The sequence below is a fragment of the Acanthopagrus latus genome, chromosome 9, assembly GCF_904848185.1.
Source record: "Acanthopagrus latus isolate v.2019 chromosome 9, fAcaLat1.1, whole genome shotgun sequence".
Lineage (NCBI taxonomy): Eukaryota > Metazoa > Chordata > Actinopteri > Spariformes > Sparidae > Acanthopagrus > Acanthopagrus latus.
The window spans coordinates 9,796,905-9,941,083 of NC_051047.1; the positions used below are offsets into that span (position 1 = coordinate 9,796,905).

The 144,179-nt window shown below is 41.1% G+C and overlaps 4 protein-coding genes and 2 long non-coding RNA genes across 8 annotated transcripts; 4 read left to right on the forward strand and 2 right to left on the reverse strand.

Moving 5' to 3' along the window:
* The first annotated feature begins 15,957 nt into the window (after positions 1 to 15,957).
* On the forward strand, positions 15,958 to 35,747 carry dcbld2 (discoidin, CUB and LCCL domain containing 2). Its single transcript, XM_037108828.1, has 15 exons — positions 15,958 to 16,387; positions 19,493 to 19,717; positions 20,804 to 20,941; positions 26,216 to 26,267; positions 26,351 to 26,423; positions 28,944 to 29,077; positions 29,230 to 29,270; positions 29,571 to 29,786; positions 30,696 to 30,820; positions 31,333 to 31,480; positions 31,582 to 31,731; positions 31,832 to 31,925; positions 32,015 to 32,064; positions 32,157 to 32,291; positions 33,677 to 35,747. Exons 1-15 carry the CDS (start codon positions 16,285 to 16,287, stop codon positions 34,093 to 34,095), a joined length of 2,103 nt encoding a protein of 700 aa, XP_036964723.1. The 5' UTR covers positions 15,958 to 16,284; the 3' UTR covers positions 34,096 to 35,747.
* A 2-nt stretch (positions 35,748 to 35,749) lies between these two features.
* On the reverse strand, positions 35,750 to 41,063 carry tmem30c (transmembrane protein 30C). The gene is made up of 7 exons (XM_037108829.1): positions 40,522 to 41,063; positions 40,138 to 40,254; positions 39,802 to 39,909; positions 38,310 to 38,400; positions 38,089 to 38,235; positions 37,786 to 37,998; positions 35,750 to 37,586 (listed from the first exon to the last, which is right to left on the reverse strand). The coding sequence occupies exons 1-7, from the start codon at positions 40,717 to 40,719 to the stop codon at positions 37,399 to 37,401; spliced, it is 1,062 nt and encodes a 353-aa protein (XP_036964724.1). The 5' UTR covers positions 40,720 to 41,063; the 3' UTR covers positions 35,750 to 37,398.
* A 196-nt stretch (positions 41,064 to 41,259) lies between these two features.
* On the reverse strand, positions 41,260 to 75,184 carry cmss1 (cms1 ribosomal small subunit homolog). 2 transcript variants are annotated; one of them, XM_037108831.1, is made up of 10 exons: positions 75,033 to 75,184; positions 45,689 to 45,828; positions 43,794 to 43,862; positions 43,562 to 43,694; positions 43,406 to 43,465; positions 43,218 to 43,320; positions 43,075 to 43,135; positions 42,903 to 42,990; positions 42,721 to 42,809; positions 41,260 to 41,601 (listed from the first exon to the last, which is right to left on the reverse strand). In XM_037108831.1, the coding sequence occupies exons 1-10, from the start codon at positions 75,079 to 75,081 to the stop codon at positions 41,518 to 41,520; spliced, it is 876 nt and encodes a 291-aa protein (XP_036964726.1). In that variant the 5' UTR covers positions 75,082 to 75,184; the 3' UTR covers positions 41,260 to 41,517. The 2 variants fall into 2 exon arrangements, with proteins under 2 accessions (XP_036964726.1, XP_036964725.1); XM_037108830.1 differs by having other exon boundaries at positions 43,562 to 43,697.
* LOC119025349 (filamin A-interacting protein 1-like) lies at positions 58,232 to 70,727 on the forward strand. 2 transcript variants are annotated; one of them, XM_037108832.1, is made up of 4 exons: positions 58,232 to 58,630; positions 59,103 to 59,273; positions 59,773 to 59,951; positions 68,070 to 70,727. In XM_037108832.1, the coding sequence occupies exons 1-4, from the start codon at positions 58,400 to 58,402 to the stop codon at positions 70,624 to 70,626; spliced, it is 3,138 nt and encodes a 1,045-aa protein (XP_036964727.1). In that variant the 5' UTR covers positions 58,232 to 58,399; the 3' UTR covers positions 70,627 to 70,727. The 2 variants fall into 2 exon arrangements, 1 of the variants encoding a protein (XP_036964727.1); XR_005076784.1 differs by lacking the exons at positions 58,232 to 58,630; positions 59,103 to 59,273; positions 59,773 to 59,951 and adding an exon at positions 66,452 to 66,750 and having other exon boundaries at positions 68,070 to 68,203.
* Positions 74,249 to 77,090, forward strand: LOC119025350. The gene is made up of 3 exons (XR_005076785.1): positions 74,249 to 74,569; positions 75,919 to 76,050; positions 76,137 to 77,090. It is a non-coding gene; the product is annotated as an uncharacterized LOC119025350 (long non-coding RNA).
* Positions 77,091 to 99,823: 22,733 nt separating this feature from the next.
* Positions 99,824 to 104,588, forward strand: LOC119026084. The gene is made up of 5 exons (XR_005077033.1): positions 99,824 to 99,896; positions 101,600 to 101,662; positions 101,729 to 101,858; positions 102,247 to 102,352; positions 103,318 to 104,588. It is a non-coding gene; the product is annotated as an uncharacterized LOC119026084 (long non-coding RNA).
* Positions 104,589 to 144,179: the final 39,591 nt, after the last annotated feature.

The window sequence follows — 144,179 nt, forward strand, 5'->3', positions numbered from 1 at the left end:
CCCCCGTACAGGCACATAGGGGTACACATGCACAAACACATGCACAGTCTCTCCTCCATAGTCTCTTCATTCCCTATGTTAAAAAACACACATACACAGCACCCGGCCCACAATCCTTTGCCTCAGTCAACAGGCCGTAACATTCCAGTCGCTCACCCCGGGCTGTCAGATGATGACATCACTCCACTGAGGGAGAGAGGTACACCGTTTACAAGGTCCGAGGAGGCTTGACGGGTCGAGCGTGATTCAAAAGGCTCGCTCTCTCACGGGAGCGTATAAAAACAGCAGTTTATCCAAATGAAATATTTTACAGAACATTAAAAAAAAACAAACAGATGAATGAATCAACTTTGTCAGGTGTCTCTTAGAGGAATGTGCCTCCGTCTGAGAGGAATACGAGCACATGTGATGTCTGCGATCTGTAAGAGTGCCTATTGAATAGAAACAGTTGATATTTCGGGAAATATTTGTTTTCTTTTCTAAGACTGAGATGGTAAGATTCATACAAATCTAATGTCTGTGAGTTACAGACCTGAAGTCCTGATGTGGCTATCCTAGCTTAGCAATCAGACGGGAGGCAAGGAGAGGCAGCTAGCATGCTTCTGTTTTTTTCTTTTTCTTTCTTTTTCTTTAAGTTTTAAAACAAGTCCCTGCTCACATTACGTTTTGTATAGAATCCTATAGCACTGTGTTGCTGCGAAGCTCCAGAGAAGTTTTGTGGACTATGAAACTTTCAGTCTGCAGGGGATGAGTAGGTAATTAAAATGTTCCTTAACATTTCCTTAAACACATACAGACTGTGAGCAGCATCTCAAAGTTATGCTGTGGCACCGTGAAATGGCCCAAAAGCCAAAGCTCTATAAAACTCACCAAAAAGGAGAAGATTTTAAATGTTACTTTGCCTGTAACGATGAGTCTCAGTGTGATACGGGCGTTTGATTTGCAGGTACACTGGGAATACATTAGTTTTCACTTTGGATAGAGCTGATACCTCAAGTCTTCATAGTGAGCCAGGCTAAATATGGTCAGACTCCAAACGTATGCTGCATTTACGTCACATGGGAGATTTTGTATCAGCATCTGTTTTTGACCTACTTCTCATAATCTTATAATCAGGATCATCATATAGTTAGGACCCTTTTATATTTGGGCCATTACAGTAATCATGACTGGGTGACCCAGATTTTTCTTTCAAGTCTGGTAATGCAGAGATTCCCCTAGTGCACAAACATGGATAAGCTAAAGACCATGTCCACGGTCATGAAATGCAGATTTAATAAATAAAATGTTTTAAGAACATTTTCTGTAACCCTCACATGACCAGCCCTGCAATCATACAGCAAGCTGTCTGATGATGTCACATGGGTGCTTGGAAATCGTTCCTGCAACACTGAAGTGCAGAGATGCATTTGATTTTGACGCATGAATAAATAAATAAATGACCCCAAATGTTGAACTTTTCCTTTAATGTGCTCCAGTTGTCATGACCTCTGTGAAAAGGTTTTGTTATTGGAGAAAATCTTTATGGGAATGTCAAGTCACACCTGCTGGATAATCCAAAACAGCCTACAGTCACATGTATGTACAGAACCCCACATACTCCCCCATCACACTACGATACTACTGCCTCGTTCCTACAGTATACACTTGGCATGCATGACTTGGCAAACAGGCAGGATCATATATACTATGAGATGTGTCAGATGGAGGCAGACAGTCTGTAGATGCCTGTCATGTCTGATTTACCGGTCGGCGTGGGAGAGACAAGTGAGTGATGGATAAACATATTTACAGCTGCAGAGGGGGTACAGCGGCATGAAGTGGTCGAGTACAAGGTCACACATGGACAGAAAGTATCTGGTCGTTTCAGACCTGTTCTGTTTCCCTCTCTTCTAATCACTGTCCCTGTCCTCTTGTCTCATTACTTGTCCTTCTCTCCCTCAGTGTTTGTTTGGAGTTGATTGATTTTCTGTATCTTCTGATGTTGTCATACCAATTTCACATCAGGGAAAAAAAGCACCCAGTAACACCAGGTCACATATCACTAACGTCTGGCTTATGTCTTCCATGGGTATGGGTACAATTAGCATATCACAGGTGTTTCTTGGCTCCAGCTCCGCTCAGCTGCGATGGAAACATCAACATCTGACCAGACATGCTACCCCTCTCTCTCTTTCCAGCGCGATGCTATGGAAGCATGAAAGTGGAAGACGTTGGCATACGAAATCCATCTGTCTCTGCTCAAGCAGTTCCTCCCAACGTCAAAACATTCACCATAGGTTAATTCTCCAGTTAGTGCCCCCTTAGTTAGTGATCAATTAGTGATCTGGATTTGGCTCGCGGCAGCTGGCCACTGCTCCCTTAGCATGAGTTATTGCAGATTACCGGTTTCACCATGTTGTACATTGTATTATATGTGTTATGATAAAAAATCCTTCCAATCAGGAGTTTGAGAAGTATTTTTCTTTTAATTTCACTGAGCTCAAGGATACAGCAACTGATATAGAGGCTTAGTTAGTAGTAGTTACTATTTGACTACTTCCCATTCAAACAATACATTACACTACATCTACTACTACTACAACTATTATAACTTTTTTACAAAAAAAAAAAGAAAAAAAGAAGAGTTTCACCCCATTAGGTGAAAGGGTAAGGTATTAGGCCATAAACACAGGTGCTTGCTGAAAGGCATTGTGGGTAGGGTATTCTGCAGTGAGGTGTTAGTATGCATGGAATGCTCATAGGACTCTGTGTTGACCTGGGACAAACATATAGCGTGCTGGGATACGGCACAGGGCAGCTCTGGCTTCAGCAGTTTGTGATGTCTCCACGTGGTAAAATGGTCAGTTTAGGCCAGCAATCTGTCAAAAAGCAAGTGGGGTCATTACCTACAGAACAACAAAACAGGGCAACTGGTAAATCCAACAGACCCAACAACATATCCTGTGAGTGTTGATGTGAATTAATTCAAAATTATACATATATATGTCATACTATGAATCCATGATGAAACCATGAGGTCAGACAGCTTGATCTGAGTGATGGATTCAAATAATATTAATATCAAGCAAGTTCTGTCCAGAAAAACCAACATTGATCAGCTGTATGAGATTAACTCTGCCAGTGTGCAGAGAGAATCACACATTCTGACAATACAACCAATGCAAAACATTTTTTACAGTCTACTTGAATATATCATACTCAAACCGACCGGCCCATTTATGTTTTCTGTCAACTTGTGCGTTTGCACAAAAGCACTTTTTCATGTCTGCCTTGTGACTGAAAGCAACGTTGAAGTAATCTGTATGATGACTGTAAATGTTGGCACTCCTGGTAACAGGGGAGAACAGCTAATGTACAGCCCATAGTCCCAAATGGCCCATTTATTAGGCAATCCACCACACTGCCCTCTGTTATTCCACCCTACACACACACTGTTACCACCGTTAAATGTCAAAACCACGGGCTCTGACGTGACAGGCGAGCATGCCAGGTATAACATGTTTGAAATATCCATGAAGGATGCCACTCTAAAATGTAATTTTCAAAACTGTGACATGTGACATCAATTTTTGAATAGTTTGTTTGTGCCGATTGTTTACATTTTATCCACACAAATGTCACATTGCATTTATGTCATAACAGGAGTCCTTACTTACATCAGACTTTCTATTTTGATTTTATGGCACCAACTGCAATGAACCATTATTATTATTATTATTATTATTATTATTATTATTATTATTATTATTATTATTATTATTATTATTATTTGTTGACAATAATCATAATAATCATAACAATTATAATAATGATAATAATAAAAGACCAAAAAAATCAACTTGAAACTTACTGAAACTCTTTGCCAGGTGTTGAGAATTATAATAAAATAACACACTGGACAGAAGAGGATTTAGGAAAACCACATACATCCAAACTGGACTGACGTCCATGCCAAAAGCCCTCCCGGTTCTCAGGTTCTGTAAACAGTTGTAACTTGGCTCTTCTCAGGTGGACTGCAATCTCACCACCGAAACCAAACTATCTCTTTGGTCTGATTCTGCCTCTTCTGAGAAAGTAAGAACAGATGAACCATACAGAGGATAACCACGATATTTCCCAAGTTGCAGACACGTGAGGCCCACGCTGTCTTCACCACAGAGAAGGACCGCATATTATGATGGACAATATTTCAGCTTGGAGAAACCAAGGTAGACCAGGTATATAGCCAGACATGTGATCGTGGTCCTGAGCCACATAAATAATTGAAATTAAATGATTAAATGTTTTGTTATTGTCACAAGAAAATCCAGTTCTCCTGCAATCAGTTAGAATTATGAAGTTAAGGCAGGCTGTCAACTGCACAGCAGGCTCCCCAGCAATCTCTGTCCTCGTGCTACGTTGAATTAAAACTTTCCTAATCAGTCAGAGTAAGATTAAAGATTTTAAGGAAAAAAGAACATCAGAACAGAACTATATATTGAAAGTTACCGTGTGCTGATTTATCAATAATGAGACTGAAATAGTCCAAATGGCGCATTTCTACATATGACATAAGTAGAGAAACATACAAACTCCATGTTAACTCCGTGATGGTGAGGACTATGGATTATCCTGAATGATTCTGGAAGTAGATGTGGTGGTTTTATTCTCGCTACTGTCACTAAGTGCTTGTCTTTGGGGGAATGTTTGGTCTCTGTAAATTAATCAATTCAATGGTATGGACCTGCTCTAACTGAAAAGTGTCGTGAGATAAGTTTTATTGTGAATTGGTGCTACATAAATAAAATTTATGACTTGCTGACTTTATCAGATCCATCTATCAGAGAGTTGTTTCTCGAGCCCCACAGTCCAAATGTCATTCACCCTGATACACTGAACCGGTAGCAGACGTCTCAGCGGTTCAGATTCAAATTTCACTTAAGAAACTTGAAAGGTAAGATATAAGTAAGAATGAGGAGAAAGGCATGTTTATATGCATATTAGCAAATTGCAATTGCTGCTGGAGATTTTGTTTTTAAATATCTGACAACAGACAAACTGACAGGTGTTTTAATTACCTGTATTTCCTCGCTTTAGAATCTCATGCAAAAGCTGTTTAAGACTTATGTAAGTTTTAAAAATGCCTTAATAAACTCACTGAAATAAGAAATAAGCGTGAATTATAGCACTATACACATTGTTAGAATTGAATTAAAAACACGTGTAGAATAACAGTTTTTTGTCTTCAATAACAATAATAAAATAAAAAATCAATAAGGTATTGCTTTAAACTGTGACATGAATTTTCCATGACACGTTGAAATTGAATTACAACACAGAAAATAATATAATTGTTGCATTTCAATTTTGTCGCGTAAGCATTTTAAACCTCCCAGAACGCTTTCTTTGGCTTTATGATAAAAAGGCTAGATAGAGTACTTTCTAAATTCAATGCTAAGCTTTTGATTTTGAGATCTACATTTGGCTTCTCTACTCCTGACACGCCTACAACCTTCAATTTAGTGAGAATTGGGGGGGTACGTTACGGAGAAATAATGGATATAAAGTGTACAACTACACCAGGAGCAGCAGACTCCCTCCACTGTGTAAATGCATCTTTGTCACTCCCTATCAATCATTGATGTGTTCTTGGACTGCTAGTTGCTACTTGGGAGACCTTTCAATAAAATCTACATTGTAAGCAAATGTCTGTTGAAGCTCCTGTGAAACACATATGCAAACATCAGACCACACACACATTCACATACATACATGCATGCACATGCAAACATGTTCCATATACAGTACATGGGAGTTGAGTGTGGCCAGACGGACCTCCTACAAGTTGACCTGTGAACCTAAGAGAAGTATAGATATTGAAGTTTATTTATTCTGTCTTGGAAGATGAAACACCCATAAACTATGCCTCTCTTCCCCCATTTAAAATTGGTACCATAACAAATAATACAATCATTTTTCCTTTAACTGAAGTAATACATTCTTCTTCTGAAGCTAGTTAAACTGGCAGAGTTATATGTTGGACCAGAATATCTTAAAAAGGATGAAGTCTTGGGCACAGTGCCAAGGAGATGAGACCTTTTATTGTGTGTTTAAATAATGAATGAATTTGGCCAGGAAAAGTTTACATGGGGTGCTCATGCAGAATGAAAAAGAAAATACACAGCACCTGGACGAGGAATGTGTCCAATAAGACGCATGCTGGATCCAGACTGAGCAAGACTAGCTTAGGTCCAAGTATCCCAGCCACAAGAAACGCTCTGGGCCTTGAACCAAGACTAGATATTGCAGAACACGTAGAAAGGTAGAAAAACCACAGTTTAAAAAATCCTTCACAGTTTAAGAGGCTTTAAATTCAAATGTCTTCCCAGATCCAAACTATATCCCTCAGCTCAAAAAACTCTTATTTCAGTCATATTCCTGTAATTACTGTAGACTGAGAGAGGAGAAAAACAGAAACATGTGTACGATGTAATGTAATGACAACACACACTACAGAATAAAATCTTAGCATGCAGTTAAAAATAACACCTTTCCAGCACCGTGCTAACAAAAAAGTAAAAAATGTATATATGTATATACTATAAAACGCCAGAAAGGCATGTTGTTCATTTGACAAAAAAAATCAACAAGACGTATCTATAAATCCTAATAATATTGTTACTGTGAGTTCTCTTGGCCACGATAAACTTCCAGAGAAAATCTGATATCATGGCAGCCCTGATGCAAACACAGCATCCTGCGCTCTGTCGGCTCAGAGCAGCTTGATCTGGGATGTTGTAGTGGAGACAGGTCTCTGTAAGGAGAAAAACGAGTCCCATTTTTCCCACTTCATTTCCCTGCAACTGGGTATTAACCAGGATTAAATCGATCCCGTGCTGTCGGTAGTGATCATCTCAAAGTCTGCTGCTCTTGATCCAAAACCCATGTTTTCTTTTTGAATGGTGGTTGACTGATTTCTGCCACAGGCAATATGTGTTTCAACAGAACAAATTCAAAAGAATAATATTTTTTTAAAAGATAAAGTAATTTAAAGGAGCTACGGTCATTTCCCCCTGCCAAGAAATATGCCTACAAATAAAACCCCTGTAATACATTTGAGTTTTTATCGGGATTAAATAAACAACTTATAACATGTTCATAGGTGCTACGTTAGGTGCTGCTGCAGTTGTACAGGCTTGTTGTTTCCCCCTTTCCAGTTTTTTTATGCTAAGTTTATCAGCGCCTGGCTTCAGCTTATATTAAAAATACAAATATGACAGTGACTCTTCTCTTCTAACTGTCAGCAAAAAAACACATTTCCCAAGATGTCGAACTGTTCCTTTAATGCAAACAGTGGAGCAGGAGACCTTGAATGCTGCTATTTTTCAAAAGTTATTTTATACCATTTTTAAGATGCAACACTTTCTTTTGTACATTCTTTAGCCTTCACTCCAACAACGTTCTTGTGTTTTTGCATGTTTAACTGTGCACATAATGTTCAATGAGCTCCTTGTTCAGTTGTTTATTAATGTGTATTCCCAGTGAAGATGGGGTCCCAGTCGAGGCAAAATGACACCCATCATTTACAGTCACCCCTGGTTTTAGGTCTGCCGCTGTTTGTTTAGTCTTCAGATAAAAAGTTGTTCTTAGAGTTCCCAGTGAAAACTACAGCAGAATCTTCCATGTTAAAAGACAACCATCTGTTCCCTGGGTCTGATTACTGCATTATAACATGTCTATTTGTGTGAGGAGGTCTGTGGAAGCTGAGTATGTGATGTGTGAACACACGTCGACTGTCCCACTGGAGGGTGCTGTGGTGTCAACAGACGTTGTGGTTAATGGTTGTAGAGCGGTGGACCACCGGCCGTGATCTCCCATAAGGCCGTATTCAGGATACTGAGAGTCATCAAGTCAAACATGTTTATTTAATGGAACAAACCGGTAGCTAGAAAAACTGAGTTTCCTTCCACAACGCTAAAACCACAGACAACCGCAGATCCTCAGACAACTTGAACTGTATAATGTTCCTCCACCTGACGTCTGTGATGATGGATGGAGGATGACACGTAACTCACATGCACTCAGGTGTCAGACATGTGCACACAAACAAAAGGTACATGCAGGAAAAACACACATAGGCGCGCGCGCACACACACACACACACACACACACACACATACACACACACAGCTTTAACTGTCTAAATAACCGTTGATTATGCTGAACATAAATCTGAGGGGGGAAAATAATCATGTGGAATACACACATTAATCAGGGCTGAAACACACGTGTACAATGCAGCTATACAATATTACCCAGGAGGCATTCAAAGGGGAGAGCCAAGCAGAGGTCTGCGCCTGTTGTGGTTACTCCTGATTAGATTAAAACGGATCTGGAAGAGCTCAAGAAAAATCATTTAATGTCTAACTTAAACAAAAAAAACGTATTAAAAGCCAACATGCTGAACCCAACCTGGTTGCAATAAGAGAAAAAAAATGTATGAGGAGAACTTCAGTATTACTATGAGATCGGTTGTGTTGTTAAATTTTACAGTGGATTTTTGCACTGTTAATTTTCACATCCTGCAAAAAGTAATTAGCTGAAAAACAATGTAAAACTTTTATTTATTCATTTTTACAGTTACAATACAACAAATCACTCCAAGTCATACTACATATAATAGCTTAACATTATTTAAGTATCACAAACATCAAAATGGCTCCTCTCAGGTCATAATTACGGATGTGTATATATAATGTATTAACACTATTTTAAGGATCTTGTTGGTTAAGGCGAGACAGATTTCTACTGCTTTAAAAATTCCTAGTTTAATTTTAATCTCGTATTATATCTTATATGTTTTGTCTGCAAATGTTTGGCCGCAAAGTCATACTGTCCTTGGATCAGTATTATATTTTCCTCTGAAATAGAAATAATATGAGTAAATTGTAAAATGCAAATGTTCCAGTTGTCTAAGGTAATGTGCAGCTACCTCCAAATTGTGCTTGAATGCAGCACTTGCATGAATGCGCTTTTATACTTTATGTCTGTATGAGAGACTGTAGAATAAAGAGTGGTAGAAGCTTCTGTGTCTGACAAGTGAGTCAATGTAAAAGTGCCCCAAACCTGCATTCTTTCTAATGACCAACAGGGGGAGACTCATGTGAAAATGATCCTACTTCTCAATTTATCTACCTGCTGGGTAAACAGTTTCCTAATGAATTTATGGTCTTAGATGGGAACCAATGGGTGAAATCATGTTTTTTCTGAGCACAAATTCAAAAAGTCATCCTGAAGTATCATCAAATGAAAGAAAAATGATGGTGAAATTGCTGTTTCATGTGATTTGGCACAGTTTATGAGTGTGACACCACTGTGGTAAATACTAACCCAAGTACTGTAACTATGTGTAGGTGCTAACTACAAACAAAACTCATTACATCAATACAATGTTGTGTGCTGATAACTTGTTTCTTGAAGTAAACATGTATATAACGCTGTGGTCCCACCCTCTCACTGAAGTTACACTGTGCGACAGGGGGGGCTGAGTGGCTGAGACAGACACACCATTCACCCTGTTACAGGCTGTTCTTTTAAGGTAAAAAAAAGTTACATAATGAGAAAAATAAGGTCCCTGGAACACCATTGGAATCTAGAAAGGTGCATGCCAAAGTGAAACAGTATGAAACTGCATTGTCCTTTAAGGTAAGTTTGCTTATTGAGGCATACATAATTTTTTTTTTTTAAAAATCAGTTGATGAGGATCTTTCTCTTCTTCCCTAAAACTGCTTCGTGCACCTTTAACTTGACCAAAGATTTAACAAGCATGCCAGGGGGAGTCTAATTTTGTCATCGACCTGCTGCCACTGGAGGGACAATCGGTCACTGTTGGCCTTACTCTGACCACTGACATATTTAATATGACATTACCAGAAGACAGACAGAAGCTTTGGCAGCTGGTCTTCCTCTCAATCCATCTGGAATCTCAACCACAGCCAAAGGTTTATTTACACATATTTGGGGACACATTTCATAGCGAAAGATAGAGTGTATGATCATTTCTTTTAAATCACTAAGCAAGGAAAAGATTCATTGACAGGCGACTGATTTGCATTCATATGTGTCCTATACTGACTCCCAGTGGAGATATTACTTAGTGCACACATTTTACTCCAACAAACACAACATGGGATGTGTAAAAAAAGACTTGCAACAAAAATTTCCATGGCAACATATAAATTGAATGTATCCCTAGTAAATTACTGTATGTCCATTACTTATTTGGATTCATCGTGAAGGTCCAGAGTACCTGCGGGCTGTAGTTACAGTGGAAACGCCTGACCCTGTGGTCACTGTCAGGACCTCGCCTGAATTCTTCAAAGTCCAATCCTGCCTTTATGACGGAGTGTGTTAGAGCACCAGTCAGGTTTCCCCTGCATCTGTTGACCCTCTTAAGCTGACCGATCAATAACAGCTACATACTGAGACTTCAAACGTGTACAGGATTCCATTAATTTCACTCAATTGCAGATCAATATCTTTTATAGCTTGCTACAATGTGTCCATTGTATATGTACAAGAGGGAACTGATTGCTGTAGATTCATAAAACATTTAATTTTACTGCTTCTATTTGCTGTTCTGTGGCTGCTGTTGAACACAGTGCTTGTTTTTGAGTGATATCCCATCATTTTGTGATCAAATGGCCTGGCACAGAATCAAAGAGCAACGTTTAAAGACTTCCACAGAGATGTCATTCACTTTTCACATACAGGCTTCAGATTACACATGGCTCTCTGACACGGTAGAAGGAAGAGGTGGCAGTGGAGAACACTCCTCTACAGTCACAGTTTCAAAGGCAGTCATCAATACTACCGATACAAAGACTCTGAACATATTTGATCACATGCTTGGATCATATTCTCTTCTTAAAGCATGGCCGGTTATGTGGTGCAAGCAGTGAACACATGGTTAGTTCGGAGACGGTACACAGTTAACATGTTTGCTGTTTGCCATAAAAGCTGCCCTGGGTTTTAACTGGCATGAGATTCACTTCAGCAACACTGAGGCCGTCCACAGTCAGGCTGAGAGCACTATGACTTGAGGAGGCTTCGATTTTTTTTAATGCGTGCAGCAATATAATGTACATTATATCATTATATATGATATTATATTGCTGTATGTTACTATTATTGTACAGTGTATTTGCAGTAGTAGTAACTCAGTAGAGTTACGGCCTTAGTCTCTATTCTAATTCTAATTTGATTTTACTTCCACCAAGGAGGTCACAGCATGTTTTCACTCACGTCGGTTGGTTTGTTGACTGGTTTTACAACAGGATTACTCAAAACTCTGCAGTTAAAGGAGCAGATTCATGTTTTTTCTCTCTTTCTTTAACATTTTCGCATTTTTGAGATTTTGCGATAATTATCATTTTTTATTTCTTAGGGTCAAATGCATGGATCTTGATTTAAAAAAAAGGAAGAAGAAAAAAGAAATCAGGGGTATTTACGTGGTTGGGCATCCTGGATTTGGTGAGCTTGAATTGTGCTAAAGCAAATATGGGAGGTCTCAAGTGAAACAGGACATTTGAGTTTGATATTAGATTATGCTTGATTGCATTAAAGGGGACATTTGGGCTTTGATGGAAGTAGGTGCTCTGCTGAGTGTTACTCTACTTATATTCTTTGTCTATTTTGATTGTATACCATTTGGCCTTCTGGTTAAATAGTCTCTCAAATACCTCAGTGGGTTTTGATGGAATTTATGTTATAGCATCTGCTTTTACATTTGCAAATTACACAATTATATAAAAAGAAATAGTATAAACATTGCTGGCCCTGGTTACGTTACAGCCAGATTCGGGGATGTCACCCACACTTCAGGGAAGCTTGGTTGTGCCATTTGCTTCCTGCATTGGTTCCAGAGGTGATTGTAGCCCCGTCCTGGGATCAGCAGGTCCAGACAGGATCCAGGCATGTGATGACTAAGCTCTAATTGTCTTTTCTCCCCTAAAAGGCTGTGCCAATCCCTTATCAAATCATCTGTCATGGGAAATGAAAGAAAAGATCTTTTGATACTCAACTAACCGTCACTTTTGAAACCCACACAAACTTATTTATTCATGCAGGGTCAAGCCTTCCTTTGGCTTGCACTCAAACAAAAACATGATAGAAATTACAAAAAGCACTCAGTCCAGGTACGATATGGAATTTCAATATATCAGCTAAAGGTGATGATTGCCATATAAAATAGTTCTGACAACCAGGTAGTGAGAGAAATGGTATTTTGGCTGTTGCAAAGTTGTGATAATAGTTTTTGACCACCGAGTGACACAGTCTAGACTCAGCAGTTCTTCCTCTCTCAAAATATGCAGCTTTCCAGCAGAGGTCCCCAATGTAAACGTTCATCACAGTCATTATAATGACAGCCAGTTTAATATATTAATGTTTTATAGCTTTTTAACCAGTATCATCATTTATCCATCTTACATATCCCTTGTGCTGCTCCAAAGCACCAGAAGACACTGGGAATTAATGATGATGTGTAGCTAGATTCTTTTGGTTAACGCAGTCCATCTACCAAGCAATCTCTCGCCAACCTCTGATCAGTACTAAATATTAGATAAAGACTGGTCTTTCTATTGGCAAAACTTCTGGGCCTGAAAGTTATGTCAGCAGTATAACAATGTTTAGTGTGAAGAAATTATAGAGTTCTGACCACATCTATCCATCTGTTATTACAAGGAGCGGACAAATTGTCATTGGCAATTTATATGTAGAATATTATAATGTAGCTCTTAAATGAACACCCACTGTTTGTTACTTCCAAACATATAATATTTGACAGTACAATAAGAAAAGTCCTTTTTTTAAAGCCATGTAGGCACATGGGTGACTGTGACTGAATTTTCATTCTTTTGGTGAGCTAAGTCTTGTTTCATCAGCTCAGAGCCCAGATGATTTTTCTTAATTCTGTGAGAGTTTCTGATCAATATGATTTTGATTTCTGGGTCCTCTTGTCTTCTTTCACATGAGGATCCAGAGGGCTCACTGTAGTCAAACTGACCCCAAAAATCAGTTCATATCTCGATGTAGGGCTCCATGCTGTGCATTTATTTATCACTGAGTGACTTTTTTTTTTTTTTTGCAAATGAAAGAAAAAGATACACTTAGTAGCCACTTTATTAGCCACACCTGTACAATCTAATGCCATCCAGTACAAACTATGCTGATCTTGAGTCTACGTTAATGATTCCTAAAATATTTCCAAATCCTCTCTTATATTTGTGGCTAAGAGAGGGTCACAACTTCTACATACACTGGTGTTGATACAGTCAGACACAAAGAAAAGCAAACATTTGAAGGAGAGAAAAAAAATCTGATTTTGTCATTTACACACACACAACACTGAGGTCTTTTGGACTGCACACAATGAGAAAGTAAAGGCAATGTCAAGAAAAAACAAGGGTTAAACAAACACATCGTTAAAAATATGCTCACATGGATAGATGAATTTTTTGCTGTATTAGCGTCTCTGAAAATGAAACCATCTTGGCTTGGTCAAACATAAAGTTTCACGCCCCATACTTTTCTTTTAGAACATAATCCTTTATTTTGTATGTCAATTAGCAAATGTAACTGTCTTGTCTTATATTTGGAGCTTGAGCCTGAACTGAATTGAATACCATTTGCTGCAGTGTGTTCAACTGAACTATATTGGATTGAACATGCATGTATTTATGTCATCTAATTCAGACCTTATTTAGGGAATTTGTAAAAATTGGGATGTCTTGAGAAGTAAGCCCGCTGCTGTGAATATCCTGGACTTCCCCCTGTGAAAATGTGTCAGATAGGTGATGTAAAAAAAAAAAAGTCTGAGGTGGAGGGTGTGTGTGAGAGAGAAAGGAAAACTGTAGGACAATTTGAGCATGAGTGACTATCTGGCTGCCTCTCTGAACATTACACTTTCTTACACCCTCATGGACATCTGCCTGCAGTCTGCACACAGAGATGTAGAAACACAGTCACACAGTCACACAGTCTCACACACACACACACACACACACACGCACGCACACACACACACACACACACACTGGCCTATCCATCCAGAACAAAAACCTCTGAATCATCCGACATATTACTCACAGGCTACAGGCTAAAAACTGTGTTTGTTGCTACATGTTACTATTGGTTACTCTGACAGCATCACATAACCAAGTCTTTGCCAAGTGAGGGTGTATAGTCGAACAATAATAAGTGAATATTTCTTCCCATTAAAGTACCATTCTGAAATGTCCAGCTGAAGCATGGGCGTATGATGTTCGCCGCCCAGCTGTTAATCCCACAGAATCAACGTCTTGGGTTGCCTCTGACATCCCAGAGACAAGAAGCTTGCAGCCGAAAGGACGAGACATTGATGGAACAATAAAGTGTGGGTGGGTAAAGGTTCAATAAGCTCACACAGTTCTTTATGCTTTATGAAACAGATGGAACACACTGGAGTCATTACATAAGTCCTAGTGAATGAACAACAACACAATGTCTAGGCGGATTTTACTGCTATGAAATTTACCACAGATGGTAGGTAGCAGTGTGTATTTACATAAGCGCTGTACTTTTAGCAAGACTCCTTTTTAAAAAAAAAAAAAAAAAATCATTTGCATTCATCTGACACTTGGATTTATTAGTAACTTTGCAGATGTCATGCTTAATTGTTAGATTTTTATTATGTGGGACTCAACCACAATAAAATAAGGTAACACTTTCTAACAACCACCAAGGAGTGATCACACTGCAGGTCAGTCATATGTGCACAGAAATGCACACAATGATAATCCCATGTTATCTACTATAACTAGAGCACTTTGGTTCCCAGCAATATAATCAAGATGCCTGTGAGGAGCGCAACTGACTCTTGATGGGCAGATAAAGACTTGATAAAAAGTAAGATTACGCAATAAAAAAAAAAAGAAACTGTCACTGGGAAAAATTAAGTTGTGAAATCCAAACTTTGTAGAGGGGACTCTTTGAGTTTAAAACTGCTGGAATTAAACCAAAACGACCTTCAAATGAACTGATGGTGTGAAAATAAGATTTCTTAATAAAAAACTGAGATTGTATCATAATATAATGGTTAGACAATAGTTTTCGTCTATTTCTATTCATTATATGATTAGGTTTTATTTCATTTTTTTTGGTATCCACGAATGAACACTTTTGAGACCCAGCACCACTAAGACCACTTACAACATTGAAACGGTGCTTGATTCCAACTGTCTGGAAAAAAAGGACCAGAACAACAGAGCTTTTTCTCACCAGACATGTAGAGACCTGTCGTGGAGGGAAAAGTGCAGGTGTTACTGATTGTTACTGAGCATTATTTATAGCTGTGCTGTGAGTCATTTACCATTATCAGTGCTCTCTGTGGGACTTTGTAACGATCTATCTATCTATCTATCTATCTACCTATCCTTTACTTCTGGAATATCTTGTAATAAGTTGACAAAAAACACCTTGACAAGAATTTCAACACAGCCTAATATCTACCTGATTACATAAATGGTGAGAAGTTGGAAGAAAGAGCTCTTAACCTTCGTAAATTTTTATTAGCTATATACATTTATATTATACCATACGTCACTGATTTATGAGAACACTTTGTTTTTGTTACAACCCTTTTCTTGTGGGCCTACTTATAGCCCTATATATCTTTACCCTACATCATGTATTTTTCTACCTGTAATAAGACACCTTTATTCTCAAAAAATCACAAACTTATTCTTGAATTAATAATGATACTATGAATGTTGTTCTATTAAATCATTTATCATGTAGTCTGTTGTCAGCTTTTTATATATTACTGTTGTTGACAAGGATGTGTTGTCAAAGTTTTCTTAATTATTTTTATCAATATTATCATTATTTGTAGTAATACAGGCTAGACTCTGATGGGGGTGTTGGTAAATCTGGGATCAGACCACTTGGGGGACTCGGGTATCCCAGTCCCAGATCAGGAGGAGGAGCTCAGTGGAGGAAGTGGCTCCACACAGCCTGGATGTGTGTATGTGTGTGTGTGTGTATGTGTGGAGCAGTTACCTCCATAGTGAGAGTGTCGCTAACCATTGGACTGTTAACCGACAACAGAACGACACCCTCGCGGAGGAAACCTCGCGCTGAGCCGCTCTCGAGCAGTCGGACGCCAAGTTAGCCTCTTGTGTCCCCCCCTCCCCACCTCGGCACAGGTTGAAGCGGTGCAGCCGGTCCAGAAGCGAGCAGTATGCATTCAGACTGCAGGCTGCTATGGGCAGAGCGGTAATGGTGGGCAGGGGACCGACCGGGGCCGGGGTTCTCGTCCTGTCGATTCTCATCAATCTCACCACGGAAGGCTGTCGAGCGCAGAAAGGTTGGTGGCACACAGCTGCGGCGACAACTGGAGGAGCTGAGTGTGGCTGCGGCGGCGACGTGCGGCCATGCTGGAGTAAAAGTGTGAACGCAGAAGTTGTAGATGTTTTTTTTTTTTTTTAAGAGATAAGCCACGGCGACGGTACACTGTTATTGTCTGCTGAACTTAAAACCTACCTTACATGGCCGTGTGTACGTGGAGTTCCGCTCGGTTTACACCGCTTGCCGCCGCCCGTCATGGTGTGTTTGGTGGTGGGAGAAGGGGGTAGTGAAACCAGGCAAACCGGTTCTTAAAAAAAACTACTGACATTGTGAACGAATAGCTGCTGCTCGGCGGAGCAGTTGCTTGCTGAATTAACGTGTGGCTTTAAAGTGTTTGTTTAAAGTCCAAAATCACAGCCTGTTGCGTGTGTGCGCCTCGCCATAAGCTAGCAACTTTTAAATTCCCAGTTTTGTTAATGGAGTCTGGCGTTAAGTCCTCTGTGTACGAGGCACATTTGGGAGCTTGTGGCCTTGTTTCCAGTCCCAGGTAGCTCCGTTTTAAAACTCCACCGTCAACTAACTACACACACGACAAAGCTCAGCGTGTTTTCATTGTTGTCGGTTCACTTTACGCCATATTGTACCCAAACAGGCGTATTTGTTAGGTTTTAAGAGCCCCCAGGCAGCCTCAGGTGGTCAGAGGTTGGGGGTGGGGTATCAGTGGGGGTATGGGTGTAAACACGTGGACACAGTTTGTCATAACTCTAACTTTCGCATCAATTATTACGATTTTTTCCCCCTCCTCCACATTCATCATGAATTGATATTTGGTCTGATAATGGTAGATTAGTCAAGGGAGAGAACGAAGTGGTGTGAGGGTTTGTGTTTGAGGCCTGAGGGGTAACTTTAGGAAGGTAATCTGAACTCCTGCTGGATGCCATGCAGTTGTTCAGTACGTGAGTCAGAGTGAGGGGAAGCAGCTTTGTTTTTGTCCTGTTCATCTGGATAGTGTCCACCGAGAGGCTCTTACGTAACTCCAGAACATCCATTTAGCACCATGAAGCGTGACTGTTGAGTGTTATCTCAGGGCCATGAGTCCACAGCATCAACAGACACAATGCCTCTGCTCTCTGACAGCTCCGAAGACACACTGGATTCTCCTTTAAAAAAAAAAAAAAAGAAAGAAAGGAAAAAAAGGAAGACTGAGCTCATAATTTTGTATGAAATTGAGTTCAAGGTTCATTAAATTGTCTTAAATTTTAACTGTGTGGTTTTAAGCTGCCAAAAGACAAATAAAATCACATTCTTGGATTTTAATGTTTTGGTCGAAAGAGCCAAAAGTTTTGATTGTCTATAAAACCCAAAGCCAGCTTCTCCACTGAATCTAATTACAATGCATTACATTCATTTGGCAGATATTTGTATTCAAAGTAGGGCTGCAACTAACTAAGTTTTATTACCTAATAATCTGCCAATTATTTTTTTGATTAATTGATTGGTCTGCAAAACATCCTGACATCCCAAAGATTTGCAGGATCCTATGGCCCAAAAAGTAAAACTAACGCATGACAATTGAGTGGCTGGAGCCCCAATCACACTGAGACTCATCTCGCTTGGAAATGCCAGCTTTAGCATGGTGGCGTGAAGCTGCGTGTGCTCCTGGCCATCATACTGTATGTAATTAATGGAGAAAGTGGCCTTGCACTAAAAGCTTCTAAAGTCTGCTAGATAAAAATGCAACATGTACTATGGGAAACTAAAGTTTTGCCGGCAATGCATCTCTAGCATTGTCTTGGTGTGACTGGCTGCAAAGGAGTATCTGGCGTTTTTATTCACTGACAGTCGACAAGTTCAGCAATAGACCGATCATTTCAGCTCTAGTCCAAAGCATCTTGCATTTTCCTCCCACCACATTCTCTCTCAGTTTGGGGTTCGATGTCTTGCTAAAAGACACTGCAGAATGTGGACAGGAGTTTAACCAACAGCCTAGTGATTTCAGTCTCAAGCAGTCTGATCAACTCACCTGTAATCTTTTCTGCTGTGAAGGTTCTCATAGCAACCACATGTTTCTTATATATTTTGTTGATTTCTGAACTGACATTATCCCAAATACTTTAAACTATGTTCAAACGAAATGCAATGAAGGGAACGGGGTGCATTCTGTTTGATTGCCTGTTACTATGAATTCCAGGAGAGATGAAAATTGAGAGAGGAAGTTGGCTAAGACAAAACGTGAATAAAACTTTAACACATTACCTCATACATGAGCATTTATGCTGGAGTACTGTAGATGGATGGAACTACTTTGATCCATACCATATGAATGTATACAAATCCCCAAACATGCACAGCATTGCAGATGAGAAAAGTAATGTTTGTATCTATTACATTGTGTAATCCCTTGCTTTGTGTGCCAACTAAAGAAACTAATGTGCTTAATTCACATTCACAGATGGACCAAAACAAGCAGAATGCACTTTAAAAAATTGTAAACAAGAAACCTATAAAGAAACAGAATTTAAAATGTGATGGTATTCTAGATGACATAAAAAAACAAACTTGCATATTCATTCATCAGTCTGATTTCTTTGTCCTATGTGTGACATTCAATACGAAATTAATACATCTCTTAAAAACTGTTAAAACTGTGTAGTTTCACTTCTAAAAGAGGGAGAGTCACTTCTTAACACATCTTTGCACTGTAGTTTTTAGCCAAAGAACTGAATCAAAGGAAGGTCCATTATTTTCACCTGCTAATAAACACACTTCATGTAGCAGTAAGTATTTGACAGCTGGGTGGTGTATATGGGATTGACTCAAAATAAAGTGCAGTGTGTGTGTTCATTGAAATGAAGCAGCACATCACCCAGCGCAACCGTGTCACTCATTTATGTGTTTTATCAATTGACAGTTGGGCTCTACGGCGTAGACAGCCTTATAATTAAAGCCCCTGATAACAGCATGTTTCTATTTTTCTATTTGGTAGAAGATTTGTCTCATAGTTCTTGAGTCATACCAACTCTTGCTTTGGGCATGCCTTTTACTGCGTTCCCTATGTCTGTGCATTTTAATGGCATCCTTTCTTTTGCTGAAACTGTGTGTGTGTGTGTGTGCTGTCCTGCAGGTGATGGCTGTGGCCCCAGTGTACTTGGCCCGAGCAGTGGGACTCTGTCCTCTCTGGGTTACCCGGGCACGTACCCAAACGACACGGTGTGTGAATGGGAGATCAGCGTTCCCCGCGGCAACAGGATCCACTTTCGCTTTGCCGAGTTGGACATAGAAGACAGTGACTGCCAGGTCAACTACCTCCGCCTCTACAACGGCATTGGACCTGAGAGGAGTGAGATTGGTGAGAGTGACAAGCCGATACCAGACACTACTACACTACTTCTACACAAATCTCTTTAGTTTCTCCCATCCTGGTTGTACTTCAAAACATCTGCTGTGTTTTACTGCTTATTGGTATGAAATGCTCCATGTGGAATATAAAGCTGCATGAACAAGTCTCTGTCTCATTGCGACACCATAAAGACTTGCCTGGTGGAAAGAAGGCATTAGAGTTTCGTAATTATTCTTCGGTACGAGTCAGATTGTGCATTTATTAGTCACATTCTTCTCCCTGGTGCAGTTGCTTACATGATGTTCACGCAATCAGTATACAATACCAGGTTATTTAAGTTCATGTAAACGCAGTGACTGACATTGCATCAAGCACATGATGAGCCTACAGTCATGGCTGGTCTCATGCCAGAGTGCTGCCGGCAAGCTTGCAATGAGTGTCACCTATGATGAAAATTAAGCTGGATATCAGACCTGTACAGTTTAATACAAATAAAGCTATGGATGAAGAATTTAATGGGCCCTTTCTTGATTGTATGATGCTCTAAAAAGACCCCTAAAGTAGTCTGGCTGAGTTGGAACTTGCTTCACTGTGAGTTTGCAGTTATGTGAATCAGTAGAATATGACAGAACATTAAGCTTTGATTCAGCCCAAAATGATTTCATTAGTAAAGGTCTTAACAAAACTCCGACCCATTTTCTCTTGCCTGAAGCTCATTCATTAATTTATACACTTTCTCCCACTTAGCTAGATACTAGTTGGTATAAATACTAGGAAGTTTTACATTTTACTGACATATTAGTCACCAGCAACTGGAAAATGTTTTCTTCCCTTAGAACTGGACTGTGAACACCAAAAAAAAAATAAAATAAGATATTACAACTTGCAAAAACCTTTTATATTATTTATTGAGGCATGTAGTCATCTACATCTCTGCTTTTTCATTCTTTCCCAGAGTAAATGGTAGGTTTATCACTCAGTTAGTGACGACCACAAAATCTGCACTAAGTACATGTTTATTGTTACATATGTTGAAAGGAACCTGTAAAATTTACCAAAAACGTCTTTGTCTTGTATCTGTATGCTCTCAAACAGTGAAGTATTGCGGTTTGGGTCTGAAGGTGAACGAGCTGATCGAGGCCACTGGCAACCAGGTCACTGTCCAGTTCATGAGTGGGACCCACCACAGTGGACGTGGATTCTACCTGTCCTACTCAACCACTGAACACACAGGTAACACACTCTCACATCACTCACCTTCGTCTCATCCGTTGATGTGTGCAGGAGGCGTGGGTGTATGTGATGGAGGTGTATCAGTCTGGAATGAAGTTTTGTTGATGTCATCTCACTGTTGAGCTTAGTTACTTTTCTGTTTTGGCCCCTGGCATAAGAGTTGCTTTAGAGACAGGTTGTGTACGTGTGTGTGTGCGCGCACGCGCACCACAGTCTAATATAAGTCTCATGACAGCTGTTTCATTGTGCGCCACTTCCGTAGTTTTGACTGCTCTGAACTAATTAGATTGTATTGAAAAGACTTACATGTACATGTCAGGTTGTGTGTTGCGTTTGTCTTATCTCTGTTGTTGTGTACAAACTTCATACGTCGCTTTATGTTGGCTACACAATCAGTCACAAACTAGCTTGTCTATAACTTCACCACTGTACAGCTGTGGGTTTTGTGAAGGTTCAAACGCTGAGAATTTGTACAATTTGGGTGGACTTTAGATCTAACATGTATGGTGGTTGCTGCACCATCATCAACAGCCGTGTATGGTGGTTACCTGAGATGCACAAAACGCAGTAATACAGGAAACATATAAATCAGGCCGGGTCAGGTCCTGGGGTCATTGCTCGGCACCTCAGCTGTGTGGCAATACAGTATGTCTAATAGGCTCATGAATCAGTGTGGACTGCGGTATATGCTATCAACTCTGATCATGTGGCGCATCTTAGTCATCACAGGAGAATTAGGCTATGGCTGCGTTCCAAGGCACATACTTCTCTTTTTACTTTTAGTTCACACTGCAGCTCCTCTTACACCACACTGTTGCATGAAGTCTTCATCCAACTGGGACATACTACTTCATCATAACATCACATCTAAACTTTGACCTTCTTGCTCATACATCCGTTGCTGTCTGTATTTGAAGTACATTTTAAGTGAGTAAACACTGAGGAAGTATGCGATTTAGAATGCAGCCAATAAGCAGTCATCTGTCTGTTCTCTCAGCTGCTCAGTTGACATCAAGTTATCATTTACAGTGCAGAGGATTGTGGGTCGCAATATGCTATATGTGACCAGATGCAATGGGACAATCTGGTATTGTGCTATGTATATGTACTGTATGTATTGTTACCATATGTCTGAAAAGTATTATTTGCTGGCTGGAGCGTCTCTGTATCTGCATGATGCTTCATATATAATGGTACAGTGTGACATTTTATCTTTTTAAAAAAGTTTCAGGTCCTTTTATTTGGATATTGAAATTTCTTTTTTTGGAACTTTTCATGGTTTTATTGTACTGTACAGCTAAAGAATGACAGGAAATGAGACACGAGAGAGAAGGTCTGACACGCAGCAAATGTCCACAGGTCGTTCCCGAACCCTGGGCCACCACACTAAGGTCGCAGCCTTTGTGCATGGCCAGCCTGCACTCTAGCCACAGAGCTAGGCACAGTGGTGCTTTGAGTTGGATGCTGTTGTCAGCGAGCCAACATGCAGACATTTATAATCTTTATAAATGTCAAAGTTACATTTATAATCTTAATTAAATTTGCAGGAATGCTAACATTTTCACCCTTACATTACATGTATTTGAAGCTGATTGGAATGTCATCAGCTGTGTGAAACTGACAGGACAAACATTTCCATTCATGATGTAGACGCAGAGTTTTAAGTTTTTTCTCTCCCTGTTGCTTCTGTTTGGGTTCACTGCAGTATGGATAGGATCTTAATCATTTGTGGTAAATTGGAATCAGACCTCAGGCCCCTTTTGGATTAGGCATGTTTTGAAACTGAATGATTGGTAGCGTTTCCATTGGTCGGATTGTTGACTTGAGATGTGGACCCCTGAGGATCTCTAAACCATATTTAGAGACACATGGCATAATGCATTTTTATAAAATTGCTTTTCAGAGTTCTTTTTTGCGTTAATGTGTTTTGTCCAGTGGTTACTCTGTTTACATGTCAGGACCAATGTATTTTAAAGGGTCAAAGAAGATAAAGTATATTTCCCATTATCCTGTAAACAAACAGAGGTATCACTTCATTGAAAGAGAGTTCCAACTGAACATAACTTGATTTGAGCTGTGTCCACAGTTTAGCTGGAGGCCAAGTGAGTGTACACCACATGCCATTTATGATGTGGTGTTTGCTCACCATTGAGAATGTAGTTAAACACACAGCAGAGATAAGGGGCTGCTCTGCTGTGGATGTTATATACTGATCAGTCACAGAAATGGGATTTCAGCTGCTGTGTGCAGGGTCGTCATGTTTTGGTCATTATTAACTGTATTCACTCACTCACTTTAATGTGAAACAGTCGTGAATACAGATGGGTGGCAGAAACTGATGTATGTAAAGTTGGACAAAAAGATTTCTCCACCAGTAATTGACAGTCAGTGTGTCTGTGGCTGGGGTTTGTCACATTACGGAGTTACAGCCCTCTACGTCTGTGCAAAATGTGAATTGGGACTGACTTTTATTCATGGTTTTTAGTTGTGGCTTTTTTCAGTGGAGTGCCGCTGGTAAAAGCCAGCAGAAACAGACAGGGGGGAATGAGGACTGACCTTTGTGAAGTGAGATGAGTTGGAGAGAAAATTTGTGAAGGACAGGAACAAGGAGCAAGAGGAAGTGAAAGTGATTGAGAGAAATATAAAGTAGTAATGACGTTTTGTGGTTTTATCTAAGACTCCCTGCCCGTGAGAAGCTGCTTACATTTCTTTAATGTCATATCATATTTCTGAAGAAGTGTCTGTCAGCCTTTCTCAGACATTAACATTTAAGATCATCTGATGGCAAACATGTTGGACTAAATCACCACACAATGACTTTTACATAAATCTTTATCTTCTCCAAAACTACATAGTGTCTTTAAGGTAAAGCCTGCAGCAGCAGGTGACACATGAAGCGAGAGAGATTAAAGCATGTTGCACTGTGATGTATTTATAATCTCAATTTATAATCTCTTAAAAATTAAAACGTGTAATGCCAATAAGTCAGCTGAAATTTGGTACTGATAGCAAAATAGAAAATTTCTTATGTGCCAGACAGAACTTCTATAATGCATCAATGTCCTTGTCTTTTGTGTGTGAATGTGCATGCGTGTGTGCATCTGTCTGTCTTGGATCTGATAAAGTCTTAGTCAAAAAGTCACTGTCTTCTGACTAGGAATCATGTACAAAACCAACATTTTGTACATGCCAGCTTGAACGCTGATGGTATAGACCTGATTCAACTGATGCACTGATACTGGAGCTATTATATACAGCAGTGAGACAGAAGCAGATTCTGATGTCTGAACTCGCTGCCTTTTCTCTCTCAAAAAGAATGTTTTAGAAAGCTGCACATTGTCATGTGGAACATTTTCAGTGACTTCAGATAACATGACATGTGCTCTGCAGAGTAATTACTCTAAGTGGTCATCTCTGTGACTGAATCACAGTTGAAGGCAAACAAGGCCATCAACGGACCAAGCTCGTCCTCCCGCCCCCAAAGAGCTAATGCATGTTTTTACTGTCATGTAACCGATCATGCGGATGAGCGTGGGAGGACAGTTTGCACAGCTAAGTAAATCAGTCACCATGGCCAGTTGTGGCGGTTGGGGGTATTTGTCCGCTTGACTCACTGGTTGGTTCACCAGATAAATGGGCTTTTTGATTAATGTGGTCACGACAAGACGAGACTGACCGCCCCCACTGGGTTTGCATAGAATTCCGATCAGCCCACAGTATCCTTTTGGATATATGTGGTCTCATCACTGAAACACTCATTTGGAACTTCTGACATATACAGACACACACCAATTTTGTGACAGATCATGAAATCAGCAATTTGGTTAGAAGTATTTTTCTTAAGCAAGCATGTCTAAGCCATTTAGCTTCACAATGTGAATATACGGGACATTAAGGGTGTCATGATTTCATTTTTAAATCGAAATTGACAAAAAATTAAGTCACAATCTCAAATTAAAAAATGGAATCATCGATGCTGCCACGCCCCCAAGTCATGTCCGGTCGGCCTGCCAAGCAGGAAAAAAAACCCACACACACGTGTTTAAGTGCTGTGAGTGAACCTCCGCTAACTTAGTGACTAGCTAAGCCAGTAGCTATTAGCTACAGCCAGCCAAATGATAGCATGGTGTTACACCATTCCTGTTCAGCTTCTGGACCGTGGTCAGGAAGCACAGGGGAGATGATTTCCTCTAGGGCCGAAGTTTGTGTTTACCTTCGTGGTGAACCACTTTCACGTGTTAAGCTGTCGGGAAATAATACTGGGGGAGCTTTGCTGTATGTGGAGGAGCCGTCGCCTTTATTAACAGTCAAACTGCAGACTATATTGTACACTTCATTGCTGTCGCTACTACTGCTACTCCTTTTGCTTCTCCTTCCTCTCCCATTCATTCACTGTCCGCAGGTACACACACTCCCTCACTCTCGCTCGCCCACTCACACCTTACGCACCTTACGCACACACACCTCATGCACTGCCCTATTCCTGAGAGGGGCTACGCCACTCGTGTAACAATGGCAACTGCAGATGCAGGAGACCCATCGACAGAATTTGAAGTTGCTGGTGTGGAAGTATTTTGGATTTCCAGTGAGTTATGTTGACAACGTTCGTGTGACGACAAAAAGGCCACAGTTTGCAAGCTCTACAGAAACTAGATGGCAGGTTATTTTGTTTAAGTTTCCAATTGACTGAAGATATAAGTTATTGTTACATTATGTTGTTAATAAATGTTTTAAATTTGACAATGTAGTGTGTTACATTGTGAACAAAGGTCAGATATCATGTTGCTTAAAAGTCTAGTTTAAAAATGGCATAGCAACATTTGCTTTAAAAAAATAATAGTGAAAAATGGTTATTGATAATTGTTTCATCATCCACATTTTAACTTGAAAAGCTGATTTATCACATACAAATGTATTTCAAGCACAAATGGTTTAGCCTCTCAAATGTGAAGAGAAATGTTTGGCTGTTTTGCTTTTGTGCTGGGTATTTGTTCATTTTACATTTTGTAGTCTTGACGATTAATTGAAAAATGTACACACCAGATGAATCAATAATGAAAAAAATCCTGTGTTGCAGCTCTCGTTTGAAGAATTACTTTCAATCAGGCTAACTGTAAAATCTGCCTCTGTCGGTTTAGTTTAAGAGATTTAAATCCCAGATAATAAAGCAGATGAATTTCCAGGGAAAGGTTGCCGGTTGTCATCTGGGGTGATGGGTGAGCAGGAGCACGCAGAGAAAACCAGTTCTGACACTGTTGGTTTTGCCTTTTGCAGATCTAATCACCTGCCTGCACAAAGGAACGGATTTCCCTGAGGCAGAGTTCAGGTAAATAATGCTTGCTTTGTGTGGATATATTTGTGCAGGGATCAAACTGTCTGACACCCCATTGTGTGTGTCTCCCTCGGTAGTAAGTACTGTCCAGCAGGCTGCTTGACATCCACTGAGGAGATTTCTGGAACTATACCAAATGGCTACAGAGAGGTGAGTGTAGACAATGTACATACATTCACATACAACATGTGTTTTCTTTTTGTTGCTGTCCTCATCACATTTCCAGGTGAGTCATGGTGCCAAGTGGTCTCCTGCTGTTAGGTCACTATGCCCACTGTTACCCCACAGAAACCATTAGTATTCGCTTACTCATGTTTCCATGGCCTCTCACTGCCGCCACCCGTCTCTGTGCTGCTTGTCTGCACTTCTTTCCATTTGATTCACTGAGATCCTCTTTTCTCTTCCTTGTGTAAACGAGCCCCTGCTCTGTGGACATGCGAGTCCTGGACTGATGACCTCACAGCACCCCCGCTGCACGTGAGGTCATGGGTGCCGAGTCTCTGGCTGATGACCTCATGCTCAGAGCTCGGGTTTGTTGAGGGGAGAGAAGGGAGTGAGGGGTTGTTGCTGGCTGACGAGAGCACAGGGAGGAGATTTGGGGTGTGCTTCAGGGAGCGAGGTGCCCCACAGGAACAGAGGAGGGGCAGGGTCAGCGGGTGAAAGGGAGGTGAGATAATAGTTTGGACGAAAATAATAACCCTTTAATCCAGTCCAGCTGTGAGAGGGTGCTGAGCGGAGCTGTGTGTCGAGTGTGTGTTCTGGAGAGACAGAAAGCTGGAGAATGAGTCAGTGTGAGTGAGGACTTGGAGAAAACCTGTGTGTGTGCAAGTGACTCATTCATGCTTGTGTTTTCGAGGTGTGTGTGTGTGTCACAAGGCTGTAATATCTTGATTGGAGAAGCATACCTCAGGGATCAGCCACCCCACCCAGAGCAGCCCCCCACAGGTCACTTTCTTTTGTTTTAATCTGTTTCAGGGGTTTCTTATGTAATCCACTGTTTTCTATATTACTACATTCCACTTATGACATATTTATCTGTATGTGTGTCATTTCATGTGTGTTCATGCGGTTTCCTCTGTTGGAGGCAGGGTGCGGCGGTTTGGAGCGGTGCTGTGTGTTTGTCTTAGTGGTTTGGTATGGCGCTCTGTAGGATGCGGTGTGTGTTTTGGGAAAAGTTTAAGAGTCACAGGGCCAGTGTTGATTGCTTGTGGCAGCATTTGACTTCAGTGCATGTGTGCATGTGCATATATGTTTACATGCGCTTGTCACTGTGTGGGTTGCCAGAGCTTTCCCACAATCCCATCAGCTGTGGATTCCAGTGTGGGTCTTTTCCAGTAATAAAATTCCACCTCACTCCAGCAGCTGTTCATGGGAAGGAGCTCGTGATCAGAGTGCAGCCGGGTTTTTTGTCCGTTTCACAGTGATGTGGCAGCAGGTTTGGACAGGAATGCAACCAGCGGTGAATCATTACCATCAGGGCCTCTCCATATCCTCTCTACAGAGAAGTGACATCATGCTGACTCATCAGCCTTTATCTGCCACAGTCTGAAGGTTAAGAGCTTGTTCTGGAGTCACAGTGCAAGACAGTGCTGCCTGTTCCAGCTGCCTTACCTGCAAACGATACTGGTTTGCAATGGTACCGGCAGTACACTTTGTTTAAGCATTGTTACCTATAAGCCCACTTCAGGAACTGGTTTTAGGAACTCTGCCCCTGGGAATGGGACTACATAAGATTGTATCACAGATCCCAACAAGAACAGCCAAGATAAGTTGAACTTCATGAAGTTCCATTATTGGGATGAAGGAAAATTGGGATAATGTTGACTATACTTTCATCAGTGACTTGAAAAGAAGTATAACTCAATGACGCACATTCCTTTTTTATATTGATTTAAAAAAATATATATATAATTTAGTGTTTATTGAAAAAGATGCGTGTCCTGTCTATGGTGTGGATAGAAATATTTGTTTCTTAATAAAATGTAGGGTAAGGTGATTCCAATATAATACAATGCCATTGTAGGTGTTTAAGTGTATTTTGACTATTTTTTGACGTAGGTGCAGCCCCTGAATGCAAAAACGATTTCAATCAAGGCTAACTGAATGGCTTTTCCCAGGTCAAATGTTTAAAGTTTTCATCAGTGGACCTCTTCAGCAAGGTTCATTAATAGACGTTTTGTAGTTGTAATTATTTCTTATCTGCTGAAGTTTTTTTTAACGTTTTGTACACAAATATAATAATGGTTTGATTAAAAAAGAAAATCCTTCCTCTCACAAAGGAAAACACTGCAATATATCTACAATAAGTTTATCAGCTTATATCAGCGTGATTGAATTATTGATCTACTACTACTATTGAACTAAAGATAATAAGGCAAGAATGTTTGTTTGTTTTTGCAAAATCCAGCTCATTATTCACAAATCCAAAGCAGTCCTGATTATCTTGCTTTGTCCTATCTCTGCATCACTCAGTCACTTAGAGCAAAAAAAAAGCAACAATGGGATGTATGTTGTGTTTTGTCTCATGCAGAAAACCTTTAATCTATTATCGGTGTAATTAACCCTGTCTGCACAGTTTATCAGATGTGGCTTGAGTCACTGACACTCTTTGTTGTCAATAGAAATAGGAAGTGTCCTTTAATCTCATCTTTTCTTCCTTCCATCCTGCAGTCCTCTCCTCTGTGTGTGGCAGCCATCCACGCAGGTGTGGTGTCCAACGCAGAGGGAGGGAGGATCTACGTGGTCAGCAGCAAAGGCATCCCTCACTATGAGGCCACACTGGCTAACAATGTCACTTCCACTGGGTAAGAGCTTTTCCCAGTGTCTTCTTTATGTAATGTGGGTGTTCCTGCTCCCACTCCTTCTTTTCGGTCAGTAATTACCCAGTCCAAAGAATCAATAAACCTTAGATGAACTGATCTATGTTTAATTGATCCTCTCAACCATCTCTCCTCAGAGGAACTTTGTCGAACAGCCTCTTCACCTTCAAGACTAATGGTGAGTTTCCTTTTTATGATGATGTGCCATGAGATGCTGTAATAGCTTTGCAGAGGGAAGTACTGTAAATGTAGTTATTTCCATCAGCATCTGTCATTTTAGTCATAAGTCCTGCTGTGTGTGTAATCATTATTTGTCTGCAGCAGGAAATAAAAAGTGAATTACACATTGCCTTTACATATGCAGTTCAATGCAGCTGAATTAATTTCATTTAGACATATATAGAAAAATATATACATTAAGGCCTCTTAACTCTTTCAGTTGTTTTTAATGGCGCTAATGGCCCCTCTGTTCTCGCAGGCTGCTATGGAACGCTGGGCTTAGAGAACAGTGGTGTGGCGGACACTCAGCTCTCTGCTTCCTCTGTGTGGGAATGGAGCAATATCATTGGTCAGCACAGTGTGTGGGCGCCATCAGGGGCACGGCTTAAAAAGGCGGGGCCGCCGTGGGCACCTTCTCAGAGCAACCAAAAGCAGTGGCTGCAGGTGGATCTTAAGAAGGAGAAGAGGATCACAGGTAACCACATACTGTAGCACATTGATAAACTCTCTGATTGACTACAAGCCTACTATACAGCTCTCCAGTAAATATTCCATCAGATTTTCAGGCTCTAGTTGGCAACAGTTGTAACACGTTCCAGGCTAAAGTAAGCCAAATTAGCCCCAGTTTCTGTGATTTCTTTGAGGTGGAGGGTATGTCAGAATCTCTTACATGATAAGTTAAAACACAATAAATCGTGGTAGTAGCTCACAGTTTTGGAGAGGTACCGTGACTTGGCATACAGTGAGTTTAGCTTGCTCACATTTAGACTATCATCAGTGTTGTGAAAATTAAATGTTTTTTGTTATGGAATTAATCTTCTCTAATATCGGATTCATGTATATGTATTTTCAGACAGTTCCATTAAAAAAAACTAAAACTTTCAAATTATCATCAAACAATTATTTGGCAGCAGCCCTGTAGTACTTCAGAGGACTGCCAGAAAAAATGGTGCTCACTGTTTTCAAATCTGTGCCCCACATATCCAGTCCTTGACACTGGTGGTGCCCTGACTTTCAGTCCATCTCATTCTTTAAAACGTGATATCCCAAGAAAGCCTTGAAGAAATTAGATAATGATGACAGATTACAAAAAAGGTCCGAGGTTAAATGCACTGAGACATCATAATGTTCTGGCCACGGTAAATCTAGTTGGCCTTTAGAGCCGTATCTAAACAGCTTATGGGTGGATTGCCATGAAGTTTGGTACAGATATCTGTGGTCAGAGGCAGAATCTCCAAGGCTTTGAATGTTGGCATGTTAACATGCCCAAAATTACAGCAGATTAGCTTTGTCACTAGAACCAAAATGACATTGTCGTTTGTTTGAACTTATATTAAAGCAAGCTTGCACAACATCCTCTTGTCTCTGCTGTCCCCTCATCTAGGCATCACCACCACTGGCTCCACCCTGAGAGAATACCAGTGCTACGTTTCAGCGTACCGGGTCCTGTATAGCAGCGATAGCCAGCAGTGGAACATCTACAGGGAAGCAAACTCTACACAAGACAAGGTAACACAAGCACCAAATCAATAAACCCTGCTTGCTCAACAATTACGTCATTGGCTTTTATGTTTTTTTTTCCTCTCCTCGAAATCAGTGCAAATGGACAAAAATGTCACTTAAGAAAGCTGCAGGGACATATCCTTGGACTGTTTCCATAGCAACTGGTATTGACTAAGAGATGTTTATGGCAGGAAGTGAAGGCAGTCAGTGGTTTGAGTTAAGTGCTGGGGTAGACAAGTCAGGACACTTGGGCATTAATAATGAATGGATATGGATTTAGCGGCCGGGTTGTTAGACTGGAACTGCTGTCTACGAGCTGCTTACTGCCGGGATTCTCATGGCTTCTTGTGACGTGGAGGGGAAGTAGTTATTAGCTTGCCAAGTTGGAAAGTAATCAGCTTATGTCCTCTAATGCATTTGTTCAGTCTTAAACACATTTTCTTCTAAACTGCTACTACTGAGCAAGAGTTTGGTTTAAATCTTTTTAAATAAGAGGGATTGTTCTCATTTTCATGTAGGTTTTTCAAGGCAACATCAACTATCTGCACGAGGTGAGGAATAACTTCATTCCACCAATCGAGGCCCGCTTTGTGAGGATCAATCCAACCCAATGGCACCAGAGAATTGCACTGAAGTTGGAGCTGCTTGGCTGCCCAATTCCTTCAGGTCGGTGGAGGTGGTTGATTTGTAGATAAAGAAATAATCCTGTAAACAAGAGAAGTTCGGACGCAGCTATATATAGATATATATATATTTTTTTTTCACAGCGAGGCCAAGAACAGATCCAAGGCCGAGGATGTTGCCCCCCTCTCGTCACTCTCCACCATCTGTGGGTACGAAACGCCCGCCTCACCTTGGTCAAACCACACACACCCCAGACATCAGAAACACTACTATGCCTCCTCACACTGGCAAAGGTGAGTCAGATTTTTGGTTTAAAAAGAGAAGGAAAAGCTTTTTTGGTCCCAAATACAGACATTTGTCACCTGGTGTTTATTGTGGTGTCTTTGCTCTTAGATGTGGCACTGGCAGCAGTTCTGGTTCCCGTATTGGTCATGGTTCTGACGGGTCTCATCTTGACTGTGGTTTGTGCTTGGCACTGGAGGAACAGGTTTGCATTTTCATTTGTTTGTGATAGATAAAAACCCCTGTGAAAATGTAGTTTCGCCTACCAATGACAGTATTTTTGTCTCTTAATAGAAAAAAGAGCTCTGAAGGGACATATGATCTCCCCCACTGGGATCGCACAGGTATGTAATCTCTTTACAGCAAAGGTTGATCTGTGTTTTGTGAGTATTTGCCGGTGTGACTCGATGTGCATCTCTTTGTGCTTCTGCTGCAGACTGGTGGAAAAGCATGAAGCAGCTGCTGCCCTCTAAGATGGTGGAAACGGAGGATTCAGTTCGGTACAGCAGCAGTGAGGTGGGGCGGCTTACAGGGCGAGGTGCTGTACCCAGACTACATGCTGAACCTGCAGGTAAACACCGTTCAACATGAGGACTGTCGAAGCCATCTGAAAGACCCCATTAACTTTTGGTGCAGATCGAGACAAAGGAACAGAGCCAGGAATTTTTTTCTCAGTTTCTTTAACATTGCACAGTTTTTCGGCTTTTCATTGATTTCTAAGGGATTAATGGATCACGATGGAAAACATGTTTTATTTGATTTTGGATTAGGCTGTATGGAGTTAAAAATTGGGCCTTGGTGGAAGTATGCAATGTGTGTCCTCCGTGACATCCTTATTAAATAGTTGAAAATGATCAATACATTTTTGCAGCTCTAGTTCCTGTAGAGTTTATTGTACTTAGTGTTTGTAACTGAAATGCAATGCGAGTATCGGTATGGCGTAACAAATAGGTTTCCTACCTTGCAAAACCTGATCTTGAATGTTGTTGTGAAATCAACACCAACCTTTGGTTTGGTTCTCCTCTTCATTACAGCAGTTCTTTTTGGATAAGAAATTACAACAACTAACATATATCAACAATACATTATCAGGCCAATCATGTTTTATATGCGTTTAAATATAAAGTATTGCCAAATTGCTGCCTTTGCAACCCTCTTGTTGGTCTACTTTACCAACTCTCTCTATATAAAAAGTTAAATGTGACTCCTGTTACTGTGTGCTGCTGGCCCTGCTGCAGCATGGAGTAGATGCCTCTGGCAGTTTGTAATTGTAGCGTCCATCCTCTGGATTATTGATTTTTTAAAAAAAGTTACATTTTGGTAGGGGAGATAGGCAAGTAATGTAACTGGTGTTAATCCGACCAGGGGGAACACAGACTACCGAGACAGGCCTACTGCAAGGTCTGAATAAGCTTTTTATATGCACGGCTGAAAACACATTTTTCTTGATAAATATTTAGAAAATATGAACAGAAGTGAAAAAATAAAGTACAAATATATGCCAGGTGTGAGGGGAGGAGGGGAAAAGATCTGCTCTGTTAAGAATTAATAATTTAGAAATGTATACAAACTGCTGTTTACATTTTTGTACTTTTATGTTAGTAATGGAAATGAAAAAAATATATTTTAAGAAGTATTGCACATTACCTGTAGTATTTTAGCGCTGAACTGGCCTCCCTATGAGATGACAATTCCAGCAGTGGTCCCGAGATGATTTGAGTTTCAGACCCTTGATTTAAATTAAAGCATCAATCTGTACATTTTAAAAGCTGGAAACAGTAAATGATCATTTTTGCTTGAAAACCGACCAAAATGATTAATAGTTGATCAATATAGGTGGTTATTTTTCTTTCCCCCATGACTGATCTCTACAGCTCTATATTGCTGGACACCAGGTCACCTATAAACTCAAAGAGTCTTTGGTTATTAACACACTGTGATATGTTCTCTTTTCAGAATATGCTCAGCCCCTGGTGAGTGGTGTTACAACATTAGGCGCCCGGTCAACCTTCAAACCCGACGAGGGGCCCGATCCAGGATACTCAGATCCTGACCTGTACGACGCTCCCATCTCACCAGACGTGTACCACGCCTATGCAGAACCCCTACCAGCTTCGGGATCTGAATACGCTACGCCCATCGTGGTTGATATGGGTTGCCACCCGTCAGGGGGCTCCTCCTTGAACCAGCCCTCCACCGTGTGCAGTTTCATGGGTGCCGGGCCGGCCGCACTGCTCACACGGACGGACAGCAGCCAGTCAGGGAGGTCGGCTTACGACACCCCCAAGAACGCCACTGGACAGGTCACACCCACTGAGGATCTGACCTATCAGGTACCTCAGAGTAGCACTCAGAAGCCATCAGGACATAGCTGAAGAGTCTGGATGCACATGGCCTTAATCTGCCCCTCACTGCCAACACAACCCACTGGACCAAGATATGGGGGTTGTTAGAGGAGGAGGAGCCCTTTGAGCCCTGGAGCCTGGGCTCGAGCCTTGAATGAACACTACCTTAGCTTTAGATTCATCTGGAGATGTCTGTATTGCCTAAATGTTTCTGCATGGCCACAATCTGCTTGTGTAGTGCCATTACAGTCCTATCACTGAAACCACAACGTTGAATGTGTTCGTGCCACGTGTGAGAGGCGGATGGATGAAGAGGAGAAAGCTGACTACTATTTGATAAAAACTCTGTCCCTGTTCTGTGATCCTTAGTAGTTGTTGCATTCTGTGAAACTGTGATTTCCATTATTTCAATGTTTTTCTGTTACATACTGAATCAGGTGAAACCGGGATGTACCTGATGATTTACATTCAAAGATTTAAGGGTTCTCTTACTGAATTAATTGCATGTTGCATCAAGTATCCCAAATCCAAAGTCAAAGAATTCCTTCTCTCGTGAAACTCTACAGTAGTTTCCCACGGTACGTTTTGTCTTACTTTGTTTAAAAGCATGACTTGAAATTGTGTATAGTTCTAGTAATTCCATTACTGCAAACCTGTTTAAACTCTCAGATGATTTACTGATATTTATTTTTATTACACATCCTGCTGAAAAGGAGAAACTCTTATTAAAAACAGCCCACCACTAGCCTCACTGATTACAGGTCAAAGAATTGTGGTCGCACTCTTGCAGACTGACAGTAAGTAGTTTTGATCATCAGAGATGTTGCATGTTGCTTTGAAAAGGCCAATCAGTAGGATTGATCCAGTGAAGTCCCCAAGCAGAAAAAAAAACCTTTTTGTCAGACCAAATGTTGCCTCTTCTATGTTAATGCAATGTTAATTCACAACAGAACCAAATTTTGACAATTGTGCCAACAGTGTAGGTTCAGCCAAATAGACATTAAAGCAGTCTTAATGTAGGAAAAAAGTTTGTTTTTAAAGGCCTAGTTAGAAGGTGATTTCCTAGCTCAAAAGGTACAGAGACAGGAGGCAGATGGGTTAATCTGTTACAGCTGATTATTTCATAGAGTTTCCTGTTCGTTTGTCCTGAACTTTTGGATTTTATTTGTGCATCGTGGTGATTTGTCTCGTGTTGAACTGGGTGTTTGATCTGTCTTAATGCATTCAAAGTGTGACTCGTTCCTTCCTTGTATCTATGTGCATCAACATCTGTATGTGTGTTAAGCTGTTTTCAGTCCTGTGTGTGTTTTTGTTGTTTGGACTGTTTTTTTAATGCAGCTTATAGTTGTAGTAAGATGTGTTCAGTCGTTGTCTGTAGCACCAGTAGACTGCATTACCCCTCCTGTCCTCCTGTGGTACTAATCAGGCCAAACGCTCTGTGACAGGAGCGCAGATGGAGGAAAAAAAAATGGAACAAGCTGCTTTATAACGTAACAGAATAGCAACCTCACCAGAGGGGGAAGGTGTTATTCACACAGCTGTGCCACCAATCATGCTTTGATTATGCTCAATAACCAAAGCGACCTACAGACAGAGTTCTGGTGCTCCCCGGTCACAGAGGGATTGTGTTTATGTGGCTCTCACTGATTGTAAATAGAGAAATAAAGAGTTTTAAAAGAAAATCTTTAGTTCAAATCTTTTATTTTATTTACAATCAGTTGTTCCTACACAAACCTACAGCTGCCTCACAATTACAGTTTCAACAATCACACCTCAAGCACAATAATTTATAGTTTCATACTCAAGCACCTTTTTCCCTTAATCAACCACCTTTGTTGCCACGTTAGCATAATGACTGTAGTGATTATAATGTTGGTGAGTTAGGCCAGATTGAAATATCTCAACTGTAGGATTGCCAAACATTTGTGTACAGAAGTCACATCCATCATCTGGTGCCATTGTTCAAATTTCAAATCATCACTACATGCCTGCAAATGATGAGATTCCAATGTTAAGCTTCATCCTTACTTTAAGCCCTCATTAGCAAATTATATTAGCATATAAACAAGCTAAACTACTGTAAGACGGTCAACATTTTGCTGTGTTCCAGGCAAGTTGGCAATTTGGTCTTCCCCTTTTATTTTGTTTTTACATGACAGGAAGCTTCACTACTGAGGGTTCAACTGTTTGTACACCTGCCACAGAGACAACATTTAGTTACTGTCAGCCCCGTTGTGCGGGGTTAGCACGCTTTGATTTCAGACATTGGTCAATTTAAAAGATTCCGACTTAGACGTTGCCTGGAACGCAGCATTAGTGCACCCTCAGAGCTGCAAGCGTAGCTGTAGAAGCTTGTTGTAAGGAACAATAACAACATTTTTAGCATTAATGGTTCCATATAAAAACATTGGCATTAAAAGAATATGGCTGCATTGGCTAACCTGAATTTTGCTATTATTTCAAAACACGTCTGCACAACTATACCTTTATCTTATGAATTAGTGTTACCAGTTTGTCCAACACCTGATGTTCTTTATCAGTTTGAACCTTTACTTTGGTAAGGTGTGGAATATGCTTATGTTTTAACACACTCCTTGAGAAATGCTTAAAATATCCTCACAATCATTTCTGTACACCACAAATTGTCATATTTAAAAATAAAAAAATTAGCAAGCATTAAAACATACATTCAAAGTTAATCTGAACAGCTGCTGAAATAAACATAGCCAATATACATCGATCGCTGAGGGTATAAAGGAATTTTGTAAACCAAATCTTTTTTATAACAACTGAAATATAACGATAAAGGCTTCGAGTGTGGACATTTTTGGGTTTAGGTACCTTAAACATGCTTGAAAGTGCTTTAATTTCACTTTTAAAAACTTTGTACAACTGGAGACATGAAATGCAGCCTGAACACCATGAGACTATCTAATTATAAATTATATTCTTATATGAATAAATATTAAGAGTTCATCAACAAACTGTCGTGTTAAAATATGCAGAAGTTCACAAAGTACAAATCATCATGTAAAGAGAGACTGAGGCCTGTGCTGACCACTTTCAGTGTGTTGTTCAGAGCAGCATCACAATGTAAGCTGCAACACATGCAGATCATTTAGTCGTAATTACCTTTCCAGGTGTCAAATATAATTTCTTCATTGGTTTTCCAACACATGCTGCTGTGGTTGTCAACTACATCAGCGTTCACTTTGAAAACATTCTCCTCCACCTTCATTTGCTGCCATCGATTTTCTCGTCACTTCAGATTTCAGCTCTTCAGCAGAGCCACAAAAATCACCTTTCAGCTGCTTCTTGTTCCGGACGTTCCCCTCACTCCACCATGTTCTTCCCGTTCTTCCCAAACTTCCACCAGAGCACCGTGAGGACGACGGCTATCAGTAGGATCAGGCTGCTGGTTACCAGGTAGGCAATGGGCAGGAAATGGTTCTGACCTCCAAACCAGGTCAGCGTGGTCACCACCACTTCCTTTCTGCCTCTGAAGTACTGCACAGGGAAGTCTGGAGAGGCAGAGGTCAAGGCTGAAAATAGGTGATCACAAAGAGAAGCTCAACCTGCAGTGTTAAAATAGCCCCTGTCCATATGCTTGTGTTTTAACAGCAGATAAGACAAAGGAAACATATGCACATAATGGGAAACGTGCGGCCTACTTCAACCCCCCGCCAAAGTTCCCATGAAGAGCGCAGCAGTGAAGGATACTGTATTGGATGTCGATGCTGTAGTTCCCTTTAGGCAGGCCATTCGTGAAGGGCGGGTTGGCTCGGTTTAAAACCCCGTAGAGCTTCTTGAAGTTGGGGAAGGCCGCTTCTCTCATCCACACGATCAGGTCTTCGTTGATGAAGCCGTTGTTGGTGGGGTCCCTGGGATCTAACTCGTACACAGGCTTCTGCCAGTACGGAGGCTTCCCTGTGCCTGTGCAGCACACATGAGGCAGACACCGAGAGTCACATCTGAAACACTGGAGTGCTGACTTACTTAATACCTGCGTTTGACTGAGCTTACCGTTAAACACTTGAGCCAGGGTCGAGCCGTCCGTCTTTGGGTTGCGGAACTTGACATTTTTGTCTGTATACCAGGTGATGCCGCCACGCAGCAGAGGTACTGGCACTGGAGCACCGTTGTTGCTGTGATACATCAGAGTGAAGGAGTCTAGGGGGAACAGATGTGAGTTAGGAGGCTACTTAGAGAAAAGGTGGAGGCTGTGTGCTATGTGTGGTGCTCACCATTGAAGATACTGTTGGCCACAGCACCACAGGGGGCAATGGGGTTCCCATGTTGGTCTTTTGCAAAGGGAATGCAGTATGGACTGGGGTTCTGGGGTCAGGAGACAAGAACAATACAGAAACTCAGGAAGGTTATTACACAATCTAAGTGTAATCAGGTGCCATACTTAAAGCTGCTCCGCGGATTTTTTGTTGATTCTAGTGGCCCCTGTGGTCAAAACCAGCACAAGCACCTCCGCTTCCAGTGGTACAGATCTATTTGTGGCCATGCACGATCAATAACTGTAAAATGATGATGGTGAAACAAGTGCTGTGCGGTACCACCAGACTACAGAGCAGCATCTTCCCTCAGGCTGTGAGACTCGATTCATCCTCAACATGGATAATTATTTCAGAATTGAGTCTTTATTTGAGCCTGAATCTGATCCGGTGACTGGAATTAAAAACAACTCTAATAACCATACAAAAAGGCCCATCCAAATGCTGATGGTCCCATTTGCTTCTGTAGGATCAGTATTAAGATGAGGCTGTTTCATAACCAGTTTAAAGTTCCTTGAAGTGCATTAAAGTACATTTTAACAGCTACAATAATTTGTGTGTATATAATTTTATTTCTCCACATTTGAAAGGGAAATATTGAACTGTTTACTCCACCTAATTCATATGACAGTAATACTACATATAAGTGTATAAAATTATTAGAATTAGCTCGACCAACTCCTTTAAAATTTTGCTTTAACTTTGCTTTATACACTTATTTACCCCTAGGGCACCATTTTTCAGATTTTTGATATTTTAATTACACTTTGCCGTACATATTATATCCTTATATACTTTCGTTTTTTCTTTTGAATTATTTTACTTGTTTGACACATTTTATTTTGAATATTCTGGTTTTTAAAACGCTCAGTTTTTCAAGACCAGCCAACAATTTTTTTTTATCTACATGGTATTACATATAGCAAGCAGTCATCTCTTTTACTAACATACTTTTACGTCAGTAAGATTTTGAATGTAGAACTGTCAAAATATGCGTGAATAGTATTTTTACACTGTAGTGTTAATACTACTTAACGCAAAGCTGCTGTAATTTCATATTCTTCTGTATTCCAACAGTAAGTGATTGGTAAGTAACATTATGTCTCTCCTCCTGTCTCTCTAAATTTGCTGGTATCCCTGTCCACGCCATCCAATCAGGACAGAGAACTCCATGAAGAGGCGGCCCTGTCTGATTTCTGCTCCACGTTTATGTGGCGATGTAGAGAGGAGGGAGTGGGATTACAAACAGAAAAAGGGACAGGAAAATACAAACAACGCTTAGAGCAGCTTTAAGTAAAAGCCCTGATACTTTACCCACCTCTGAATCAGAAAGGTACACACAGCACTTTACCATTTCAGTTTCAAACAAGGTGTCTTGGGACAGAAAGGGGCATTTGTTATTAATCAAGTGTCCTTGTTGTGATAAATTCATTCAAACATATTGTGGAGCTACCTTTAAGTTTTTCTTCCTGCCAACCATCTGTCCGTCGTCTCTGGAGTCCATATATCTGCGGAGGTTCTGGTGGAAGTTTCGGAGGCCGTAGTAGAAGAAGACGTCTCCCTGAAACAGCAGCAGGACACAAACCATCAAACAGGACAAACAGACTTTTTGGAGACCTGATTGGCTGAATTCTGTCTTTGACTGTTTTGAAGCTTTAGAGCCTCTGCAAGAAAACACAGAAAAGAAGCATTTTGGAAATAGTCTGACAAAATGATTTTAATCTCAAGGTCCACTTAAAATGTTTGACATCCTACATGTTTTACTTGGATTTCAAAGTGTCACCGCTACCTTGAACGGTTTCTCGACGGGAAGTATCACCCTGCAGGTGCAGGTCTGTGCTGCGTTGCTCGCGTTCTTACGTTTTTCAAAACACATATTACATGTCCCGGCGTCCGTGTAGTCCAGCTGAGGAGACAGGAGAGAGTTCATTAAAGGAGTAGAATAAATTGTGAATCATCCGTTCCTGTTTACCTCCCTCTGAACTTAACCTTGGATCTTTCCTCTCTTTGTCGCTCCCTGTTTTATTGCACACGAGGGCATTCAGTATCTTCCTGTCTTTCACACACATACGCCTGGTGTATTTACCTACATTATCTACACATACAGCGTGTTAAAAAAAAACAAAAAAAAAAAACTAAAGAAGCAAATTTTCCAAAACACACAGTCACTCACCTTTATTTCCTTTGTGGTCTGCACAGTGAGAAGAAGCCATACTCCGAGCAGCATGCATATCAGAGACATAAAGTAGAAGGAGGGCAGCACAGTGTGAGCTGTGAGCATGGGAGTCCAGGCAGGTAGCCTCTGCTGTTTGAACGCCGAGTTGTCCGGTCTCCGAGACAAGGGCCCAGACTTGTCCTTCACTTTGCCCATCACAGGGACCTTTGGCTAGCAACAGAAGAGAAACTTGGACAGCCGGAGAGCCAAAATGTCAGAGAAGGCGCTGCTCTGTCGTCTCTTCCTGTTCTCTTTTTCAGCGATATCTCTCTACACACACACACAACTCTGCTTGCCAAGAGATTTTCCCAGCAGGCCTTACAGGGCGGGTAAACTGTTGCGGCCTGTTACTTATTAACCACAATCCTTTTACTTAACTACCTCTTTCTGTTTTCAGTTACTCCAGTTCTCTTTGTGGTTAGGTTTTTTTCTTCTTCACTGCTCTCTTGCTATGAGACACACGCAGGTTTCCGTTTGTTCAAACCAAAATGACACAGAAGTGTATTTTATATGTTCATGCTAATGAGCTGCTGGGGACATTCTGTTCAGCCCTGTGCCCCCTACATGCTGCCTTTAAAATGTTTTATCAAAAGGATGTTATGATAAATGGGACTTCCTATTGGGAGAGTAAACTCATGACCTCACACTGTCAGTAGGAGGGACTTCCCGAGGTCAGACTCAACAAACAAAAGGATGTCGGTTTCATTCGGAGACCGTTTATTCAATTCATCACACCGGGACATTGCACTGGACTACAAGAGTGAACAAACAACACCACGCATTCGACGCGGCCTCTGAAAATAGTAAAAGCACAGCACGGATTTCACACTGACACAAAGGGAAAACAAACAGGATGAGGCCCCTTCAGCGTGTTGTGAGGAACATCAGTGCGAGGCTTAAAACATCAAGGCGCCGTGCGGATTATCAGCACACAGCGAGCGTTACAATGTGCAGCTAAAAGAGTCCGATTTTGACTTTGTCTTCTTTGCAACCATTCAGGATACCGGTCTCCAGCAGCTTCATGAAGTCCAGTTTGATCTGAAACAGACATGTAAATAAGATATGTAAAAGAGAAACATAGAGTTGATAGCCTCAAAACTCTAAGACATTAAAAAATAGTCTGCTTAGAATAACAATTTGCTAGAAATCTTAAATTATAACCCGACTGAGGGATTTTAGATGCCTATGCTGATATCAAGGACTGCAAAATTCTGATATCGATATTAACCGTGGAATGATTATCAAGCTGATATGCAGCATTTTCTGATCATCAATATCTAGGATTTTTTAAACACTGAATAATCTGAATCTGCAAAGTAATTTGTATCAGCACAAAATGTACCAGGATTCATTCCATCACTGGTTGCAGATTTTTATTTTTACTGCAAATGAACACCGATCCCAAATATACATTTTTTTAGTCTCCCTGAGAAAGCCATCAGTTGACCCCTGTTGGCCGACACACAGATTTTTGCAATGAGCCCCAAAATGTGGCAAACAAACGTTTTGATTGCACTGAAACTATAAAGTTCACTGGGAATTCATCAATCTTTATTTGTAACACCAATTTACAACAAGAGTTATTGGATGATGCTTTCTAATTGAACCGTACAATTTTATTCATTTAAGGCCATTCATTTTTAATAAAATCAAGCAACTTTTTCTGCATTATAATCTCTACAGAAAGATTTCAAATCTCTTGTTTTACAGCATTTACACTGACATGATGTATATCTGTGTGTGTATTGGCCAACTGATATATCAGTCAGGCACAAGATGTCTCCTGAGATACTGTAGATAAGATAAGACTTCATTGATCCCTCACCAGTGAAGTTCATTACTTCATTAACTTTAACACACTCCTAAGGCCAAGCACTTCACTGTCAAGCCTTCTAAAGTATTTGTAATATCATATGTCTGGCTCAGTCACATGTTAAAGTCAGAATTAAGGTTAACACAACATACAAACATAAAATCAATTTGAAAACAGCTGTCTATTTTCAAACTCTGACAGAGAAGATCAAGTCAAGTAACAATGACATAATTAAGAGGGAAGAGGGCCTGAAAGCTTCTCAGAAAATCAAAATCATTGATAGTGTGTTGAGTCAAAGCAAGCTCATCATCTTTTTAAGCCAGCAGGGGGCAGCAGTGGCTCACCTCAGGAATATCCGCCATCCTTCGGAGCTTCTGGTCCCTCCAGTTCCAGTCCAAGACCAGGTATCTCAGCGCCCGCAAGGTCAAACCCTCTGGAGAAAGAAAAAACAAAACAAACCAAGTTTTTTTTCACAGACTATGAGTACTTTGAAGTTTCACAGTAACAAACTCGTCTCCACACCTACCTTTCTCAATCAGAGCGTTGATCCGAGCAGGGGTCCCTACTCCGATGTGGGTGACTCCTTTTTGCAGCAGCTTCACCTGCTCCTCTATCTGTACAGACAGAAAGACAGACTGCTGAGAAAATGTGTCATTGTGCACAGTTCAGACGCTTGTTATGTCCGCCATCGCCATTACCTTAATATGTTTTGCGAAAAGTTTTATTGCTTTGGCTGCACCCTTGAAGGTCGTCAGCTGCCTGGGGATGACACACACAGTGCACAATTAAAAAGCTGTAATGGAGGAAATTCGACAAACGTGTCAAAACGTGCATCACTTACTTAATGAGCTCGATGGCTCGGAGAGCAGAGCTGCAGACGATGAGCAGAACCACAGAACTCTTTTCTGTATGCTGCTTTTGAATCTTGGCCCACTTGGGACAAACTGGAAAGAACGGGGCAAACGGGGAATAAGAGCGTGTTCAAGAATAAACAGCCGATGGGAGGGTTTAGTTCATAAAAACACTCACCCTGCTTCAGGTACGAGGAGAGGGTGTGCGTCAAGTCATTACTGGACAGAAAGCAGGAGTCTGGATGATGAGGGAGGACAGACAGTGATGCTAGTGAATCAGATGAGCAGGTAATGACTGAACTTCTGATTTAAAAAGGGACTCGTCCTGACTCACCCAGCAACTTGAGCTCCTCCTGCTCAATCACGGAGCGCTTGTCTGAGAAGTACTGCGTCACCAGGTTCTGCAGGTCTGCCGGACAGCCTGGTTTAGGCTCCGAAGAGGACAAGACATCTGTGATCGTCTTCTTCTTCTGGAAAACACAATGTAGTTATGTAGGGTAACATTCAAACGACAAGGCCCAGTGACTGTTGTACCTCTTTGCAGCAGCAGGTGTCACCACACTCACCTTCCTCTTTTTCTTGGGTTTTGTTGACTTTTCCTCATCAGTCTGCTTCTGAGGAGTGACACACTCTTTCTGTGAAGACAATACATGCAGAACATTCAATTCAGGAAAAGTTATTATATATGATATATATTTAACCAGTGTGTTGAGGGCATTCTGAGTTACAAACTGAAATGAAAGTAAAACTCTCGCCAAAATGCAACTTAAGCTTTTCTTTTTGTGAATGTATATGAGTCACACCTTAATGCTAAAGCATAATTATGATGAAAGAAGCAGATTTAAGATTGACTGTATTTTCTTTTCGGGTCAAACTCATTTTAAATGGGAGTGCTTGGGGCAAATTAGCGATAGCATCAAAATTGCTATTTTTTTTTGCTCGTAGTACCACCAGGGCCTCTACACATGAACATGAGCATTGTTTGTGTATACAGAGTTTGCTAAAAAGAAAGTTTTTGAACAACTCACCTTAGCAGTGGCTTGTTCCGCTCGCAGCCATCGTGGCAGCCAAGAAGTATCGATCTCCGAATGAGACTTAAGAGTTAAGGTGGACCGCTACTGTCTTCTGGCAACAACTATCCACACAATATCTCTCATGACTTTTCCAGCTTTTGATTTTAGTATTGTTTCTTATACATTATTAACAAAGACAAAACAATGAATTCTCTGTGTATTTATATGGAACTAAGCTTTAGGAGCGGTCCACCTTAACTCGCCTCCATGTTATGTCACATTCAGAGATCGACACTTCTCACTGGCAGGATAGCGGCGAGCGGAGGAAACATCTGCTAATGTGAGCTGTCCAACCCTCTTTTTAGTAAACTCTGTGTACACAAACAATGTTTTCAGTGCCGGTGTTCATGTGTAGAGACCCTGGTGATACTACGCACAAAATTTCATGTTGTGTCGAGCCTTCTTATTGTTTTAAAAACAGCGATTTTGATGCTATCGCTAACTTGCCCCACGCACTCCCATTTAAAATGAGTTTGACCCGAAAATGAAAATACAGTCAATCTTAACAATGCCTCTTTTGTCATGATTATGCTTTTACGTAAAGGTTTGACTCATACACATTAACAAAAAAAGCCTAGGTTGCATTTTGGCGAGAGTTCCACTTTCATTCTAAAAATTCCTTTAGGTAAAATGGATGGAGTCATGCTATCATAAATCTGTATAATGTGTATCATATTATATCTGATTCAAAATCTATCAACATGCCTTGACTGTGAGCTGCAATTTAATTCAATCAATTTAATTATCATCATCGCTTGTACAACCAAATGATAGTTGTAGTGCCTTTATGCTACTTAGCAAAATTACATAAAAGTAAATAATAAATAAATCTTAAAACGTGAAGAAAAACAATTCAGTTGGGGTGAGGATGATTGATAAGGGACTGATATCATATTTTCTCAATCAACGGTCTATTAATGTGTGCTCTATTTCATGTTTCTAGTTTTCCAGAACACAAAGTGACATCTACAAATGCTTTGTTGTATCCAGCTTACAGTCTCAACCTCATAAATTATCTGATGCAAAACAAGAGTAAGCCACAAATTTTCACGATGGAGACACTGAAACCATAGAATTACATTTCTGCTTGAAAATGATTCAAACAATTAACTGAGCAAGAAAAGGAATAGCAATTTACTTTCTAGCATCTAGTCCAATACATCACACTGGTTAATTTTCACACCGGCTGATTTCACTCATTTATACTTTCTACTCATGACACACTGCATTATGGGCAGATTCAGAGCAATAATACAACGCCTCTCCTGATATCTATTCCATCGAACAAATTAACATGCAGGTAATTTCAACAGAGTGGGTTGGGATTAAAATGGTTTTCTTATCAAGTGTACTATAAAAACCCTCTCAAGGCCATAACACTATAATACCTGTTCACTCTTTTTCTTCTTCTTGGCCTGAACTGGTTTCTCCGTTACCCTCTTCCTCTTCTCTGGTTTTGTCTGTGCGTTTGGTTTTTCTGTTGGCTGCCTTTCTTGAGTCTCGTCGTCCTCCTCTGCCTCGGATGGATCTAAAATCAAAGAGGGAGAAATGTCCTCATTACCATTCTGGATTTATGGATTCCCTTGCAACTGGGAGCAATGTAAGATAACGAAACTATTAAGAGGCAGCACAGAGCTGAGAACACATTTCAGGTTAGGCTGAATGAGGCGTTGCTATTAACAGTTATGCCTTACTACCATAACCATCTTAGAAACAGACAGACTCGCCATAGAAACAAGCGTAGGGAGTAATCACTTAAGCTTTTTCCATAGCTTTTTTCCCCCGAACTAGAGATCTGGCATTTACACCTTATGTAACAGACTTTTAAGGGTTGCTCATCAGCTGTGAGAGTCCAGGCAGCACATTTCAGTCACCAAACAAAGGCAGAAAAACACAAACGCTCTCTGAGACGACAACAATGCTGCAGCAGACCTCAATCCACGCATCTGGTTATATTTAGCCTCTCTGTTGCTACCACTTCTCCGTGCATACCTCTCGTCTCATGCTATGAGGTCATGCTCAGACCCTCTGGCGTATATATGCTTGCTTGTTCAAAATACTTGAGCTTTAAAAACAGATGCCAGAGTGAACTTGGCAATACATTTGAGCACTTTATTGCTGGGTCCTTCCTGAATGTGCACTTTTAAAATGCCGGCACTTTTGCTTTGTAGTTCTCCCCATGGACCTTCAATGTCAAAGATCTGACAACACCCTCATTAAGTGGACCGACTGGATCAAATTTGTCACAAGTATCTGCTTGAGCCAAAGTTTGATTGTGGTGATGTCTGACTACTTAACATCAATGAGATTTCAGAGGAATTTCATGCTTTTCTGTGGGTAGAAATGAGATGAATGTCGTTTTTTCTTTCCAAATCCAGTAGCACCTGAACAGGTATTATATCATCAGCCTCTGATGGAAAACAACTGCTGTGACCTCACTGACTGGGGTGTGGCCAAAGATGAAACAAGCTTCAGAGCCTCAAACCACTGAGAGCAATGCGGCCTGCAAATAAACTTTTGTAGTCTAATGGTTGTGTAGTAGTATTTAGGAGTAGAAATGGAATATTTTTTCATCATACTGTTGTGATTTCATTGTCACTGACTGAGACTTTTATGCAGGGGGAGCAGACTTCAGAGCCCAGAATGGACTAACTAAATGCTAGCTCTGCTTTTTTTTTTTTTTTTTTACCACACAACTGTAGAAAGGTTTGAGACAAGGATGTTCAGTTGGTTGCAACCTGCAACACTACCACAAGATGCCCCTGAATCCTACAAAGTGGACCTTAAATTGAAACATTTAGTGTTAAATTGCCTTTTTAAAGCGCTCAAACAATTTCAAGAACCATTTTGGAAAAACCTCTGAACAGTAATTTGTTGTTGGAGATATCGGGAATGTCTGCTCAGATCTGACAAACCATTTCTGTGAAGATAAGTTCCATAGAACATCATATTACATGAATTTATAAATCATTATATATATCAAGTTAAGAGGAAGCCCTTTATAGCATATTCAGTAATGAGATCAGAAGGCGTTAAAATGTCTGTAAGAGGTGGATCCATTATAATTCCCTTTTAAGTATTTTTTTCCCCCTGAAAATAAACCTATGGTTGCATAAATGTGAAACAGGAAGATTGTCATCTAAGGAACAGGCAGCTACGGGTGAGTTCACATCTCTACATCTATTGCCATGATGCTCTGTTATACACATTTCGTAATGCGACAACATCTTCCACTTGGGGAAAAACTACAGAGGTGCACCATGTCCGCAGAGCCACCACTGCTGGCAGTTAAAATCCAATATTAACACTGATACTGTTATTGTTATAGTGATTCTGTTCATTTAAAAAACAGCTGTAGGCAGTTTGTTTCTATCTGGTTTTACTTTTTAACAACCCACTTGAAATATGCAGCACTGCAACTGTCGCTAATTTAAATTGTTTAGGTGTCATACAAGGCTAGCAGAGGGGGGTAATCATGCACAAACACTCCTAATAACAGTAGGTTTTTCTGTTCTTCCCATTCTGAGGACACTCATGAAGCACAATTTCCAAACTTGTAATATATTTTAGCAACTCTAAATCAAATAACCCTTTTGAAATTATTAAGTCTATGGGTTTCTGACCTTTAACATTGGGTTTCTGTTACAGGCCATGAGCGCTTCCAGATTTCCTGCCCTGTCTTCTAATTTCCAATCCTACAATCAGTTTATCCGGTCTTTATTATCACACCCATCTCCTGTTTTTTTTTTTTTTTTTTTTTTCCATTACCACTATTCCTTGACCCAGTATAGTCAAGACCCATATAAAAGACAAGACAATATGGATGAATAAAGGATCTTGCACCCTCAATCTCCTGAGCAGGTCTTTTTCTTCTCATCATTCCATAACCACATTCGCACCTCACAACTCACTCTTAGATCCTAAACCTTATTTGTTGCAGTCATCCATCTGTATTTGAAACAGGCAGGCACACACCCTGTCTACTGAAAGACCACCCCCACTATTGATAGGCCAAAGCATCCCCCCCGACCCCCCGCTTATACTCATCCCTCTCTCGCTCACGTTCTGGACTGTAGAAAGGAAAGTGAATATAGACAGGTGCCACAGACCAGGGGAACAGAGGACAAGTAAAGAAAGACGGCTTATTATGATACTGGAGTTAAATGGATCACAATTAAAACAAAGTTCAGGCCTTTAGGTGACCAGAGAGCGACCTGCCTTTCCTGCAGCAGGTAAGTGTTTTTTTCCCCCAAATGCTGATGCTAAATGTGCCTGTACGATCTGGCTTTGGGTTACTTCTGTAGGCACTGAGACATTGAGGAAGGGTGCTTGTTATAACATGCTGAAATCTGTGCAAAGATTGTGACCCATAGACCCAAGACACTATTTTACCACCAGTAGCAGTAGAGTCTGGCTTTATTTAGTTAAAAGCAGTTTAAAAATAAATAAATAAATAAATAAATAAATAAATAAATAAATAAATGAATGAATGAATGAATGAATGAATGAATGAATGAATGAATGAATGAATGAATGAATGAATGAATGAGTGTGTGTGTGTGTGTGTGTGTGTGTGTGTGTGTGTGTGTGTGTGTGTGTGTGTTGACAACACAAAATACAATCATCTGACAGTGCTGTTTTGCACTCACTGAGCTGTGAAATAATCTGGCCCACAAAACAATAAGCCTGTGGGGGGTAGACATTAACGAAACACACAGATGACAAGTACCTATTGACAATGCCAGCAATGCTGATCACAAACCTATTGCATTTCTATTTTCACTAATGGCACAAAGATACAGGCCAAGGAGCCATTCAGAAAACATTGCAGGTATTTGATTTGGTGTTACATGGTGGAATGTGGTATTTGGATAATTCAGGATATTTTGTCTTGATAGGTGTCACAGAGGTTGTAAGGTGTGAGGAGGGCTAATGGAGTGTCCCACTGTATTATATATAGCTGAAAAAACTAATGCGACAGCTATGTCATGCTGATGCTTAGTTCAGTAATACTGTGATGTGTTTCTATTTAGTCTGGAATCATTGATATAAATTGGTTGGACATAATATTAAAAACAAATCTCAGTGCAACAGTGCAGCATAATTTAACAGTACCACAAATAACTCAAGCCTCAAAAATAACCATAAATTTGAATCAGCACCCATCTTAAATGAGCTCAAACAAAAACAGAACATAATAACTTTAATGAGTGTAGGATTTATTGCATTATCAGACTGCATTAGTTTTAGCCAGCTACTCAGTGAATTTTATGGCATATGTTCAGTGGACTACACACAGAAATGGGGACGTTGTAGAAAGTAATGTTGCGGAATCATTTTTTTTTTTTTTTTGTACCATGATGAACAAAATTGCTCTTATTGTAGTGGTGTGGAGACAGGGGTCAATAATCTCAAACTCTAGCCAATTCAAATTCAAACTCTTTCTTGCATGTCTTGGTGTAACTTAAGGTGAGTGGATGTATGTTTTTTTCTTTTTTCTTTTGGTAATTGGGATAATTTGGGTGAAGCAATGTTCCCATCATGAGCACTTTGGTTTGTAAGCCCAATTGTCTACTAGACTGAAAACTAGCTTTGATGTCCTCCATCTTTGAAACACATTTACTTGGAGCATTGATTTGCTGGGGCCTGATTTGTGTAAAGTCATCCAGACTGTACCTGCAATCTGTCTGTAATTAGTAGCTGACTTATAACAGGCTCATCATGAGCAAGCACATCATTGATTGATCATGCACAAAGTGCACCTCTAATGGCAAGCAAACAGAGCTGAGGGTAATGTGAGTACCTGTCTGAACTTAGTTTAAATTGTTAGTAAATGTGGATCTTACGGTGTTTAGCTGATCACTGCTGCAGCCCAACATACCTCTGATAGGATGGGTGATAGATTAAAGGGAAAGTTCCTTATGTTGGGCCGCCACAGGCCCTCTATTAGAGAGATGAACACCATTTAGCGAAAAATACTCATTTAATACTTTGATCAAAGTGCTGAAAACCACCATTTGGTCTGAAATCTCACACTGGTGTATTGATTTAAAAAGTGGTGATCTAATAAATACTGAATGGTGTTACTGCATAATGCAGGACACCTAAGAAATCACCTGTATTGATGTTTCTAGATTCATCTATGCAAGTTTTTCTCCATTTTGACAGCACTTTTATATTGCACCACTGCACTGAATTCTGCAGGTATTCTAGAATTTAAAGGCAAAGTTCACCCAGAAATAAAATTCACTCAGTATCTACTCATCACCATACTGTTGGAAAAGTCCTGTAGCTCACAAAACATTTCTAGATCTTCAGCTAAGCATTTCCTGAAAAACTCAGGCAGATGGGGGCTTAAATTAATAAAATAACATGGCTCCATACAGCTTGTTGTCCCTGGAAGCCCTGTGATCCCTAACTGATTTGAAAAGCAATATTTACACCGTTGATATGTGATCAAACTTATGCAACCATTTCAGACGGGGTGCACACTAACACTTTTAGCTTAGCAGCTATAGTAAAGAATTAAACATGATAGAGGATATTATCAATCAATCATACAATCCAATAACTTCCAGGGCTTGCAGAGACTTGGATTATCCTGGAAGGGTTGTACGAAGCTATTGTATGTTTTGTGTTGATTGTTTGATTTTTTCAAAACCTTAAAACAAGTGCCTATCTAGGAGAATGCTGCAGCGCTGTTTTGCTGTGAAGCTCCAGAAATGTTTACCGGACTACAAAGATTTACCTGACTTCAATTAACCTGAGGGTGAGTATATAATGCCTGACTTTTTCTTCAAATGAGAAGTCAAGAAAATCTTTCTTTCTTTGACGCATTTGGCATCAGAGATTAATGCCAAATACAATACCTTAGACAACATAAAAATCAATACACTCCATTTAAACTACAGTATAAATGACTTCGAGACTTATTTCTATTCCAAGGAACTAAAGAAAGGAACTAACAGGAGAAAGGATTAGTATAAAGATGGTGAATGGATTGGAGTTTGTGACAAAGATGACAGGGGCTAATTCAATGCATACCAGATAAAACTATAATGAGGAAACCTCAAGGAAGGAAGCTTCTCTCAAGTAAGTTTGCTGGCATCAAATTGAGCAGTACCTGATACAGCTGCATACTGCTAGCAGATGCCAGGATGAGAAACCTGTTTCAATAATTCTAAAGTGCTTCGTGAAGAGAGCAGGCGTTGACCTATGAGAGAAGTTTGGTGCCTTCAGTGTCTTGTCCACTATATTTTCCAACAGTTGCTCCAGATGGTGGAGTCAGTAGGATGACTTATGCTTTCAGACACATACAGGGCAATGAGCTTAGATCTCAGATAACCATGGATCAATGAACGTAAGTGTCTATAGAGGGCTCAGATGCAGGGAAATGGGGCCACCTGGTCATCTTTAATAGGTGATCAATAGAGGTGACTGGTTTTAATGGATGTTCGATGGTGCTGACTGGATGTAATGAGGATCAATCGACTGGCTCCAGGAAACGGTTGATTGTTACAGTTCCAGACAAATAGCACTCAGCTTTGGTTTTTGGTTTTTAGGGCTGATATGCTCACTTGTGTAAAGTGGCATGGAGCCTACACAGCTGCTTTAAACTGTGTCTGCCATGAGCCCAGAAAAGCTCTTAATTACCATCACAGTTGACTATCAGTCTGATTAAAGATAACACTTTGGCCTGTACAGAGGGATAAGTCAAACCAATTATAACTTTTATCCTCCAGCCACCCAAACAGGTTCTACTTTACACAAACATGGCCACCCAACCCCAAAAGATTCTGTGTGGTTTTTTTCATTGCGTGGACCTATAAAAACAATATGATACTTTACTTGAAATCGATTCTGCGCTTGTTTATACAATCAATAACTCATCTCAAGACATGTACTATTCCCTGATCTTGGGAGTGGCGTGGGCGGGTGAGTGCGTGTAGCAGTTATTGGTTTTGGAGGCCTCCAGCTTCCTCTCTAAGGCCACAATCTGAGCATGTGTTATTGTTAAATCAATGGGAACTTACAACAGCAAATACAAAAATAGCAAGCTGGCTGTGGGCAAAAAGGAATACCAGTCTAGTTACAACGCCAATCGTCATTTACATGTTGCCATGTTGTTTGCTGTGATGCTAATCCAAGGACTTGCTGTAAACATTTTTTTTAGAAAGAAGATGACATAAGAACTTCAGTTACCACAATAAATGTTGGCAGGTGACGATTTTGCCAACCATGGATACGTTTACATTTGTACCTGTCTACGGCAGGCTACGTATCATTTCTACAAAACATGTCCTATCATGTTCACATTACATGTGTGCGACATGTCGGTCATGTCCAGCGTAGGCAGGTTAGTTAAAGACAAGACTTTCATGCCAGTGACCTGTGTTCAAGACTGAATTTCCACATATGTAAGTTAGAAACCACTGGATGTGGTAAGTGGAAAATAAAAAAGTCATGTTTCAAAATATCCGTTTTCTGCAAATAAGTTCATTGCTAACATTTATTCTAGCAATTGGATTGAATTAACATTATAAACACTTTGAGGATTTAGACTGATTTACAAGCTTGCAAAAATGATGTGTGGTATGGGTAGTTGTCTTCTGGATGATCTTCTTAGGGTTTGTTGGGACATTTGACCTTTTATATCAATGAGCTGAGAAATAATAAAGTGCAGGGATGGTTTAGATGATGATGGTTTACTACCAGCGGGTGGGGTATTGGATGCACAGTGAGGGCAAAACCGATTACCTATTTAAGATTTCTGCAACCATATTTTCCATATTATTCTTTGTGTTAATCTCTTGCGACGAGCGTGGTGTATTACACTTACACATATACAAACATAGACTCATACCTTATGAACTCATGAAATCTGAAACACTTGTGAATCAAATGCTTTCCATGCTGAAACAATGCACACCCAAAATCATCTACTTCATGGCAAAATTTTACCACAGCAAAGAATAGATACACTAAGCTGATAAGAAACGGGTGTTCAACAATATGTAGGTTTTGATTTGAGTCAGGCAGGCGTAGTTGAGCTTAAATTCACTTAAGTAAAGCCAAATGTTATATTCATGATCTCGCAGGTCCCCATCATAATTTCTCCAGTCTATTTCCCAAAAAATATATGTATATATATAAAGACATAAACAAAAATTAAAGCAAGACTTTGACTATCTGATGTCTTTGGATATGTGTATAAAAGGTTGGGCTAAACTGACTTTCAGTGACGTACATGCTGACATTCAGCTGTCTTGACATCCACGTGTTTTCGTAAATCCAATCCTGGCTGGCAGTGTAGCAGGAATGTCTAATGATGTCCACAAGAGATGCTAATCAGAGACATGAGGTTATCTAAATAACTCAAAGCTTTTAAGCTTCCACAAGAACTAAATGAGTAAACCCTTTATCTGCCCTCGGGACAGCAAAATGCAACTCATGTAATGTGGATACTACTAATAAATTTAGCCTGTACTTAAGCCTTTGGCACTACTCTTTCTAGTGTCGTTACAGCTTTGTCTCCAGTTTTTTTAAAACTACAAACCGATCATTATCTTCACATCCTTTCCTCTCTTGCTCTTTTCCGAATTTCCTGACAGCTGGTATCACGTGGATGATATTTCTTACATTGCTCCAGTCTTTCTTTCTCCATCAATCACCAACACGAGACTCTGATGCAATATATGTGGAATTTAGCATCTGATATCAGAGCGAGGACAGAGGGTCAATGTGTTCATGTGAAAGGAGCATGCTTGTCCAAAAGCATAGACTTCAGTGCACACAAAATCAACAGTAAATGGTAGAATTCCACATGTTCATTATTCAATAAACAGTCTTTCAGTCGAGGAGGTCTTGCTCAACAGGAGTAACTTCTAGAGGAGAAACCTTACATCATAACAAAACAATGTAGACCATATTTCATTACATCATTGACAGCAAAACATTTGTTGTTATGCTTTCCACAAATATGGTTACCCTTTGATTTATAGACATAAGTTTGCTTAATGTAGGAAAGACCACCTAAGAAAAATGTCACATAAAACAAAGGAGCAGATACACTGATTTGGAAAGACTTCAAAAAAACAGCATTTATGAAGATGGAGAGTCTAATTTCAGCTGCCTAGTTATTAGAAATAAAACTTCAATCCTGCATTTGCTACCCAGAAAAGTGTCCATGTTTTTACAGTTGTGAAAAAAACAGCACAGTACCTCATGACCTCATACCTCATGAAACTGCGTGGCTTAACCTCAATATTGCATTTGAGTTCGACATCCAAAATCATGATAATGTATACTTTAGAGATCATGAAGAAACAGCTGTAAAACAGTGAGCATTTGTACGACTGAAAGGTTAAAAGGTGTACGCCCTCTGATGGCACTAATGGCAGTTCCGCCCAGTTCTCAGGAATGGCCATAGAATTTCACATATCAAAGTGGCACCCACATGGATTCTAGGACCCAAGGTGATGGTGTGCTCTTGCTTCACAGATCTGTGGGAGAATATTCTATTATAAGATTTAGATCACAAATGAGGTTTTCAAAGGAATCTAAATCATAAGGAAATGATTGGACTCAATGTTTGTCATCAATCCTAAACCCAACATGCAGTAGTCTTGATAGCCTTGAGCTCTATAAGAAGCACAGACGGCAGTAACAGTGCCACATCTGGCACTTAAAACGTATCAATGGCAATAAAAGGCGAATGGGAGCCATACTCAAATATTTAACACCTTCTGTCAGGCACATTAAACAAAACACCCAAATACTGGGAGGGAATGGTGTGTGAGGCAGAAAATATCACCCTTGCTCTATGTAAAAGTTAATCTGAAATATTTCCAAAGGATTCTGTAGTTTCTTAATCCTTCCCTGGTAGTGATAATTAATATGCATTAACAAGACAAAATTGTCAGGACAATCTTGATGAAAAAAAATTAATTACAACTCATTTACAAGAATTCAAGAATCATGGTAAATTTAATTGATTCATCTGGTAATTAAACACCTGTCTGACTTCTCTCTCACTGAACCTTTTCTGATACCTCCATTAAGTCAAGATACTGAGTGAGAACTGAGTAAGGACATCTGCTCTATAGTATGGTAAATTCCATGACAATGAAAATGCAATAGTGCAAAACTTTAAACACAGCATACAATGTTATTAGGCAAAGTTATAACACCTGCAGTGAAGGTGGTTGATTGTCAATCTGATGGTAAAGTCGTCAGCGTATGAAGTATTTTGCAAGAAACGTGGCCCTGACCAAAATCAAGAAGAACAACAGCAGCATGTCTGGTGTCAAAATACATTTATAGACTCTTTAACATCTCACTCTCTCTGTAGCTGGCTTGCTAACTGTATAATTTTCTCTGTTACGCCTCTCTTGCCGAACATGCCTGCAGCACTGTCCTCGTGCCAAAACATACATCAGCCATACAGGATGCGTATTACAAAGTGCTCTGCCAACTTAACCCTGGAAACTGGAGACCAAAGAGGACTCTAGGGCAAAGAATGGGCCAGTCTCCCATGACAGGTGGATATAAAGTGGATATGAGCTGCTCAGGGGAATGAATAGCTCAGGCAGGGGTCTCAAACTTCAATTACCTGGGGGCCATGAACCAGGTTGTTTTCTCTCTCCCTTGCAAGACCTATCATACATCTCCACATGTTAAGGAGAGTTATGCTGCTTTGAGCTTGCAGTATTGCTTACGTCCTCCTAAATCTATATGGTTCATATGTGTTCACTACGGTTGACCTGAACACTTTGAGGCTGCAATCAAAGCCATCGTCATTGTCCAAATCGCTATTCGAAAGAACAAGACTTTGTCCTTATTGCACAGCCCTACCTCCTAACCTAGTCTCTCCTTGGACTCATATTTACAATGACATCAACAAAAGCATAGTCTCTCAGTTTGAGACTCCTAAGCTAACCATGATCTGAGAACATACAGATGGGCTCACTAAGAAATTAATCTATAGCTGTATATAAAAGTGATGAACCTCAACTTGAGTTTGCTGCGGATTAGATCGCTAGTTTGAAAATGTTGAGGAATAGATGTGACAATGCACCGGTCCCAGTCAATATTCGTATTTCTCCTGACTTCATTCTGAAGATACCACTGGGATGAGTAGACAAGCTTTGATCGGGAGAGAGTGAGTCCGGTGAGTCTGAATTTCTCTGCATGTGTTAATGGTTTATTCTGAGGGCAGCCGGTGCCCTTTTGAGTAGACAGGGGCAGGCAGGAGGGATGCAGGCATGCTGCCCCTGGGTTGTGTTCAGATAAATAAACAAAGGCGGCCACATGTGCGACTGCCAACCTGCCGGCCAGCGGACAGTCCTCAGTGAATCAACCCTGGCAATCGTTATTAAGGAGGACTCTGGCTCCGAGCCAGAACTGAAGTTTGGAGGTATTTTCACATGCCTGGCATCGTGTGGGAGTGTGTTTAGACATCAGCATGCATGTGCTTGTCTAGACACCGTGACCACACTAATGAATGAACACAATCTGACTCATGTCACTGTGTGTGAGAGAGCAAGAGAGAGAGCGATGAGTTCAGACCCCATCACCAATTGAAGAGCAAGGGTAAATAAGCACGTGTCTTGGCTTGACTGCCCACCTTAACCGCACCACCTGATGAGTACAGTAAAGAAAGATGTATTAATACTGTTATGTCCTAGGGAAAACTGATATCAAAAATAGGGAGTGGTCCTGTATGTTGTTGTTTTTTTTTTGTTTTTTTTAATACAGTTCCTCAGTACAGTAAGTCTTAATCGTTCAAAGTGACCCAATGAAAACTCCACACAGCACTCATCTTAGGAGCTTCTATCATCCCCTCTTTTCAATGAAAACAAGTGGGGTAAAAGAACTCGGGGACAGCTCAGACAGCTTCATCTGTCTTCCTGATTGATACAGAGAGGGCTTCAGGAGGAAGGGAGGGAGGTTGAGATCGTCACACAGCATCCAAGAGAAAATTCCTCTATGCAGACTCCATCTATTAAGTAAGCCGACACTCTCACGAGGATTCAATATCTGAAGGTCTTTTGGCTGCATTTTGAACCAGCTAAAGGGTTTGCTTTCTGTTTGGTGTTTTTCTTGCTCAGTGTTTGTCCCTTATATACAAGTGTTCATCTTGTCGAGAGAAACTCAAGGTTGCTCTCAGGCCTTGGTGACAACAAGCAGATGCTGCCTGTCTCTGTGCTTGTGTAAGAGAAATGAGAGAAAAATAGAGAGGGGGGTTAGAGACAAAGGGTCTCACTGCTTTTCTCTTCAGCAACAGAATTAGTAACACACCAGTGAAAAAGGTCTGAGGAGGCCGTAATCAGGATTAAAAACTGCAGAGAAAAACACAAACCTCGAGACGTTTCTCAATATTTCACTAAATTGCTTTTTTGTTATTCCCGCAAGATTTGAAACACATGGGCCTTTAGTTACTTATCTTAAGAAACTTGACCAACAACTAGGGAATAATAGGCGTTCCCAGCCACTATGAAAGCTTGGACTAGAGAAGCAGAACTGAAGAGCAGAGAGATGACATCATCTTTCACTAATATGAACCTTCTTGCTTTTTGTCTCTCTCTATATGGGATGAGAACACCAAGTCAGACTTGGTGTTCTCATCCCTACCCAAAGCTGGCTATCCAACACTTCACTGATGTGATTTACTTCAATTACACACATATGCACACATGCCATACACACACATCTCACTCTCATATGGTGAGTAATTAAGGTCCTCTTTGCTGGCAACCTTGTTTCCCTTTGTCTGCCAAGCTGACAGTGATTTCTGTAAATGTGCTAAGAGTTAGGACCAGGAGATGACATAAGCCTCACACGGAGCAATGCCAGGCACAGGCCTATCAATTTCAGTAACACTAACTGTTATGACATGAGGCCTTTGACTCTGGATTAGTCAAGAAAGGCTTATATGGTCTGCATCAGCAAGCTGCTTATTAAAGCCACACAATATTAATTTGTACTTCTAAGACAATGACTGACTGTGTTCAAACTCTTTGATAGGAAGCACATATTCCTCTTTGTTCCAATGTTCAGCTGCTACCCTCAATTATTCCTAATTTTATACTTCCTCCTAGATGGACATGCACTCAGTCAGTAAAAGTGAAAAAGTGCTTCCGTGGAGCAAAGATGATCTGAAGAAACGAGACTCAGAGTCTCCCTTCCACCCTTTACAGGCCCCACAAATCACTATTCAGAGGGCCAACATGCGAAACAAGAGAGAGAAGTGGGAAAGCAGACACAGAAGAGAGGACCTGTCCCGTGATGACTTGTTGTTTCTGCTCAGCATTCTGGAGGGAGAACTACAGGTAGGGTGATTTGTTGTTCCTCTGTGTAGTATTCATTCTATAGTTGTTTATCTGTCTCATTATCTGAAAAGTCACATAAATTGCACTGTGACAAACTGCAATTAATTATCGTTTTCATTGTTGATGTATTTGTTAATTATTCTCTCAATAAATTGATTTGTTGTTTAGTCTACAAAATGTGAAAAATGTTAATCAGTATTTCTAAAAGGCCAAGATGAACCCAAACACATTCAGTGTAACATCAGAAATGAGTAAAGAAACTGAAAAATATTCACATTTATGGAGAATTTTGACTTTCTTAAAAAAAGCAAATACTCAAACTATTAGATTATCAAAATACAGTAGTTTGTAGTTCATCTAATAAATGACAAATAATCAAGTATCAAACAATTAAATCAAATAATTGTAAAAAAACAGTTTCTATGGAAGTTTAAGCCTGCGCTCTACTACTATGTTTGTCACACTACTGTAGGCCAGAGATGAGGTAATTGCTGTATTGAAATCAGAGAAGATGGATTCAGCTCTACTGGGGGCCCACTATGGTTTCAACGCACCGGATGAGGCACTCCGTGCACTACAGAGAGACTCCCTGCGGGCCCAGCAGTACCACCAGCAGGATGTGTACAAGAAACCAATCGCTGAGGTACCAAGAACCAATAATAAGAAACTAGACGCCATATGGAGCAGATAATCAAATTTAACGAGGTGAATCCATTACTGTCTGACGAGAGCATAGATTACCGCTGCATCACTGCACAAATTTGTTATTTTGCGCTACAGGTGTTACATGTGCGGGATTTATTTTTAGCAGTGATTATAAATATGTAAAGTGAAGGATTTTTTTTCCCCTCAGATTTGGTCTGTGGGTTATCCCAAGTAAACAGTACATTCTTTCAGTAAAATAACTGCACAGCAGGGCTTGCCAATCTAACTAGAACACAACACAATATGTTTCATTTCATTTAATTATTGATCAGTTTAATAGGGATCCAATATATTTAATTAAAACCAGGGGATAAGAGGTTGAATTTAACCATTTTGTTTTTAATTCAAATGTTTTTGCTTTTTTTTTTTTTTTTTACATAAGTCAAGGCACACTGTGATCTTCCTCTTCACAGCCTCCTGTGTTGTTTCCCCCTCAGCTCAATCACATGGTGGAGACCCAGAGGCGCTCATCCCAAAGAATGCTCGAGCAGCTCCTGGAGGTGTCCTGCTCACACAGAGGTGCTCTACACATGCTGGAGGAGCAAGACAGGAGCCACAGGGCTTTTATCCATAAGAGCAACGGCCTTACCACTCTACTGGAGCAGGACAGAGAGAGGTTTGTGCACTAAACCCTAGAGGTTCAGATGAATGCTTAAGCAAAAACAACATTGATATTTTATAGCTCCCACCAAATTGGAAGCCTGTGTTGAAGCTAGACTTGTAGAAATATCCAAGCCTTTCAGAATCCCTCCTGATGTAAATAGAAGAGGATTTACAGCGAGTGTAGAGGAGGCTAAGGGATTAAAGTATTTCAGCACACTGGAACAAGCCAGATCGGAGCTCTGTGATGTACACTTGTGCAGGCTTAGATTGGCCTGTAATGCTCTTCATGGCTGAGTGAAAGAGCGAAGGCGCTGCTGGCTGCCGCATTTCTACCAGCCCACTGAATGTGACCTCAAGACTGTACTTAAGAGTTACTCCACTCAGACACAGTCCATTACATCCTGGACTCGGTTAGACCTTGCGGCCAGCCTGGCTCTGTTCACTCTCCCTTGTAAACACATAAACATTCACTCACATGCAATTACATGTACAGTCTAAATTGGCACCCTACTGGTCGATTCGACAGTACCACACGGCACAGGATGAAGCCTTTTTCTAAACTAAGTAAATGGGTTGAGGCTTTGCTGGTGGGTAGAAAGATTCTCTTCCCAAATAGAAAACACATTTAGACGTGGCCTTTGGGCATAGCTAGGTCGAACATGAAGATGGTCACTGGTTCTCCTATGCAATTTGAGGCCCACAGCGGGGCTGTTGTGTTGAAGTCTCGGTTGTCTCGGCTCATGTACAATCCGGTCCACTCTGTAATCTAGCTGTGTCGAGTCTGGACCCGCACTGGGCCTGCAGCCTTGGGAGGAGACTAGTTGTCTGCGTCTTTGTGCCAAAATGAAAAACGCTTTACTGATCCACCACAGGCACACACACACGCAATTAAAGACCAAAAATAGTCATGCCAGTAGGGTGATTAACTTTACTAGAACTCTGTCCATTCAAATACAATGTGGAAAACCGAAACATGCACACATAAAGGCTTTGTGGTCCATCTTGGCCTAATGATGATTAATACATGAGTAGACAGCATGTCTGTGGTGCAGTGTGAACCCTGTGTGGCTCAAACATTTATGACTGCTTCAACACAGAGGATTTTCATCTCCCTGCCTTCCCTCCTTCATGAATTCCTTTCAAGAACACGGGTCTGAAACCTCACACTTAAAGCTATCGCACAAGCTGAAGTATGGGCTGACAGCATGAAGACACTGTGACTCTGCATTAAGGTTGGACTGGTGGAGATATCAATGGGTGTTTGCCTCTGATCAATCAAACATAACGTTACTCAAATTTTAGCACCCCCCCCCCACATCTTCTCTTTGCAGCCCTTTTCCATGCATGGCTTGGTTTAACTCGGCCTATCAGCCCAGCATGGCAGGAATATTTGTTCATCTCCATTACAACAGGGCTGCCTGCTTTAAGATTTGTCTGATGCACTTGTCGTAAGTCAACAACATTCAAAAGCAGCCGACTGATTCATCTATCGAGTAGTCAAAGGAGCGGCCATAAAAGGGTGGATCAACACGTTAGATTTTCTCAAAATTCTTCATAGAAAAAAATCCCTATTTTTTCGCTGCAACAGTTTTTTCCAATAATACAGCTCCACAGGTTAAAGTTTTTTTGTCAGTTGTTGATGAGCTGTTTGCAGAGGTGCAGTAAAAGCATGTGGTCTGCAGCTCTTAATCTTACATCAAACTGCTCTTAATCCCTACACTGTAAATTCTCCACAACAAAAGTCGCCTGTTAATTTGTCATTTCAATGCTTTTATCAGAAAAGCAGCAAAGTCAGAAATAGTGGGCTTTCATCAGCAGTTACTTATGAGGTGGGTCTGGCATACTTAGGCACCCCACTCTGGACATGATCCATCTCAGGCGCTGCACAATTAAACTGGTAATGGAAACAAATCAGTGCGGTATGGTTTGAGTCAGCACAGCTAATAGTGCCTATGGAAAAGCACCATTGGTGAGTGTGCTTGCCACAGTGTTTGGTAGTCCTGGTCCCGGTATGGTCAGGCACACACAGATTACATTTTTTGCACACCGCTCCCAGGGTCTTTCTACTTTTTCAGTACTAGACAGATGACAGATGCTATGAGTACAGTCGGCACACCAAACAGGGAACCACATTTCCATTTTTAAAGAGAAGAGAGTAAGGACAGCTGACTGACAAAATGATGGTGGATGATCAGGAGACAAAGCGCAAAAGCGGAAGCACCTGTTTGGTATATTTTAGAATTAAACTAAGCTTTGACATATTTGCACCATTTTCTGACAATTAACAGAGCAAACTTGTTGATTAATTGGGAGCAGATTAAACCTTAATGAAAAGAATTAGTTGCAAACTAAATAAATTACTGCTCCTTATCAAGCATCCACAACCCATGCATACAGCAATGCTCTTTGCCTATATTATACTGAGTGTCTATTAGCACCCGCTTAAGAAAAAGAGTTTATACTCCCCCTTCTTTGTTTTTCTAACTGCACTTCAGCTTTTTGAGCTCGGCACAAATAGGTTTGAGCTAAGTCAATGCTTGCATTTGTCCACAGGGTAAACAACACGAGGCACATGGTGATATGCCTGTCCCTTTCATCTCCCTCTCCATCCTGTCCTTCTTACAGCTCGCTCTGCAGTAGCCTAAATATTTAACTGAAAGAATTTCCACTCCTACTCCAAATCCTCTTCAACTATCTTTCAATCTCCCTCCCTGTTTCTTTTCAAAGCGTATGCTCTGAGCCAAGAGAGCCTCTCAGACGGGCTTAAAATCAGCATCCCTCTCTCATTTTCAATCCTCTGAAAAAGTAGCTCCACAAGGTGCCATGTGCACAGCAGATGACCTGTTTCAGCTGTGAACTATACGGTAAAATTCCAGTCACGGCATATAATTACTTTATGCCATAGTACGATCCCTGTTGCGTGTCAAAGGATGATTACATCTGCACATCACAATGCAGCAATCTGGTTGTTCCAACCTCAGCTATCAGAACATGCTCTAAGTCTGTGTATGTTTCCTGTGGTCTGTCACTGGGCTGGCAGCATCTCAGCATTAACCTCACACACATGTTCAACACACCAAAGACAGTCATGCTCTCATCTGTTCACTTGAGTTATGAATCACAAACTTTTAATAGGCTCTACCCTACACCCACAAACTCATGTGGTCTTCTCATCAATATATTTAACATCATACACAATTATTGCTACAGATATAGGAAAGGAATGCAGACTAAAAGTTTACAGCTGTGTGGCTGTATCAGGCATGCTATCGTCTTCCTAGTATGGCAAAATTAAGTCGTGTTGTTCAGCCAATCATAGTGTACAAAATCCTTGACACCATACCCTTAAACAACCAGCCTAACCTTTTTTGTGTGGTCACTGGAGGGTTTGCTGTTAGAGCATGTGTTCAATATGATCCCACGAAAAAAACAAAAACAAAAAAAAACCTGTTAATGGTAAAGTCAACATGCTCACCTGGTCAATAGGTATAATATAGTACATGAGATATACATAAGAAAGGTGAAAGTCGTGGGATCACAAGGGTCACCTCCCCTCTGACCCCGATTTCCATTAATACCTGCTGAGATATTTCAATCTGGACCAAAGAGGTGGACCATAGACCAGACTGTCACCGCCATCTCCAGGACCATACTGCTAGGGTGGCTAATGAGCGGTCATTGAAAAACTTAAAGAAACGAGCTCTCTCACTTGGTTAAACATGGTGGAGAAAACATTTTGAAGACTATGCTCAAAAGAAAAGGACAAAGTCAACTGTGTTGTGGCGGAAACCCACAGCTGTTCTGTCCATCCCTCACAGTCAAATCCACCATCTGCCTGCTCAGCCAATAATGTGTCAGAGGAAGAAGTGAATAAATTACCATAGGAGTCTGGCAGTGCATTACTTCGGAGCAAAACCGCTGTTCTGATTGCAAGCTGTTGGGTGCATTTATTAGCTATACCTAGCATACGAGGTCAGTTTAGTCATTCCTTCAATATTATTAAAGGTGCTGATAAATGAATAAAACAAATCCAGAGCAGACTGCCTGAGCAGCTGCTTTTCTTTTTGCAGCTTCAATTTGCCTTTTCCATGACCCTTTAAAGCCGTGCTTAGCACAAATGATGGATTTGTGAAAGGCAGCAGCTAAAAAAGAAAAAAAAAAAAAAACTCAATATCTCTAAATTACACCCTGGATGAAAAAAGGGGCCATGACAACAGAGTGCTACTCTCATATAAAAAGGGGCATATTACATATCGGCAATGTTTGAGGGTTTTCTTGGAAATGCCTTTGAGGGATCATGCTTGTAATTGAGGACAGACGATGCAATGCCAACCCCTCCTCTAAGGGAAACAGGACCTCATGAACTCTGATTTGGGAGTTGGTTTGTGGATAGGGACTGCAAAGTATGAGGAGGATTTCTCTTTCACTTTCAACAAACAGAGAAATAGCTCATCTTACTAGAGAGTTGTTAGGGCCAAAGCTGAATAATCTCACAGGTTAATTTATAGACCACAGCCTCGTCTGATCTGCAGCTAACAACTAGAGCCCACAGCTGATAATCTGATTAGTATTCAGTAAGTAGTGGACAGTTTCAATTAGTACTATTTATTCTAAATACCCATATATCGGATATTATTGGATTCCTTCCTATAATAGTTTGAATTGTGTTCTATTGCATTCTTTTTTAGAATATTCATTAAAAGAGCAGTGTCACTGCTGATATGTGGACTGTTCAGACAGGATTTTACTTCCAGCAAAAACACAATTTCTCTGGGAATTAAATCAAAAATAGCACAAAGGATCTTTTTCTGCATTATAATTAAAGACGCTCCGCCCAGGAATTTTGGGGCTGATCACCAATCACTGCAAGCAGTATCAACCAATACCCATCACCAATCACCAATCAAAATGTTTCTTTACTTTGTCATCTGATGTTTTTAGTTATTCGTGGCATAAATAAATACATTATTATATTAAATTTATTCATGTATTAATGAATTTACTACTAAAAAAAGTAAATACCTACTTTCTACCTTTGACTAAATTGTTGGATTGACAAAATGATATTTAAAGCAAAATGAAAAACATGTTTAGGAGATGTGATAAGAGATGACAACGTATAGCCCACATTTAAAATGCTCAGAGACCATTCACCAAAGCAATGAGTTGTATCACTGCAGAGCTGCTGAATCTGGAGTTGACAGAAAGTTTCAATAACCATGGAGATGCTGTTTGCACATTTATAAATTATGTGTTCTTGTCGAATGCTTCTGACATCTATCTAAATGGTTTGGCATAAGCACGTCCATAGCAGTTAATATGGTCTGTCTTTTCTGCTGCACACATGTTCTGCACTGTTGTGCAAGCTTTCATTGCTTTCTTTAAAAAGAAATGAACAATCTACATGGACTTTCATATCTGGTGTGAAAACGCTTGAGAACATAAATATTTAAAAGTGAAGCTGAAGTGTGTCTTTAAGGCTGTAAATTCTTGTGTGATGACAACATGACACAGGGGAAATAGTTCTCCTTTAATTGGGGTCTAGATGGATTTTCTTGACAGAAAGACATACCACCTGAGGTATATTTCCCCGATGTGTGCTGGACCTAGACGCCAAAGTGCTAGACAGTTCTCCCTGAGGGGAACATGTGTCACACGCAAGACCTTTAAGTTTGTTTTCTCCTGCAGCACTAGTAGTACTATCATCAAGACAGCTATAATACAATTAATTTTTCCATTAGGATTTTTGTCATTCTTGCTGTGACTGACGAGTCTTGCAGTGGAATGATTAGAGTATAATCTGTCGTCCCTCCTTGCTCCACTGAGCACGTAGATTTGAATTGAGTGATACTGTAAGAAGACACAGGAATACAGCAGAAATAGATGATGGCAGAAGAAAAGTAAAAATTGCAATTCGTAGATAAGAGCACAGAGGTAGGGTGATGAACAAAATGACAGCAGGAGACAAAGATGGAGAAGCAGTGTGGGGAGGAGAGAGAGAACAAAAGAGGGACATATGGATGTAATTGAGGGCCGATGAACTGATGATGTCATCTCTCAGTCAGGTTATCGGGCCCAAGGCAAAGCAGCTACGACTCACAAAACATCTCTCTCTTCCTAAAACATATGAGAGCACAACACACACACACACACACACACACAATTCAATACACAGGCTCAGATGACTCACAGTGCCAAAGACGTACCATATTAGGCCTAGCACCTCTGTAGCATAGTTGACATGTTTGGTCAATCTAATCCTACAAACTGGAAGTGTTAGCCGTTCTAGTTTAAATAGTGATTGAGGCTTTACTTTTCTCCACACACGCACACATACGCGCACACGCGCACACACACACACACACACACACACACACACACACACACACACACACACACACACACACACACACACACACACACACACACACACACACACACACACACACTCTGTCCTTCCCATTAGCCTCTTTGGCATGGCTACACAATGACCTCATCTGGATTGGGCTGAACTCCAGTAACAACACACACACACACACACACACACACACACACACACACACACACACACACTCACACACTCACACACAGCAGTAGAGCCTGTACAGTCCCATATAAGGACTTGCTGATGATGTAATGGGCGCCACTGACTGCGAGTGAGACTCAGTGTGCAGAGCACTTCTCATAATGTTTAGTTTTCCGGATGGAATGTCCACATCACTGGGATCTCCGGGAAAAGGAGAGGTGAAAGAATAGAGACAACTTATTCTCTGCGGATTTTAAAAAGGACACTGGCCAACAGCACAGCACAGGTAGGAACAGTCAAAAGACTTGAAAGACGTGAAAGGTATATTTAGAAACCTGTGTCATTTAAAAGCTTGCTTTATAACAGTAAGATAAGGTTAAGGGCAAAGTATGTATTGCACAGTTCTGCGAAGGTTCGACAGATTAAATGTTTTACAATGCCAAGTTCATTTTTACAAAAGTGTGCACTTCAAAAAGCTATCTCGAAAGACAGTAACTTAAGTCTAACTTGGAAACTTTTGACCTGAAACCTATGGCATCAAATTTTTTTACAATTAACTTTTTGCAAGTTTTTACCATATAAAATACAATCTTGAGGTTAGGTTGTATGTATTGCAGCAGTATACATCTCCAACTAAAAATTTCCAGACCCTGCAGAAAATTTTATATTTTCTATCTCAACCCATCCACCCACACACATACACGCTGTTGCTGTAAGGAATTGGTATCTTTAAAGCAAAGCTACAGATGCTCTAAATGTTACATTTCTAGATGCTGTTCTCTTAAAGAAAAACGTAAGCAATTTGTGGTATGATTTTTTTACTTTGACCATTAGCTCCTCTGAAGATGAAGGTGAAGAACCAAACTGTGAACATGGACGTATGTGCAGGCAGCTCATAGTGAATAGCAAAGATCAACTGGTGAACATTTACTTTGAAGCGTGCCTCACTTGTAATAACATATGACAAATGTACAGTGTCTATTAAATGTATTTGTAGATTGCTGGTTCGCATTTGGGGAAATGTGAGGATTGACAGCACTTGCTAATGTAGCCCGTCTGTAATTACTTATGGAACCGGGGGGAATTCCTGCCCTTCCTAGATGGAAATGGGGTAGCTTTTTCGATGTGCACAGAAGGAGGGTGATTGGGTGCAGCGCTGAGGGTACTCAAGGGTAGAGGAACTTCTTAATTAACAAACACTCCCTGCCAAGGGACCATCTGCCGTGATACTCAAAACATCATATTGAACGCATGCTGCCTGGAGAGAAGAGTAAAACAACATGGAATACATGGACATATACTCCTGTTTTAGGGTTTACAGGCAGGCACACACACATACAAATTCAGACAGATGTACAAAACAGAAAAGACAGTACATTCCCAGCTTCTGGATAAATTTGAGTGGGGAGGAAATTGTGATTCAAATTCTTCTGAAAATGAAAATAAATGTTTATACTTGAAATGCACAACTGTTACTGGTGTTTAAAAGTTGTGGCCAAGAGGTTACGTATAAATATGAAAAAGTGGCTTTGGGGGAACAGTTACACAATAAAATCAGTCCACAACATCCTGTTTCACAGCAACGTCATGTGTTTTCCTCAACAGACTCCAGCTTCTGATTGTGAAGGAGAGAAAATACCAGGAAATAAAGGAGAAAAAACGTGAAAGAGAGATATCAACTCTAAAGGACGAGCTGAGGAAGCTGAAGGCTTTTGCACTGCTGGTTGTAAAACAGCAACAATTTCTGAGCAGGCTGCTGGAGGAAGAGAGGCTTAATATCAAACAACTGACTGCCATCACTGACCACATCGAGCAGGAAGTCAGTGCTGCCTACCCCAGGGCAGAAAAGGAGGAGCTCAAACCCCTCAACCTGGAGGTGAAGCACCATAACCAAGTTTCCATCTTCAACCAAAACGACAACACCATGACAGCCCCAAGCCTGCTGTCAGAGGTTGAGGTTTTGAGGAGAAGAGTTGTGGAAATGGAGGGAAAGGATGAGGAGCTGCTACGTATGTGGGACCAGTGCAGAGACTTGGACCATAGACTAGCACAAGAGACCAGCCACTGCCGGAGCTTGAGAGTTGAGGTGGATAAACTCAATGGCAGGATAAGTGAACTGGACAGAATGGAGGAGGCTTTAGGTAAGAGCAAACAGGACTGCAATATTCTGAAGGGTAGCTTGGAGAGAGAGAGAGAGGTTAGCAAGATGCTGTCTGGTGAGCTTGACACTCTGAAAGTTAGGGTGAGAGAGCTGGAGGCCACTGAGGGCCAACTGGAAAAGAGTGCAACTGTGATTAGACAGGACCTGGCCAAGCTCAGGTCACTGACTGTAGCTCTGGTGGAGGAAAGAAAGAACATGGCTGAAAGGCTCCGACAGGCTGAAGAAAAACTCAACAGGAAGGAGGGCAACAGAAATGAGCAAAGCAATTTGGCAACAATGACAGAAAGACTTAGAGACGAGAGGCAGCAGGCACTGAGGTCTAAGGCAGATTTAGAGGAAAGGATTAAGGGCATAGCAAAGGAAAAAGATGAGCTCCACGATAGACTACAGAAAGAGGAGGAGAGGAACGATGAGCTGCAGAGCAAAATCACCATAATGAAGAAAAGGTTACAGGTCTTGGAAAACAGGAAAGAGAAAGAGGAGAAGTACACACACAGCTCTATTCCAAACAAGCCAATCCATCACTGCCAGGCAGAGGACAACAAAGTCAAAGAATTGACCGAGGAGCTAGATAGGCTGCGAAAGAGACTACAGGACAAGGAGATGTTGGAGGGAGAACTGATGAAGGTAGAAGAGGACTATGAGTCCCTGGAAAAGAGGTTTAAGGATGAACAGAGGAGGTCCCAGGCTCTCACAGAGGAGCTTGAGTTAGCAAAGAGGGAGCTTTCCAGGTATGACCAGGCAGAGAAGCAGGAGGTCAACCAGGAACACCAACTCCTTTGCCGTCTTCAGAAGGAGCAGGTCAAGGCCAGACTGTTGGGCAGAGAGGTAGATTCCTTGAAGGAGAAACTCCAGAAGCTGATGGGAACTGAGGAGTCCATCTGCAGGGTTCAGACGGATCACTCTGTGCTGCAGAGAAAACTAACTCAGCAGGAGGCCAGAAACAGAGAACTGGCCAAAGAGACAGAGGAACTGAGAAGTGAGCTAGACAGTTACAGACAAATCAAGAATCTTACATCTGGTGCAAGCAGACAACACTTTTCAGACCTTCGTATGACCACCAAGGAGGTTCAAACTGAGGAGGAGGGTAACCTGCCTCCTGACTACAGCGAGCACAGCGAGCACCTAAATGAAGAATATGAGGACCCAAACCACAATGCAGAAGTCATAAACAGAAGAAGCTCTCTTGTCAACAACCTAAACAGCTTGAACAGTGCAAATAATAACATGAACCAATTCAGCAGCCATTCAGCCAATGGCATAGATACGCACCAATCGGTTAATGGAGAGGTGATGATGCTTACACACAGCCCAGGGCAGCCCTTACACATAAAAGTAACACCACACCTTATACTCAACACAGCTACTCTCGAGATTAGCAGCCCCACTGGAGACACAGCTACATCCTACACCAGCACAGCTGTCATTCCAACAAGCGGAGCCTCGCCTAAACAGAGAATAACCATCTTCCAGAACTCAGCTTTGTCTGCAGTTAATACCAAAACTCCCCCTTCAAGCCCTGATCGCACCGTCTCCCCACTTAATGGAACGCCCATAACTCGGGCCTTAAGTCCAAATTCATCACGCTCTGTGACCCCTGACCACAACAATTCCCCCATTCAGATAGTAACAGTCAGGACCTGTTCTCCAGAGCCAACAGAGGTCGCCAATCAGACTGTTTTCTGCAAGACTCCAGAGCGCCAGAACAGCTGGCATCATCAGAAGTCCAACAGCACGGACACAAGTCCCAGCATCATTACCGCAGATGATAACAAAATCCACATCCATCTGGGGAGCCCATATATCCAGTCTCTGAACGGTATGACCCACAGCATGCCACAGCCTGTTGGGCCATACTATCTCCGACATGAGCAAAGGACTCAAGTGCTCTCTAATGGCTGTCATGTCAAAGGTGTTGGTAAGATTACAAGTAGCATTACTATATCCCCTGCTACCTCTTCAGCTTCACATTCCTCAAACATTACAGTAAGTGGCCTTTGATTAGGTGAATACACACACACACACACACACACACACACACACACACACACACACACACACACACACACACACACACACACACACACACACACACACACACACACACACACACATTCTTATGAACATACAGTATTATGTTCTAAATAAAATTCCTAGGCTAGATAACTAAAACACTTCTTGACCCCAGTTTGTTGTATTTTGTAACAGTCAAATAAATACTTTGTGGTATTTGTCTAGAACAGCCTTTGTAACAGGCCGGTAAACTTCAGCTCAATAGTCTGTCCCTAAACCTACTGACTTAAACAACAATATATTGAATGTATGGCATGTTTTTTCTAGTGCCTGTATGAGATCTAAATGAGACATCATAGCAACCAAATGTGTGATGTGCTTGATATCATTTTCTGTTTAATTCATGTTTTTGCTCTTCATTAAAAGTGTTGTGTTGTTCTTATTGTGTCACCTTGAAAACTTTTGAGAGGGGGTTGGCATCAGCATAGCCAACAGGCTTCTCACCAATCTAAATGTTAAACAGTTGGAATCAGAGAAGAGGCCAAGAGACCAAGACCGACTCCAGATGGGAGTGATGTCAAAAATATTGATGAATATCAATTATTAATATTTGGCTTCAAAACTTATTTTCTACAGTATCTATACACCTGTACAAGTTGTGCTTCCTCACTCTCTCTGACAGCAAGTTGGAACTCATTGTCCCATCTCTTACTAATCTTCTGACTAAGGTTAGAAGTAAATTAACTTTGATGCTGTTGTGCTTAACACACAGTAAACAAGCCTATTTATATCCTTCACTTATAATGCAGTTTTCCCCATAGTACTGATTACCTATATGTTTCAAGGTAGTGCAAGTTAGAAATTGCATTATTGTGACAATGCTAGCATACATCACAGCATAATGGACCAGCAACAATTATTGAAGAACTCTTATCTGTTAGTTTGTCACATTTTTGACCCTAAAATGAAGTGAAAGGAGAAATGTAAAAGTTAAATAAGTAGAAAAGGTTTGTGAATTTGCTTGGTTTGATTCAAAAGTTGAGTCACCCACCATCTTTGACACTGCAAAATTCCTCACACTCAGTGTGTGTAACTGCAAGGGTGAAAATCTCCTTCAAATATGCAAGGAAAACTCAGCTCATGTTATTCTGACACAATAAAACTTGGAACACCCAGTGCTGGTGGTGCTGTTCAGGTGTTAAGGTGAATGCATGATAAAACCTTTTGTTATTTTGAGTACAAATTATGCACTTAAATGTGTCATCATTAATGCAACACATTTGAAACTGAGGACTGATATACAATTCCCTATAAACTTAAGCATAAATCCAATAACACATTTCCTCAGCTTCTCCTCATTTACTCTAAAAAGAACTGACAGCTATTAAAAGGCAGTAATTGGCAAGCCATCGCTGGTCAATCTGGCTTTGCTTTTTTCAGCACATGTCCTGCGAGCTAAACCTAATATTCCTAATGGATAGATAACTGATACACAGTTTCTGGCAGCATTATAGCTTTGTTGACTTGCTTTACTTTCTGGACATTTTCTTTTTCTTCCTGCACCAAATTCAAAACAGGTCAGTGGTCTGCGTGTCACTTAAATGGTAATAAAAACATACACAATATTTTTCAATTAGCTTTAAAAAATCTTCCATTGCTCAAACTGGTCTGTCTGCATTCAGGAAGAAAAGCCCTATCGGAATATTTAAAAAAGGTAAGAGGGACACAGTTATTAACTACATTTGAAAAAAAGGAATGTGTCACAAATCATTTTTGAATTAAGGATATGAGTTTGCATCTCTGAGTGTAAGCATACCAATATGAGCAGTATAGAAACCTTATTACAGACAAAAAATTTGTCTCAATGTATCCAACTTCCAAAACAACACACACACAGCAAAGGGATGACTTTTGCAATATGTGGGAACCCTCAGTTACACAACATGATCTAATTTATATACAATTTTAATCAATAAGCCAAAAAGATGTATTTTATAATGTCTGTATTTCTTTGATTGCAATAATACATTAAATGCTCTCATCTCTGAGTAAAGTAGTCTGATAAACATCTGGTGTGTTTAAATGAACCCTATAAACTTACTTGAATATCTGTAGTTGGAGCAGCCAGTTCCTTTAAATAAAGTGGACAATTGTAAAACCATAAAACCTTAAACACAACATTCAAGCCATGGTTTTAAGTCAACAGACCAAGCACTAGATATGGTCAACACCACAAATTATATTGTATAACTATATAATGTGGCAGAATTAAACGGCCTAAGACACCAACTGGCTGTTTAATAGCTTTAGCAAAGTCTATAATATAGGCTCTATATTAAGGCCAAAGTTGTGATGGTTTGGGTAATGTAAGAAACTAGATGATAGTACCAGGGGACACCACATAATCTCCTGTGGTTGGAGAAGCTGGTAGAGAACCGACATAGCAGGTATATGATGACAAATGTGGAGAAACATAAACTACACTGACATCACCCACTGCCAAGGTGGAAACCAGATGAGGCATTTGATGACAGTTTGGAGCAAACCGTAGCGTGACAGAGGACTCATGAGAATCTTTGTCATTAGTGTGAGAGTGTTTAGCCACAGGACACGTCACCATAAAAGTCATACTGCTTCTCATGAATCTCCTGTTCATTCATAAGACTTCAAAGTCTTTCCCATGCTCTATCTATCAGACTTCAAGTCTCCTTTTCTGCCGTGTCAATTTGGAGTCAGCCGTACGCCTTCTCTGTCAAGCATTTCTTGCACACAAATGTGAGTAAGGATGGGAAGTCAGTTGGGGTAAAGGGGCCAAACAAGGGGTGGGGGGGGAAGAAGTGCATACATTTTCTTTCAGATTTCCTCTGCAAGGTGAATCGTGCAACTCGCTGGAGTGCAGTATAGATGCTGTTATATGAGATATTATGGTAAAGCTTAACAAATAACGGTGTCAAAACAATCATACAGAGGAACTGAATCTCATCACAGCTCAAGTACACCATGGTGCAGCCAAGGTGTCCATACATGTCCGTCTATGTTCCCCTTTCAAAAGTAAAACAAGATGAAAACAAATGCTTCACAGAAAAAAGTAAATAAATCTACAGTTGTGAACATCAGGTGAACTACTCCTTACAGATAGTGAGACTCAAAAAGGACAGGCCTATGATCACTACATGTTTATCACTACAGCCTGATGTTGCAAAATAACTCCTTAATTCAAGTATTCAAAGTATATTAACTTATACTTTTTGATAATTATATTAATAAAACGTGATTGTAATGCAGATGTCTAAGCAGTATCTGAAGTATATTGCAAGAAAACACACTAACATACCTGGTCTGAAACATGTCAAAAATTAAATGTTACACACGATATCAAAGCATTAAAAAAGTGTGTGATAATAATGCCAGATGCTACTCAAAAATCTGGTAATTTAATTTTGTGCTCACTTGCAAACAGTTTATCGATCATTTATTTTAGGTATAGGTACTAGGTATAGGTGTAGGTACTTTCACAACCAGAACTCATGTATTTTTTTATCACTTTTCCCTAACGTGCACAGCTATTATCTTTTGTGTGTGCCGTTTAAGCATGCACTTTCGTGAGAGACAGAGAAAGAAAAAGGACAGAGAGGGGGATGTCTATGTCTGAATGAGCTCAATATAAAAGTTTCAATGTAATACCTCCTGAAAACGCACTATATCTTATTCTGCTCGGCAACTCTGCGACACTTTGCTGTCCAAAGCAATCAGGTTAATAATCCTTACAGGACATGACTGCCCTCTATTGGTATGCAGAGTGCATGAAGCGATGCAAGGTATAGCCGCAGGGAACTTCCTCTGTTGATGTTGCGTAGATGAGAACGGGCACAGCAGAATGAATGCAGAAAGTTGTGAAGAGGAGAGAGCTAAATGTGATGTTCAAGGGAAGGTACGGGCCATGGCAGACAGCGTCAGGGAAACATAAACGTTACAGTTATTAATGTACTTTCTGCGAGGACCCCTCACGCTGTCATGACGTTACTAACACACGCACACACGTGTGTTTACACGCCTTCTGCTCGTAACAACGCTTGCTGCTCTTGCTAACTGCCCCTGTCCAAACAGGTCAGGAGTTAGCTCCACAGAAAACAGCTGCCACTTTGTGGGCTACACTTGTTGTTATGGCAACTGACGTTAACGGCTCACATGGGTTTCAGTGTATCTAAAGCAACTCAGTGAGTACCGTAGCTGTGCGGCTAACGTTAGCTTACAGTTAGCTATAACAAACCGGCATTTCTAGCGTCAGCTGAGAGCAAACGTCACCAGTTAGCTTGTCAGGACGCACAGAAAGCTCCCGGACCACAAGTCACACAAACGCTAAAAATGAAAGACACTGGACTTGAGCAAGTTACCTGATTTACCCTCGTGCGCCCACCACTCATCTCCCAAGTCGTCCCCCATTTTCTTCAACGAGTTGTCTGTCCAATCCAAATCTACCGCTGGGAGAGCACGCTGAGGGTGCGTTCAGGGCAGCATGTTTAAAATGACACACACCGAATGAACCAAGAGACTTGCTTTCAACACTTCATAATTTAAACTCTCATTGTGGTGTATGGGGGTTGACGAAAGGGAACTTCAAAAGAACATACCCTTAGTTTTATGATTAGTCGGCCAAACCCCCGATTTCTGAAGTCACGGCGGGAACTTTGAAGTTTACTGTGTTTGGCCCGAGGAACGCAAATGTCACAGTAGCTCAAGTTGTTAAAGGGCAAATCCACCATTTCTGCATCTTTACAAATGTTGTGTGTGTATATACAGTATATACACACACACAATATTTGTAAATATGCAGAAATATATATATAATATATATATACACACACACACGACACATATATATAAGTATACACACACACCATATTTTTTCCAAGCATTCTTATTCTTTTTCTAGACCTGTAGCACTACCCACAATACGACTAGCCGCTAAGTGACCTTACGCCACAAGACCTGTAAACACACTGTTATATGTGTGTATGTGTCTCTTTGTTCTCCTCTTGATTTGCCTACATTTGAAAAAAAAAAAACATTATTATTTAAAATCATTTTTACATTGCCTCACTTCCAATCATCAAGCTGATATCGCTTTTAAATAAGTACCACCTAAACTTTAATAACCAATTGGATAGGAAAACAAGTTCCCAGCTGGCTGCAGGGCTTTTTCCTATAATGCCCCTTTCCTCTGGAATAACCTCCCTGCTGATAGCTTTCTCCTCCTCCTCCTCCTCTATTTTCACTCAGGCTCCTTTCTGCTGGACCACGGACCCCTGGGAACATCTCTCTCTCCTGACTCCTGCTGCCTCACATATTTTCGGATCTATATCGTCATACCCTGGGCTCCGCTGCATCATTGCTCTCTTCTCTATCTCCTATGTGTGGATTTCTGTCAAATTTGATGCCTCTTGATTTCAATGTTTTCTTTTTTTGCTAATTATCTTGTGTGGCCTGCACTCTTCCAGGTCACCATGGTGGAGTGGAGGTCGTGTGACTCTGGCACCACTTGGCAGTGCCTCGATGGCTCTCCCTGAGGATTCTTCAGTCTTTTTTTTTTCCTCACTCGAATTGAGGGTCTACGGACAGAGGATGTTGTTCACTGCACAGAATGTAAAGCAAATGAGACAATGCCGCTGTAATTTGGGGTTATATAAATAGAATACAACCAGAATATGACTGACTGACTCACATTCAGTGCTACTAATGCTGCAAGTTTCTCTTTTTTGTTTATATAGTGAAATGGTCTAGCTGGTCAAGTTGGGCTTGTTATGTCAAAGCTGTAACATGGTTGCTTTGAAGAAAAATAAAATGTTCTTTTCTTTTATTTGAAAAAAAAGTTAGCTGTACTCCCTGGCAACAGTCTCTCTAAACACGCCTTGCCAAAGGCAAGAAAAACACTTTGTGATGTCTGGAAAAACAGGGTGATAAAGATAATTTGTCTATCATCTGTCTGACGTACAGCCACATGATCGCCAAAGTCAAAGATTTACTGCTGCTCAACAACAGCTCACACAAAGCGCGTAGTGCCAACAAAATAGCCGACAGCAGGCGCTTCCTAAGCTCGGTGCTCCCTTGCAGGCACAGAGAGTAATAATCTATAAATGCAGTTCCTGCCTGCTCGATGTGTGCTTTTATTTTTGTGAACATCAATTGAAATTCTCTACATTTTGCAAGCAAGGAGCTTTCTATCTTCTTTGTTGTTTTACTGTCTGGGTCAGTTGGAAGCCCCGCTGCGTTTCCCAACTGCATTTGATGTTGAAGGTAATGAGGACATGTTTTAGGGGAGAGCATTTTTAATGCAGTACCATGAAATAGCAGAAATCCCATGACTTCCCTTTTGCCAATATAGGTACCTCAGAAAGGCTTTTTTCATGCTTTAGTGTAATCTTATAGGTGGTTGTAGGAGTAATGGCTTTATTATTGTCTGGATGTGTCACTAGAATAAAAGTGCATCTTTTTGCTTCAGTCACTTTTGTTCTCTCTGACAGCTAATTAAACTGTATGCCAGGTAAATGATCTCTCCGAGTCATATTTAGATTTTACACCTCAAACGTTGACCTTCTTTCATGTGACATGTGCAATTACAGACTAAACCCTCATTATTCATCATAAGGTGACATTTTCACAGAGGGAGCTGTAACCCACTGTTCTACTAAGCGTTTTGACCCCATGTGCATTACAAAACACACACATTGTTGCATCTTCTGTCATTTTGGTTCGGGCTGGGTGATGTTATTTTAAAACACAGAGGGAAAGGAAGGAGAGGAGAAAGGAGGAGAAGGAGGACGTGTTTGGAATAGTGCCCTCTTTTCTGCAGCTGTAGCGGAGGGGAGGGACAGGTCCTCTGGGAGTAATTGCATGCCTTTTTGTCTTCCTATCGGAATAACACATTTCTGGCTGGTAGAGGCTATGAGATGCCTGATTAAAGCTTCGCTGCAAAAAATAAGAGAAGAAAGAGAAAGAAGAGACTGATTACTGGGGAAATTATAAAGGGATCAGAATGGTTATGCTGTGTAACCCTCAAAATGGGGGAAGAAAAACAAATCAAGAAAGAGAAAGGAAGGACGCAGTCAACACATTGCGCCGAGGTCTGCCAACATTCAGGCAGGACAATGGATCCTAAATGGCAGCTTTGTATGTAATTAAGCATCATTCCTGTAAAACACAGGCCTCTTCCTCATTTGTCATTCTCTCTGTTCGTCGTTTGGCTGCATGTTCACTAGGAATAATATGCTGTGCAAAAAACCCCACAATCCTGTCTCTCTAGACCCCAGGGAAACTTTGAAACTTCAAAATCTGCTTTTTCAGCCAACCTGTGAGTACGAGACAGAATGCGCTCTTTGAAAGGGCTAAACTGCACATGGGGGCTCACTATCGTAAAATTCTCATTAAATGATCGCAGCCCTGCACTATCCGAGCATGAATGTGTTGTGAGGATAAGATGGCAATGACCCCCATGGGAGCCTTTGAGGAAGAGGCTGTTTAAGATATTGCGATTGCGTGCATTTGCTGACCGGATATCAAACGTGGAAAATGTATAACTTAGTTAGCATGTCTTAAACTGAGGCTGACATTTTGGGGTATGCACAAATTTGTTTCCTTGCAGTAAGTTTGTTGGAAGAATCGATACCACTCTTATATTTGTTGGTTAAATAAGAAAAACTTGTAGCCAGCAGCTGGTTACCCCGATGACAAGAAATCACTGCACCAGGCCAAGAAAGCGTCCTTCAAACAGCGCACTATGAGACCCCAGCCAGTCGGTTTTACATGAAACATGTAAATAAGTGAGTTTTTGGAGGTGCTGATGGGTTCTGTTTGGACGACGCCAGGATAGTTGTTTCTCCTGTTTCCAGGCCTTTATGCTAAGCAACACTAAGTTTAAATAACCAGCTGCTTTCTTTGGCTTCAAATGTAACAGCGGCTCCGCGAGTGCTATCGATCGTCTCATCTACCTCTGGCATGAAACACAATGACACAAGTGTTTTTTTCCAAAAAATGTCATACTCGCCTCAACTGCTCAACTGAACAGACTGCTTCTGTATACATTATGTGAAAATTGTTTCAATAATGATGACAGTTTTACATTTATCTTCAGATAATACTGCTGCAAAATAGGGGGGAAAAACAACACGGTGCACAGAGATCTAAATGAAAACAAAGAAGTCTGTAAAGTTGCGAGGATGCCGAACAGAGAAGATGGTCGGCGTCGTAATTAAAGGCGGGCAGCTGTCTCTTCGGGCCTCTGTGATTGCACGCTGTGGAGCATTGGTGTTAATGTGTTTATTTTGTTGTAAGCAGCTGTTCCTCCACTTCCTCATTTTAATGATCACAGGAAGATGTGTTATTTTTGGTTTTTCATTCTCCTCTTTTTCAGCGAATATTTTCCTCTCTCTGCTGAACACGGAGAACATGGAGGGGGGGCAGCGGAAAGCAGGCGAGAACGGACGCAGACTAATTACGGCTTCGGAGAAAGTTCCGCGCTAATTACTACATAACCACAGTGGCATCTATTTACTACCTATTCTCATGCGATGCATTTCCACCGTGATAAAAGTACACTTCACCATCTCACACCTTTCCAAACCAGCTCACAGATTACAGTTGTTGTGGGACTGTGGGGTCAAAGTGAGAATCTCTTTTTGTAGTCTATAAGCGTGAAATGATCGGATGATTTGATATCCTTATTGTGTGATAACCTTGTCTAATGAGTGGATGACAATCCAAGGAGAATAAGTATTTAAGTTCACCAAAACAGCCTTCTCAGTTTTAATGAGGGTCAGAAACAGAAATGATGATTCAAAGGAATATAAAACAAAATACTGTAACTGTCGTGTTGATACGCCACAGCTAGAACGGGGGGTCAGCAAGGTAGTCGGTGGCTTGACAGCAAGTGTGTGGCCAAGTGCAAGTAAACAGGAAGTGACCTTGAGCTTTCCAAAACTTCCCCACACATAACTTCCCGCACAGGGCTCTAAGTTACAACTGTATTCATGAGCATCTGGCCGAGCCTGACCTGTTCCGAGATGTGTTGCATTCTAAACACCAGGCAAATATTCATTTGTTGCTGTTGCTTTCTGTCATGTTTCATTTTTTAATTTTTTTTTTACTTTTTGTTTCCCAAGGCTTTTATGTATATGTCTTAAGGCAATACTTAAGGACGTTAAAAAACACAACAGAACAGAAAAACTGAATATACACTATACACAGATGATGACAATTTAAAGGAAATGCCAAAACAAACCTCTTTATTCTCTGATGGATGTTCAGTTAATTCGTTACCATTCTCATCAAACCATCCAGTGAAGGGGTGGCGTGGGGGGGGGGCACAGGTAAGACAGAAAGTATCTCAGGGCAGACATCGTTATGGCTAAGGTCCCAGTTACTGTCAACCCCACCAACTGTCTAACCACATGGGTCAGGCTGTACCTGATGGAAGTTTTAAGGTCACACGCTGCAACGTGTGCCAGAGAGGAAACGACAGCCGAGAGGTTACATCATGACATGTTGTCCGATTGGATCTTCAAATTATGTGTCGGCGTTTCAAAACACCCCAGGGTCTGTTTTGTTAGCTTAGAGGACTTTCACTCCGTTTCCGAACACGTGAAGCCACCATCGGTGCGATGTCGATGTGACCAGGTGCAGGCAGGGACTGCATATGTTAAGTCGTTAGAAGGTAAACCTGGTACAGAGTGTCTCTGTTGAAATTAAAAGGAAACCCCACCATTCATTATTATACACGTACATGTCTGTCTTGGGGAGGACTACCGCATATGAGGAAAATGTTGTATATAACATTTTTTGTGTTATATTTTGTGTTTGTGCAATATCTGGTAAAATTGTCACTTAACAGACTGAACATTGTCAGTGATAGATGATAATAGACAATACTGTGGTTCTGCTGCACTGGTTTTAAACCTTCAGAAAGATCTAAATTGCATCTGACAAAGTTGAAAAGTGGAGTAGTCTTTGACTCTCCCTGACGTATAAATTTAATAGGGCCAAATTTCCCCTGAAAAACCCCACCCATCTGTAAAGTGACAAGCCTCTGACCAAAAACACCATCATTAATGTTGAAATGTCACAGTGCCTTGGGGAAAAAGACTGGAAAAATACACACATGAAGAAGTTGTCATCTCAGACATGATAAATGTTGTGGAAGGGTACATTTGAATCCAAATCATCATTTTTTTAAACCGAAACCAGACAGCAACAGAAAACTGAAGACAAACAGAAAATGAGTGAACTCAATAATGAGAGAGCAACAATAACAAGCCCAAACCCAAGTCTCCTGCGTTTTCATATGTTGAAACGATGGTCCTAGAGCAAAATAAATCATGTTGTTCCAAGACACATAAAGAGATTTTTACATTGAATATGGCTTTTCAGAATCAGTCTTCAAGGGCCCAAAAGTGAATAGCATGTTTAATGTAGTTTTCTACCAAGGACATGATATTGATGCCCTCAGTGGTAACAATGACCCTGAGAGTAAAAATACTGTAAGTCCTACACAGATTCCTCTGCCACGGTAATGCATACAAGCATTATATGAGTTGATATGAGGGATAACAAAGTGCAAAAATTGTTTTGTAGACAATCAAAATATCAGGATAATTAACAACAATGTCATAACTGTTTTTATATATCAAAATTGACCTTTGGTCTCAAGTGACTAACATTGTAATTTGAAATGTGTTGTTACATTTCAACCTTTTTTTCCCAGCAGATGGAACAGAATATAAGTTTCCATGTGTAAGACTTGTGAATTTGTGGCCACAGCTTGTTGACGCCGCAGACAGCAGAGAGTCTACACTGTGTGCACAGTGACATGACATCTTGTCCCCTCTCTAATTATGGTAAGTGACGAGAGTGATTGTTGTTAGTTGCAGAAGTGACAGCGCTAAAGGGCCGAGGGCCACCCACGCAGCTGTGAGCTCTGCGACACATACATATTTTTGCCTCAACATGCACATCATAGAAGGGACACGGAGTCACAAAACAAGGTGAGAGGGGATTTCTGGGTAATGCACCTGTCAAATAGGACCTTGCTGCCGGTGGCGTTAAGTGACCCTGCAGGGGAAAGCCAGGACGGATGGAAAACGAACAAACACCTGTGCTGCTGGCTACATGACATGAGAGCTGTCGGTGCTTATGAATTGGCTACTTTTTCTGCAGCAGCATATAATTCATTATTTGGATTTTTTTGGGGAAACAACATCTGTTCTTTTATCCTTTTATCCTGAAATGTCAAGACAGACTGACCTGCAGCTTCTCTGATGATGACTTGAGTTTCTGCTTCAGCACAATTGGATCTTAAATGACAGATGAAAAAAATCCACAATATTACTTTATTGTAAAAATCAAAAATGATCATAATTTTTTTATAACTGTATAATTATTGCATTAAAACATGTAACAATTATGTAATTATCACTACAACTATTATCTTATTTATATTTTTATTTGTTAATATTTAAGTTGCAAAATAATGCCCCCTTTGCCTGAAGGTTATTTTAGTTCCTACCTGCTGTTGTTTTTATGTTGTTTTTATGAGGGACAGTTGTGAGCGGAACAGACTCAAGGTCAATTGCTCGGCAGTAGATTTGGCTGTGAACCCCTGAGAAAGACAAATTGGGTGTACGCTGCCTTGCCGTTCTAGTATTAGTTATCAAATATCCCTTCTAAGGCCATTGCCTTGTTCAGTCTTTGAGTTATTTGAGTTTTTACTTAATAAAATCTTTAAAAAGAGTGTGAATATTGTGTAGCAGTGTCAAAATGTACTGCACTGAGGAAGCCTGACATACACACACGTGCATGCGCGCGCGCACACACACACACACACACACACACACACACACACACACACACACACACACACACACGCACACACACACACACACACATACACTATGACTTCCATATTCAAATCAAATACAGTCAATTGTGTTGAAAAATGCTGCCATGAAATACAATTGCCGAACACTAACAGTGTTATTGATGCTTTACAAAAGCAACAAATCTGCAGATCTGCAAGCTCTGTGTCAGGCAATCAGTAGCCATCAATAGCAATTGCTCAAGAAGTCACTGTGAATATTATTGAATTAGACTCACGAGTGACGGGACCCAATGCCTCAGACGTCTGCCTTCATCGATCGCTTGTTAACAACAGAGATCTGATCATTTAAGCACATCAGATTCACTCCATTGTTACAAACCTGAGTATTCGTCTTCTCTGTTGTGAAACTATTTGCCCATGAATGACCATCTGCACAACAGACAGGACTAAATACATTTGTTAATGTTAGGCTGATGTTATTTTAACACATAAATAAATGGAGAACTTGGAGATCCGCATAAGCTGTAAACACACTTGCTCATTAAATCTGAACCCTGTTGGTCCATGCAGAGGACTTTCTGAGACATGTTTCAAGGAAAAGTTATACTTTAAAGGTGAAGCTCGAGGTGACGCTAAAGCTTGAAACTAACCTTGGCAAGACCTGGCCAGATATATTTCCATGGTAATGTCAGTCAGGCTGTTTAAACCAACTTTGTGAAACAGAATTTTCCCCAAATAATCCTGAATTACAGAAACAAACAGAAAGGTAAGTTGGCTTTAGCAAACACCCCAAAGGTGTTTTCTCAGCTGCTGTTCCCTAGGTCAAGAGTGAACTTGTAGTTTTTTTTTTTGCCAGAATGGGTGAAAAGTTCTCAGAAAGATGGTAATTCAGATATCTTTGGAAAATTCCATGAGACCTAGCTTACTGCATTTGAATGAACTTGAATGAAAACACAAGAACAAGGTATTAAATAGACTTCTATTACATAATGTAAAGTTCATATCCCATTCATTTATTGAAATAAAACTGATGGCCTTCCAGGCAATACATTTCTCCAAGTTCACTGGGAAATGTTAATGTTTCTGCATTTTGTGTAAAACTGACCACATGGTTCACAAAATTCACACTGCTGTCACCGTGATATGAAACACTGAGTGTTTCCTCTTGATACATTTTTCCAGTAAGTGGAAAAATACCTAGGAGATCTGTATCTATCACATCCTTAGCATGGTGTGCAGTGGTAAGGCTTCTTTCGTCCAAGATGAGATATTTCCCCAGAAGCCATTTGTCACTTCAAAGTGTGGACTAAGAGCAGGATAATGACATTATCAAAGGCGCAAGATTATGACAGGTAAACACAGTCCAATATTTATTTTCTGTACCTGACAGAAAAAAACACCCAGCTAATCGATGAGAATCTGATATGTCTGAATGTAAAACAAACTAGAGTGTGTGCAATACAGTACAAACAAGAAATGTGTGTGTTTTTTTTTTTAAATATTGGAAATAACAAATAATATTAATTTAACAGAACATATGGTAACACTGTACCATAAGCATGAATAATGAATGGTACATTTACAGTATACATTTTTAGTTAATATATTTTTTTAGTGTTAACAAACAATAAAATGTAATAAGCCACTTATTAAGACACTGTAAAGGTTTATAAACACCAGTTACAACTTTAAAATCATGGCTAGATGATGTTTATAATGTTTACTCAATTAACCAATTTAAATAAAAGTACATTTACAATTTGTTACTTGTTGAGGTTACAAAACACATTTTAAACCTTCATCTTCTGACTAATTTAGCTTGCACAGATAACATTAAAAAGTTTAATGTGTACTCAGTTAAAAAGGTATAGAACGTACAATACATTTTTGACCAAGCACCCCAATATAATGTAATAACAACAACCCCTTTGTTGATGTGAGCCCCTTTCTCATGATCAATACAGTTCATTTGAAAACACTTCTCTCTTTTTCTTCAGTTTACAATATGTTGGTAGTGACCAAGGGCTTACTGAGTGTTATTAAATGTTTAGATTTTATATTGGTTATTTTATCTATACTATTACTTGTAATTACAGCATTTCCCTGTTGTATTGCTGTTGGCCGCCCTGCTACAAAGACTGTGTTAGCAACATGGCTGCTGCTAGCAGCCTGACTACTGTCCAAAGCAAAAACCGAATCTGACCTACTGAAACACTGATCTCAGTGCTATGAATGGGTGAAGTAAATCAACCAGTTGTATTATTAAGTCAGTGGGTTTTGCTACTTACCGATCTAGTAGAAAGAATGCAGGTTCTGTTCCGCTGGGTGAACACATACCAATGGGAGAACAGACCAAAAACACACCAGAAAACTCTACATCGAGTCAGTTCACTCTTCTTTTAGTTACAGTTTCTAGCTCACTCCCTCTAGGCCCTCCTTGTGACGTCCATCAATGGAGTTCTTATTCCTTTCACCAAGGAAGTTAGTTTTCAACTTGTGTCAGTTTGATTGTGTATTGTTTGGTTGACTTGTAAGTAGGATTGCACCAGACAGATTTCCACGGATTCAGATGGAGAATTGATCTTAGCTCAGAGTGGAATTTTTTAAAAATTTTTTGTTGCGAATCCAGATAAAGGGACAGATCCAAATTATTCATTTTTCTCATTTTCTTAACCATTGCAGAATATGCTGTTCTTTCCTAATTTTCTTACATTTCTCAGGGAATAAAGCATGGACCTTGGTGAAAAAGATCAAGCATATTTAAGTGGCCAGTGGACATGAGTGAAAACAGTTTGATGCAGATCCTCAATCGGGTGAGCATAAATCAAATCAAATCAAATCACTATATTTTATGTAGCCCAATCCTGCAAGAGGAAAGGCCACACAAGATAATTAGCAATAAAATAATTAAAAAAAACCCCATCAAAATGAAAAGGCATAACATTTTACAGAAGCACAGATAAAGGAGATACTAAAACAGAAGAGCGCAATGATCCAGGGTCTGATGATCCAGATCGGTCAATATATGACCTTAAATCATGGTTGAACAGTTATGGATGGTTTAAAATTTATAGTGATACAGAGCTGTCAAATGTGATATTGGATTAGGCTTTATTGAATAAAGGAGACTGTTGGGCCTTAGTGGCTGTCTGTCATCCTAGTTCCATTTGCTCCAGTGTTACCTGGGTATAGCGACCAGGGAAAACAATGGCTCTTTCTGTTTTGGTTGCAGAACTGCAGGCTCACATCCTTTGTGTTGCAATTTTCACTTTTGTTTTCTCGGACAAATCCATCCTGGCGGCAAACAAAACAACATAGTGAAAGCCAAGCTCCTGGGGAACCAATCTGTGCGTGGATGGTGTCATTCTCCTATAGCCACTGTAGTGTGCAAGCAGTATTTACTTTAATATGATAAGTTAAAGCAAATACCTTGACAACTGGGTTGTTTAATTTAGCTTCATGTCATATGGGAGGCCAACCAAGGCAATCAGGCAATAACAGGTTTGGGGTAATATTTTAGCCTTTGAATTGTTCTATATAGAACCCTATGGGGCACAAAATACGTACCAGGCCATAGATTCCTGCTAATACTACGGACTATGTAAATGCATTTACATAATTAATTTCTCAAATGAAACATCACTTCCATCAGTGAATAATTACCGGTAATCATAATCATGAAAAAAAACACACGTGCTTATGCTCTTCAGGCTGCACTTCACCCCACCCCCAGCACTGCACTATGTGCTTTATGTAAATAAGTCATCGCTCATGAATGCATGAGCTTAGTGAGATATCACACATGGGGATCATAAGACGGGAAATGAAAGACTGAGGAGAATGCAAGAGGGGAGCTGCCAGGGAGAGAGGAGGGAGACGGAGCTAGATGAGGAGCAAAGCAGTAAGAGGGGAAGTAAGGATGTCCCGCAGGTAGTGAATAAAAGACGAAAAGAATAATTTGGGGTTTTTCGTTGCCTGGTACAGAACGTCACATTGAGGCTATCAAAGACATTAGTAACATTGAATCACATCTCTCTCCCTTATTTTTGGTCGCTATTTCCCTCTTATTCTTTGCTTTCATACAGCATGCCCTTTATGTCCCTGAGAGCAACATGTGCACTAGTAATGTACATCCCCCCCCCCCCCCTTCAATATCACAGATTCACTGTGAACGTGATTATGGAAGTGTTGAAGGTGCAATCACCACGGGGAATATGCATGGCGAAAATTAGGTTGGATCCCATCCTTGGAGAAGCCATTAGCCCTTGACTTCCTCCCTCTGTAACTGTGTGTGTGTGTGAGTGTGTGTGTGTGTGTGAGAGAGAGAAAGTGTGTTATCAAGGAAATATCTGCTCCATGAGTACATCATGTTCTCCTCATGCCAGAAAAGAAACAGATTTACTCTCATGTGTGCACAAATTAACGAACTTCCCCGACAAAAACAAAATGCCGGCATGAACAACACTATTAGGGCTCGTCGTGCTGCTGCTCTATACATCATGTAGAAGAAAGAAGACCAGTGTGTTGCTTCGCACATAGTGCAGCAGCGATTCATTTTCTGATCCGGGCGGAGATAGTGACCGCGAGGGACCACGCTGTGGTTTCTAAAAAGATGCTCCTAGGAGGAGGATTTGTCTTGTCACTGTTCTCCGCAGGTCCTCGCAGCTTATTACCATTTTACAATCAGTCCTTGAGCAGCTGTTTCCATTGATAACGCAGTGATGTATTTGTCTGTAATTGTAGGATGATGGGTGAGCCTTAACGCATGCACACATATACAGACTGCTATATGCTGATTCAGAGCGACAGTTATCTCGTCCCCACTTTACCTGTGTAAATATTCCGTGAATGTTATCTGAAGCCACTGCATTGAAATGTTCAGTGTCATGCAATATTTTTCCACATCAACTGAAAACTTAATCTGAATAAATGGCCCACGAGCTTCTGCCGTTGGGAGGGGGCATTTTTACAAGTAGCTACACAATAGATTTTATTATTCTGCTGTTCTGCTGCCGGCGGTGATAAGAATAGGAAAAGCACGCTGCCAGCAGAATCTAACTGGTAATGGTGCAACATCTACATAGTGTTGTCAAAATAATTGAGATACCAGCTTCGAGCCTCCCCCCAGTGACTGTAGCTCTGTAACCTGGTTCTCTCTGACGTGCATTTACAACATTAACCTCCTACAGGCCAAAAATTACTTTAGATGACCTCAGATGCCAACTGAAGATCTCTTTTAATAACCTGTCCTCAAAGACTGTGCTAGCTCTAAAAAGGAAACACATTGTGGGATCAAGCTCATGATAGAAACAGATACAAAATAGCATAGAGATGACTGAATTGATCCCACAGATAACACCACGGCTTAAATTTGTTTTTGTTCATTCATGTTAAAGGGGCAGGGTTAACGTCAGAGTCATTTACTTGTCGAGGCAAGTGCTACTTTCCCTCTGAAATGACAGTGCTGGTAAAAACAGCATAGACCAGCACCAAAACACAAACATGTGCTGGTCTTGCTGGTGACTGGTCAGCATGTTGTGGTGCTGGTCTGTGCTGTTTTTTCCAGCAGGGGAGTTGTTCAGTGTCATATGGGAGCTTTTTACAGAAAGGGGACAGAAAAATCATTTTCCCCCCTCTTCAGGGTTATCTTAAAGGTACAATATGTAGGGACTGTTCACCTGTTGAATTCGGCACAACAGAGTAACTGCCAATGGTAGCTGCTGGAAGTTAGTTAGCTGAGTCAGCTGAGTTAGCCAGGCAGCTAGCAGTCCAGACTGTGAGTTTGAAGCACTGGGGAAGAGTTGGTGTTCACACCGCTAAATGTTTTGCAACACAATACATAGATATCTAAATGTGAAATTTTTGTTTTGTTTTGAATGTTTTTTAACCAATCCTATTACATTATTTTTATTAGAAAGGCAGAGTTGCACATTTAGGGCATCCAGTATACAGGACATAGGTATAGAGAGCCAAAGTCATCTCGTCATATCTGTACTAGCTTCCATTTCATTAGCTTTTTTTCAGCTGAGTCACCCTCTCACTGTGTGAAAAATGTACATTACTTTTATATGTTGAAACTTAACAAAGCTGAAAAGGGGATTTCTATCAAGCTAACATAAAAATCTACCACTGAAGCATGTCTTACCCAGACTGAGGCCTTATCTATCTGTGACGTTTAACCAGAAGTGGTTAATAGCATTATAACAAAACTCAGTGGGTTTTTGAATTAGGTTTTCTTCCTTCTGGAAAAGAACCCAGATGTTCTGGTTTGATAATGGCTCTACAGTCACCAGACAAAGAGGCACTGATGAAAGATGTCATCAAGTTGTATGACAAGAAATGTAGAATGTCTACAGTAGTCTTACTAAATATCAGAGTATGGAGGTGCAATCCAGAATCTCGTAAATGCACCTTTAAACATACCCCGACACATAATCTGGAGAGTTAGGGACACTAATTAATTAATAGTAGACAAAGAAATGAACAATACATCAATGTTGAAAAAGATAGTCACAGAAAGTCAAAAACTTTTACAAACAAGGCCTTAGAGAGGTTTCAGTAAATCAAAGACAATGTGAAAACAACAATGCAATGTGAAAGGTTGTCACCTGCAGAGAATTATCACCTGAATCTGTTTCTCTGTTTTACAGAGCTTTATAGTGAGTTTTAGCTCATTTCTCAGCCGTCCAGCTAACAAATCCACTGTTTTTGTTCTCTTCCAATGCTCCCATAGTGTAATATTGTGGTTGCAGACAGCTGTTTCCAGAGAAAAAGCTAAAAATTTTTAAAAAAAACCACCTGCACACTCTGTTCGGCTCCAAAAAAGCAGACACAGGTGAAGACCAGCTGATGAAAATAGCGGAGCATTTAGCAGGTAAAGAGCCAGATATTTTCCCCAGAGAGAGACCAAAGACAAGGTACAAGTTTACTACTCCTCTATACAAAAAAGTATGTGATTCATTTTTGAGTAGGATTTTGATTCATTCAATCATCTCTGATAATAAGCATCACCATGAAAAATGCCTGATATCAAATTTTGGATCACATCTAATGTGGGACTACTGTCGTCCTTCTTGTTATGAAAGAAGGTCTTTATGGATGATAAAATATATCATTCTGCTGCAGTGGCAAACTGTAACCAATCATGTCAGATTAGTTTCTTGGCTTGATCGAGGTGCAAATGGAGTGGAGGCTTGGCAAAGACGGTGGAGAAAATGATTTTAGGGGAACTGAGTTGGTGTTTATTTCCCCTCAGCCACAGTGGAGCAGCTTATTCACAAAGCCTCCAGTAGATGGAGCTGAGATCCTCTCAGTGCTCCAGGGGCAGCTCTGCAGAATGTGTACATCTGTGTGCCTGTGTGTGCGTGTGCATGTGTGTGTGTGTGCGTGTGTGTGTGTGTGTGTGTGTGTGTGTGTGTGTGTACGTGTACGTGTACGTGTACGTGTGTCTGCTGCATGAGTGTGATTATTAACATTAATATTTTATGCACATCAATATAAGGAGTAGATGGAAATGTTCTTGTCTGTATTTTTAAAACTTTTTATTAATTTTTTTTATTGTATTTCTTTTTCGTTTCACTCCCAGGAGCCCAGTCTGTCTTGTCACAAGCAGGGGTGCAGAAGTTTTCCTCTTTGAGCTGTTTACTTTTGTTTGAGGTCAGGGTAGGACGGGGCACGATGCTCGGAGGCAGACTACTTGAAGCAGCGTCTTCCTCGGGCGCTTCCGGTGAACTGGCACTTGAGACGCTGGGTTTCGGGGGCTGAGTTAGAGGGTTAGTTCTGCACAGTGGGACCAGAGTTGACTTTTGAGGCAGGGTGAGCATGTCTCTCTTTTCTCTTTGCCTTTGCCCGCATTTTATCTTCCTCTCTCATGCTTACCCCAGCGTCTCCTCTCCCCTCTCCGTGCCCCTCTTAACTTTGCCTATCAGCCCTCTGGCCCCGAGGAGCATCTGTGCCCCTCCTCATTCCCCATATGCCCCGTGCCTTTAAGCCTGGCCCCCAACGTTGGAGCCAATCACTTATTCATCAGCGACATGAATTAACAATCGTCTATTTTCCATCACACCAACAACCTGATGGTTGATTTTACTCCTGACCTGCTTCTGGTTTGACTTGTGTATCACGCAAGCACACAGACAGCAGATGGGAAGTTGGGAGCTCATCGTATCAGGATGCAGACGGAGAAAGGACACAATGCAAAATGTAAGAACACCGTGTCAATACTGTTGCATTATACTTAGATCTAGAGTTCACCTGGAGGAAAACAACTGAAGATTAAAATTACATCAAAAGACTAGTGGCATAAACACTGACTTGGGCTTAAAAGTTTTAGTAGGTGAGTGGCGACGCAGAAAAGTTGATGTTAGTGAGCAGATGAAACTGAACATTGGTGGAGGCTTCTAAGTGTCCTGCATACTGTTACTGAGCAGGGAGAACAGTGTAGTCATCTGAAAGACATTGCCACGTTTTGTAAGCTGTTCATATTTTCTATATTGCTTTAGAGTTTTTCCCAATCGATCAGCTGACTGAAAGAGTACACTTTTCACTGCAGCCAATCAAATTTTACCACAATCATCTTGTCACTGTTGAACTTTAAAACTGCTCCTTGTTCTGCTGCCGTCAGCTGTCGTCGCGCTGTCACATTTACTCGACCCGACTCCAGTTTTGATCAGAGCCAGCCGTCCGATGGGTCCTCCCAGAGAGCTCGTCAAAGATCCGGGCCCCGCGTCACATCCATCCGGATCTTCAGCTGCTGCAATGTTCTCCACTCCCCTTTCTTGATTAATAATTAGTCTCTCCTGACTGAAATCAAATGATGTGATTGGTTTGGGTGTGGCTTCAGAGAGAGGGGAAAACTTGATTAAAATGTTTTGACATTAACCAAGGACACAGAGAGTGGCGATGGCAGGGGACAAATGTCTGTGAGCGGCCTGAGTAGCAAAAGGGCGAATGAGACATAAACACAGGGAGAGAAGGTCAGTTACTTCGTCAAATTACAGGCTTTGTGAAAGAAGCTCGGGGAGAGGTGGGTAAGACTCCCTAAACACATCCTGATGACTGAATAGGTTGATTGCAAATGACTCCTAAAACAACATGGATGGAGAATACCAGTGACAGGCATACCGGTCAGTGTATGTGAGGCGATTTCAAGTAAAAAACCATTGTCAATGTAATGTCTTAGTCGCCTTCCACTATTGTGCTGTTGTCACTGTCTCTGGAGTTGTATATGTAGTCGGTTCCACAACTCAGCATGCTGTAAGAAATTATACACTGGAGAGGCTTGATGCCGGCGCCTCTTGGTTCACCAGGAACAAACAAAGGTGGCGTAGAGGTGAGCCTTTGTCGTGGCAATAATACAGAAGAGGGCTGTAGTTAACATTGTGAAATGATCACAGTTTGAAAAGGTTTAGCCCCCCGAAACTCGGTCAGGTTTATCAGAAGATCATAGTTTGGGTTACAGTAAGTCAAAAGATTCCAGTAAACAAGATGAGAAAAACAAAACAACAACATGAACCTGGAGTGATATCTGTAGTCCTGTCATCATCGTGGAGACTCCAGAGAGTTATGGCAAGGAAAAGGAAAAGTCAAGCACACACGATATTACATGTTAATCAGTGAGCTTCACAGGTGCTGCTAGGCAGATTCTGTTACCTTCTCTGAGCTCCATACAAGAGAAACAAAGCAGCTGCCATCCATTTGACACATACAGGGCCGTTTTTAGCTGTATGAAACATCAAAGGTGAAGCAAACACACGCAGGAGGAATCGGTTTCATGCGCCCCACATGTGCCCTTTGAATAAATGGGAGCCTGTAACTTGGAAAAACGGGGTAATGGTAATTGGCTGATTGCCCTCCTTGGTGTCGCAATGATTTTGCCGACGACTGCAACATGTTGCCAGTAGGAAGTTATTGCTCATTTGGAGGATCCTTGTTACTCCCATCAGTCCCTTGCTGTTTCTGCAGCTGTGTGTATGTGTGTGTGTGTGTTTGTGTGTGTGTGTGCATACATGTGTGTTCGGATAAGAGTGAGGCAACGTTGAGATGTCAGTACTATCTGGGTACATCTGTCTCAATACATGATGTTTGTAAGTGGGTGATTAAAGGGAGTGTCTGTCGTTCCGTATGACAGCCCAAGGACATGGTTCAAAGTGTTGCCAGGTGTCAATCGAGCCCTTTGAAGCCTCCTCTCTCACCCCTCTCCTAGGGGAGATGGGGGGGAATAGGTGGCGCTAGCTCTACTGTTTTCACACTTTGCCATTCATTGAGCAGTGTTTACCTTGTTGGAACTGAACTGCTGTCAGCTGTAAGAAGGACTAGCTTCCTCCCCTCTCTACCCGATCCTCCATACATCCACTGCCTCGCCAGAGAAAGAATGCATTGTGCTATTTAACCTCTCCAAACAACCCCCCCTCCCCGCCTCCAGCACCCACAAAACACTCCACACACCTCCATCGCAGCACTTTAAGGGAAGGGTAGTGGCGCCTCGAGCCACATTAGCATGGCAAACTCGGCGTGACAGCAGTTTTGCTACAGCGCTGTTATGATGGAGTGAATATGCTCACAGTTTGGGCTGCTCTGGGGGAAAGCGGTTCCCTCCAAAGTGTGTTATCATGTAGCCCCGAGTGGAGCTGGAGGGAAGGGGGTGGGTTGGGGTAGGGTTATGAGATTGGGAGGAGAGAGCGGGGATGGGGAAATGGAAAGGGACTGTGGGGTAGAGACTGGAGGTGAGCTGAATTCAAGTTCAAAGCCGCAGAACGCGGCTGTGAGCCGAGAGCAAGCTGGGGAGGAGCTGTGATGCAGACGGAGCGCGGGGAGTTTTGATGTGGTGTGTGCCGGAGTGTATGGGCCTTGGCGGATTGACAGTCACTCCACACATGAGTTTGAGTCAGAGAGGAGCTGACAGTGCCGGGCTTATTGAAGAAGACAGGGTGAACACTGCAATCAGCTCCTCTCCTCCTGTGAGGACGGAGTGCAAAATCACATGAAACAAATGGAGAGCACACAGAGGGCTGCAGTGGCAGTGCACACGAGTGTCGCTCTGTTAAATCATTGCCTACTGCTGACCTTATCCTCGACAAAATACTCACCTATATTAATCAATGAGCAGTACCAGCAGAGTGACCTCCTGGAAGATCAAGAATTAGAAAAGTCTTCTGGAGAATGATTGCAATTATTTCACTTAATTGACACAAACGCCTCAATGTTGTTACCATTTTTAAAAGCTTCTTTGAAGATTGGCTAATTGGTTTTGATCCTTTGAAGAGCTTTGGAAATCATAGTGAAATTACCTTTTTTCTTCAAGTCCTTTCCCTTTCTCTCAAAGTGAGGCTCAAAAGTGGACCGGAAAATAAATCATTCTTGGGTGTGTGTGTGTGTGCAGCAGGAGGAAAGATGTACATCACAAGAATATTCTTCTGTGGAATTCATGCTATGCCGTCAAACATAGTTAGGAAAGATCTGTCATGTTGTCGTGTTGGCTTGAATTCCAATGTTTGATATTTTCTCTCTGAAGTACAGCAGCTTCAGAGATTCCATGTGCAAAATTCCGTCTGTGATCTCTTTACCGACAGCAGGATTTAGATATTTTATTTTTATTTCTAACCTTCTAGTGGCATAAACGTCCATATACACAACACAAATACAAGTTAAAGGAACATTATTTAAATTTATTCTATCTCAGCTTTGTATCTTTCCTCTAAATATTAACCAGTATGTCTGTAAACCATAGAAAGATATGGCCTGGCTCTGTAATTGCCACCTAAAATTACCTCTGTTGTTTCCTTAATTACGCTGCAATTCCCTTGCTGGCCATACAGGAGATTTACATGAGATGAGAGGCTACCAAAGGCTGCGTTGTAATGAAGAATCATGTGCTCCAGCGTGCTTTTATTGCTGCCCTCTTACCAGCACTAACTAGTCCCACACACTGCAGTTCACTTAGACCACTCAGTTGTCCAATTCTGAAATTATGACATTTTCTCTCCAGGCTTACTGATAGCATTCATTTAGTTTTCTCATTTAGTATTTTTTTTTCCCCCGATGAAGAAGTATGGAAAAAAAAACAAAACATCTTTTCACAGATGGGAGAATAGGAAAGAGACACAGCCGATAAACTGTCTAATCAATTTCAGCAATTAAAGGCAGTTGTGGCATTTAGAAGATATTTATTAATTTTTGGGCTAAATACAACTAAAGCACAGCTGCAGCCCCCCCCCACCCCCACCCCTTTGGTTATTATTTCAACAAGCCAAGCGCCAGGTGTTCATTCTGGCAGTGAACAGAAGTAGAAGTCTTCACAGCAATAGAGAGCAATTACTAGCAGCTTCACTCAACTTCAAATTTCTCTCTATGTCATTAAAATAGGTACTGCAACCTGTATCTAATACCGAGCAACCAACTGGAGGTAAACCTTATTTCATCTGCAGAATACACGACCGAACAACATTTACTATACTGGGACATTACTCTAATGTGGGGTGAAAGGGTGTCATGCAGGGCGCTGTGGTAGCAGATAAACACCGTCACAACGGTTGCTATGGCTGTGATTCTGAGGCTAGTTTGACTTTCAATTGGCACCTTGCCCATTCACTTAATTTAAAACAGCAACGATGACTCTCCCCGTCTGACCAGTACTCACTGAGACTGAAGGGCACTTGTTTCCATAGCAGCACACAATGAGTTTTTTTGCAGGTCCTGTAGGGTTTACTTAGTCTGCATCTGAAACCATTCACCTCTCACATAATGTGCTATCCAAGAGAATCAACTATTTCACAGTCCTCAGATTCTCCATAACTTTCTTTTTGTACAACACACGGTCAAATCAATGATTTAAGTGGGAATCATGGAGTTGTGCATTGCACACAATCTGAAATCTGTATAGCAATAACAAGACTGAATAGAAAATTGTATAAATATTTAACCACTTTTGCCAAGAAGTATGTCAACATAATTTTGAAGTATCTGTTATATGTTGATGACATAGTCATCAAAAAATGCCAATGAAATCCAACCACAAACTTTTCAAATCGATCTGGACATCTTTTCAAGTGTTTTGAGACTGAAGAAATTCCACAGTCACACATACCTACATCTTTCGAAGGAGGTGATTGCCAGCATGAGCAGACTTCAGTTCCATGTTTACTGGAGTGCAAGCCCAAAATCAGACGTTTTCAGAAGTTTTCATCTTTGTCAGGTGTTACTGATTGTGACCACACATTCTGAAGTTGTTCTGGGTGGCAGTTGGTCTATGCATTTGTGTGTTCATGGTACAAGGTGATTTATTTGTCTTTATACAACACAGAGTTGCATAACAAAATGGAAGTTTGTAAACAACTTAATGCCACAAAACCTACAGAACATATAAAGAGTTTTTGATACAGAAATATCTCATTAAGCATTCCTTCAAATCTGTGGCATTATGTATGCTGTGGTCGACATCTACATATCAAAAGTTCAACATCTGGGAAACCCTGTCAATCAGCTTTGACTGCCCCTACAGCAGACGCCAGCTCCAAGCCCCAGCCCACATTTGCCTTCCGACCCCCAAGCTTGTGTGGATCGGGCCTTAATCTACACTCTGTCACACAATGGCTCCAATGTCAGGGAGCTCCAAAAGAGTGATGCTGACATCGGACAGGTGTTGGCCTGGCTGGAGGAGGGTCAGAGACCCCTTAGGTGGAGGTTAAAGGATGCTGGTCGGGGTTTAAACAGACTGTGGCATGAGTTTCCCCAGCTGACTTTTATTGATGGACTGTTGTGCAGGGTTGTGTGGCTGTCAAAGAAGGAAGTCCCCAGTAGCCCAACATCATGCCCCGATGAGAACTTCGTAGGTGGAGAGGCCTTTCCAACGTGTCGCAGCTGACATACTTAGGTTGCTGGTCACCGCTAGAGGCAACCGGTATGTTTTGGTTGTTGAGGACTATTTCACTGAGTTTGTTAACCTGTATGCCATCGCTGACCAAAAAGCGGCCACAGTTGCTGAGTGCCTCTTACAGAATTACATATTGGAACATGGTGTGATGGAAACACTGCACACAGAAATGGGGAGACAGTTTGAATCAGATATGGTAAAACATTTCTGCAGGATGCTTGGTGGGAAGAAAATGACATCCGTCAACATATTCATGTTTTGTGAAGAAGTGAAAAAATACATGGCAATATAATATCCTGAATTACTGCTCTTCTAAGCTACCCCTCAAATATTATATGATATTTATATTCATCATAGTATATCAAACCCTTTCTACAGGATAGTTTAAGAGACATTGCCTTGTGGCTGATATTGTCACTGAAGGATATAGATGGTGGCTCTGATGATATCATAAGACAACAATACGGTGTTATTGATGAAGATTGATGGTGTCTGTGTACCTTGTCTCTCTACCCCACCCCCCCATGGACGCACTCCAACAAACACTCCACTACAGTTATGAAGTGGCCCTTAGGGGGTCACATCATCTGTCCTTCAATATCTTATTTGTTTATTATGACCATAGATGTTAAAATGAAAATAAACTCATAAAACAGTAGACAGACAGATGGACTGAGAAATATAAAGTTTAGACAGGCCCAAATCTGGGACTTGAAAGACCTTTTTTTTCTGTCGCCAGTTTTAATGAAGCCTTCTCAGAAGGGAGTAAGCAGTGAGACTCTCTTTATTAAAGCACAGCCACTAAGGGCCCCCTATGGACCTACATAACAAAGTGTGTCATTAAAAATTAACTTTGGGTGGAAGAGACTTAGTCACAGAGGAGAGAAGGAGTACAAGCTGAGATCAGCTAGGCCTGTAGCTCTGAGGCCTGGGGAGTGACCACAGTGTGGCATAAGTAAAGCTCTCGGGCTCTCTCTCAAGACTTTTATGGCCACGATGACCCTGGATGCAGTGAATGAAAGGCGGTAGCCTTAAAAACAAAACGGATGAACAAAAAAAATAAAATAAAATAAAATACAACAGGGAAGTGGCATTGGCATTTGACATTGGGAACTGGTAGAATCTGTATTCACGCATCATGCAAAATGCCAGAAATGTTGGAAATACTGAAAGAAAAACTGGAGCAAAACAGTGGCTATTACGAATACAACTGAAAGGAGTACATTTTTGCTGTGAGCTGGAAAATGAAGACAGATTTTGTTTTGTTATCTTCATTCAAGTCACTCCAGAGAAGTACTATGGGCAGTCAGAAAGGTGACACCACTTAAATGTCAAAGTACTTATTACAGGGACTGATTCTCTCCAGGGGAGCGATTTATGGTCACTTTGACGTTTTTGGAAACAGTTTCCAATTAGGCAAGCTTCATCAGGTCACAGTCTAAATGCAAAACATATTGGCATCTAGGAACTATGAATGAGTTTACCACTAATGGTATGAATGCGTGAGCTGCGTTGCTATGGATACATGTACTATGTACAATCTGTCTGGATAATTGTCCATTTAAAAGCATGGTAAATTTACCAAACCTCATCAAACGTCTACAAACATGACAAATGTGACCACATCACCAAACAATTCCAAACAAGGACAGACAGCTGTAGCACACCAAACAACTGTCTGTGTTTGTAGTTGTAAGATGATTGGTGTGCCATGGTGCAGGTGGATGAGTTCACATGCGCGGTTGGATTTTTATAATACTGAAATCATAATTGATTGAAATTTCAGAAAACACATCAGGAGACATGAAACTGCATAAAAGATGAAAATATTTTTAGAAGACCTCACAATATATGAGAAAACACTTGTAAAAAAAAATGTAGGACAACCATTCTTGTTTGTGATTACACTGAACCCAATCCCTAGCAAGTTAAATGTCATTTCACTGCTGCCAGCATCGGTCCCAGTTCCTTCAAACACCTTTTCAGGGTTCAGTATGACAGTTTGTTTGCTTTTTGAATGGGGGGTTGATCAAAGAACTTTACAATATAGGTATTACCTACAGTAGATGGTGGTCAGCATGCCCCCTAGTTTGATTTCTCAAAAGACATTGGACAAAACATCTGAAAAACATTCAGAAAACTTGTTTCTCAAAATATTTCAAAAACAGTTCACAAAACACTTCATCATAAACAACATTTCAGAAAAAAAATACAACTCTGGAGACATTAAAAAAAAAAGACATTTCACAAAAATATTTTGGAAAACAAAACGTTTTGAAGAACATTCCTCCAAAAATTTCACAAAACATCTTTCACAAAATATATCAGAATACTCAATAACATTTCTCACAACACTTCAGAGATCACAATAACATTTCAGAAGATATCTGTCAGAGAATACAGTATGTCTCATAAAACATTTCATGTAACGCAACAACATTTCAGAAACAAAAGCAGCACCTGTGTGAATACACCTCACGCAATTTAACAGACACATACTGACACCAGTGACAATTTCTTCCCTGTGCACAGCCAAATAGAGTGTCAGTCTGCATAAAATCAAGATTAAATTTGGAATAAAGATAGCTGAGACATTGGTTTACCCAATTAATGAATTTATATGTGATATTGTGTCATTTGCATGCAAATGAGTAATACAATCAAGGAACCACAGTTCCTTATTGATTATTGATGGATATAGAAAATACAAATGGTGGAAGGATTGAACCTTGCGGAGCAACTTTTCAATAACACTTAACAACATCGTATACAAACTCTTAACAAGGAACAAATCTGTTTAACAAGCGTCCACATGAATGTGGGCACATTGCTAGAGGCTCAATGAGAAGACAAAATGTGCTTAGAAAGCCCATTATGAGTCTAAATTATACATTTATTTGAGCTTTAAGGCTTATCAAGATTTTTCAACCAACAGTCATTTTGTGCTATTGTACATCTTGACAATCACAAGGCAAATAGCAGAAGCAGATTGTTGTTGTTGTTACAAAGCGATCTCCTGGAATATGACTTTGCACATATTTGATTGGCCAGCATTGTGTGTATTAATTTGATTCTATTTTTGGCTAGTGACTTTGTGGTCTTGTTAATACTAGTCAGTTTTTATGTCACCTCCACATTCACAGCCTTAGTGAAAAGTTTATCAAGGAGGAGTTTGCCGTGTTCATAAAAACTTTAAATTTTAGTGACCATTAAAATGTCTTGCTTGAGTCTTAATAATCAGTTTTACGACCATTTAACACTAAGATTAAATCAAATCAAAGCAAATCAGATCAGGAGTGTTATGGTTTTAGTTGTGGTTTTATTTTGAAGTTCTGTCCTCATGTGTCCTGTTTTACTTTCCATTTCCTCTGTGTTCACCTGTGGCCTATTATTAATCAGCCCTTGTGTAGATAGTCTATGTGCGCTCTGCTTTCTTTCTTGCCTTTTGTGCTCTGATCCTGTGTCTCCCGCTTTCATCTCTCCATTGTGTCTTTCTTGTGTTAATTCCCCGAGTCATTCCAGGTTTGTACCCTTTCCTTTTGATTTGATACTTTTTTTTGGGGGGGGGGAATCTGGATTTCAGCTATAATTAAAGCTTGCTCTTTGTTCCTTACCTGCCTGCTTATGTGTCTTACTTTCGGGTCCCATTCTGTGTAACCTGACAAAGGGAGGCAGAAAAGTTGGAAAATGCTGCAACGTAAATAATGTAATTCTTTTGTGAGGTCAAAAACAAGGGTACCACTCACCATTGTGCACAGTTTACATAATTTACACATATCACAACTTAAAAAAATCAGTGACATAATGTGCAGAAATGAAGAGCTATAAACATAGATACAATGCCGGGACATATAGGTCCTAGATTTTTTAAAAATCTGACAATTCAAAGAAAGAAAACCAAGTAAAATTTGACCTTGAATGTTCACAAAACAGGGTGTAGCAGTAACAAGATGTGTCTGGTATCAACTGAACTGTAAAACCCCCATAAATAATGCTTGAAATCCACATTCCCTCCATGCAGCTACTCCCTCTGACACAGTTGCTTTTACACTTTCTCATCGAAGCTCAGGCCTTTCATATCCTTTGCTTTAAGACAGCCCTTTCAACTACAGGTGTCCAGCCCGAGGCAGAAACATGCCCTCCTGTGGCTCTCTCGCTGTAGGTACAAGGTTACCAACATCCACAGATCTGGGATCAACCCTTTCTGATCCTGCTGCAAGATTTTGAGCTATGAGACAAAAAAAAACCTTGACAAAGACCAAAATTCAGATCAGTCCTGTAATTTCTGAAATTTGTTGCTCTCACCTTGAACTAGTTGACATCTTCCACCTGAGAGTGCCACTGTGTAGGTTCGGATTCTAACTTTGGATCATTGACAGATGTGGTTTAGTTGAGCGCTTCTTTGTTGACAGTTGCCTAATAATTGGATTGATTTGGTATTTTGTTTCACCTCATTCAGTCAGTGTGACATTGGGATCATGCTGGAGGATTTCCTGTTGGGAGGGAGGTTATTTTAAATTGTTTTGCACTAACCAATCAGTGACAAGTCACATATCCAACCCCGCCAGGATCATTTGTTTACAACTTTCTTGTAATGGTGAACAAACAGATTACTACCCGTCTCCCCTTAGTTCGACAAAACTTGTAGCGTCTTTAAGCATTTAGTTTTGATTCACTTTCACAATGAATGAATGAATGAAAGAATGCTTCTCTGTATCTGCTTGATCTCTACATATGGCCATCTTTTATTTATAAGGTTGCCATATTGACTTTTAAGGTGATAAGGGTGTAAGAGATTAAGTGCTGTGTTCCCAGCTTTGTTTTCACTTCCCACACTTGGTTGAACATTTGTTTTTCTAGGAGTTTTTCTAGGACTTCATATTTAGCTTGTGCTACTATCTTAAGTTTGTTGGCTAAATTAATTGGTCAAATTTTGAGCAGAATTCATATACTATACAGCTGAAATGTACATGCCATTCCATAAACATTGCATTTTCCATGATACTATGTATAGTAAGATGATTTGCCCATTCTTAATGTCACATTTGGGTCGTGATTCAGAGGTGCGAACTAGGCTACATGTCACCAGCAGGGGGCAAAATCACTGGTGCACTCTTTGTACTTCTGTCTGTATGGACTGAGACACTATTCAGACAACCAGGCGAGCACCCATGTCACCTCTAACAAATCAAAGTCAGTCATGGCCTCTTATTCTGTCATTTCAGACAGACCACGGATGTCTGCAGAGGACGAGAAAAGAGGCTCTGCTGGATGGAGGCCATGCAGAGGTAAAGGATGATTATATTCTGCTTGCTCTCTCTGCTGTCATCTTTTAACATTTCTCTTCCACACAGTGACAATGAGGAAGACGGGTTAGAACACCCGTCACCCTAATGTCTCCCCGCCTTATCATGAGGAGCTCATAAAGATCCGCTCCCTTCTCCTCAAGTAGGCCAATATCCATGTCAGCCACATGAAGGAAAGGTACCACACACACACACACACACACACACACACACACACACACACAGTAAGCGTCAAGCTGACTGGTGGAGCTCCAAAACTAAACGTCGTTTAAAGTATTTCACCTAAAAAACGTGAACCGTGGTGACTGAGAGTTACTGCCTAGGGACATTTTTCATGCGTATTCATTCAGATTATTACATCTGATATGGCTTTTTATTCCTCTCCTCTTAAATACCAGTTGGGATGGATGGTGTGTTGATTTGATTCAAGAGTTGAAAGGTCGCCCATTTAACCCTTGACTGACCTGTAACCTCTGACCTGTCACAAAAAGCTATTCTCTTCACATCACGAGACTGATGAGCAAAGTGACATGGTAGCATTTTTCATCATTTTTTTTTTTTTCCAGTTAGATCCATCCGATGCACTCCTCCAGATCCCCGCATATTCTGACTACATTGGAGTCTAAAGATATTTCCTTGATTTCACCCCACTAGATCAACCTATGCTTCTGTGTGAGTATTAATGTGTTCCTGCTGCACAGCCTTTTGGCCTGCAACAGACAGAGGCAGCGTTGGGTTGTCACAAATACATGATGTGAATGGGAGAGAAAGAGACAATTTGGATCCTCATTAAATTTTCAAAAGTCCTGATGGTCCTCTGAAAATTGAACCAACTGTTCCAACGCAACCTTAATTTTATGCTACAGTAAGTGCAAATTAGTTTCACAAAAAATTATTTTTAATCACACTCAGCCGAGTTAATTTGCTGTGTGGTAATTTTCCATGCACCCTCTTAGTATCACACTCAGTTACGAACCATGATGACTGGTATGATCAGTGCTCACCCAGGCCTGCCCCTGGTTCAGAATCAATTCTCCACTTTTTACAAATCTGCTAAATCTCTACACAGGCCTATCATTCAGGCCTGGGTACAGGGTTCTGAGGATACAGATGACCCTGGGCAAAGGCCCGGGGGCGCCCATGGAAAGTATTGTGACTGACCCTTAAATGGGGTCAATTTACTTTCTGACCTTTATCACTGACAATAAAATGTATATGTATTGACATGATGAAATAAGTGTATGGTTATCATTAAAACACATTTTAACAGCACACACGTGCTGCTAATGTAAAGTAAACAGACCTACAAAGTGAAAATATCTCACCAGCGATCAGAGAGTCATTAAAGAAAGGCCAGTGTATTGACAGAGCAAGAAAATGAATGAAGAAGAGAGAAAGTGGCCAAATAAAAGCACGAAGAAGTGGCAGGTACGACACTGGTGAAGACCCAGGCAGACCTGTAAATAGAGCTTCATTCTTAACCTTTCGGTGACGCTCGCACGCTCACTTAAATAGATTTAAAAATAATTCACTGCACTGCCCTATAAGGCTATATCACAGCCTGCTGTTGTTTACTGATACTTACAGTTGTGAATTGATCGTCCTAAACTAATTGCACTGTTTATCACCTCCATCAGAAACTGAGCTAGAAGGGAGCGTCGATATGCAGAGCGGCACTGAGGGAGGGACTCATAAACCTCTGTTAATACTGCATTATTATTATTGTCCTCATTTCAGCTGCATTGTACATTAGTTCTGCACAAAATTTTATCAATTAATGTAGCCTTTGAATGTTTTTAGTTTTATAGATGAAGAGTAACAGTAATTTTTCAAAAAGCACGATTGAATGTCATGATTTGTCCCCTGCAATAATTTCTACATTGATTTAACTTCTCTCTTATCACTAATTCAGTGGTGCACATTTTTCTCTCCTTGTGTTCTTTTAAAATAAAATGAGGAATCTAGATGTAATGGTTATAGTTTTATATGAAAAATAATTTCCCCTGTGTTTTAAAATAACTGACCTTACCTTGTGTGCTTTGAGTGCACGTATGTAGGTTTGGGAAAAACAAAGCGTGGCCTCGATGTGCTTTTATCTGAGAGTTTAGAGACCTTGTCTGTGTCACTGCGAGGCTAAAAACCAAGAGCTTATTTTAAATTGTCCGTGTTTGTATTAAAGGCGAGCAGGTATGAGTGGTGCTGGGCCTGGAGTGGGCGTGGGTGAGGGGCCCAATGTGGAAAACGTTGTTCCCCGGTCCATCGTGCCTAATGACTGCCCTGCCAAAACATGTTTTATTTCTTTCCTTCCCTTTCCAAAGGGGCAGTTAGAATTAAGAGAAAACGGAAGTTCCTTGTAGTTGCTTTAAGATGTTTTATAGGGTATATAATTGCAATAATTCACTAATACAGAAGTTACATAAGTGTATGTCAAAGCACTGTTTACCTAAAAAATGAATACCTTTAGTTTTGTTCAGTGCTCATTTCCAGTCAGCAGTGCATGTCATTACTCTGAACAGCTTTAGTTCTATTTAACAATTATCACGGTTGATTCAAGCACTTCAGATTGTAATTGCATTGCATTTAGTTAACTATGCAGTCAGCTTTCTGAAGCACAACATATAGACATAAATACCACTTCTGTCTCAGATATATTATACATGTAGCCTTGTCGCTTACAGACGATCCTAAAACTGTGATCACATTTTAGGTTCATTAACATGCTTTGACATGGGCGAGCTTTGGCACTTATAGATTTGAATAACAATGCCAGCAGTCAACATTGCTGGAGCTTGTAGATGTATTAGGAGTTTTAAAATGCTTTTCCAATGTCACTTTTGTGACGATCAGTACAATTGCTGTTGCATAAAGCCCTTTAGAAACATGAATTCCACTGTGATTGACAAGTGAATAGCTGTCTCAATAAAATGCAACAAATTTAACTTTGTGTTCTTTTCTTAACAACCAAACAAAGTCTTATAAATACCTTGAACCATGCTTTGGCTTGAATTCAGCACAGTTACATTGAATACATAAAATCAACTGACTTCACTTCCATGGACGTTGGTTGGAATGTAAGGCTATGTCTTAACTTTCACAGGAGGCACTGCAGACAGAAATTCTGCCTATTACTGAAACAGCTTTCAGCAGTACAGGAACTACACAATATTCACTTTTACTGAAACTAATTTACAGCCTGTCATGAACCCCAGGCAACCGGGGTCAGAAAGAACATAGCAACCCAGTCTGGTCTGGAGGATCATCATCATTTCTCGATCGATGGACATTGCACTGACTGACATCGTTTTTTACAAACTCAACATTATAATTGGCCGTAGAATCAGTGTGGTAATCTGATCAGCACTAACTCAATTGTCATGCAAAGTCTAGATTATATATAATGTGACCGCTACCAGTAGGGTGAAGACAAAATTGGCATTTATTGATGCTAATGAAAGCTGCGTCTACTATCTGTTTTGGCTGGATTAAGACACTTTCCAAAAGAAAGATTAGGCACAATAACAACTGTAATACCCCCAAAGTCAATCCCGGTTTGACTTCATTATTGCCTTTGCAAGTACCTGACAGTAATCTTACGCTCTCAGTTCTATATTCTTCTTTAGAAAAAAATAAATGAAGAGCTGATTACAGAGTGGCAGAGGTGGGGACATTTAATAGCCCACTACCCAGATGGAAACTGCATTTAATCATCCTCAGCCATTGTTGAAGTGAAAGGAATATTAGATGAGGTAATTGGCTTTTAAGCACAACCTGAAATGGCCAACAACCTGCGTGATGATTGAGGTTTCTGGACGGCAACACATTCTGGGCTTTACTTCAACTCAGCTTAAATGAGTTGAAGAGATGAGCAGGGAGATAGACCACCTCCTTTTCTAATCGATTGGACAGATGGACCCCCAACCCACCGCAGTAACCAGTTAGAAGTAGGCAGGTACAGCCTAAGGGACTTTAAGAAGGATCCCACGAGTAGAGAATCAGTGGGTGGCATTTGGTAGATCTCCAAAGATTGAAGGTTCGATAGGACTTCTGATAGAGCCGAGGGTGAAGCCGTTTGGCATTACCTCCTCCATAGATCTGAGAACTCCAGAGGGCGGCCGCAGTCTGAATTCGGACGCTGGCTTGAAGAACTCTTTCGATAAAGATTGCTCTATACTATACTATCATTCCACCCAGCCTTGCCTCCGCAGAATTCTTTTATCATCAAACTACACGCTGACACCTTTGAGGAAGAGAGCCCAGAAACTACATGATCACCCGGGGTGAGCAATATCGCCTCACTCTCTGACAGAAATTACCGTCAGTACTCTTCATGGCCTTTCCTCATGTTGTACTAATTCATCAGTCTAGGCTAAAAGACTATATCAACCTTATTTTAAAAGGTAACTCCACCAATTTTATGCTTTAGAGTGTGTTTAACCGTCTTGGGGAGCGTTACTGCATTTGTGTGGCTCCAGAGGAAGCAGCCTGATCTGGTAAGTTGCCCCCAGTGATGTCACTCACAGTGATGGCGTCGTTGGAAAGTCCGCTGGTCGAGCATTGCACCCCTTCAAAACAAGTGGACTCATTATGGACAGTTTAGAAAACAGATTATCAAAATGCATACAGTGGAACCAGAGATACCGCCTTATTTATTGAACACATTCTACTTCCTTTCCAAAACCTGGGGCCTATATTACCCATGATGCAACTTGTAGACGTCACTTGAGGCAGTTCATCAGATTACACGGAGCTTTCTCTGGAGCCACGTTATGCTTAATTTTTTTTCTCCAAGATATGCAGAAAAGTACTCGTCAAAACCCCGTAAACACACTTTAATGCGTGAAATGACCCTTCAAAGTAAAGTGAATATGGCACAACAGAAGCGGTCACATTACAAAGCCTGTCCATCAACACAGAAGGTCCAGCAGAACAATAAATATGCTAGATCTCAGATCTGGCCCTTATATGCAATTTTGCACTCCCTCCTAGAAGCAGCACATATGTTCCCTGTGGCGGGATGAATGGCTCCGCCTGGGAGAATCGCGAGAGAGGGAGGTGGAGGAAAGATGAGTCCATCTGTGTGTGGATCTGGGGGGCTTACAGAAGGTTAGACGTCCCCCTGGAAAAGAAATGGGTCTTCATCATCAAACACAGGCTCCGCTTCTCTGTCGCCTGGCCTTGTGCTGCACGGCTGCCATGTGACAGTCAGCGTGTGCCAGCGATGGGACGGACAACAAAACCGCATATGTGCCTCAGAAAAACAAATATGGCGTAAACATTGCATGCATTTTCCAGCTTTCATCATTAACTTTGGCTGGCAAGCAAACAATCAGCAAATAATAAAAAAAAAGATAAATGTGTATGTGCACCTTAACTCTATGAGAATACTTTTTCGCTGCATTTATCAATTCACATATCTAATACAGTATCATTATATTATAGCAACTTATATATTTAATGTATGTTCATGTGTGTTATTTTGTATGTGTGAATCTGGGGGATTGGCCATGTCCCTGGCAGACAGTGGCCATCTGGCCGAGGGCTTTAGAGACAGGCAGTGTCTGTTGAGCACTATAACCCCTATCTTAGTGCCATGTCTCAGATGCCCCTGCCACTCTCCTGGGTCTCCCTTCACACCGGAAGAGACACTCTGAAATGGACGAGAGATGACAGACGGGATGTCTGGCATAGATGGGACTAAAGAGAGAGTGCAAGAGGGGAGTCGGGGGAAAAAAAAAAACTCCCTCTTGTCACTTGGCCAAACTAAGCAGACACATATCATCATTCTATTGGGCAAAGATCCAAATCAATATCTTGTTACTGACAAAGCTAGTAGGTTTGATATATGCTGTTGTTATGTCCTCAGGTTGATCACACATCACCAGTTCAGTGTGAGCGTCTACAGAAAACATTAGACGTGACGCTGTGAAGCAGTAGCTCATGGTTAAGGATAGTGAATTGGTTCACTGACAGCGGCTCATCACACATTTTCAGGGCTGACTCAGTTTTGTTGCTGATGAAAAAACTACAAATCAGGCCATGCAGAGATTTCCTCTTCGGGGCGGCTCGTGTTGAGGATGTGACGATTGTTAGACAGGCGAAGACAGAGGAGAGATATGTGAAGGGAATAGAGACTAAGAAATGTTAAAGATAGATAGATAGATAGGTAGATAGATGACTTTATTAATCCCAGAGGGGAAATTTGGTAATCATATCTGCAGGTACATTTAGTACAAATACAATAAAAATATAAGCACAATAAAAGGTGCAAGAGAAAAAGGTACAGGTTTATGTAGAGATTGCAGATTTACAGATTTATATTATTATCTACAGAAATAATATGAATCGCACAGTTATGGGTGGGTTTTGTCTTCTGTTATGTGTGCGATGTATAGTCACCAGGTTGGAATGACTTCCTGTGCTGTTCTTTAAGGCAGTGTAAGGTTAGAGAGAAATGGTGTGATGAGGAGTAGAGGCAAAGGCCCATTAAAGCTAAAAAAGAGGAGATTACAAAAATAAAATAATTTTCCAGCCAGTTCCAGCACGAAAGTGAAACTTTTGCTTGGAGCTGGAGGGAGTGTGAACCCCGCAGCTTCAATAAAAGGACAGGGCTTCATGGCTGCTGTGTGCTGTCACTGGAGCTGGCTATAGATGGTCAGTAAATATCCCTAAACTGTAGGTGGGCTGCTCGTTAAACCAAAATGTCTTGTTTGCTGTTTCTTTAGATACTGAATATACAAAGGAGGTGCTGTGTGGGTTTGGGAGCTTTGAAGTTCTTGGAAGGAACCTTTGACAGAACTACAGAAAATAACCTTGCTCGGACCGCGCTCATCTTCAAAAACATGCTCGTGCTCGTCTACATCTACTAACCGATATGTTCTGTGACTGTATCCGGCACGGTTGTGAGACTATTGCTTTTGAAAAATCTGTTCACAGACAACATTACCACTGTGCTAAAGTGGGCAGGAACGATTAGAACTGGGTTACAGTTTAAAACAGATGTGGAACAGGGGAGTGAAGTGGGGGACCAGTGGACCTTTTCTTACCTGCTACTGCCCTAGTTCTGGCCCCCTTGCTTGGACGATGCCCATCTTCGAGCACAAACGGAAAGCATTACCGGTCAATGCTGTCCTGCTGGTAAAAACAACCACACCCCCCCTCACTTTAGGCCCCCAGCCCACATATGTGGTCTTATATACACCCTTTTAGTTATCTAGTTATATTTTTTGTGTGTATCACAAAACTGCGTACTTGAGATCAAAATCAGGGTTTGACAGTCCAACCCCTGATGACTGAGTTCTACTCTATTAATGTAGTAGTGACAACTGAGCACTCACGGGTCAGGATGTGAACATCCGAGATGGTTGAAAAGTTAATTCACAGCGTGGATCACCATTCTCTGCAGTGTTTGGTGCTTTGTTGAGGAGTGGCGACCCAGCAGCCCTCATTTCTTACTCATAATCAAATGTGTTTCATGTGGATTGGCCGATTGAACCGTGACATCTATAATAAGAAGCTATGGTTTTGCTTTGCTAGGCACGTCTGTGTGTGAATCAGCACCCTGACAAATAAGATTAGAGATCAGGTTGATCCAGGTGTCAGCTGGAAATGAAAGAGATTCTTTCTTCTTCAAACTAGTATTGTGTTACCAAAATGTTTTTGTTTTTTGTCTCAGCTGTGCCCTCCTATCATTTGACACAAATCCAATTTTCTGTAATCCTGTTGTAGATTCATGGCTTCTCATGATGCCTTTTGTACTGACACAGTCTCCATCTCCTTAAAGATCCTTCCTTCCATCTCCTCCAGAATCCTCGACTCAAAAATAGAATTCTACACGGTTTAATTAATGGTATTCTGCTCTGTTGGCGATGAGTCTACCTTATAACAGAGCTACATTTTCCAAAGGTCATGCAAGATGTTAGCAGCTGACATTTTTTTTCACATCCCTCACATAACCCTTTTCTCTCTAAACACACACACACACACACACACACACACACACACACACACACACACACACACACACCACCACCTTTCTCACTGTCTTGTTCTTGTTTCTCCTTCCCTCACCTTCTCCTTCTGTCTCTGGTGGTGTGAGGGATCAGAAATTGCCCAGAGGGTCCGCCCACACATTATCCCCCCAGCGATGAGTGAGACAGCAACGGAATTCTTGCTGCTTGTGCATAAATGCGATTGTGCCTATGTGTAAGCCCACCTGTGCAAAAACCTTTGGCTGGGATAGGATGAAAATAATACAGTACTCGGCTCGGAACAGATGAGCTATGCACGCTACGTTCTGTCTTGGCATTTCCCAACTTGTCGTGAATTAGGTTGAAAAGTTACCAAAACAGCAACTGAGCGGGGTCTTAAAGTTTGAAATACACAGCGGGAGTGAAAGGAGTGATGAGATTAGGGAGAGACGGATGGTAGTTGGGTGGATGCTTGATGACTCAGGAAGTGATAGGGATGTCGTCGCCTTCCTTTCAAATCACACATTTCATAGGAGCTGCGCGGGGGACGTGACTTCCTGGCCCTGACCGCGACAGAACTCATAAAGCTCAGGCATCTCTTCACTCCGTACCACAAGCTGGACAGCGCAGCTTGAAGTAAGACAGTGCAGCGTCAGCCGGCCAGAGTGAACATTGTTATTAATAACTCACGTGCACAAGCATGGCGTTGAACACCACACAATCTTATAAAAGGCGGAGGTGGATGATGATTGTGGCACGTCAGACAGAACTTTATCAGTGGGAAGAGTCCTGAGCAGGGCTTCAGGTTAGGTCTGTAAAATGTGGCACAACTTAGTGTATTGGCGGACTGTTTTAGTTAATGCTGGAGATTCCCATCTAATGATTACACATGCATTGTAGAGGGAGCATTGGGAGTGATTTGCTCCAGCAGCCCTGACTGATTAGTTTATTCAATCATTGTGTGCACACACACACACGCACACACACAAAGGAAAGTTGGTGACTATCACGCTGGAGTGAATATTCTATTCCAGTGTGCTATATCTACAGTATAGATAACCTATCACTCTGTGTGGGTGGAGAACAAGCGAGCTGTACGCTCCGCTGTGGAACACGTCTGGAGGCTTGAGTCTACGGAAGCTGAATCTCCACAGTATAAATATAACAGGGAATCTAAGGCCAAGCGTAACATAAAGCCTTTTTATGGGTTTTTTTCATACAGTGGGACTTTTTTCGGCCATTAAAGTTGTGTTTTTTTTCATATGTCACTAAAGTAAAGCAAGTTACTCACACTGTGAAGGCAACTTAATTGCGGCTAATATCATATGCTGTGTCTATGAAGAAAAGAGGTATTCACTCAAGACTGATGAGTCTAGATGAGAAACTGTTCAAAACCCTTTAAATGGAAGCGCTAATACCTTACAGTAAAAACGCACTGTTAGAGGTAAGTGAACTTCACCGTTACTTAAAGCTCCTGGTGGTGAGAAAGTAATATTGATGCTGTGGGATTATAGGTCGAGTCGGTCACCATCTGAAAGGGTCAGATTTGATGAGTTGGGGGATTTTTGAGACTCAAAAATCAGCTATACAGTTTACCAACAGGAGCTTTAAATAAAAGTATATAGCTATAATCAGGTAGTCAGTGTACTTTCTCTCTCTCTCTCTCTCTCTCTCTCTCTCTCTCTCTCTCTCTATATATATATATATATATATATATATATATTTATAGATATAGATATAGATATAGATATATATTACTGAAGTGCCTCAAATGTAAAGTCAATATACTAAGTTACATTTCACTACTGGATGGACTCAGTAGACTCAGATACAGTTAAGTCTTCTTTATCCATCAGCATAAACAACCTACGAGTGCGAATGAAATTAAAAGGCTCGCTAAATGTCCCCGTCTGTCCTGTAATGACTTCTGACACAGCTTTGATGCACAAGAGTCCATTTTCTTCTCTTGCTTTGCCAGCGTGCCGCTTGCTGTGCTTGTTATCGCCTGGTGCCAACAGTGGGAACTGGTACGTTCTTGGACGGTGGCCGACAGTTGTTTTTATCTTGAGCACAAACAGAATAAAACTGGGATGTGTATTTTAATAATGTTTAATAACGATCCCCCTTTTCATTTTGTTCTGTAATATATTCACTTTTCCCCATTCTTTATTTATTTTATCATTTTTTATTTATTTAGTTATTTTTTTAACATTTTTTTTTTATCATTTGTTGACTTCAAATCTATTATCTCATATTACCCTCTCCCTTCTATTACCCTTTCGTTGTTTATTCCGGTCAATTCTAACCAGCCCATCAACCCCCCAAACATACAGTCCCATCACGTCATGACTCTTTGCATGTCTTTTTTTTTTTTTTTTAACATTTGTATTGTTTTGCCTTTCCCATTTTATTTTTCACTTACTGTCTGCTTCTCCACACAGTGTCGTTACTGTTGTTTTGTTCTCACTTATTTTGTGCTTCAACACTTAATAAAATAATATTAATAACAATGTTTAACAATGTCCAGGCTGCTTCAACTCGAACAGACTGCAGTCTTTTTTTTTTAACCATAACCAAGTATATGTACAACATAGATATCTAACCAAGTTTCATCATTATCTTTCTCATTTTATTAGGTTTTATTGTGCTTTACGTGCTGCAACTACATACAACATTCCTCAGATATGTTACACAACGTAACATTTCACAGCTGATGCGTTACTTAAAATGTCTCCCTACGCCGTGGATCAAAAACAGCAGCATCACCCTCTCAAAATGCAGTAACAGTTAGAATGACATACGAGAAGGAGGGCTGAACGTCTATACTGTATCCTCCGATGTGCTGTGCAGAGCTGCAATGCAGTATAGACGCCCTGCCTCCTTATTCTATCGCAATTAATTATTAGTGGATTTGGGTCCTTTGGGCGAACAGCACTATCAATACTGCATCTACTTGCTGCGATCAATGAACACGTTATTTAGGGAATTGGCCATCCCCTTTCCTCATACACTCAGTCCTTCCTGCTCACACACTCTCTTTCTCTTCATCACAGTCACCTCGAGTAGCACTTATAAAACACATACATTAGCACACCCCTTGCTACTCCTGCTCTTTTTATAGCTCGTGGCCCCACTCGTGTACACAGATGCCCCCCTCCTCGTCTCCATTACAATGAGCAGTCCATTAGCAAATGCCAATAAGCCCTCTGCAGCGTGACAGCATGTTCTCAAACAAATTAGAGGCCTAAAGACAACGGGAATATTATTATTTTCAATCCTCCATCATATGTTCATTAATCTTCATTTGGACTTGATGAGTGCGGCAATCAAATGAAATTATATCCCTGTTTCGGCCTCTTGTGGATACTCCCCTCACACACACTCCCATCACGTGCGTTCCCACAAGCTATCGGAACGCAACAAAACTTCCAAACGACTTTAGATTAATTTTGTCTGATTAGCGACTAAATATATCACCAGGCTCCATCATAGTCATTAACAGCGACAGCAGCGGCAGCACAAGCAAACACATCACCGAGCTAACGCACCATCAAGCACGAGCAGAATCAAGACCTTTAAATATTGAAAGATAAACATCATACAGAAGCCTTTGTTTGATTGTGCAAACACGCCAAGCCTGTCGCACTCACAGTGAGCTCTGAGATCTTGCCTGGTAATTAGAACGTGTGTGTTCAGGGCCTGGCTCTATTGCCTTAAATCACTGTAATTGCCCCTGATCTCCTCTTAAAACATCACTATTCATTCCCCCATAATTACCGGCACATCTGCGGGAGCACACGTGCCTTCATCCTCTCTGACATCACTGTTGAGTCTGCCAGGCCAGCGTGCTGCAATCTGTTACCAGAGGTCTGCCTGATGAAGGGAAGGAAGAGCAGCGTTATGTGCAACTGTACGGACAGAAACGTTCTATGATGACTCTTTAACTTTGCTTTACAAAAAGTTCCATATTTCACTCCTTCTTAGCCTTCCTATGTCTCTGCACATTACAGATCAGCAGTGGTATTACCTTTTCAAAGAAGCCAAGTAGGCTTCCTGCTGCTTTGTGTCTGCAGGCAGATTTCAAAGCACTATTTTATTATATAAATGTGACAAAACATGTAGAGAGGGTAATGGCAACCCTTTTCTGCTTCAATGTGGTCTTTGATGAGAACTCAGCCATTTTTTTTTTGAATATTTTGAAGTGTTTTCTGGTTACTTTAAAAAGGCAAATTGTCAGCCACTAGAGTGGGGAACCAGAAAAATGGCCCACTTGAATGGCATGTGGAGTGTGTATGGTCGTACCCAGCAGTCTGCACTTTTGAGGGTGAAATACAAAACAATGAACGCTGAAGAAACCTCTGTGAAAGACGCACAGTTGGATACTTTTCTCTCCACCATCCTCAGCGTCGTGGCTCATTTTCCTCTCACAACAACCCATTAATAATATGCACATATATATTAAAGTAGAGAGTCCTGCACTGGATTATCCATCAAATCAAATGCTTCCTGGTGTGAATGAAATGATTTAAAACAGTAGTATTGCTTGAGTTCACACCAATGGTATCCTTCGATACCGTTTTAGTAGCTTTCAATGCGAAAAAAAAAAAAGCATCTTGTCACTTGCAATCACCAACATCTTCTACTCAAACATCCCAAGCAGAGCTCAATGCAATCCCATGTCAGCGCTCAGAAGGCTGTGATGCATTTAGGTATTGTGAAAAACTTCCACACGGAACTGGAAGGGCAACCTGGAAGTCGATTCTGCTACAGCAGTGCTGTTCTGTTCACTTCATACCTCATTAGAACAATTAATAGTTGATGGTAACAGGAGAACTGCTCCATGTTACCTCTCTGTGAAGGCACCTAGCACACTGATCTGATACTTGGTGTACTAGGTGTTAAAACACTGCAGACCACTGATCGGGCTATGACGATAAACTCGTCTTTTCCAGCAGCGTTTTGTCTTGATGCCAAAGCTTGTTCATCATTTAAGTTTAAACTTGCTTATGTTAATTACTTACAGGCTCTGTACTGGTTGCAAGGGTGCTACACTGACAGTACCATACCTTGGTGTAAACAAGGCTTTTTTCACCATATCATGACTCCCCCGGATTGTTTAGTTTTTTTGACACTGTTAAGTTTTTCTTTTAACAAAAGTTGAGGCCACAACACGCTGGCAGCTCTGTAAGGCCATAGGTACAGCAGTGGTTTGAGCTAAATGCTATCATCAACTTGTGAACATGCCCACAATGAAGCATCATTATTCATCATACTGACCCTCTATTTAGCCAACCCTAATATTCTAAACCTAACCCAAACCAGTCTCCACAAATCCAACCGATTAAGGCAACCAATCAGAGGCAGAGAAGGCTCAGTGTTAGAATAGAATAGCGGGTGGATCGTAAATAACACATGGCACTACCATCTCACACGGCAATAGCCGTGAATGCAAGGTCTATTCATTGACCGCCAGCTGCGGTAACGATGTATATGCAGGGCCAAACAGCCTATAAATAACAGAACAATGGCTGATGTTTGCACCTGGCATTATCATGCCTCTTGGCTGATCCGATCGCAAGTGGACAGATCTAAGTTCAGACTTGAATGCACCCAAGACCCACCGAGGATGCATCTGGAGATGGTCTTAGCAGTGCGTACGCAAACTTATCCTGGGCCACATTAAAGGGCCGCCTACTCAACTGATGTCCTCTTCATTGGCGGGAGCACGTATTGTACTTATTTGTGGGCCGAATGGTGTTAGATTAAAGTGCAAATAACAAGAATAACAATGGGGCAGTGGATTCACGGCGTGTGATTGAAATTTTGCCTGCGCGCTGAGGTATGCACATAGAGCGCGTAAGTGAGATCCAAACTGGTCACTCAAGACGCGTGTGGAGGTGCATTCTACTGCCAGGTGTGAACTGACGTATTGAAAGCTGCACCTTTTGAGACATGATAGCCCAAGAAGCATATTAAAGTAAACAGGGTCTTTGTGCCTCTCATAGGCAGCTCACGTTATTGTTAGCCTTCACAAGTGCTGAAATGAAAGGGACGTATTCCACTGCAGTAAACACAGCGCACAGGCCTGCTGGTAACTGCGCTGTATTCAGAGCTTAACAAGATTTTAAGGGCCGACAAACACTGGCTGTGGTAAAGAGCATGGCTATGTACCGACACTCCTGAGACTCTCTCCTATAATAAAGCCATTACCTGAGCTACAACGCCGGTACCCACGCAGTGACTCACTTAAAAGGCCTCCGATGTTCCTCCAGAGACGGTCAAAGCTCCACCACACTCCCTGTCTTTTCCGGTGGAGAAACGGAGCATCCGGCCGTAGCTCCTCCAGACTTGTTAGCCATGACTGCCGGGAACCGTGGCCATGCATGTCGCTATCCATGCCACACCGGTCAGGCAGTGTCCCCGTGTCCCCTGACCCCCAGCGTCACACACTAATTAGCCTCCCACAGTTGTCGCTCCCTCTCTCCTCTGGTGCGCTTTTTTTTTTTTGTTTTTTTTTTTTGGAATCTGCTGGGAGGGAAGGCTCCTGAATAATGTGATGCTGGAGTTACTCTGTTAATCACCGTAATCTTCCTTGAGGCTGGCCTGCCGCCAAGCTATTGATTTAAATAGCATGAAGGCACGGAGTATTATGCAGGACATCTGTCTTTTATGGTGGTCTCACCTTGACACTTGGCCGGACGTTTGCATCCATTCTGCCGAGTCACTGTTGACAAACTTGGGCACAGAGGAGAGAGACAACCATGAAGGAAACTTTGAGGTAGCGCCCGTGTGGGCCTAGGGCAGCAGAAATCACGTGTGACCTAATTCTCAGCTGTCCTAGATATAAACACTTGGCTTCCAGTAGATTACTGTCCTCCTCAGCTCACGATCAAAGACAGCCAGAAACAAACGACTGCAACGGGAGAGATGGAGAGACACCGAGGGAGGAATGTCGAGTAAAGAAGAAAGGATTCTGAGAGAGAGAGACGTGTAAGAGCTGGATGATGTAGGCATACATGTGCAGAGGCAGGTGATATAAGTAGACCTTTATCCACCTTATCATCTGCTGAACGATATTTCAACTTCCCTCCTCTGGTTTCTATTTCCATGTTGTTGACGTCAATAGTTCTGGACACTCTGTCTTTGCCAGGAACTTAAAGTGGATTTACAATCGATAGTTTTATAACAACAGGGTGTCAAACGACAGTGTGATACGTAGAAAACGTCACTCATGCATGAATTTATAGAGAATTATCACCCAAGCACGTCAGCTCACTGTTCTTCCGGCCACAACCTTCTGTTTTGGTTCACTCTCACCGCTCCCTCAGTCACAGCGGGCAGGGAAAAAAAGGCTGTACAAACCAACTTGACACTACCTGCTCAGCACCAACAGACAGAACAAGTAAGCAAGAACTACTGCATTGCTAATCCAATTTGCATCAGAACCATGATCCACTTTTAAGTAATTTCAGCGGCTGGTTGGTTCCTCAGGTTCCAGGACTGATCTTGGAAAGTCTGTTTTCAGTGCAAGTGTCTCTTGGAATCTCCTCCACTGTGACCTACAAATCACTTGGCTGCCTTAGTTTTCTTTACAGTGTTCCACTATCAGCCTGTAAATGTTTTATCCAATACAGTTTGTTGTTTTCTTACTGTATGTTTGTATTTCTAATTAAACTGGATTGCTTTTGATTGTTTGTTCGATGTGTTTGTTCACACATTGTGTAATTGAAAATGGGGAACTCCCTGAATCGAATCCCCGAGCGTAAATAAAGCTTTGAATAAATGACTAGCTGGTGAAGAAAGAAATAGTGCCAGATATTTCCCTGAAGAGCTGATAGAGACCAATAACAGAGCTAAAAAACAGTGAACATGGACTTTCGGAGTGGGCGGAAACATGACTCATAACGAAAGATGATGTTGATCTGTAACTGGCGATGAAATGAAATTCTTTTGTGATGACAATAACACCATGATTTTTTGAAAATGCAAAATTCTCTAACAAATGTAACATTTTCTTCAAGCCTTTACGTGTATTATTATTTATATATTTACTTGCCTACCCTTGTTCAATTAAGCACCAATTTATTGTATTAAATATAAATATATTAATTAGAAAAACTCTATATTGAGACATACTGCAAACAAACTATTGGCCAATCAGCAATGTTCACCATTCCCTTATGTTTTCTTTTATGATGCATTCACTTTGCTTCTGTGAATTTGTTCTGTAATTTAATTGATTAATTACTTGTAGATGAAAAAGATTTGCCATCGACGCGTGCCACATGTGAGTGAATTAACCCTTTAGACTGGTTGTCAGTTTGCAGAAAGCTGGAGGATGGAGTGGAGAAAACTTCAGTTTGAAAATGCAAAATCTCCAACACTCCAATTTGTTATTAAAAACACTGTCTGGCCCTACTGACACCACATTTGCTGCTTGTGTCTCATTCACAAGCATTAGCATCAAAATGTAGTTAAACATTAACTTCAGTATTTTTCCACCTCGACCGAACTCTCATGTTCTGGTGTCTAAGTGACTAATGATGACTTCGTGACTGGCAGCTGCAGAGTCCACTGAAAAACATTATACGTGAAAACTTTCTGGCTCTGCAGCCTGTTTTCCCCCGCTTCAGTCCTCCTTCTTGAGTTTGGACAAGGCGTCTTTTGATGATAAAATTACTGTTTTTGTAAATGGAGTCTGGTGGCTTTGGCGACAGCGATACGGCGGCCTTTTCTGGCTGGACTAAAAGGCTCTGGCTCTTTAATTCTCATCATGTTGTCAGACCCCAAATAACAATCTGAGCATCTCGAAAAAACAAGCGCCGTCAGCTTGCCGCACAATAACCTGGAGAGATTACGCTGTAGCCCCCTTAACATTAGTCACTTCTTTCATTATTAGTATTATTAGTGTGGTGATTTATGGAAGGGATGACGTGACAGTGGGTGGCAGCAAAAAGGTGATGCTCTGTTTGCGAGGAAGCAAGAGCAGATCCTGCAGAGTCATTGTTTGTCCTAAAGGAATTTTTTTTTAAAATCCCATCAGCCTCTCTTCAATCTACTCTTTATCTATGACAGTGCATTCAGTTTTTGAAATCTGTGGGTTGTACTTTGTGCGTAAATGGACCATCAACCACCGCTAACGGGAAGCCAACAACAGTTAGTCCCGATGCAACGTACAGTGTCTGACAGAGAGGAGAGGAAAACTTGGACAACAATGCACTGGAGGGGCCCATTAGCCCATTTATATTCGCTCCCCGTCACAACCTGTGTGGCTGTAGGGTTAACCAGGGCCGACGTGCAGTGGAGCATTCATGTCCTGTCCTTGTCTCTCTGTTTCCCAAGCTCCATCACTCAGGCTCATGCCAAGGCAATATTAATCATCGCACCCTCCCCTCCATGCACAAACGGCAGTAATGAAAATAAAACACTCTTTGATGCTCATTCACCAAAGCCAAATCTATCAATAACTGTTGCCCATGCATTTTGTTAATCAGCCCAGGATCCTTGAAGGGTCTGAACTGAACTCTAACTCTTCTCCTAGGGGTCTATTGTTGATCATTTAGAGACACGCAGTATTTGTTTTCAGTGTTAATCATTTCACACGACAGAGGAGGCGTATAATGCTTTTGAAGCTGAACATCCAGTGCTTTGTCTTATGTTATACAGACATTAATTAAAGAAAAGTAATTAGCCAAGAATAGCAATTGTTGGTTTCAGCCCAGTGCTTAAAGACATGCAGGCACATTTCATAACTTTAGGAGATATGATGCATTGCTGTAGGTTGAACCATCAAACAGTAGGAAGTAGTTAAGCAACAACCCAACAAGCGACAACATTAAAAAGATTTTTTACATGTTGATAAATGTGCTTTAATACCAGAGCCTTAACAAGCGAGGAGACAAACTCCTTACAGAATTTTGAACAGAAAAGTCCCTAATGCCAGAGTGTATCCACCCCTTTCCTCCCACAAGCAAGTCGTTTGCATTATCACAGCCGCACCAGGAAACATTTAGGCCAATCAAGTTGTTGCACAGTTGAGATTCACGGCAGTTTCAACCAGTTCAGCGTGCCTAAAGATGGAATTCTAATAGACATGGAGTGGAGGGACATCAGACTAATGCACAGGATTTACCAGGCAAGGTAAGTTTATTCAAACATTAACATCAAACTTGCATTTGGTCAAGTGCTCTGGTGGGATGAGCTGATGTCTCATCACGGCACTCTGGACTAAGGCCAAAAGGAACTTTGGTAACACTCCGAAAAAATGATATATAATAAGAAAATACAACATCATACATTATGAATAATTTTCTTCACTTCTGATATGTTGAAGCAAGATTATGTGGAAATTGGCCTTTTGTGTGATCTGGCGCCCCCCTACAGTTTTCGAGTGCAACAACACTGTGGTAAATACAAATCTCAGGTCTGTAACACTTTGTCAGACGTGATGTTGGCACTGACTAAAAACAAAATTCCTCACATCATAACAATGGTATGTGTTGAAAACTTGTATCTTGAGGTAAACATGTATGTGACGCTGTGATCCTACCCTCTCACTGAAGTCATGTATTGCAGAAACACCCCGCTACAAAACATTGTACCATCAACAGGATTCTAAAGCTGTTGTTTTAATGTAAAATAGTTAAAAGTGTTGCTTTAAGTTAATTTTACTTCACTTTTACTTTTTTTCAGGATTTTGAAGGCAGGAAGTTGAGTATTTGTACATGGTTGTATAACCTGACAGTCATAGTACAAAGTACAGTCATACCTGCAGTAGAGATGTCAGCGCCTCACAGCAGATTACAACATAAAGCTTTTTTTTTTCCCACCTTGGCCCTTCAGTGAGGTCAGAGGTCAGGCTGGGTGGCGTTCAGCAAAACAGACCAGCTCTGTCTCTGCAGTCACAAGGCCAAACATGATGAAACAACCTCCAAATCTGAAAGAGGGTACATATCAGAGTACTACTGCTTTAGAAATCTATTTCTTTGCCACGGGCCGCTCAAAGGCTGACTTTCCCACGTCAATTTGTGAGTTTTTTTCCCAAAGTTGATTTAACAGTCCTTTTGAACAAAGGACATTCCTATAGTGGATCAGCCACAGAAGAATAGAATACATCAGATTGTGTGAGTTCCCTGATGAAACAGAGGAGTATTTCTGCTTGGTGTCATCATACTCATTATGAGACACCCATTTATAGATCTGAGAAGGTGCTCTCACATCCTTAGAATAGCCATGAGGTCAAATTGAGAAGAGCTTTACTTTAAACAGTCGGAAGCGTGCCAGGCACAAGTCTGAAATATGCGGCACTTCACACGGTACGTTCTGTCTTCTTTGTAACACATCGCCTCAAAAGACAAATTTCTTTCGTTTACCATCCTGCTGTACTATGTATTACTCACTTGGTGAAGGTATTTGGAAAGCAGTCAATTTATTTTTCTCCCAGTCCTGCAAGAAAAAAAAAAAAAAAGCCCCAGCTTAGTACTGAGGTGCACTGCTGTAAAACAATTTGGATCATCTGCTAATTATTTAAATCCTTTATAAAGCAAAGATGTTCCCTGTTTCAAGTGTCTTAAGTGTGAATTTGCTCCTTCTCTGCCTACTTGATATGACTGCATATAGAATAGTTTTGTCTTTTTTGGACAAAACAAGCAAACAAAAAGAAATTCACAGTTTTATCAATAATGGGGAGAATCTGTAATTACAGCTCTATATGTGTGATCATGAGAGGTTTGCGTGGTGGTTCGCAGATTATACATGTTATCTGAAGGTGTAATCTTAAGTAAGTACTTGGAGAAAGTTAGGTGTCTGCTCACTTCTTCATGCTCCTCTCATCTCTGCTCTGAACAACAATGTAAACAATGTCATTCTATTAAAAGTTAGAGTCCTGCATTCTCGTAGCAAGTAAAGTGGCACTAGATCAGAAAAATGAGCTTGAAGTATCAAAAATCTAAGTTCTTATTCTTCAGAAAAATATCATTGCATCATTGATTTGTTATCATATATGAAGTATTATTGAATGAGAAGACTTATACCAGGGACTCGTGATCTAGGGTTCAAGGCGCTGGCAAACAGTATTGGTAGAATCCTGGATTTCTATGATGATGAAGTGTTTCTGACTGTTAGACTGACATCCCTTTAAAAATGTTTCTTTAAGTACCTGCAGATAAAGAGCTATTGTATATCCAAGACCATGAAATAGCTCACTCCAAATGCCACTGCTCTATACTCTGGAAAAGATAATGATACAATTCTAAGAAGGCGGAGGTCAGATATCTCTACTATATGATACATTTGTTAGCATATCTGAAGAATCCACAGAGGGCAATAGAAGAGCTTGGATTAATGATTTGAACACAGAGATTACTGTTTGAAGAATGGGAGGAAATTTGCCATAATGCACAGGTTCAGACAATTATACAATATGGAAATTAAACAGTCAGTTATGCGTATCTATATCACTCCTCTTCAACCTCAATCTCCCAGACTACTGTGTAAAATGTAACATTGTCCTGCTGTCTATGGGAGTGGCTGAGTTTCTTGGACTGGACCTGATATACGATCACAAATACCAATGTGTTGACAGATGTGCATCCAAAAACTGTTACCAGAGGAAATGAAAAATCATAAGATCAAGAAGTAAATGATAATGAACTGTCTCTCCCAAGCTAAACACAGAAATGCCCTCTTTTGTAAAAACCCAGACAACCCAAATGTTCATCAGTGGTTCAGGGATTGATTTACTCGTCTTGCTTTGGAGAAATTGACTTGTGCTGTCAAAGGACAGCCTGAGGTCGTTCAAGAATTATGGGCATATTTTCGAAAATAATCCTCTGGGTCCTGCACCGAGTAACTAAATAAACCTTCAGCTCCTATACGTGGCTAATACCTATTTTCTATTATGTGTGATTTTAAATGTTGTTTTCATCATGATCTCCGTTGTTTAAACCGAAAAACCAATACAAATATTCGTGGCAAAAAAAAGTATTACTAGATCTGAGCGGTCAGAAGGTAATTAATGGTGCACAAAAGATGACAAAAAAAAAGTCTTGCCCTGCAAATCTGTGTTAAATTGACATTCAAGCAAAAACCTTCTCTGGCGCAACTGGAATTAACTCACAAGTGGGGTGTCCATCATAAAATGAATGAATGATAACTTTCTAAAACATTTGCAAAAATCAAGGAAAAAAGAATGAATGTCACAGAGCACATTGGTAGAAATAGTTGGTGGCTTAAATTTCCAAGTTTGGATTGACAATGATGTAAGTTTTGATGCCAGTTCAACACTGGAAAATCTGTGATGTGTACCACATTTAGTTTTCACATAGTTTAACATAGTTTTTTTTTTAAATGTATTCGTTTGAGGACTGTTATAATCTCAACACATCTCTGGTGTTTCAGTTGCTCCATAGTGAGTCTGTTTCCACTGCAAGGTTTACTTTGCTTTGAACGATACATCAACATGTCCGTCAGTCAGGTGTAAAAACGTCGTCATCGTTTCCACTATGTATGCAAAAACTGAAAAACCAGGTGAATAGAAACTCATTTAGAGACATCAGAAACAACCACAGGAGCCTGTGCAGTCACTGTTTTTTCAGTGTTAATAGTATTAGTCTGAGAGCTGACAGACAGGTGCAGCAGAGTGAGAATGGCAAAATTTGCCTAAGAAATGTAAATGAGTAAAAGTACAACCTGAAAACTGTGCTGTGATTACCAAACTCGAGTAGGTGTACACCGCTGGCTTGTGGAATTAATTGGAACCGCTGGTATTCTACTGTATTACTTTGTGTGCGTAAGCCTACCACAGGTTGTAAGTGTTTCCACTCTCAGTAGTCTGCACAGGGTCTAAGCCTGTGCGGATTTTCATGAGTTTAAATCAGATGAGTGATAAAATATTGATTGCCGCAGAGTGGGTATATAAAACAACGGCTTTGTTGAAACCACAAAGAAAAACTTAATAGTAATGCAAAGCATGAAAAGATTGCCTGGTGAAACAATGTCTGCATAAAGAATACGCTCGCTCTCCCTATCCGGCATCTGGATATCTGCCATGAGAATAATAAGACCCCGCATTGAAACACTGCGGAGCGCCGGTGTAACAATACGCATTTGAAATAACTATCAGAGGGGCCATTCATGCAACCTTTGGTTAATCACCCCACTGACTTCCTCCATTCTCTGCATCCTTTGCTCTCTTACCTCGCGCTCAATACTCCTCCTACATAGACCAGGAATCTCATTCATCACTGCCAGTCCGGAGTGGATATTAGTAACCCCCAACAGTGTGCAAGAGTGTATTATCTCCTCGCTGCTTGTCTCCTTACTTCATCAGAGAGTTGCCCGTGTAATGGTGTAATTTCCAGAAAGGCTGAGCAGCTGATTAGAGCTTTGTTGTTGGACCGTCTGTGATATGTTCGTGTGACCTTTTTGCTGTCGTTGCTGTAGACACTGTGATCCGCTGTGTGAGATGTTTAATCACTGGAGTTAGGAACAGGGACACCCGGTACGGGACAGTGTGTGTACACACCAGCGACAAAGTACAATTACTTGAATATTTCTCTTCTATGTGACTTCATAGTTCCACTCCACCACATTCTGGAGGTATCAAACTGCTGTGCACTATATTCTTTCAATCAACTCAGTTAGCCGTGGAGCTAAGTGACCCCTATCAGCTGACTGAATCAGCCTGGAAAGCAGCTTTGGATCGCGGAGAAGTGACCACAGGGTGCACAGGTTGGCACCTGTAACACAAAAGCTTCAAGAAGTTCACTGCCCTTCTAAACAGAAGCGTTAACATCGCATTCACAGTTCAACCTGCTACATCAAGGTGTGGCCCACAGTGCACATGGCCGAAGTCCTCACACTGATTTGACATGGCTGGCTAGCATAATGTTAGCTTTCTGGCTATTAGCTAATAGCCAAAGGATTCCATGTGCATACTAGTTTATCTCACATTGCAAAGTCATAACCGACGTTCGCCCCATTTACTGGAGGTGTGAACAACATTTCCATGACTTGATTGTTATAGCCATTGGACAAACTCTCAGGTGTGACCAGGAAAACTGACTTAATGCTTGTGAAAAACCTTTAATGGCAAAGTGCATAAAAAAATAGGGAAAGATAGTTAGATAATGCCCTCTGAGGTCTCCACTATCAGTAGTTAATAGACAACGCAGAGTCCATTAATTGCTTATTATGGACACCTAAAATAACCAAACCAGTTAAAACTAACTCCATCTCAACCACCTACAAAAGCTGCATCAATGGTGTCATACATATTCACAGGGGTCCCTTTTGTACAGTCAAACTACTTTTGCCTTTGGTACTTTTAGTAAGTTGACAACACTTTTGCAATTTTCTCAAGTCAGAGTTTGAATGTAAGTCTTGATCTTGAAACAGAGTATTTTCATACATTGTTTTAAAGATACTTGTGCCCATAGGGACTCAGTACCGCTTCCACCGCTGGTGGTACATAGTTGCCTGAACCAACCAGCGATTTCATTTTAAAGGGGAAAAAAATAAGCCATGGATCTCGCTTTCGAATGCTTAAGGATGCATTAAAAAATATCCTGTGCAGGCACTCAAAGCAGTCAAAAAGAGGAGGGTTCTGAAGGATAAAGGTGTCTGTTCGTTCTGTGACTATCATCCTAGTGACGGCTTATGGTAAAGAGTGCAGGCGTTAAAGGGCTTACTGAGCATATGGCAACTCTCAGAAGAGTCTTTGAAATCCTTTCCCTCCGTTTTCCCCTGCAACCTACAGAAGTCTTGCCTAGTTTATATTCTCAAGGCAGAGCAATGTGTGTCTCCCCATGCCCTCAGTCTATGGGTGGCATTATAGACTCAGCAGGGCGATCAGTGGGGGTCAGAGCCAGTATTTAACCCTCTGTAGCCCCAGCAGCCTCTCTCCCTCCTGGACACCTGTTCTTCTTTCATATGGGGAGGAAGCTGTCGGCTCAGGGGTGAGACCAGTGTTGTGGTACAAAAGGTAGAGACGTTTCTGAGAGAGAAAAGAGAACCCCCACATCACAGACTGACCGGAGGTCAGGTACAAACTGTCTTTATCGAATACTGTTAAGATCTGGGAAGCATGCTGCTGTCTTTTTCTTCCACTCACACGCCCGTCTTATCCGGACAGGAATACAGATCTTATTTTCTTTTGGAAATTTATCACAGATTTCTCCTCGGAGAGCTGTAGAAAACGTTCATTGTTTGTTCAGGAGCGTGTGTGCTTGTGTCTATGCTCATGTAAAATTGAAACTGATAGGAGCAAAAAAAAAGTGTATGTATGAGGTCCCAATCCCTTGCCAGAAAGACAGACTGGGAGAAAACAGAATTGCAGGAGCCAAGAGGGAGGGGTTCATAGAGGATTTGGGTCATAGATTGCCAAGAGGGATCGTATTGTGTGTGCGTGTGTGCATATATGTGTGTGTGTGTGTGTGTGTGTATTGGGGTCTGTGAATATGTATGTTTGCTTGGATTCCTCTCTGTCTGCATGTGTATGTTGTCACGCGGGCCTGTGTCAGTTACACAACAGATTTCCTGATTAAAACCAATCACACTTTCATATTGAGAGCTGCTATCTCTGCAGGAAATCCTTTAACGGGGAACCAAAGTTACTGGCTCTTGTGGTGGTTAAGGTTCTGATATACACCAATCATGTGTTATTTTGGATCCCACCAGAGTTCTTGTCAAAACTACCCTTCTCCGCCTCTGATTGGTTGGCTTCGTTGCTTGCGTTCGCCACTCTCAACTCTAGTTTCCCGGGTGAACACACTGACCGCCAGGTGTCTGCAGGTTTGGGCTGCCGCTGGTTCGCCACCAAACTTATCCGCATTACCTAACGACCCTAGAGACTCTGCAGTTGTGACAAGTGTAGTGGTGTTTACCAGGGAAACTGCAGTTCATAACCTGCCGTATCAGCTCAGCTGCTTGCTGTCTGTTTTACAAACCAACTGGTACAGCCCATTAACGCCAGACAACCACTCACCGCAGTTAGGAAAAAAAACACAAAAACATGGATGCTAGCTAATTCCGGTCTCTTTTGCGGTGTGATTAAACAGTTAATTCATCGCGGACCACTGACCTACCTCCTTTCCTCTGGTGGTCTAGGACTACCAGTTCATCCAAGGATGTACCAGTACTATGAAAATCTCTCACATATTTATTTAGTTTATTCAAATGGAAGAAGGTGCTTTTCTTGCAACGTCTAGCAAGAGAACTTTGACAGTTAAACTCATCACATGCCATTAAAGGGCAGCATTACATGAAAATGCACAACTATCACGCACACATAAGCAATAAATTAGCAAGCTAGCTAGTTAAGTGGAAACTAGTAGTCACTGTTTTGTGCTTGTTAAAAAGAAAAGGACCATAATACGACAGAGACTTCGTATGATCCTTGGTTTGGAGTGTTCCTCTGAAAAATCTCTGTTTTGAGGGCCATGTAACACTTTGCCCTAATCCTGTACTCCAACAAGAATTTGGACGACTGAAGGTGGTCGAGGTGAGGGATGAGTCGCAGTATCAACATGACTCACTCAGCATCTCTCTTCTGTTATAAAATACCAGATGCGCCCTCTTAGATTTGTTTTTTGAAATCAATTTGGGTTGAAAAAACTTTTGCAGAGCGAGAAATTACTTTTTTTCCACCATCCCAGACAAATACACACACACACACACACAAACACACACTTGCACATACAGTGTCAGCATCACCCACTGCAGGGGTCACAGCACGCCGGGTCGGCCAAAAACCACTGTGTCTGGAGCACTGATCTGTAGCTGTTAAAGGCCTTGGACGACGGCATGCTTTTGGCAGTGATGTCAGGCGCGTTGGGTGAAATGCCAGCCTGTCTCTGAGCGCTGGCCTGCGTCCAGCTAACACTCTCCCATGAGGTCGAGGGTGATTGGACTACTGACCTCCAGAGTGATGATCAGCCTTTAACTGCATGGATAATGAGGCATCATCTATTTGCAAATAATGTAGTGCGCTGACAAAAAAAACCCCCCTCAAAAGTGGCTCAACTCTGTGGCCTTTTGGCTGTGCCTGATGAAGGGTTTAATGCTCGGCAACAGTGGAGTGCTCTTATTTTGTAGCTCTCATGGCCAGTCATGAGTGCAGTGATAACCCAGTAACTCCAGCTTCCGTCTGTCATTCACTCCAGCGAGTTGTGGTGATTTATTCCGAATCGCCTCTGTTTATTCAGCTCAGGGGTCAGAGGGTGACGACCCACTACTCCGGACTGTCATCACATGACCTCGCAGTGACATCGCTCAGGGAGATGCCCTGTGGACTCAGCACATCTGCACTCATCTCCCGTCAATCATATCAACTAGGGGGGAACCGGCGGTCAGAGGTGATCCTCGGATGTTTTCTCCGTGCCGCACTCTGTCAGCAATGTTTTTAAAATGGTTGTAAATATTGTTTTGACACAAGAAGAGAACGTTCTCTTGGCTCGGCAGTCGAGTTGAATCAAGGTCTCTGCTTCCCTTCATAATTTTCAAGGGAAACGCAGATCCACCTCTGATTATAGCTTGTGAACGGCACAGCAGCGAAGCATATTCGCCCCTTGAGGACACTTCATGAGTAATCAGATTTTTACAGAGATTTTGGAGTGACGAGCTTTTGACTTGTCTTTGCTGTGACTGGGAGATAATGTCAGAGGACCCTTTTGTGCACATTTTTTACAGTTCTTTCACCATGAAGCACTTCCAGCGATAGAATTTGAATGTGAAAAATGAAAGAGGACAAAGTAAATCTTCAGAATCCATAAAGATCCAACAAAAAAAAAAAACCCTGGTCTGCATTTATCAATTTAGTAGTTCAACTTTATTCTGTTTTATCCTTTGTAAGATGTTAATCTGTGGGTGATTCTGACGTGAACTTTCCTGTAATGTGTCTAGATGATTGGAAATCTGCTGATTATTTGCATGTAATTGCTGAATTGAGTTAGAGATTGCGGGGGGAGACTGAGGGCCGTCTCCACACGGGCCGGCGTCATCCAGAAATTTCATAGACTGAGATTCGGTTATGGACAGGCTGCGCTTCATTAGCACAGAATGAAGCTGTTGAGACTGTTGCAGCTGGCCTGGAAGCACAGTCTAATAGACCGGAATCAAATCGCGGGATGGAGAAGTGATGGAGTGGGAGAAAGCATGTCGGGGAGCGACTTTTAGAGGCTGTATTGAGGATTATTCACTGGTTTTACACTCATAAAAAAAAAAAAAAAAAAAAAAAAAGCTACAACATGAATGCGTATTTCACTTTTGAGACTCCGGTGCAAAACTGTGAACGCAGCGTGGGCAGACGAGCCATTTTAACGTCATGCATGTGCGTGTAAGCGCAGCGCATTTCTCATTCTGTCTCGTTGCCTGCTTTCATTTACATTACGCCGCCTGTTTGTCACCCGCTCTGATTGCTATTTTAGCCTTGGGAGCCGCTGCTGCAGCTTTGACTTTTCGGCGTTGCGCACACACAACTGTCATGGCCACGTATCAACATCTGTGAGCACTGCGATAGTTTAGGCTAATGTTTTAATTGGTTCCTGAGAACAGAGGGCAAGCCAAATTGCTTTGGTGTCCCAGAGGCTTTCTCTCTTAATGAGATATTCTCCCCTCTCAGGATCAGAGGGGTCCTGACCCAACGTGTCGTCACTGGGATATTATTGTACCACATTCCCCCCCCCCCCTCTCTCTCTTTCTGAAGGAGCACACGGAGAGGTTAATGAAAGCAGAAGTCAATGAGGTGTCTATACGCGTAAAATGGAGTGCTACTCTCAGGCCCAAACTACAGTAAGAGAGAGACGCAGCAGAACCGAGCAGGGAGAAGGGATTGTTTAGCCGAAAGTTTTTCTGCGTTAATCCAAATCCCGCCAGATATTCATTCACCTCCAATCGGCCCTGTTCACCTCCACACGTGCCGACGCTTCTTCTGGGGGCCTCCACTCAGCACCCGGCGGCACGCGGTCCAGAGGAGATGCCCTTGCATTGCTTTTGTTGTGAATAAAGTCTCACGTTATTTTGGATCCTTCTAAAGCTGACAGCACAAAATTACATTTTGAATTACATTTTTTAAAACCAGTGCAGGGGCCTCGTCCTACAACCAAGACCAAGGTGCATCCTCACCTTTCATCAGTTGATAAAGGACGGAGAGGGAAAAAAAGAGCGAGGCTGATGTCCTTCACCTGTGGTCACCTGTGACAAAGGCACTTTAAACCAGGCAGGAAAAAAATGAGAAAAGATTAAAATCGGTGTGGGCTGTCAGTGTGGAGTGGGTTTTTTTTTTTCAGTCTCTTCAGCGTGACAACCGACGGGCAAGAAAGGACAAGCGGATGCGAGGGAAAAGACGAAGGCAGTGAGATGGCCATTCTCTTCCTCAGGCCTTTTTATTATACTGACGATAAAACAAAGATATCGGAGATATGGCGAGCAGGCCTACTGATAACAGCACATATGACACCTACCTCCTTCCCGCCAGCGAAGCAGAGATAAAGCAGATACCCCAACGCTAAGATCTCACTCTGTCCGCTTCAGGCCCCACAGCATCACCTCTTCTCCTCCGACTCCTCCTCCATAAGCAGCTAAATCCATCAGATACACCTTTTTTTTTTTTAACCCCCTGAAGGTTTTGTTAGATTAAGAATCAACTGGCAATCTTAACCTACAATCCATTCAAACTCAAAGCCCTACGGTAACCTCATGGAGAGGAAAGAATACAAAGACTGATGCTATCTATGCATGAACAGCATACGGGTTGCCGTTTGTTTGCCAGCAGGATTACACACAAATGACTGAATGGATTTTTGTGAACGTTGGGATGGAGGATGGGTCTCTGACTCTGGGTGCAGATCTGGATGAACAAACAGATCAAGGATTTCTTTCTTACTGTCTTTAACATTGCAAGATTCCCTTCTCAGGGAATAATGCATGGATGGAAAAACTCGTCTTTACATTATGAATCAGCAGGTGTGGGTGGTGATAAATGGCTGTTGATTTTGGCATTGGATTAGGCTTGACTCAGTCAAAGTGACAGGCCTTGGTGGAGGCACGCTCCTTACCGAGTGCCACTCTAGTTGTAACATGGATGTGTGAACTCTATGGCACAGAAGGATGTACTTGCAGGGGTTGGCACAAGAAGAATGTTTTAATATCCATCGGCTGAGGGAAAAAAGGTTTATAAATCTGAATTTAAGACGTGACCACACAAGATGATTTTTGACATCCCGACTCACTTGGAAAAGAAAAGAGGCTCTACATGTGGACACTTCAAACCATCCATCCATTATCTGAAACAGCTTATGGTTTTTAGGGTCATGTGAGGGGGGCCGGAACTGATCCCAGCTGACATTGGGCGATGGCGGGGTACAGTAAGAAAACTTTAGATTTAGTTTAGTTAGTTACTTTAGTTAAAGTCCTGTGTCAAGTTCTTGTGATCTTTTTACAGAAGAGCAATAGAAATTATTCTGACATGGAAACATCACACGACTGGCATGGCTCGTACACAGCCCAGGACAGGAAAGCTCTGCAGCGAGTGAATAAAATACATCTACAACATCACTGGTACCATCTACAGAGCACTGGTGAAGTGAGATGTCTGCACAGAGCCTAAAGAATACTGAAAGACGACACCCAGCCCATCTACAGTCTGTTCACCTGGCTGCCATCTAGCAAAAGATACAGAAGTGTCCGCTGCAATTACTAAAGTATTCTGAATCTGAATCTGAATAGCAGCTTCTTTTCTCAGACTGTGAGACTGTTGAACTCATCCTCAACACTGCAACATAGAAAATTGTGTTTCTTGTGTTCTGCTGTTGTAGAACAATGACCTAATCTTGAAATTAGTTGTCGTTCCATTATGTAAGGAGAGATTTGGAAAATTTCAACTTTCACTGCACATCATGTCATCCTGTGTCCAGTTTGTGATTGCAAACATTTATGTTTTAACACTTCTGGATTTTTCCATTGAGACGGAGTGAGCAGATGTAATATAAACCTGATTAAAGTGATGTATTTATATAAATCCCAATATTAATTTATGAATTCAAGTGTTTGGTCAGTAACTTGTGTCTCTTCTCCTCATGCAGTAAAACAGGAAAGAGACTATCCAATCAGGACAGAGAACTCCACAAAGAGGCGGTCCTGTCTGCCCATCATCCCCCTGGTTGCTCTTCTGTCAGGTGAGTTCTGCTGCGTGTTCGCGTGGTGACTTGCTAACTTGCCAAACGTCCAGGAAGTTAGCTTAAACGACCACAATGCTTGCAGCAGCTTTAAAGAAAGTTTAGCTAGTTTATTGTTTTTTGTTTGCCAGGGGGAATAATCAGAAAACAAACAAACAAACACATGCCTGGAGAGCCTTTAGTTCCCTTTATTTATTATTAACCATAGAGATGAATGAACGCATTTGTAGTGAAACCGGAAGAATAAATGCCTTCTTGGTTGCTCTATTTCACAAAACCGGCTGTCATCCTGAAGTCATTATAATCGCTGCAAATGATTGGCTCAATTATAACAATACATTAGCTTTAACGACTCGAGGATTAATTCTTTCTGCTTCAACAACACGACTGATGTACCTGTTGTGCTGCCGGAGCTCTGCTGCCGAGAACGCTCGCCGACGCCGCCTGAGCAGGGGCAGGTTGCCACTTTGACTGACAGGCTGATTTGCTGCATTCTCCGTTGCTGTTCCTCTCCAGCAAGCCGAGAAAATTAGATCTACAGTCGCCTTGCTAATGTCAATCAAATGCCTCTGTTGCCTCCATTACACCACAGCGGCTGCTTTTGTGTGTGTGTGTGTCTCCGGCGCTCGCCTGTGTTTATGAGCCAGCATATGTCAGTGCATTAGGCGCGTATGCGTTTAAGTCCCGCACCCCGCAAAAAAAAAATGGGTGCAGTGACCTGCAAAAGGCAAAGTCGCACGGAGACACGCGTCACCATAATGCAAAACCATTGGAAGCGGCGGTTTGGCCAGCTCGCTGTGCTGCTAATCTAATAGCGCTCATTCATGCTGACACGAGGAGCTGAGTCTAGTTGGAAGGTGAAACTTGAGGAAGAGGAGAAATCAGTGCTGCTGCTGACTCTTGAGTATCCCTCTTGTGGTATTTTAGGGGAAACAGATCAGGAGCAGAGATGAGGGAGAGGGGGGGGAGGCAGTTTTTTTCGCAGCAGGAACAGTCTGCCTCAGCTGGCCTGCGTCCTGTCTCCCGTCCTGAAATGGCTCCTCGCCTGACTGGCTCTGTATCGCAGCATATCATGACCGGGACCGTGACCTGAGCATGTGTGCACGCGTGTACACGCGTGACAGAGTATTTTAATTCTGACTGCCGTTTGCATATTACGCTGGACTGTGAGTCTATGTGATGCCATGCCAGGTAGAGTTGTCTCCCAGCCTATCCAGAGACAGATACAGTCTGTACAGTGCGCAGCACGGAGACGCACTCGGCACTGCAACACACAGCTCTGACCCAGATCCCAGGCAAAGACGGTTTTTCATCTTCTCTCTCTCTCTCTCTTTTTAGAACAAAGGCTCATCTAGCCCTCAGATATGTGCCTCCATTCCACTCGTTTGTGCATCCGGTTTCGGCATGCTCCCCAATTAGGAAAAAGTACAAGGCAAAACTAAAAAAATAGTGTGCTTGCTGAGTATCCACATGAGTGTGTCTTTAGAGCAGCCTTGGCTGACATGAACTTCTTCATCACTCTTTAATCAAACCGCTCACTGTAACTTTTCCCCGATTTGTTAGCGCAAAGTTGCACCGCGCTGCCATTTCATGGAGCATTTTCTAATCTTTCCGAATCATATCGACCTTGTCCAAGGGCCTGCGCTCCACTCTGTGTCATTCTCCCAAGATTCTTTTAATTTCATGGAAAATTAAATTAACATAAAATCAATTAATGCATTAATTAGTCTTCTTTAATTACACTAACTGGAGTATAGTTTTTGCTTTCAATTATTTATTCCATAATTAATAGGCTGTAATTAGTACAGCTGATATCAATATTAAACACCACGATAATCCCACTGAGCGAAGTGGACATCTGAGGCTCATTAGCAGGTTGCCAGGACCAATAGGATGCCTGGTGGCTCCCTTAGCAGCCAATAGCACAACAAAAGGATCCACTTTGAAATGTGCTGCTAATAAGGGACATGGCCCCTTCATTTTGCATACAGTCTGCTGTGTATTGATTTTTAACAGGTTAATCACCTGAAGATTTTGCCCTCCGGCATGACGACAAGCGCTGTCAATTTTTTTAGCGACCCCTGCTAATTGTGAGCGTTTGCACAAATAACTATATCAATATTATTAACAGCCACGGCATGGGATTGGGATTTAGTATTCAGCGCAGCACTAAACCTATTACACAAGCTGAAATATGGGTGGAACATTTGTTAAAGTTACACTAATTTCACTTTTTAAGCAAATTCCAATTAGCTTTTTTTGGGACTATTTTTTAGCAAGTGATTAAATTGATTCATTATGTTCTCAGGGACATCTTTCAAAGGAAACACTGCATGCAATTTTCTCATTACAGACATAATTAAGTTTTTCTAAACTTGAAATGATTGGTTAATGATAGCGCGCAACTTGAGGTGTTGAATTTTGATCAATCTCTCTTCAAAAATGGTCGCTGTCCTTCTCCGGGTGTTTGAATGAGGTGAGCGATGGTGGCTTGCTTCTAAGGTGCTGCCAGAATCCGAGGGTTTTGTTTCCTTTCCATCCTCTTCCTCTCCCTCGTCCGCTGTCTCTCTCATCTAGCTGCTGGGACCGCAGCTCAAGGTGATACGGCTGCTAATTAGCAGAATTATCAGTGACCCCGTTAACAAGCCCGTCATTTAAACCTGTACTTCTCCTCTGAGAGTCCAACACTTCTGCCTGGAGCCAAAAGAGAGGGAGGGAGAGAGAGATTAACAGAGACAACAAAAGATAGAGAGAGACAGACAACAGGACTCAGACAGAGGAAGATGTGAAATCAGCAGCTGCATGAAAATGTGATGGATGGATGGATGGGGCTGGAGGGAGGCGGAGAGGAGAAGACTGTGGCACGGTGAAGCGACGGCAGCTGTGAATTGACATTTAAGAGGTTGAATATCACACAAAGAGGACAGAGAGGTGGCGTGCTACTGCAGAGGAAATAGAGCAGTTCAGAGTTGATGGCTTAATCTGGGAGAGCGTTTTTTTCCTGGGAAAAGAGCAGAGGAGCGTTGAATAAGAGGCGATGAATAGGCCAAAGTAATGATTTGAGTGTAAACGAGGATGGACAGCCGTGCTCCTCCTGTGCTGTCCTCACCTCTGAGTCTCATACATACAGATGGCACTGCTAATTACATACTGCAAAGGGAGAGCCGGGGCAGCTCCTGCTTCCCCGCATCTCACAATGAAAAATCTAGTTGACGTGAAGTGTGTGCGTACGTGTGTGTGTGTGTGTGTGTGTGTGTGTGCAGTTTCCTCCCCTGTCTTGCTGACACGTGTCTTTTAGTTGCTAAAATTGTCTACCTCACATCTTCATGATAAAGGAAGCACCTTTTCGAGATGGCTGCCACAGTTGGACATCTCATTAGTGGCCGAACAAAGAGACAAACACACACACAGATGCGTGCAGATATTCGGTGTCTTCCTGCATCACACTTCACACGTGTAAAGCACGCTGACATAACCGCCAAAGTACAAAGTTTAGTGGAAATTCAGGTGAAGTTTCGTAGCCCACAAAACATTCCTGGAGCATCACAGCAAAACAGTTGCAGCATTCTCCTCAACAACAGAAGCAGAATATGTAAAAACAAAATAAAAGTTGACAACTTTGGTCTTGTTTTGTCTTTTCACAATCACCTCTGGTTTGAATTAAATAAACCCTCAATTCACAGAGTAAATTATTTAAATATTCTGGCTCCACATGCCTTTTGTAGCCTTTTCCGGGCTACCTTGAGCTCTTGTCGCACACACAAGCTCCACAATTACACCAACTACACAATAATAGTGCCAAGGGGACCAAACACTTCTTGTGCGTCTCGTCCTCCTGCTTCTGGCTGCTCTCCTGAGCTTCTCCCATGCCTCCTCTACACTGTTTTTTTGCCACTTCTCTCTTAACTTAATATGTCTCGTCCCTGTATGTCATCTTTGTCATACCTGGTCGGAACAGCTGTAAATCGCCTCTGTACTTTGTTCATGTTCGTCAAACTGGCAATCCATTGGTCCCTGAGACTGTGTTTGGTCCCGGTCCCGTGTCTGACTGTGTTCACTGGGAGGCTGCGGAGCACAGATCACCTTAAAGGGCCACTAGCTGTATGGCTAACTAAGCTAAATAGCTAACAGCAGGTAGCCAACAGTATAGTGATTAGCAGTTGGTGATTACTTTGCTATGCTGCCCTCTTATTGTATGGCGAGACCCTCGACAGGTGGCCATCTGGGATATTTACGTACACATTGTACCTTTAAGGGATTGATAACTAGAATTCTTAAAGTCTTATCAAGCATTTAGCTCAGAACCAGTTCTTGATATCCCACCTTACTGATGACTGACCGCAAACACATTTACACACCTCACTTTGCACAAACACACAATGCTAAAAGCTTGCATCAATAAGTAATGTTTTTTACTGGCCACAATCAGTCTGCAACTTCTAAGTAGGCCACAATGCTTTATTTAGCGAAATAATACAGAGACAATGAAAAAAAACTTGTGAAACAAGACTGACACAAAAAGCAAAATTGAAAACTCATGAGGGTGATGGCTGAGTATCAAATACAAATTATTCATGTACCAGTAACCCATTTAGTTGCGTAACACCAGTGATTATGTATGCATAATTGTGCTTGTCAGAGCAGAGAAAAGTCGGGAATATTTACTGTGAGAGGACTTGTGCGGGCTGAAAGGACACCTCCAATTTATTTCCAGACTTTTAATTTCCAGATATGCTGTCAGTTTCACACAGTGTCTGTGAGCTTCAAAGCTCATCTCAGTTCAAGCTTCCTTTTTGTTGAGATGAATGACCACGGGTCTGATTTTGTAGGTAGCAGACCTTGATTAGGAATAGACTGTTTTCATGGTGTAAATATGTGTAAATAAAACCAACAAGGATGCCACTGTTAAACTTCGTTTTCCTGTAAGCCATGACAGTGAATTAAGCACCCCAAATGTCAGAGCTCAGGAACGATGTTAAATGTTCTTCTTCTGCTTTGACAAGTCAAACTGCCTGCACTGACAACCGGCCTATTGAGCGCTGTGCAAATTACAACATTGTTAGGAACACAGGCATTAAAATCATTATTGTGTCTGTGCTTGACTGGTGCAGTTTGTATTTAATGTCTTTCAAAGTGATCATTGACACCGAAACATATCAATTATCAATCAGCAACCTTTGGCAATATTTCACAGACACTTCACCTTGGTTATTACTTTGTTTGATTACTTAAAGGGGCTCTGTCTAACAATTGTTTTGAAATGTACGATGTCATTTCTTTTTAATTTACCATATGAGAGTGGACTGTAATGTGATGTGATGAAATAGACCTTCCCTGTCTCTCTGGGTTACCTGTACAAGCCTGTGGGTGATTTGTTAAAGTTGTTTAAAGCCCCCCTCCTGTGTATTTTGACATTTTTATGATTCCCTCCCCTGGCAATGTTGATGAGCCACAGTGTTCACCACATATGTTTTGACAAATAATTTCATAAACATTTAAGATGATGCTAATATGGAATCATGACATATGAAAAAAGCAGCATGCCTCCTAAAGTAACAGTATGTAGTTCTGGAGAAGAAATTAAAAGTCAGAATATCAATGAGGTAATAATACAATATTAATTTTTCCACAACTATAAACATTACTGGCCTATACATATATATATATATATATATATATATATATATATATATATATATATATATATATATATATATATATATATATATATATATATATATATATATATATATATATATATATATATATATATATATATATATATATATATATATATATATATATATAAAATATAGGCCAGTAAGGTCCCCAGAACACGTTTGAAGCTACAAAGGTGGCAGGGTCCACCAAATATAAACAAAGTTAAACAGTATGAAACTGTTTTTGTTTATTCAGTTTATTGAGTCATAAAATATCTTCCCAAAACTACAGAGTGCACCTTTTAGTACAAAGTGAGAGTGGTCAAGCAAGAGAAAGAGAGATAGCAGGTTGGTGTCAGAGAAGTTGTCCAGTGGCAGGAAATGTCCAGTACAGGTTACAGTTTGACCATGAATAAACTCTGCAGCTCCTCAAGACACAAGAAGACCCTCTGTTTGAGTAACAGCTTTCACTATCCCTGCTAATAGTTAGTGTTCATGTTGTTTGAATTGCTAGAACAGCAGTGTGGTTGCAATGGTAACAACTGCAAATGACTATTGGCCACGCCCCCATTCTCTGCTTGAGAAACAGCGCTGACCAAACAGCAGACACTTTGAGTAGAGAGAGGCACTGAGACGAGGCATTGGAAAAGTCACATCCTTTAGACTGTTGCAGAAAATGCTTAGATAAGAAATCCCTGGTCCAGCAGCTTTCGGTAAAGTAGCAATAGTGCAGGTGAAACTTACTCCATTACAAATCAATGTCCTGCATTCAAAATATTACCTAAGTAGGTGTGCATCAGCATTAGCAGCAACGTGTACTTAAAGTATCTCGTAAAATCGTTGAGGGCGAGCTCTCATTTTCAGTGATGTCAAGGGCACAAATAGAACAAACACAGTGGGTGCAGAAATGTGATAACACACAGAAACAACATAATCACAGAGCGAGTAAACAGAATGGGTACATCAGAATGATAACAGATAAGAAGCAATATGACAGAATGCAAATAAAATGAGAAAAAAAAGTGCTGAAAAAGATGAGAAACTGCAGACAAACGTACATGACGGAGTGTTGGGTTTAAGACCCGTTAAAGGTGTAATTTGTAAGAGAGTCTTTCACAGCAACTGCAGTAACTTTGCTGAATTGGTAAACATCATTACCACAGGAGCCACGTTCATTATAGTTGTCTGTACTATGCAGGATATGTTGTTTGTTATTATGCCTATTGTGCCTCATTAGAATGTGTTTTTTAATCAACCTGTGAAGCCCAAGGCAAATTTCCACGTGTTGACAATATAGATTATTAACTGCTGCTCACTGTAATCTGTGCTGTAGCTACACATTGTTAGCTACAGTAATTAGCTCAGTAAGCTGTGTATCTAGTGGCCTTATAACTTTACTCAGGTTTGCTTGGATCACGGAAGGAGTCGCCACAAGCATCTGGGCTCGGCAGCCTCCCTGTGAACCAGACTGAGACTGAACACAGCCTTCTCAAAAGCAAAGATTTACTACGTCTATGTATGTAATGCAACGCAGTAAAAAAAACAGTGCAATATAGGAGTGTAAAATACAAGTAGAAATACACAAGTTAAGTTAAATAATGTTTTAGTTAAGAACAGTGCTTGAGTAGACCATCTGCCACTCGTGTTAGAATTCTTGGGAAGATTAATAAGAAGAAGGTAATTAGTTGAAATGGCTTTTTACCAAGAAATGTTCCCATACAAATGAGATTGAATGAATTTTCATGCACCATTATGCTTTTTTTTTTTTTTTATTTGCCGTAATTATCTACTCCGACAATTATCTACATACCATATCGCCTCACTACACCACCTAAAATCACACTGGTTAAAGACCATTTGAAAAAAAAAAAAAATCTGTTTTTCCTTTTGAGCACTTATGTCCCCACTACTTTTCAACACAGAGTGTCCTTGGAGTTAATGCTATGTGATTTCATAATCTAATGTGTTTGTGGGTAATCATAATAACCTTCTGCATCCAGTGGCCCAGTGCTCGCTCAGCATAGCATCTGACTGCAACATTTCTGGCTTTATTCTGGTCTGAATCAATTTCACATTACTACTAAGGTTGTCTTAAATGCATGCGGATGACTTGGGGTGTTCATGTTCTCAGTCCTCCATGCGTAAATTTGCCAGCGGGACAATAAAAGTACACTCTGCTAATGTCGAAGCGGATGCTAGAGTAGCATGGGACATTTTTTTTTTTTAAAAAAAGGGGAGGTTGTGCTCGAGAGGAGGATGTGCAGAGAAGAGCAGTCCAGTAATGGGACTAAGAGGCAGGACATTATCCTCACTTACAGGCAGAGGGAGAAATTGGGAAGAGGAGTTTGTATAGAGGGACACTAGTGGAGTTATAATGAAGGATGGTGTGTGTGTGTGTGTGTGTGTGTGTGTGTGTGTGTGTGTGTGTGTGTGTGTGTGTGTGTGTGTGTGTGTGTTGGAGGCAGACCTAGGGGAGGATGTGCTCAGGGCCTCAGTGAGAAAGCCATCGCAGGTAAGCCGGAGTCGGGCTTCATCAGTCAGCACCGCCACAGCTAGCACAGCATGGGGAAGTAGTGCACCATGGGAAATTAGACTCACACTTGCCTCCATTTCGTCCGCTACCCAGGTGGACTTTTTGGTTCTTTTTTACTTTCTCTTCACATTTCCTGTTTTGCACACTCTCACTTTGAATGTTTTTTAGAAGCAATTGAGCCGTCAGGAGTCGACTGAGCGCGTTGTTGTTGTCGCTTTGTGAGCCAACTTTTGTACGGGGGAACAGCGTGTAACAACCCTAAAGTTCATGGTGAGGTTTCCAGCCTGTGGAAGCTGTCATCTGGTGGCATTTAATATGAAAAGTGACAATCATCCTCAGAGAACTGCGTAAAGGGAATTTTTAAAATGCTCCAAATATGCTGAATAAAATCAACCCTTAAATTTAACTTTCCCTCCTTAGCTTGTGTTTGTCAGTGCATATGTAAAAGCCCTGACGAGGGGAGCATTCATTGAGGAATCCCGACACACACTTTCCTCACTGCAACACTGACAGGGTATATAAAAAATATTCATTTAAAACAAGTACGTTGTGATGCACTTAGAGCCCCAACACTGCACACAGCAAAGCATTAAAGTGCCTAAAATCAAGATTTAGGAACTAAATAACTTAAGGATAATGTAAAAAGGCTGTGACAGTGTTAACGTGGGAGCTTTTAGTGATGACCCTATGGAGAATTATCACCTGAATCTGCAGCTTCACAGAGCCTTAGAGCCAGTTTCAGCTCACTGTAGCCGTGCCACCCACCATTTTAGTGTTTTTTTGTTCACTCTCACTGCTCTCACAGTGTTTTCTCGGCGACAGACGACAGCCTCTAAAAGCCCACTGTATAATACCTGTCCCACACCAAACGGCCCATTCACACAGTTAGTGACTAGCTAGCTTGAGAACATAATGGAGCATTTGGCAACTAGCGAGAGAGATGTTTTCTAAAGCCCCGAAACACCTATGAAAGACAAAATCACGACTCCAAAATAGTAATGATGTCACTCTGTATACTGGATGTGTGAAGGTTTATTTTTTTGCCAGCAAGTTTGCCAGATCAACGTAACACCTTATCACACCCCAAGTGGCCCTAAAATTCAGTTATTGGAGGTTTATCAAAATGAAACACCTGGAAGGATGATATTAAAAATTTGAGAAATGCAGCAGTGAGTGTAATATAAATCAGCTTGCTTCTTAATAGACTCTGATTCTAGTCTAACTCAAAAATTAGTGGCAACAGACAACAGCTTTTCCAAGTGCTCTGACTGTTAGCACTGCTGTGGGTATCATTTCCGTTTTCCTCAGAGTCACAAATAACAACAACACTGGACAAAATGTGAGATTATTCAGTCATTTAGTCTATGATAGAAATTGATCGAAATTAACCTTCCGTTTCCAGGGTGACCGTGTGGCCGGTGGCAGACAAAATGTTACATTAGAGTGATGGCGAGGTTCAAAGGGAACCAATGTAAACACAGATGGATGCACTGTTTTATATCCATAACAGTGTGCAATCAACATTTACCTCATAACGAGACGTTGAAGCGGGAAACTTGTCTATTGCTGGTTTGACATGGACCGGTACCTCTATCCCGAGGTCTGTGTTATTGGAACCATCCCATAACCATTAAACAATTCAAACCCAAACCTAACAACTAACCTTATAGCCGTATTAATAGCCGTATCAATTTAAATTACATTTAAAGTCACCATTTAATTGTGCACATACTGTGAGTTTAATGTTAAGTGTCACAATTAATGTCAAGTTTTTTCATTCATTTCATTCATCAGTGTCATTAAATAATTTAGTCTGATTAAGTTTAATTGATGTCCACATAAACCTCATGTATTAACACATATAAAGGAAAGTGCAACTTCTACGTAATCATAATGTGTTTTTCAAGTGTTTATTATTCAAGTATTATACATCAGTGTAATACATTAAAAAATCAGGTTAACTCTGTCCCTGGTAAAACATCACACAGCTACTTATTTAATTTGTACACACTGACTCAGCATGGTAGAACCACTTTGCATTAAATGTGACTCTTTACACTGAAATTAATTAATGGCATTATATGGGAATGATTTCAATGAGACTTGGACGACATTTTTTTCCTTCTGTCACATGTATGTGTGCACTTGGCTTCATGGTGTGTGTGTGTGTGTGTGTGTGTGTGTGTGTGTGTGTTTATAGATTTTTTTGTTTGTTTTTTTTTTCCCCTGTGATCTCATCACACACAACCTGCATGTCAAGTCACAGTGCGAGGCAAAAACCCTCACATCTCTCTGGTAAGTGCCACGCTGTATCAAAGAGGTAATAATAGGGACCGGCTGTACAGAGTTCTGGGTATGAAAGCCGAAGAAGTGAATCAGAAAAAAGCGAGGAGCCCCGCGTCTCCCGTCCAAGTGATACAGATACAGATGAAACACACTTCCACTTGACCTTGTGTGTTTAGGATCGTTGACATAAAGCAGCGGGAGTTTATCCTTCCTTCCATCTCTATATTCCTCCTCCATGTTCACATGTGTGAGTACACACTCTGACATACTGTAACACTGCATGCACGGACATCACAGGCAGCATCTGATGAAACCGTCTGTAATTCCCCACACGTCGGTGACGCAGAGCAAACGTGTTTTTATCACGGTGTGAAAATGTGTTTGCAGCGTTCGGGTAAAATAACATTTAATGATGCCGTGAACTTACAGCGCAAGTTTGTCTCTAACAGGATGAATATCAGGCAACACAGGGGCTCTGCTGTGATACAGAGTGGAGGTGAATATGCAGCCAACTCCCTCAACTCTATCAATTCTTTCGATTCGTGCAAACACACCTCACTTAGTATATCCATATAATTTCCTGCGATAGCCTCAAATCTTCCTAATTTACTGATAGATTTACTGCTGCTGCTCGCTGTGCTCACACCAATAATCATTATCTACCTCTGTGAAAATACAGCATGGTGGCTAAAGATATGTGTCACTATGCACAGCGTTCACCGACAAATGGGAAGCAAACTGCTGGGAGGAATTTATCGCAAGGCAATGCCGCGCAGCTGTTTCTTTCCACACATGAAGTTAAGGAAGGCGCTTCAGTCGGACTGTTTGAGAGATGACACTGCAATCTTTTTAAAGCACGGAAGAGAGAACACAGCGTTGTTTGATATATTCACAAGAACAGAGGGTTACATATGTCTTTGTTGCAGCCATATGGACAGGAGGCCATTTACCTTTGTGTTGCGAAGTAAACTTTCACTCCAATTCCTAAGATGAGTGATCCCTCACAGAGGACATTTTGACATTTCACAGTGAGAAAAGCACAATAAATATTATAATCAGTTCTCCATTTAGCTGCTTCGGTTTCCGGCTCCCGGTATTGTTCACGCTGGCTCACTGTCACGCTGTCATGTCTTGCCAGGACACTTGAACAGAACAGAGCAGTTGTTAATGTTATTAGTAACACTTGTGCTTTTGTTACTAGGCCACTGTGTGTTATCAGTAAGTTATCAGTATACACTGTTACGCTGCTGTTCTCAGTTCTTATATAAAAACAACCCAACGGTAACACGTGAGGTTTGATGTATCACAATAATTTCAGTACATTCAAATAATAATATTTCTTGTCTGAATTTGCCAATTTAAAAGTATGTTATCATCACTCATCACAAAAGATTTTAAAATTCTATTTTATAAAAAATACTTTTTACTCAATTGCCCAAAAATCTAGGAAATCAGATCTCATTGAGAGTCCTGTCATTTTTTAGGGTTGATTTTATACTATTTTACTTTGGTGCTGAACTTTGTTAACTATTTGAGACTATAAAGCGTTTAAGCACAATGAATTGCAGCGCGTCTTGTTGTTGGTTAGAAAAAAGTATTCAGAGTTCCCCTCCAGGCCTTTGCGGAGCTGAAGATAGGTTTTCGAAGTGTGTTATTGTGATTGGTTGTTGTCGTGTTGTGATTAGTGTGATTAGTTCAGGCGTCATCAGCACTGTGGCTATTGCTTGAATTGTCAGGTTAGGGCAACTCTGTGTGCAAGAAAGTTGAATACTAATGTGTTATTGTTGAATACGTTTGTTAAGAAAACTTTCTGCGGGTTTTATTTTTCAGATGCCATATGTGACCAGGGAGGAGCTTGTGGTAGGACTTTGATACCAGAGC

Bases quoted from the DNA above. Each gene is read 5' to 3' on its own strand.
- dcbld2 (XM_037108828.1), top strand. From the start codon at position 16,285: ATGGGCAGAGCGGTAATGGTGGGCAGGGGACCGACCGGGGCCGGGGTT. The intron at 20,942-26,215 runs GTAACACACTCT...TGCCTTTTGCAG, and splicing joins CTCAACCACTGAACACACAG to ATCTAATCACCTGCCTGCAC. The intron at 32,292-33,676 runs GTAAACACCGTT...TTCTCTTTTCAG, and splicing joins ACTACATGCTGAACCTGCAG to AATATGCTCAGCCCCTGGTG.
- tmem30c (XM_037108829.1), bottom strand. From the start codon at position 40,719: ATGGGCAAAGTGAAGGACAAGTCTGGGCCCTTGTCTCGGAGACCGGAC. The intron at 40,255-40,521 runs GTGAGTGACTGT...CTGTCTCCTCAG, and splicing joins AGACCACAAAGGAAATAAAG to CTGGACTACACGGACGCCGG. The intron at 37,587-37,785 runs GTATCCTTCACT...CTGCCTCTCCAG, and splicing joins CAGCATCGACATCCAATACA to ACTTCCCTGTGCAGTACTTC.
- cmss1 (XM_037108830.1), bottom strand. From the start codon at position 75,081: ATGGGGGACGACTTGGGAGATGAGTGGTGGGCGCACGAGGGTAAATCA. The intron at 43,698-43,793 runs GTGAGTGTGGTG...TGTGTTTTCCAG, and splicing joins AACCCAAGAAAAAGAGGAAG to AAGAAGAAGACGATCACAGA. The intron at 42,991-43,074 runs GTAATGGCGATG...CTGTCTGTACAG, and splicing joins TTTTCGCAAAACATATTAAG to ATAGAGGAGCAGGTGAAGCT.
- LOC119025349 (XM_037108832.1), top strand. From the start codon at position 58,400: ATGGACATGCACTCAGTCAGTAAAAGTGAAAAAGTGCTTCCGTGGAGC. The intron at 59,274-59,772 runs GTACCAAGAACC...TTTCCCCCTCAG, and splicing joins ACAAGAAACCAATCGCTGAG to CTCAATCACATGGTGGAGAC. The intron at 59,952-68,069 runs GTTTGTGCACTA...TTTCCTCAACAG, and splicing joins CTGGAGCAGGACAGAGAGAG to ACTCCAGCTTCTGATTGTGA.